Source organism: Camarhynchus parvulus, chromosome 1 (genome assembly GCF_901933205.1).
Source record: "Camarhynchus parvulus chromosome 1, STF_HiC, whole genome shotgun sequence".
NCBI classification, from domain to species: domain Eukaryota; kingdom Metazoa; phylum Chordata; class Aves; order Passeriformes; family Thraupidae; genus Camarhynchus; species Camarhynchus parvulus.
In genome coordinates, this window is record NC_044571.1 from 97,559,618 (window position 1) to 97,703,796 (window position 144,179).

The 144,179-nt window shown below is 39.2% G+C and overlaps 1 protein-coding gene across 1 annotated transcript; it reads right to left on the reverse strand.

Moving 5' to 3' along the window:
• Positions 1-1,455: 1,455 nt before the first annotated feature.
• Positions 1,456-115,223, reverse strand: ALCAM (activated leukocyte cell adhesion molecule). Its single transcript, XM_030952741.1, has 16 exons — positions 115,102-115,223; positions 36,027-36,127; positions 33,092-33,311; positions 29,032-29,096; positions 28,570-28,657; positions 27,563-27,745; positions 22,674-22,801; positions 20,927-21,056; positions 15,283-15,395; positions 14,301-14,436; positions 14,092-14,225; positions 12,503-12,635; positions 11,787-11,825; positions 11,525-11,642; positions 4,642-4,756; positions 1,456-3,061 (listed from the first exon to the last, which is right to left on the reverse strand). The coding sequence occupies exons 2-15, from the start codon at positions 36,078-36,080 to the stop codon at positions 4,669-4,671; spliced, it is 1,629 nt and encodes a 542-aa protein (XP_030808601.1). The 5' UTR covers positions 36,081-36,127; positions 115,102-115,223; the 3' UTR covers positions 1,456-3,061; positions 4,642-4,668.
• Between the last annotated feature and the right edge of the window lie 28,956 nt (positions 115,224-144,179).

Consider the following 144,179-nt stretch of genomic DNA (forward strand, 5'->3'; position numbering starts at 1 on the left):
CCTAAGGCTTTTCCTTTTAAAGTGCTCACCCCTATTACTTCTTTTTCCTTTCTTTCCAGAAGGCCTCACCTTGTGGCCACACCATTATCACGTTTCTGTAGTTTATATCCACTGCAGCACAGCTATAGTTTTGATATTGTTGCTTCAGAGGACTCCCAGAGCTGCTTGGGATGCCTGTGGGTATTTTTGCAGGATACTGCCTTTGCAGCATGCAGTGAAACCCCCTGGTTTGTTCCAAGCTCAGTGCCAGTTTCCTGCACAGCCATGAACAGACACTACTAATTACATTATTTCCTGACTGTAAAGCAAGAGGATGGGCTCTCCTCTACTGCTTCCTGTCATACTTTTAAACCATTTGAGAGCAGGGATTTGTTTTTCTTCCTGTGTGTAGTAAACTGAGGTTGAACTCTTGTGGTGTCCTTGCTGAGGTTTGAACAGGGTCCCCCCAAACTCACTGCTAGGGTAATTATTGTTCAGATCCCAAGCAGAGACCTGCACAATGAGCTTTGGCAAGGCCTTGTGCACCAGCTTGTGCTGAGAAAGTGCTTGTGGTCCCCAGGTGCTGTGGGCCAGGAGGAGCCCCACAAACCCACACCCATTACCCCATGACCTTTCCTGGGAGCCAGACTCCACAGGGGTGTATTTGCAGGACCACAGGCAGCAGCTCGAGCTCTGGGTGTGCGCCTTCCCTCGGGCTCACACGTGTTCTTGTAAACTGAGATTTCACACAAGCCAGTGAAGACTTACTTCAGTTTTATTGTTGTTTAGGCATGGATAGAAACATTAATTCTTTTGCACTCTTGGTTCTTGAAACTTGCCTATAGTGAACTCGGAGCAGTGAAAAACCCAGCTCCTTGGACTGACGATTTAAAGTGCATAGGAGATCAAGCAGAATCCCAAAAGGCGAGGAGTTGTTTATATTCCTTTGTCTGTAGCTGTGAAAGTTGAAGGACTTTGTTTTCTTCTCGTTTGCCCTATATTCCCCTGACAGTGGTATGAAAATTTTCAGCCCTTCCCTATGCTTTCCCTTTGAAGTTTTCCCTATCTTTGGAAGATTCCTCTCTGTATTTAAGAATTATTTGTAGTGATATAAACAAAGAGAGGCGGTAGATGCACACTCCGTCACAGGACTCTGGTACAACGTTTCCTGTTCAGAGTCATGCCCACTGAATTTGTTTTTACTTTTACAAAACAAGTGTATCACTTGGCAGTGTTCTTGCACCAAAAAGAAAAAGATATATTTATATATAAAGTAACTTTTTTGTGTGTTCACGTTTTATTTTCGAAAAACAGGTGTTTAAAAATTTTAGAATTTTTTTAACAAAATTCTAAAAAGAAAAAAATCACAATATTTACAGAGATAACATAATGGCTTAGCCATGCAAAACAAATTACTTTGGTTTTTCCCCCATTTTACTTTGGTTTAAATATTGACCAAGATTATAATTTTTTTTCTTTTTGCCAAATAAAACAGTAACAAATTAAAGTTTAGAGGCATATAACAGGATTTCCCTCTAATATTTTATACAGCATAGAGTTTATAGGACATCTTATGTATTTAATCCATGCCAATGCACTACAGGAAGCTTTTATTAAGACATCAGTCACTACTGCCCAGACATTTAACATTTTACAAATTTACAAGTAACAGTGTTTTCTGCCCCCTAAATAATGCAAAAGTGGCAAAATACATTTCCTAACGTCCATCTTTTTCTTTTATTTATTTATTTATTTTTGCCTACCAGTCTATAAAAACTTACTTTTTCCCTGGATATTTGTAAATGGAAACCTGATGTTCTGCTTACTTCTGCTGTTCCTCTCCATCAAAGCTGCCTGTTACCTTCTTCTAGAAACTAACTTTCCAGATAAGATGAAACTTATCTCCCTTAAATGCAACTTTCTATTGGCCATTCACTCCAAAACCTTTCCTTATCAAGTACCATTCTAAAAATTCCCTCAAGCAAAAAACATGTTTATAAAGTTACAAACTTGAATGTAACTAAAGATACATAGACATTTCATTGTTACAATTATATGTACTGTTTGATAAATTAGGTACCAGTTAAAAACACTAAAATTATCTCAAGGTGCATTCAATATCTGTAGCATAGTTAACAAAAACACACAAAAATATATATATATATATATATATTCTATTTTTGTGGGAAAAATGCAGCTTTGATATGACCACTTTTTAAAAAAGTTTCCAATTCTGACTGGTATCTTTCTGAAAAGAAGAAAAGGTACAGTACTTTAAGGCAGCGAATAACATAAAGGAATCAAAATTAATTCAGAATTCCAGTTCCTTATCCTAATGCTAACATGAAAGATGACTGATAACCATCACTAAAATGCATGTCTTGCTCTAGAAGAAAAGGATTTTTCAGCCACCAGCTGTATGTAGGCTAGGAATTTTTCATAGTGTTCCTTACTCAATACCCAGATTTCTTCAGGGAAACTCTTTATTCCCCTTCTAGCTTGTTTAGCTTTGCATGGTTTTTTAAATGTTCACTTTCATTAACAATTTAGTTTATTCTTGTCACAGCTGTCACCCTTCTGCTTTACCATGATTTCAAAGAATGAAAAAGGAGTTTGACATTTTCTTTAAGACAATCTTACACTCTAGGTACTTGCTACAAAGCAGAAGCTTCACTGATTACAACCAGAATCAGACATGTACCTGCTCAAAGGGTGTCATAAAAACAATTGAAATAAAACCATTACACTATACATCAGATTAATAGCAACTCCCAGAACAAAGCCTTACAGTGTATAAAAATAGCTACGTAAAAAATTTACATAAAGGCAAACAAAAAGAAATCTTCAGTGCAGACATTTACAAAAAAATATTTCAAACAGAACAAAACATGGTGACCTATTATCATGGCTGTTGCCAAAATTAGTTTGTGGGGTTTTTTTAGCTTGAGATAATTGTGTCTAAAATCCTTTGAAAACCTGGTAGTATGATCTGCTTAATACTTGAACCATGAATAGCTGTCACTTCTTTGTATATGTTTAAATACAATCCACGTTCATGCTTCAATTGGTCTATATGTATTCTCTGAAAATATGAAAGATAAAGACAGTTAAATTTTTTAAAATGTGTAAACCATCACAACCACTCAGTATCTATGCTGTAAATAAACAGCTACATGAAAAGTACTTTCTTCTGCAGCTTAGAAAAGTACTTTCTTTCATGACAAGAATCACTGTTGTGGTATTGCTCCCACTAAATCCAGTAAGTTTACCTGGTAAGTAAGGGATTTATGTTCATTTCAGTTCTGCAGATCTACTGATCTGAAGGAATACAGAGTAGAAGATTGCAGCAAAGACACACAGGGTGTTTATGCTGCAATTTTTTCAAAATCCAAACTGACTTCTTTTCCATCTTCAAATTCTTCCTAGGACATGATTTTGGTATTCCCAATTCCCTTTGCCAAACTAGCAAAACAGTGATATTGTTGGTAACGTGCCTACAGCAATGCTGCATCTCCTTATATACTGCGTAACTTCTCTATATAAAATCCATTACATTCTAAATATTTAATGCAAAACTTGTGGTTTGTATTAGAAAATTTCAGACAATACTGACACATTGAAACTATTGACAGTTGCATTCATTTAAAGAAGAAACCTTGTTATATAAATATGAAATATCATAATGCCACATAATTCCATATGCTTTAAACCCCTGCTACCTCAAGAAGGTATCCAGTGCTATTTACTTAAGATCACTGAAAATCAGGGCTGTCTACAGCTTTCCTGTGAAGGATCTTACAATGCAAGCCCCCCTGAATATATAATACCCTCATTTTTAAGACTATTTGATGACTAACTCAACAAATCTCTATGGTTAGCTGGTTTCCAGACTTGTGTTAACTTAGTGTTAATTTTAAATGGCCAGAAAAATGGTCCAACCCCCTCCCTTGGGTACTAGGAGGAGAGGTGCAGCAGTGGTGTATGTATGTGTGAGCACAGGGTGGTGCTCTTGGTGCTCTGCAGTGCTCCTGTAATTCCCCACAGAACTTGGGCATCTGCCAGACCTTTTGTAAACAGTTTACTTCATACAGATCCCAGTGGGGGAAACTCTCAAACCTGTTACTAATGTAAAGAGACACATAGTGTCTCTTTCCAGGATAAAACTGATCATAGTACAGGTGCGTGAAATCTAGACTAAGAGAATTGTTTTGTTCTAAGGGAAGGAAGTTTCATGACTTTACATTAATGATGGAAAAAGTGACCAAGGACTTGGAAACTGTTGCTTTCAGTAAGGGAAGAAGTTCCTGTAAATATTTCAAGTCATAACTTGAAACCTTCTGAACTCTATCTAAACATACTCTTCACATAAACACAAAGAGTGGTACAGAATAAAATTTGTACTTTCATTTCCTCAAGCACATGCATTAAAATAAAGCCAAGTATCAAGTTCCATCTGAATGTCAGACTTCTTTTTATATTTGTATATGAATCTCTGGATTCTTAACTGGCCAAAAGCTTGAATCTGTCTGTCCTAAAACTACACTACAAAACGATCCCACTGCCTCACCTTTGGAAGGTGAGCACCAGACCAAGCTAGAGCTTTGATCACCAGAGAGAAATGGTGGACAAAGAGATTTTAATGCTGTAACATGAAACACTTACCTGGAATGATGACTGACACATTTTCTCTTAAGTTTCAGATTTATGATTGTTTTCCTCTAGTTTTTTGTTTTCTTCTATATTTCCAAGATCTTTGTCTACGTGTTTTGATGCTGTCCTACAATGCAAAGGAAGGTCATTTTTTTGCATGTCTACAGCATTTTGTTCTATACTCATATTAATGACACTGCCTCCTCCCCTCACAGTAAACAGAAAATTTTGACAGTTCTGTTCTGAGCAGAGCAACAGGTTTGCATATGTCTGTAAATAGACCAGTGACACCAGACCTCCCACTGCTGTGAGTACCACAGGAAGTATTGCAGCAGGGCTCTGTGTGTTGATCTACCTCTTGAGGAATTCAGAATTATTCTGAGCTAGCAGACATTTAGTAAGGTTAAACCAGTTGTGGAGATCCATGTTTCTTGACAAAGTAACTGTGCAGCTTGTTTCAATAAACACGAGTCTGCTTTAAGGCATACTAAAGCATTACAAGTGTGGCTAAAATATCTTGATCAACACAGCAATCTTTTGTGTATTTGTAGTAAATGACTTCAGAGCCCGTGCCAAATGGAAGCTCTTCAAATGTGAATAAATTCATGAAAATTCTGGCACTACTGAAAAAAAAAAATCTCACTCTGGCTTGTAGGTCTGTGTTAGCTATGACTGACAAACTTTGGGTAAAGATGAGATTGTGTAAATGTTTGAGGAGGGGGGAAAAGAAGAGGTATGCCTCATTTAAAATAGGAGGTCTTAATGCAAGTAGTGGTGATGAATTAATGAGTTAAGTGCTTAGTTTAGCTTAGCACAATAAAACCACTATGCCATTCATTTAATCTGTGAGAAGCCTCACTGTCTGCCAAGGTGAAAGATTCCTGCAGTGTTGTGATAACATTTTGAAGGCCCCAATTTTTAAAATGTAAACGGGCAAATATGTTTGAGTGGGACAAAGTAAATCCCTTGTGTGAAAGCAGATTATCGTATCTGCGTTTTATCGGCAGATAATTTGCTTCCCCTACAGAAAAGTACGATCTGCTGTGACAGACTGGTGCATATGCTCACCCTTGCTTCAGACCCGGAGGGACGCTGACTCGCAGAGTACAATGCAGACACAGGCTGGGAGTGGGACGTGTCACGCTGACACCATGCAGGAGCGCACGGAGCGGGATTGTTGCTGGAGGGGTGCTCCCGAGCACATCCTCCATCTGAGCAAAGGCTGCACCCACTCCTGCCCTGGGCTAAGGACCCTGAGCAGTGCTGCTGGGGCAGGGAAGCTTAGTTCTTGGCTCTGAAGGGCTCCTGGTGCACATGCACCTAAGCCCTCCCCACCTCTGGAGCGATACTGAAATGATGCTCTCCAGCTTGAGGAAGACGGGATTCTTGCCCAAAGAGGATGGGATTCTGGATCCCAAATCCCACAGGCTTCACTGAAAGGGAACTCTCTGAAATATTTTCGGTGTTAGAGGAGGTAATTTTCTGAGGGGCCACAAGATTTAATGTTTTAAAGCTGCATTATCTTTTCCTGTTGGTTTAGGGTGCCTCCGTTGTATCTGTGTGACTGACAGGAAGGTATCATGCTGAAAACCCATCTGAGCTTCATTACAGGCAAATTTAATTTTAAAAGTGCTGAGATAGTATTACAAAGTAACTTGTTCTACAGTGGTAAATTTCTATTGCACAGTAACAATCTATTTTTCTGGTATGCAAAACCTGAAACACATGACGTGAATAAAAGGGAAGAATATGAAATGCAATGAAGAAGTAAATTCAGTGCTTTGGTAGGGGCTGACCTTCCGTGAGCTTAATAACCTTCCACAAATCTCTTTAATCCTAACAAAAAAGAAATAACCCCTCAAAAAAAAATCCCTTGAAAATTGAAAAAGTTTATAATTTAAAGTATGTTTGGTTTAGGTTGAGCACATAATTTGGCTTATCATGTGGCTAATGAGTCTTTTCCATAAATAAGTCTCACAAAATTGGAGACAATAGGGGAAGAGATGAAAAGCTGAAAGAATCTGGACTCAGGCAATTACCTGAGCTGAAGTGAGTTGGATGTGAGAAAGCAGTACCGTGCACATATGTCCTCATATAACTGCTAATGTCTGCTCTTGGAGACTGGATAGACTACTGGCATGGCTCACTGGCATCCTTTGTTTTGGCCTCTTAGCACCAGTTTTACAGTGCCCAAATCAGACTGAATCTCATATGACCTGACACTGAACAGCAGAGAGAACTGTCTCATCTTTGATTAGGTTAAAAGGATTCAATGACTAATGTCAGGAGACCCTGCAATGACATCAGGTTTTGATTTTTAAAGTAATCTATTTTAGTTCTATATTCAGCCAAATTAAATGTCACCTTTATTTTCCTAAAGCCACCCTGGGCAAAAATGGGAGACTTAAAGGGCAACACTAACTTTGAAAGAGGCAGGTGCTCCAGAACTCTTTTGGAGGATGTTACAAACCACTTGCTTGAAATGAGAGCAGCAGCAGTTTTTTCATGTCTGACAACCAGATGGATTTCGATTCTCAATGCCTGAGACTGAAATGCAGCCATTTATTTATGATGGTTCAGTGATCCTGCTGACCTGTTTTTTTGTTCCCCAAATGCCATTATCGAGGCAGAATCACCACCTCAGCACAAACAATGCTGCAGCCTTTTTTAGTGCTATCTAAACAGTGTCATTAAGAGAGGCAGGAGTTATTCTGCTTGGAGGTGTGGTCCCCAGGCAGGGCAGAGGAGCAGCCACCCCTGGCACGGCACCAGTCCCAGGGCTCGACAGACGCGCTTGGGTTTGTAACAGAAATGTCTCAAAACATGGGTTCCATCACTTCCTGAGGTGACTTCAGGACAAGTGGTCCTTGTCCAGCTTAACATTCAACAACAGCTGTTCCTTTTAAAGCACTTTTTCTGGGCATTAACTCCTGCCAGCTTGCTCCATCTGCAACTCAAGATCGACTTCCTCATAATATTTGAGTAGCTGGGCAATGGAGTCTGAACATATATAGAAATATTCCCAAGGATTTACCCAAAAGGGAAGACAGCTCACCCAGACCTGGAGCACTCTCACACTGTCATTATCTACAGCTCCACAAAAAAAGCCAACACTTGTGATAGTGTTGTTCTGAAGAGTGAGAAGTTGGTTGTACAAATATGAGTTTACTCATTCTTCTTTTTTTTTTTTTCCCTTTAAACTAATTTGTAAATCATGGATCATTCTGAGCTCTTGCTAAAATTATGACTAGTATTTAATATTTATCTATGCTTGCTCTTCAGGAAAATAATTACCCTCAGGGAATCCTAATCAAAATCTCTCTGTAAGTAGTACCAAAGGGAGATTTTTAGCATTCTTTGGAGTGCCACTATTTTCATGGATCTTGTTCAGATACTGTTCATAGCATTGTTTGTCATATGAAGACCATTTTCCATGATAATTGTTTTGCCTGCTGCAGTGTAAATACAGACTACATAAAGGTGACCCAAAAATTGCTGTAAGGTTTTAATTTCTGATCTCTTTTATAGGCCTTGCCCTCAACACTATTTAAGGAAGACAGTGTGCAGTGCTGTTTGTCCTTGTTACCCAGCCTTGTGATAATGACAGGTAAGATGACACACATCTTTTTAGTTCTGGGTGCTGAAGGAAGAGCCATGAATTTCCTTAAAGCTACACTCAACTGCACTGTTGCAGATGATTTTTCTAGGAGCAAATGGTTTTACACATCCCAGTGTGGACAGGCTGCAACCTCCTTATTTACTCCAATCTTGCCTTCCACCTCCTCCAATTATTTTTAAATGTCCATCAGTAGGAAAAAACACAGAGATATTAGAAAAATATTCCAGTCATCCATCAATGGGTGACCATTTTTAATTTGTGTCACTTTTATATTAGATTTGTGTTATGAACTGATGCTTTCAGAGATGTTTGGTTACTATGTCTTTTCTCTGAAAGGGAACTGAGGGAAAACCAATACAAATGCTGAGTCTTGTTGAAAACATAGTGAGTTTCTTACATCTTTGGCCCACCACATCTGACTCATATGCTTGTTTGCTATAAAATATCAGAAAAGCAGAACTGCTATGCTTCAAGTGTTCACTTTAAAAGATGCCAATAACCTTTGTCATTACTGTGACCTAAGAAACATTTCAAGAGTTTGATGTGCTCTGAATGTAAACAACTTTAAGACTGCTGCTGTGATTCAGCTGGCCCAGCAGAAATGATGTCTACTGGATGTTGAACCACTTTAGCCTTGATCTAGCCTTATGTGACTTGAGATTTGGGCACCTCTCAACTACAGGGATAAAAATGGGGCCAAGATCCAACTACAAGCCAACTTCCATGACTAGAGAGCAGGGGACAGGGTGCTGAGTGCACTATTCCCTTTCTGAATCTTTCATTTTGCTGTACCCTCAGCTGTTTCTGGCAAGGTGAAAATTTCATATATGAAGCATTTACCTAACATGGGTGTCCTGCAATCTCTCAACTGATGCTTGACACCAAAATATTACAAATATTCTAAAGTGCTGAGTTATATTCTGTTCAGTACAGATTAGTTTACAACATCCTTTTTGGAAAAACAAGAAATCTGCAGAGAACAACTGTTTGGCCTTCTGCTCAGATGAAGGAGAAACAAGGCATGCTGGAGTAGGTAGCCTCAACTCTTTATTCAAGAGGAGGCTGGATGCAGGATGTGGAATACAGATGAGTCTCTGATTTATGGGATAATATTCACACTGAAAAGAATATGTGGCAATAATCAGCTTTTCCATCAAGTGAAGCTGGGGCAGTGAGTAACTGTACAAGTGATTTATTGTGAATATATTCCAAGGCTACAAGTATAATTCCTACTTAGCGTGGATGACAAGACAATAGAAGATTATACAAACCACAACACCAATAACAAAAAAAAAATGTTTTTCTTGCCTCGGCAGACTTGGAAAGTTCTGTGCTGCTGCCTTCTCAGACTTTCCTTTGGCGTCACTTTGGGGATAGAGATTAGGTGAGTTACTGGTCAAGGGTGGGTTCAAAAAATAACTGCTACCTGCTGGCCTGGATGGAGACGGGTGGGTTGTGTCCAGAGGTGTAAGTTGCTTTTTGCAAGGTCTACTTTGATTGCTAGGCTATGATTCATAAGGAAAACTTTGTCAGAATAGGTACTGACATTCTGCTTGCTCCTGCAAATATGGTGTGCAGAAAGCAGGGAGGATAGCAACAGATCAATTTAAAAATATACAGAGAACAGGAGATTGTCAATGATGATACATCAATTAAGGGGTTTGCAAGCCAGCAACCATGTGTCAAATACAGAGACTATTGTTTAACTACAAAGGCATTTTTGTTTCCAGTGAACCTGTCTAATCAATTCTAGCTCTAATTTTTCCTCTGAGCTTTAGAAAGAGAAGCTGAGCATGAGGAAAAGAATTGGTGTCCATTTAGATTATGCCATATCCTATCTTTGAAGCAGAAAAAATTGTTGTAATTCATAAACTCATCTCATGCTATATCCTACATTCCTGTCAGCTCCCCCCACACTACTCAATGGTGCAAGAAGAGATATTTTACCTTCTCTGCCCTTGTTATACATAAACCACCTCATCCAAAGAAACCCAAAGCAGTGTACCACAGTTTCATGACTCCACATTCACACATTCGAAAAGGAAAGACAAAGTTATCTTAGACATTATTGCAACAGGAGCAAAGTGTGGGAGGAAGAGCACTATGTTGTTACTTTTAATATTTTACAAAAAAAAGCATAAGCTTTGCGAAAAAACCAAAAAAACCCTCTATAGTATCCAAGTGTGGTTCTGTGCATGGGTAATTTATAACAATTCTATATTTGGAAAGCTTCAAAAACCTGATCAGTTATGGTTGAGCCAAAGTCTTTGTGTATTATCCAAAAAAACGAGCAATTCTTAGCAGATGGAGAATTCCTCGTTGTACTTTCACATCAATGAAAGCACATTTGTTCACAGTAAAATCCCATTGGTATATTTTAGATTTCATTTGGCTCAATTTTAATGGAAGGTCATACTAAAACCAACTGAACTTTAAGACTGCTTTTACACCTGTACTGATTGGAGCAGGTTATGCACAGCCACTTAACCTCCCCTGCTCAGAAGCAGCTGTGAGAGCTGTCAGACAGCAAGGCTGCTTCTGACTGCCCTCAGCTCTCCCTGGAGATAAAGGTATGGGGGCAAGAACAAATGGGGCACACAGTAATAGCCAGCTTCAAAAGGATGGAGCAACATGGTCACTTCTTGACACCTTCCCATCTACTTTCAGAAGTGTGACTCTGTGACAAGGAAGAAAGTTGAAAATGGAAAATGCTGTTCTATGCCTATCATGTGTAAAACCTGGACTGGGATGAGAGCTCCTAGATTTTTTCAGCAACAGAAGTTCTATTTTTACCAATTTTATTTAACAAACCTCAAAGAAAAAAATTAGGGATCTCTCTTCTCCCTGAGATGGTTGAGTCTTATTCTGTATGTTATTCCATTTTTAAAGGAAACAAGGTAGCCAATTCCTAAATGAAGGCAGTTTCTAGCACCAGTACACCCAGACAGACTTCCACACATCAAGATCCACAATTAAGTACTATATTTAAATGCAAGAGTCAGCACAGACTTGGCTGTCAGGAAACAGGACCTCATTACTACTATGATCTATGAAAATCTCAGAACCCCACCTCCAGGAGATGAGTCCCATTAAGCATTAGGACAAGCCAACCAGAGGTACCAAGTTTCCTTTTCCTATCAAGTGGACCTACTGTAACAGCTTTTCCCCACTCCAGAAAACTGGAATGCTGTAGAGGAATGAAAACAAGTAAACACACACCTCTTCTTATCACTGTTCTTTTTCAAGCTTAGTATAAAGTTTTCAAAAAAGTCTTACTTTGATTTCTTCACATAGAGCCAGTAGACAACACCTGCAATCAGAGCAACCAGCAGAAGACCGACCACAATTCCCACTATTAGCTTTGCCTGGTCATTAACCTTTTCACTATTGTCACCTGAAGCAAAGAAGAAAAGTTAATGAGATGACCTATGATAAAGTAAAGCACTGCAACATTTCTAAAGAATTTTCACCAGAAACAGAAAAAGGGATTAGAAAGTTAAAAAAAGGAATAAAAAAAGAGAGAGGAAACCATACATACCACCTCTGTCCTCTGGCTCATCATATTCTGGAATACTTACTGAAATGAAAAATGTTAAAATTGAATTAAAGACAACACAGACCTAAAAATCACCTTTAATTACCTATCTACAGCAATGACAGAAACTGGAACAGTGTTTTCCAAACAAAATATTTAATCCCATCTTTAAATAGAAGCCTTTCCTTTGTAACTGTACTATATACATTAGAAGAATCTTAATCTAAAGCTGTAATATTCAAGTCAGAAGTATTTTTGACTGAGAACTTCTGTCCTACCTTCCCATAGCTTCTCACTACCTTTCATCATGATATATTACTGAAGCCCAGTATGGCTGATTTCTGTTGTGAGTCAAGTCATACCAACAAACTGTAATTTAGGGACTAAGAGATATTGTTAATTTTGTAATAAATAAATATCTCTGTCTTGTAAATGAAGTATTACTTTGTAGTATTTTATACTATTATTTTTTAATATTGTTTACTTTTGTAGCTAGCCAAGAAAGTCATGAAGACTAAGTGACTTCTTGTAGAAAGCTATCAATAAATTTTATGTACTACTGATCCACAGTGGATTTACAATTGCTTGACTTAAGACAAAAAGGTTAAATATCTTAGTATTAACATTACTATGCAGTCCTACTTTTCATTTGAGTGTGATGTATGGGTACTTTATGAGAAACTGTAACTTTAAGGAAATTATCTTTAGAGAACACTCACTAGCAGAGACGTTCATGGAGGTCACAGTCCTTTCTAGCTCATTTTCTGCAATGCAAGTTAAAGTTACATTTTCCTCAGGAGCAATTACAATTTTACTGGAAAATTTCCCATTAACATATTTTGTCTCCTCTGTCTGAAAAGGTGAAAAATGAAGATTAGTATCATTTAAAAACACAAAGAACAATACACGCATCATTTGTATTACACAGTGAAAATGGTCAGAGGGAAATAACTTTCAACTTATATTTCAGTTTTCCAAACAATAGCAAGAGAAATACTACATTGTTTTATTAAATGATAATGTGAATAAGTGAAAGAAAAAATAGGCCAAAATATCTATAGATAGTATAGTGTGTACTGTAAGACCAATAATAAAAAAGTTTTTATCTGAAAAATTAACAACATTCTGTATTTGCTTTTAATTCAAGTATTTAAAAAAATATTCCAAGTGAAAAAATTCTTAAAACTTCAAACTTCTAAGGAATAATTTTTTTCCATCTTGCTGTTTCTCATTTATGTCACTATAAGGGAAAGAATTGTTCCAAGTTTTCCAGTTTTCCAGCTTTCCAAGCTATTTCCCCACCAAGCATTATTTTGCCAAGCTACGTGTGTCTAGTAGCACCTATAATACCTGTACTGTAATATCAATTTGTTGTTCCTTAAATTTGCTGCACATCATTCTTGGATTAATGCAACACCTAGAGAAAATTATTTGCAATCATTTGTATAGCTTCAAGACAATTCCTGTCCTATACCTACGAGTAAATGGACCAATTTTGTCATCTACACATAATTTCTGTAGCTCAAAGCAAAACCTAATGAAATGTAATGGAATCTACAAGAGCACTGTACATTGTCCTTCCAGCCACTGACTGTAGAGAGGTCTCATTTATTTTTCCTGCTAAGGCAAAATCTGACAATGCTTTTCATGGGATTTGGTAATCCATATAAAAATACTTCAGTGTGCATATTTTCCAGGTATTTTCCCTGCTATATATGAGTTTTTCCTATTTATCCCTCAGGATGAATGCATAATTGTTCTGTTTCCAGTGAGAAACAACAGGAATAACCATACAAAAACAACTCTAAATATTAGGGTAAAAGCTGGAAAGCACTTAAGGAACTATAATGAATGTAACTTCTAATTCGCACATGCCAAATTTCATTACACGTCACTCAGTTAATGCCTACATCAAGTACCCATTTGCTTTCTAATGTAAGTTCTACAATTCCATCTTTATTTGCAAATTCTTTATGCAATGGCGAAATCAGCACATTACCCAGATAAAATGACTAAGTACCTTCATTTAAAAAATGCATATTTCATTTGTAACTTTTTCTTCTTCCTTCCAGCTTCAGCTTGTAGCCAGTGGATCTCCTTTGCTATCACTTGTTCTATTCAAAAAGGCTTTATCATAAAAAAATCATCCATGTAAGTACGTGGTAGCTACAGCTACCACTTAACCTCCTCCTAGATAAACAAAAAAGACTTTTCTTCAATCTCACTACCTCAAAAATGTTCCTTGATTTTGATTTGCACTTCCTATACAGTAGTTTTTGGTGAATAAAGTAATAAGAAAGATACTTGCTTTATTTAGAATGCTTCCACTGCCCGTAACTGTCCACTGCACTGCTGGCTTGGGGAAACCTTCCACATGGCAGATAATTGTCTTAGACATTTTATTTGTGTTGGTCTTCTTGGTCATTTTGATTTGAGGTTTTCCTACAAGAACAGTATAACAGTTAACAACTTTATTTAAAAATAACAATTAATAATTGTAACCATCTGCTTGATTACCTTCCACAATAAGTTTAAGCGTCTGTCTTTTCCTCAGCCCTTCGACCTCCTGTAGAGTAGTTTCACAGACATAGTTTCCAGCATCTTGATACTGAAGACTTGAAAATGATGGGCTTGTTTGCATTCTGGTATTGTCCTGATAAAGTCAGGAGTTAGAAATGACACAGATAGACTCACAATACATTAACCCCTTAATGACTCCTATCAACAGAAGTTTTCACATGCTTTGGAAAATTAGAGCCTCACTTTTTTAAGCTGTTTCCCCATTAATAAGCACATTTGAATACACAACATGAAAAGTGGAAACTGCTGGAGATTTATCGAAGCCATCTCCTTTATTCTCGAGCAATTTTGCTTTTAAATCAAGAGCATAGATGGGATCAGTTATTAGCTCTGAGCTTTTCTAGTAGTTTGGCCAAGGCCATGAGTGGTAAAACATTTGAGACACAAGTAGCTCTCCTCTAGGCCAGGCTTATGAGATCAACATATGCTCATACACAACCATTAAGCATCATTACCATAAGTTTCAAGCACTACAGGTTTTATATAAAGCCACCCTCTTCAATAGCTACATTTTTCACCATCTAACCTTTCAAACCTTGCCCTTTTGTTATGTTTATCAGAACCAAGACCAAGTCCACCTCTGACAAAATGCACCAAAATTCCTCCAAATGGGCTTTTCTTCTTAGAAGAACCTTATTCTCAAAGGGCCTTGTATAGACCATTTCACAGAAGTTGTATTTGTGTTACAATATGCCTTAATTCTCTCCATTTGGAAGCTGAGCTGATAATTACAGTAACTGATTTTCAGTCATCAATGTGAGTAGATCTCATTTTAACCACATGCGTAAGACCCATTTTAACAATATTCTTTAAAAGCCCAATGAACAACTTCCTTCCTTCCTTCCAAAACACTGAAGTAGCAGCAGTAACATAAAGAGGTGAACACCCAGATGGAGTGTGAAATAGATTAATTACTGACCTTTATCCAAAACACAGTTGCATTTCTACTAGAAGAAATTGTGCATGACACAGGCAGGGCCTCTCCAATCTGTTTTGTGACTTCTCCACTAGGAGTAAGCTGCAAATCCAGATCTGGGATAGAAAGAACATTTGTAAAAAGTTAATCTCAGAAAGCCTGGCCCATTTCAGAGGCTTATCAAGAAAAGAAAATGTGACTAATTGCACTCATTAAATTCAAGATTTCATTTCTTCAATAAAATTCAAGTCAATTTTACAAGGAAGGGAGATGAGAGAATTATTCTAAAAACAGGCATTGCAGAACATTCATATTTTTGCTGTAATTATAGGCTAAAAGGAAAAGCAAAACCTCACTAATCACTAGACAAATGGATACATTTTTTTCACCTTGTTCTGCTGAAAGAATGACAGAGTAGGCACAAGAAGCTGAAGAAGTACTTCACATAACAGTAAGTGCATCTCAGAAAGGGATGCACAGAATGCTGTGAGGGTAGCTTACTATGGGCCAGGTAGAAATGCATCTTCAGGGGAGGACCAGTGCAGGTGGGGACAGGTTATCCTACATAGTAATTGTGGAGAGAACAGCAAGGGTCAAGGGGTGCCTTTCTTTGGTGTGATAAAACTAGAGGATTTTTGCCCTCAGAATCTGAAGGGGATGAAGAAGGTCAAAGAGGGTGTATAAAACATGACACTGACTGAAGGGGTGAGAAGTCTAAATTACAGGGTTGGAGAACTGCACATGAAGCCCTTTATTTGTTCTCATTTGTAACTTAAAATGCCACTTTTGTGTACCTCAAAAAAGAGTCCAAGCTCTGCCTAACATATTTAAGCTCAAGGGAAATTGCAGTCAGCGACAGCTGTGTTTGACACAAGGCAGGGTGAGAGCCAGTGACAGAAACATCAGGAAACATTGCTCTGGATTTTTCTTAGTTTAAGGATTTGGTGGGCTGGTCATTAAAAAAAATAAATTAATCCTACAGTGAAAGAAAAGCAGAGTTTGCCAATCTTTATTTTGCTTCCCCTCAGACAGTGCCTTGCTTGTAAGCCAAGCTGCCTGATTGAATGACTATCACAGATGTGTGCACACACACAAACACATGCAGTCAAAAGCACACATGACTTCATCTCAAATATAGTACTTGCTGGAAAGGGGCTGCAAAGCCTCCTTTTGGCTTTTAAGCAGAGCTTAAAAAAAGCTTGAGACAAAAATAACAGTGGAGGAAAGTGAGTTTTCCTTAACAAAACAGTGAACTTCACTACTGGCTTCATTCAGTGGTTGCCCTGGGAATGCCACTGTAATTAAAGGTAGAACTTGAGGGAACAACCAGGGCTCAGCCTGTACTACAGGTCTGCAGCATTATTATCTGTGTTACAAGCCCAGTGTCTTTTCTCAGAGGTCACAAGAAGTGCACTTTCATCTGTGAATGAGTTAAAAATCGATGAGATAAAATGGCATTTTGTTTCTGTATTCCTATGGAGATTTCCTATCCTCCCTCCTGAAACCAGCAAATGGAACCCAACTATTCTCCTGTGGCTTCCAGAAGAAAAAAAATAAAGAAATAAAATAACAAGAGTCCTCCAGTGAGCAGTACATAGATTTGGATAATGTATGGGATGTGTTTCTTCTTAAACACATTCCATCAGGGCAGAGGGGTGGTTGAAGAAAAGGCTATTATGTTTTTTTTCCCTCAAGAATTTCCTTCTACAGGTACTTAAACCTTTTGTTCTTTGAAGCAAGATAGCGCCTCAAACCCAAGAGATCACCAAAGGACATGCAGAAGGCATTCCTCTCATATTTGTCATAGGAAGCAAAAATTCATGGAAGTTTTTGCCTTCATCTCAGGCAAGACTAACACTGAGCTCAGAGCAATCCTTCAGCCCAGTCTTCCTCCAGGGTAGACTGACTGTGCCCTGCTGGCTCCTTTGTGTGGTGCAACTGGGACTAAAATCCCTCCCACATCCATCTTGGTTGCTATAGCAGTTCAGGAAAATGTAGAGGGTATGAGATGAGCTACATAACTCAGAGCAGCATTTGTATGACTTATAAGGCAAGAGGGAATTAAGCTACTGCTTAACATAGGATCACCTCTAGAAGCTCTACATTAACAACTTGATTTAGCCTAATTTTCTGCCAGTTTATCTGTAAATTCCACAAAGTAATGTGATGTAGTTACATTTATCTCTCTACTTAGTAAATCTCACTTTGGTACAGAAGTATGAGGAGAAAACATTTCTTGCGTACAGAAGACTATCAAAACCAAATTTTTGTCTCCACTGAAAAAAAACCTTTTCTTTGAGAATTTTCTGTACATCTCACATTTGGCTTTGAAATGTTCTTCAGAAACAAGCTCCTCATCAGGCACCATTTTCAGTATATGCTAGCTCTTAATGTGGTCTCATTTGAAGTTTTGCATTGATTTCAGTGCTGTCTTTGCATACCAAGTAGGGCAGGGAAGAGACAAACAGTGCATTCTGCACGTATCACCACATCATGTGAGGGAGGTATGGAATTAATGTGGGCACACATTTCCGTTTGGAAGCTGTGGCACATCTAGGACAGACTCCCAGCATTTAAAGGAGGCCTCTGATGGAATACTGTGCTGCATTTGGGAAAACTATGCAGGCACCTCTTTGTTGTCTGAACTCCATAAATAAACTAGCAGACAACTGGAAACTTCTAGTATCTTGAGAATAGATTTTTCCATGCAACATTCAAAAGGTGACTTCCCCTGTATTTTCAATGGCTTTACTGAAAGACAAGACAAGTCAAGACAAGGCTATAAAAATATCTATAGAGAAATACAAATGCTATACTCCTAAGACCTTAAATTTACTGGATGTTTTGCAGAACACATTTTATCAGAAAGGAAAGCATCACAAAGAGGAAGTTCCACAGACCTACTTACTCCACACTAGGTTTTATGTGCAGAAACAATTACAGAATCATAGAATGTGTGGGCTGGAAGAGACCTAAAAGATCCTCTGCTTCCAACCCCTGTGCTATGGCCAGGAACACCAACACTAGACCAAGCTGCTCAAATCCCCACAGCAACAGATAATGAAAGGGCACTGTGGGTTGAAAGAGTTGCTTCTTTATAGCTGAGGGAAGAAATAGCTGTCCTCTTCTGCTGGGTGCTTTCTTTGCCTTACCCAGGGTGTGCTTCTACACCTCTGTAAGTGGCTGTAAACAGCTCCTGGCCTGGTCCCCTGCCTGCCAGTTTTGCTCACCTGACCCTGGGCAAACTCACTGAAGGAACAGAGTTGGCAGAGAATTTACAACCTCTGTGAAAAACCGCAAATCCACAACATCAATCCTACTTTGTTGCTGCCTCTGTAGAGGGACAAATCATGCCAACCATGAGCACTCAGTTCTGCTGGACTTTAAATTGGGACCTGGCTGCACAGATCCTGCTCTGAAGGGCAAAAGCTCAGGTTGTACAGGCTGTCCTTTATGTTCCATGGATAAGGCAGGAAATCTTTCATCCTTCCTCAATTTCCTTCATAAATAACTTCCCTAAGCATTATGGGTAACTCTGATGCTTCAATGTAAATTTTCAGCATTCTGGAAGTCTCATAATTTACAGTCAACATGGAAAAATGGAGCTTGGTATTCTCTACAAAAAAATATTTAAGGATTATGGCATAATAATGTTTTTTGATACCAGCAAGAAACTTTCCCTACATAGACATCAAAACAAATCAGTGCCATTATAATGCTTAATAAAATTGGTTTGAGAAAAGACACTACAGTTGAAATTTAACAAATTACTATAAATAGTTTCTCTAATTTAAATTAATCTTAAATTAATTTAAAGATTAAAATTAACTAATTAATTATCTTTAAATTATTTTAATTAATATTATTCTATTGCCTGCTTTTTGTTGTGCTTGTGGTTGGGTTTTTTAAGAAGAAAATAAAAAAATCTAAAATGCTGAGATTGGATGTGAAGAAATGAAAAGCTCTGATTCTTGATCAAGGTTTTTTTAGTGTGCCACCATAGAGAGGAATATTCATCCATACAAAAGGTGAGCAATAAAGCAAAAGAGGAAGAAAAAGTAGGATTTGATAAGCATTAGTAAGTAGTATCTGAAGGACAAACTGCAGAAATGCTTTAGACCAGCATCAGAGAAGACAATGAAGTATCTTAAGGATGGTGCATGGTCTGGACATTCAGGAATTACAGAACTATTCCAGGCTACTACACAACATTTAAAAAAAGGCTTTATTGCAGATAGAGGTGTTTTGGAAAAAACCAAAATGAACTCTAAGTAAAGTGCAGTAGTAGGGTACTGGAGTGCAGCTCTGAGTTCTGAGTAGCTGCACTAGCTGCCAGCACTGGGAAGATTCACGTCTAGAGATTGCATGTTTCTCTGGCATAGCAAAGCTCTTTGAATGTGCAGACAAAATAGAACACACAGGAAAATTGGCTTGTTAAAAATAACTTGGAGCTGAGAAAGTAATTTTTTAGAGTAATTATTTATGAAAGCAAAAGTAGATATGCAATACACTTGGAGAAAAATCAAAGGGTCGGTTATACCAGCGCAAAGATACCTTTGCTATCCAGCACTGAAGAGGCAGCAGCACAGAGGCCTTTTCAGGTTTTACATGCCCAGCTCTTGGCAAACAGAAGAGGTGGGCAGAGTAACAATGGATGATCTTATTAAAGGCAAAATATTCATTAACTATAATAGCGTAATTAATCATGTGTAGTGCAATTAATCAGTAATCACCGATATATTATGCACATATTGTACCTCTTCCAAGAAAAAAAAAATTCAAAACCAAGTATAGAAACATGAAGTTTGTTTTTATGTAAAATATAACTACAGTGAAAGCCTTTAAACTTCATTATCCTTCAGATCCCTCTGAACCTGTCAACTACTGATGATACTGTGAAGACTACAGACAATCAATGTTTTTAGGGGAAAACTTCTACCCCTGGCGTGACTTTTATTTAACAGCCTGTGATAGTATAGCAGAGTTTGAAAGAGTTCCTGCTCTTGACTTCTGCATAAAGAGATCAAAAGCAGCTATGGCTTCAATGGTTCAACCAGTTCAGTGGCTGCTTTCGAAGTGTTGCTGATAGTGTGACTAAACGGTATCCAGGTAAAGAAAATTTACTGAGCTCTGTAGCTCTCATGATGCTGGAAAAAGTAAAAAAACGCAACTTTTCCAATGTGAACATAACGACTTCCTAAGTTTCTTTTCTAGGCTCCTTACACATTAACCTCATTGAGGGAATGGGAAGTTAACTATGAAGAATGACCTTCAGTGATATTCCTGTGGATTAGCTTCCATGTTTGTCTACATTCTAAGGCACAGCTGGAAGAAAGTAATTTGCCCTATATACGTTCACATGAGCAAAAGATAAAATAACAAAATTCTCACCGTATGTGAAAGTGTAATAGAACCATAAATTATCCAAAATTATGTGAAGTGAAACTATCCAGCCAATGAATTGAGAAAGTCAAGATTTTCAAACAGAAATATATTAGAATAAATAGAAATGACTGGACACTCCTTCAAACCAACATTTCACCTGTAGGTATCTGCACTAAGCTGCATACACAAAGCAGAGAAACCATCCCAGGACGTCCAAGATCAGTTTGAATCCTACCTAGGAGTGCAAAATGCAATGACTTACAGTGCACAGTGATGGTGGTCGAGTCCATCATGCTTTTGTCAGTCAGAGAGCACCTGTATTCCCCTGTTGCATTTCGTCTCACATCTGTCATTACGTAAGTATCTGAGCTTCTTATACCTTCTGTTTCTCCCTGTGAGTGGAAAACAAGACATCTACTGTACGTGGGCCTGCTAAACCCACTAATTTTTGTTGAGGATTTTTTTAAATTATAAGGATGGTGAAATACTCCAAAGCACGTATAGACACGGCATCACTGAAATGCAATTACCTATTAGTTAAAGTAACATTTACTTCCTGCATGATAACATTATTTTAAAAAACATTGTTTTTAAAAATCAAGAGCTTACTCTTTTAGTTGAATAACTAACTCATTTTAAGAGGATGTTACAAGACAAAATTTAAAAGTTTAGCCAAAAAAAACAGTCTACTAACAAGTATTGGAGAAATCAAAACAACAAAACAAATTGTGTTTCTAAGTCTTGTTCTGATATATTCAGCTTAGGACAAATCACGAACTGAATTGTACTGCATTGCATGTTTTTGAACAGCACAAGCACACTGGTGTTTTGAATTAGCCAGCAAATGCTGCTTTGTGGCTGTCCAGTTCCCCAGTTTCCCCCTGATTACTGACTTAGCTTTGAAACAAGCACAGAATGATACCCTAATTCGTATATCTGAATCCAGAAAGAGATTTATAATACCTGTGAGCCTTTCAAAGAGATCACCCACTGCAACTCTCCTTGAGAGGAAAGACCAGTATCGGGCAGCAGGGAGCCCACAGATAAGACAAACTCGGGTGTTTAGCTCACTCACTGTGATAGTAGAGCAAGGAGAGATACCAGACACTTTTCCAGTGGCATTTAGTGACTTTCTAGGATGACTCACTGAATCTAAATGGCTGTTCTGAGATAAGGATTTCAGCTGCTAGCTCCGCTTGCTCTCTCCAACAATTCAAACATGCCAGGAGTCCAGAGTAGTGACGATTGTGTTCAAAGGGTGACATGCTGGGTTTGAAATATCTGAAAGGACACCACTTCTTTTGGCTTCTCGCAAGAGCAGCTCTGCTCAGAGCTGCAGCAGGAACAAATAAGGCATATAAAACAGGAGTGGGAAGCAGGACATGGGAACAAGGACCAGGAGTCTTAGAATATAAAGCCACATCTGTCTGTGGATTTCACCAGCACTAAGAAGATTAATGGTAACAAAGCCTTTATTTTTCTCAGTCTGTGTCTTAGGCATTTTACAGATTTGTTCTTCTGTGCTGTCACACACATTATTTTTGTGTTGTTATGCCACCGAACAATTAACTGAAGAAAAGAAATTGCACAAAGATTAATCTGTGAAAGTCCAAAAAATAGCTGAATTTGCTGTACTTTCACTGCTGGATCTGTGTTATGACAACTGATGAGATGGTTTTCTTCAAGATGCTAAACTGCTGTAATCAAAACTGTTTATTAAAATACCTGATGATGGGAAATAAAACCTTGTAATTTTTAGTAGGTCTAAACTCCTGAAAAATTTGGGTGGGCTGGGGGGAAGGAGAGTTTTTTCAAAAATATTTTGGCAACTGAGGTGGTGAGGTGTTCTCAGTGTGATATAATGGTCAATGTCTATCTTCAGTGTTTGTCGCATCGAATTCCTTCCTTCATTTGTTACAAAAGCACGTAGACACTGACATGTAGCAATGTCTGCAGGAAGGAATGATACAGAATATTTCACTAGGCAGCGACAGCAAGGCAGGACTTACTGGAATGTAAAACAGGAACTCCTGTGGAGGAGGGTTGCCATTTCCTGAGCACTTCAGAGTGATGTTATCGCCCTCTTTAATGGTACTACTTTGTGGCAGCACTTGAATAGTCACCTTCTCTGTTGGGTCTGTGAAAATAATGTACATATTTAATAGCTTCAACATAATCATACAGCAACACTATGCATACAATATTCATTGCCCAAGAAAATGCAATTTTATCATCCTGTAGCTGAAAATATTTGCATGTGTAGATCTTTTTATAAAGAACTTGAAGTTAATCACACTTTGTATATTCTTGCCAATTAAGTGCAAAGAACTCATATGACATAAAATTCATTTTTATTCTCCAAAATACCTGTAACTGAAACAGCAATGATTACAACTATGTCATGTGCTTTAAAGCAAAAGAAATCCTGATTAGTATGAACCATTTCATGGTGTGATTTCATTATGAGGGATTAACTTGTCCTCTGTGAAATTCCCTATTTGGAGGACCACAGCAATCAGAAAAACAACTGAATCTCTCAACACCATGTATTAGTACTAGATAATAGCCTTCTGGCATTAAAAAGAAATAAATATGAACTAAGCAACTATATTCAGCCTATTCTATATGCTGATCACTACAGGCTTTCAGAAAGATAAATCTGGTGAACATAATAGGACCCTTAGCGTAATCAACAGAACACTAAACATAACATACTTCTGTCATGTTCACTGAAGTTGAACTATAACTTACACTTTACTTTCATAATTTTTTAAAGCAGAGTATTCTTTAGCAGATGCTATTATTTCTAAGAAGAGGCCTAAACATAATTTTTAGAAAACAAAGTAAAATGAACGAAATTAAAATAATATGGGCATATAACTCTCACTATTTTAATGTCAAAGGATAAATAAAATTCCACCAAAGATGCCAGTCGTGCATTAAGATACAGCACAGCGCATCTAATTAGACACTAAAAAAGTCTCCCCAGCAGAGAAAGCCCTGGCTGACAGGTGATTTTGTGTGTTTAGTGAAGCATGTGCAGTACAGCCCTCCCACCCTCCAGGCCCTCCTCACATCCGTCCCCTGCAGTGGGGTTTCTCAGCACCAGGAGCTGCCTCCCACTGCAGCACTGAGAGCCCTAACACAGCCCAGCCCCTCACCCTCCCCAGGGCAGGACAGGGCTGGATTCCAACCTGCCACAGCCTCCCTCCTTCAGAGCCTCCCTCCCTTCCCATGGAAGCGTCGCGCATGACCAAGCAAGCTTCCACCTCAGCACCTTCAGAGCTGAAGCACAACTTTGCCTGCTTGGAAAAAGGAAGTCCAGCGTCCCTGCTGGAATGGAATACAAGAGATGCAACAAGATAGCTGGCCAGGAATGCCATGCATGCCCCTCTTGGTAGCTGCTGGGCCAAAAAACTCAGTGTCAGGGGCTGCTGCAACATGTCTTTCTTTCTGTCAGGTTTATGATAAGATAAAGTTATCATAAAGAATGTCTAGATATATCCTGGAATTGCTTAGGCTTTGTCTTGAGACTGAAATGGGAGGAATGAATAAAGAGAAAGACTTAATTTAGAACATTTTTTTTCCCACAGAGATAAACAGAACTGGATTAAAAATGTTAAACAGTTAAACAAAAGTTACATTCTTGCAAACCATCAGTCTTTTCTCTATAAATATCCTACCCTTCTATCAACAGTAATCAACCAAGAGCAAATTTTAATTTAATTTGCTAAACTAGAAAAAACCCCCAAACATACAGAAGCAAAACCCACTTTAACTGTTGTCTAAGATGAACAGGCCATTCTTCTGAGGGAGATGCAGCCTGAGAACAGGAAGATGGTGTCCAGTGCCATGCAGAGTGGTGTTTGGTATGAATAATGTACTCCCCTGCTTTCACTAAGAAACAGGAGCAGCCTGGTGAAGGCACCTCTTGCCTCTCAATGGCACACATGCCTGACTTGGTCCATCTTACTGGGTGCTTTTGCAAATCTGAGATTCTGCTTTCTACAACAGCAAAATTCCAGGAGCCAGCACCAAAAGGCAGCCATTTAGTACATGAATGCTGCTATCCCAGGGCTGCCCCAGCCACTGCACCATTTCAAAGAAAACACCAACGCTGGAAGCAGCCAGAGTGTGCAGTGTCCTTGACTCTAATCTGTTATGTAAAGCAGTTTATCCATAACAAAACAGACACCTAACAGCAGGGCATGACTGGGAAGCCTGCCTGACAAACATTATCTTTTTACACTGATTAATGCTGAGCAGAACCCTACATAACTGGAGCCTAGATGATTAAATATCTGAGATAATATCTAAGTGTCCAGCTCCAAGACTCCTCTCCCAGTACTCCTTGCTTTCAGAAGCTTCTTTGCTTACAGCTGCAAAAGCAAGCATGTAACTGCTGCTAGCTGAGCTAAATCCTAATCCAAGTAACATCCAACACAGCAAGAGCTAATTCACTCTTTTCTCATACAAGGTTCCAGTGGCTGGCTCCTTCCAGGATATGAACTAGTTATTATCACTTGAGTACTAAAGACTGCATTAACTCTATGCAAAAGATAAAGTAAAAACCTAAAACAAACAATAAAACATTTCTTAGATCCTGACTGAATAGATATATCTTTTAAAAAAATCTTCTGAAGGCATAATTTTAATCATGCTCTCCCCATTTCTTTAGGAGAAATGGGTAAGTTTCAAAGAATGAGCAGCAGGTCTTTATGATTTGGTTCTATTGCTTTAGGGATCCAAAATATCAGTTTTGACAGTCAATCTAAAATAAAAAAAGGCTGAAAGACCTCCATGTCTTAAGAGTTGAGTCTTCCATTTTTTAAATCTGCATTATATTTGACTCATTAAAAAAAATCACAATTATTGAGGAACTAATTAGGAACACTGAACTAAACTAAAAAGGCAAAACCAGATCAGATGGGTCATTATCATCAACTAACAGCAGTCATGAAATCCATCTCTTGAAGCTTGGACATCTATTAATGAAGAATTTCACAAATTAATCTGGAGATGCATTTATGCAGAGTAAGGAAGTGAAGTTACAGCAGATGAGAATACTCAGAAAGAAAACTCTGTAACTCCACACTTCAAAGCCAAAGTTCATACCTGAGGCCTCTCCAGTACTGAAGAATGTGCCTGTCTCCCAGTATTTGCTAATTAGCAACACACTGCTGGAATTAATTAAATTGTGTGTTACTAGGCCAGGACTAGAAGAGCTAGTTTATCAAACATTAAATCTTTATACAGAGGGCACACTATGTGTGGCCAGTGACCATCCTCGAGCCACACAGGCATTTTTTTTTCCCTTCATATTGGCTAGTTCTTTCTTGCAAGTGCATGTAGTCCACACACCACAGAAATCTGGAACAGCCTTACCCTCAACAGGTGAAGTGGCCCCAGTGCATGAAAGCAGAGGGGAAATGAGGACAGCACAGCATCTTTTGGCAAGTAATAGCAACAAATGCTTTCTGGTCTTTCCTGGGAACATCTGCCACGCACAACAGGAGTTATTCATGGTCATGGGGCTCCACAAACGACAGAAAAAACAAGTGAAATTTGGTACCCAGCTTTATAAAGCAAAACCAAAAAAATAAGAAATGTCTCTAGCTTTAAATTGATGGGATAGCCGTTAGCAGGTTGAAATGCCTATGGTATTCCCATGGGTGACAGCTGTCCCAGAGGTTTCCTTCTCCTTTAGTTGTGTTGGCTATTACTCTGGAGAAAGAGCTGGTAAAAAGACAGCTCTGTCTTCAGATGAAACCAAAGACCAGCTGCTCCAAGGTTTGGTTTTTGATCAAGGTGAAAACAGATCCCCTACCCTGCGGCTTGACAAACTTTACCTGTAGAGGAAAAGCAGCCATTGTCTAGGCAGAACACACATGGCACTTCCAGCCCATGGCTTTTGTTTTCAAGGCAGCGCTGCACCCACAATACTTGGAGAAATTGAGTGCCTTATTGTCTTTCTTTGCAGCTGGATTACACAGCTGTCATACAGCACATTGCTATGACATAGATGGTGGACTGTATTTAGACCCTATCATTCCCAAAACAGGGACTCATCTTTTATAAGATGAGGTACTAGAAGTGTGCAGAGAGGTAATACTTGACTGGACATATTGACTGTCTCCTGTTCCTCTACATCCTGCTGTGACCTGCTGCCGTCTGCAGTCCTTCAGAAGTGTCATTTTATACGACTTTGAAATGTCTCTTCCCCTGGTCTCTAAGTGCTGCCACCTCCTCTGATCTTTCCTTGCCAACAGCCTGTTTTGTTTATTCAAAGGAACATTATGATTTCCACATCCGTCAGTAACACAGTAAGGAAGCTGCTTTAGAATTCAGTCCAGTTAGAAGCAATTATTTGCACAAATTCTTTACTTAAAAGACTACCAATATTCAAATTATACATTTTAAATGTAAAACACAGCATCTTACAGCTGTAGAGAAGCATTTTGTGAAAGGTAGACAGCCATCATTAACTGTTTGGTGCTGACTCTGAAAAGATGAAAAATATTTGAGTTTACTAAAAATTGTATTGTGTATTTACTGCATATTTCAGGGGGCACAGGATCACTTTTATCAACCACTATAACTTCTCTTAAAATTCTCAAAAGCCTATTTCACTGTAGCTTTTTATGGCCATCGCTTTTCTCTTTTCAATGAAATCTTGATATTCATTACTCCATTGCTAGGAAAAATGAAATCTCAGGTATATCTGAAGATAATAAAAATTACCTTGGCAATGTACTCAGACCTTCTTGATGCAAATCAGTTTTGAAGAAACCATTTCAATAGCCAAGCACTCTCTAATTTTGAAAACTGTTTCTGATTTTGCTTTCCCCTGCCCTGGGGGTAGACTTTGTACAGCAAAAGATGCTTTTTGATAACTTACAGTGAACATCAAAGACAACTGGTTCAGATTGTATTGTTTTCTGGCCAGAAGGTCCATAGTAAGTCACAATGCAAGCGAACTTGGCATTTACATCTTCCTTTGTTGGCATGTACTGAAGAGACGATGTCATGGTGAAGAGTCCGGTTGTTCTGTCCACCATCTTTTGCAAATTTATGACCACAACTGAAAAGAAAATAATGTTTCAGTGTCACACACACAGAATTTGAAACCTTTTTCCTGTATGTTGCTGCTTGTTCTGCATTTGAGATCAGGCTGCAAACATACATGTTACCCAAGAGATTGAACACTTTTCCTCTAGTACTGCCACTGAAGTATACCAGGAACATTTCAACAACATACTCCTAACCTACCTAATATTTAAAATCAAATCCAAACAAAACACTAGTTGCAAAATGGTGGGGTTTTTAATACAAATCAGTCTAATTTGTAAGACAGAAAGAAAGCCTCAAAAATGATGGCAAACAAAAATTAGGATCAAATTTAATTTTTAATTATTCTCTAATTTATAAGGAAGAAAAAATATTGTAGTCTTATTGGTCTGTCAAAGGTGAAAAGAAGGAAAAAAAAATAGCTGTTCTTACATATCCTGGAAAATAATTAGTTGTACAAGATGATGGTCTGTGTGGTCCAAAACACAATATTGGACAGGTATGAAAATGAGACAGTTAATATCTTATAAGAAGTTAGAAATTAGACACAGGTTTCTATTAGTTACATCGGCTCAAAAATAGCCGGGGAATATCATTAATAAAGGCAATTTTGCTCCCCATGATGAGTATTTAAAACTGGAACTAAAAGAGAAAGATTATGTGGTGTAGCTTGGCTACTCTGAAAGGCCCGAACATCTCCCTCCAGCTGTATCTTTCCATATGAGCAGCTTTTCTCAAAGGAAGAATACATTAGAATAAGGCAGAGCAACCCTTATAAACATTTCATGCATACACCCCTGTGTGGATCCAGGGACATTGGCCATTCCCAGAACATACCACCATCCACGGGCTGCAGAACTCTCCCGTTTTTGTACCACGTGACGTTGCCCTCGGGATAGCTGTCCCTTGAAACGCATTCTCCGAGCTGCAAAACAGACAGCAATTAGCCACTTCCTTTCTCCACAAGGCTTTGAAATAATTCTACTTTTACTTACACCATTTGGGGTCAAAAGTTCTAGGAAGTTCAAATGCTTGGTCTCAACTGCTTTTCTTAAATGAGGCACATCGAATCAGTGAGGCATGATTTGGAAGAGGGCGGTGGGTCTAAGATCAGGGTGGCCCTTGTTTGCAGATCAGGCAGGAATAAATAGAGTAGTGGCAAGGAACTGCTCTGTGCTCAGCTGTAGACTCACAGACAGGTGTTCATTCACCCCTCTGAGCCATCACCTCTGTCTGGACTGTAAAGGGACTTCAGGCAGCTGTTGGGAACACAACTGTGAGGGAGAATGCTGCTCTTACCATTTGTAGCTTCTCTGTTTCTAAGAGGTTTGCTTGATGTAAGATTTCTGGTTGAGAGGGTTGTTCTAAAACATAAATAGGATAAAAGTACTGGTGAAGGGAGCACAAACAGCTGTTTGAAAAACAAAAAAATACAAAAAATATGTGGACTTTTGAAATGAAACAGAATAGTCTAGCCTGATACAGTCTTACCTACATTTCCCCATTAAAAGAGAAAGGGTGAGGTATTTCTATTTCAATATTAGCAAAAAGAACAAGAGCAAACTCTCGCTTTAAATGTTTCACACCTTCCATAATGAATTCCATGTACTCTGACAATACATCTTTTAGCCAGACAGACTAGTTCACCACCCAGGAGGAGAGAACCTGATCTGATCTATTGATTTATAGGACACACATGCTGGAGAAGGAGCCAGTAGCACAGAAACTGTAGTAACAAAAAAGCAGCTTTCCTGCAGATATTACTGTAGCTGAGCTGTCAACATTATAAAGGAACAAATTCAACCTAATCATTCTTCTAATGTTTATTTTTCCTAAGTGGGATTATTACATTTAAGAAATTCAGATGATAGAGAAAAGTGTAATTATTTTAACTGATTCTGTGTTAGTTATGACTCTCTTACAAAAAATAAACTTTTTTCCAGTGCCAGTCAGTCTTCTTACTTACTTTTATTATGGTAGACGGATCTCTTAGCTTGCCAAAGTGTAGAATCTATCAGTGTTTCCATCATAAAAGACTACCTTCTAGGGACCATATAACTTGTCTGTTAAAACAGTTTGGCCTGAAGCCCGGAATGCAAATTTTTATCTCCAAAAGAGACAGTTTTCCCCACAATTTTAAAAGAAGAGGGGAAGAGTGAAGGGAAAAAAATAAATCAATGTCTATACAGTCAAGGAAATGTTTTACACCCTATCTGTACTGCTTAAACAAGCATACTTTTACAGACTGAAACATTCTTAACCATGCCAGTGTATAGCACCCTTTCCCCAAATCAAGCTTCCTATCAAATACTGCATGTATGTTGGTAATTCCAGCCCTAAGTGAACTTCACCACTGTCTTGCCAAAGTCTCTACACACACTCCTGAAGGTACTGATACACAGATGCCCTGCTCCTTTGTCACAGAGGTAGCAAGCCTGTGTGTTTTCCCAATAATCCATTTTACTTGTGTGCGTGTTTACGTGCAAATGCACAAAATACTCTTAACTTGAATGACCACCCCAGGATGGAACAAAATCAGATCAAAAGGGAAATGAAAGTGAATAAAAGAAGCTCTTCATCTGACATCTTTCAAATAACTTTGCTTGTGGCAAAAAACAAACCCAAACAAAAGACACAGCCAAAGCTATACACTAAGACTGTCATATTTTCTTGCAAGGACTAATAAAGATTTTTATTTTTATTTTTAGGAGATATACAGTGTTTATTTCTCTTTTGTTAGCTTTAAAGGAAAAAGGTGGATCTTTTCCATATATGAACCTATCAAAGAAAAATTATTTTCACATCAATTCAAGAAAACGTGGTTTTACAAAACCATTCACAGGCCTTCTGGGGCAGATTTTTGAGTCCCATAAACAGGGGTAGTTGCCTGCCTGTCCCAGTCACCAGCTGATCAAGCCATGACATCTTCCCCCACCTCAGCCTTGCTTCCTTTTGCCTCTCATCTCCCCCAGGATGGGTTAGAGAAGACCCTGGTTTTGGTGTTGGATGCCCCTGCCCTGCAGTGATCCTGTGAGAGGAAGGGAGGCCTCCCTGCTCTGCAGCTGCTGAGTGGGGCTCTCCCCATTTTGAGTGCCCTGCGACAGAGCAGGTGTTCCAGTTGAGAGGCTGCCACCTGCTCTCTGTGAGCAGCCTCGGAGAGGAAACGCTGCTGCCAGATCCCCGCAGCCACTGCACGTGCACCAAGGTAATTCACTGTAAAACACTCGCTTGGCATTTACCAGCTCAGCGTCTGAAGCGAGGAAAAAAATTTAAACTTGGCAGCAAACCTCACTTTGGTGGGTTTGCAACTTCAGCACACTGCTTATCTCTCAGCTTAAGAGCTTGCCAGAGTACTTTGCAACTCTATATAGGCCTTATAATAAAGGGAAAAAAGAGTTCACTGCCTACAAAAGCCAAGCGCCAGTGCAGCAGGACAGCAGCTCCTGTCTGCTGGGCTGTCCTGCTTTGGAAACTGGCTGTTTAATTCCACAAAAAAGTTGCTGACAGGATCCATCTGGAAAGCTGGTAGTGCTTGTTTGAGTAGTCAGTGAGAGAGACTAGTAGGTGGTATCTGCACAGCGAGCCATTTCAGCTCCTCAGTCCTGAGATAATCAGCTAGCACAGCTGAGGACACAACAAGCTCCAGCAAAACCCAGAATCAGTCATGGCTTCTGGGATGCAGCTGAGTTTCAGGAGCATGAGATTCTGGTTTATGAGGGTCACACTGCAGCAGTATAGCTCTGTACGTGTGGCTCCATGAGTTAGAAACTCCCCTCATTAAATAAATGAAGCTTGCCAGCTACACTTAATTCTTCTGCAATTAAAGCGAGCAGGTGAGCAACTAAAAATGAGACTTAAAAACCATACTCAAGAAAATTAAATGCAAAGAAAAGTTAAGAGAACTGTAAATGAAGTTGTGAATGTAAAGCAAAGAAACACAAAAATAATTTTTCTTGCAGTGCTAAGTTGGCCATATTACATGTGTGGCATCCTCCCTTCTTATCTTCCTTAGTAAATAGAAGCTTTCTCTATTAGAATTAATGCACAGAATAAACCAGACAAGCTGTGCTCCATGGCTGAGTTAGCATTGTGTTAATGCTTAGTAGAGTACACAGTAATTCAAGCAGTTAGTGTTTCATTTTACCATATACCACTGCCTCATCTACATATTTACTACTGTGCAATAAGTAAACATGATAATTCTTTATCATTTCCTTTGAAGCACTGTGTTTACTATGCGTGCTCAGAGCGCACTCCTCCCTGTTGTCATTAATTCAATTGTTCTTGCAGTCAAATTGAAAGTGAAACGAGGGAATTACTATTGGCTCCTAATCTTGCTTAGAACTCATTTATGTGACTGACAGCATAGATATCATTGAGGACTCCCAGGCACCTTCTACCTGAGAAAAGCAACAGGCTGCCCTTCCAAAATATGAATTTGTGTTCTTCAAGCTCAGTGTGATCTCTTTGAAACTGCCCATACCTGCAGTCAGCATGTTCCCACAACAGACTTACTCTGACTGTATAAATCTGTGCCTGAAGGGCAACAAAGGCCAAAAGCCATATAAAAACATGAAGCTAAGGAAGAGACCCTGCAGCCACAGTCCTGTGTCTCTAAAAAGCCACAATGGATCCCCCCCTAGGCTGGCTAAGGGTTTGATGGATTACACTCCTGCTCTGAATCAGCACCAGGAAGGGACCAGGCTTGTGTGAGCTCTGAGCTGGGCTGTGCCTCACAGGGCTGGGGTTTGCAGTGCAGAGCAGCCTTGCCACCGAGCTGTGGTGAGAGCAAACACTAATGGACCTTGCTGTGCTCTAGGAGAGAACAGCAGACTGGTACTTTCTTTCCTACCATCCAGCAGGGGATAAAACAAGCATTTGAAGCTGGTGGATCACTTTCCAGCCTCTTGCTCTCTCCCTCACAGTATGTGCTGTTGCACAGTAGCTGCTCAGAGCCACTTCAAACCTCCCCCCTGAAATAATCCTACAGACTGCACACGGTTAATGCCTCCCTCCTGCAGAAAAATTTGCTCAGAGAACAAATGGAAAATAATCAATGCTAATTTTACATTTTTCATTTCCAAGGCCAAATGACATCACATAAGTGAGTCATTATCAAAGCCTAAAATTCTCTTTGAGCCAGCACTTATCATGAATAAACTGCAAGTGCAGGCAGTCCTGTTACATAAATGCCACCAGTAGATTACATTTTTGAAAGCTGCAGAAATTTGCTAGTCTTAGTAATTTACTGATCCAAACTTACTTTCTTGGCTTTAATCCTGCCTTAAACAAAAGTTTCTGTAATTTATGATTCAGATGCTGATGAATGTTAATGGTAGTAACAACTAGATTTACTTACTGAAAACTTTGACTATCGTCGGCTCTTCGGAAACATCATCTTCTGTAACTAGCATACATACAAATCTCTTTTCATCACTGATTCTTGCATTCTTGATGGATAATGTATAGTTTTCTGAGAGACTCAACCTGTCCTTGTAGTCTGGTACATCATCATACTGTACATTTTTTTTTGTTGATGATCTGAAGGCAATAAATACTGGAGATCCATTTGGCATTTCCTATAATAAAAGGATAAACACCTCTATTTTGCATAAAACACTCATTTAAAAGTTCCTGAAAGTTTGCAATTGGTACAAACCTAAAATTAAAAAAATATCTGCAAACTATCAGATGGCTTTTTTTTTCCTGATGAATTTCGGCTGTACAGAGAAGAAATTCAGTGTTATAAGAGCTAGTTTAAGATTGCCACAGTACACATTGAGAATATCACCAGTAGAAATTATTTTAATCCTTTGGCTCAATCTCAGCATAGCAAAGGGCTTTTTCTGATAAAAGCTGGTGTTTTTGGCAGCACTTGCCAAAAACTTGTCTGTATGGAAAAATATTTGAAACAGAAGCATGTGCGAGCTAGTCTCAACAGCTCCAATTTCCTTTTTTTCATTGTTTCACATATTCCCACTGTTTATGTGGGATACTTAGACTCCATTTCAAATGCAGGATTTAGTCAGGCATAACTGGCTATTTTATTCTAAATTAGTTCTTAGCTTTTTTTTCCCCCTTTGTCTTTAAAGGACCCAAGAGCTTGTAGATGGGAATATACATACAATCAAATATTGCTAATTGCAAAGTATTGTTTTCTAGACATCCTTCTTATGCAGATGCCTTCCCAAGAAGGAATACAAATTTGATAGCCTTGCACAAATCCCTCATATTAAAAAAATATAATTTTTATGAAGGACAAAGTTAGACGTGCAGTTCTGCAGGATTTGATTCCTTCCTCCTTACACAAACACATGCACAGAGCAGGGACAGACAGTGTCTGCTTTTATTTAAAGAGAGGTGAAACACTGATTCTATCTTTATGTTCAGTATTGTGCTGGGTGCTGGAGAAGGTTTTAATTCTCTTTTATCCCTTATACCTTGCAGCACTGCTGTTAGTAGTGTTCCCAGCACAACACCTCAGCTGGACTGCAGAGTCCACAAAAAATGATGATGCTGTGACAAGATGAGTGGAGTCAGAGCTGGGCAGGGAGCAGGAGGCATCAGCTGCTTGTGAAGTTTAAATTCCCTTACAGTCTTTCTCCCTCTCCTACTTTTAACTCTTGGATTTGTCTAATGTTTGTCACACAGAAAACACTGTCTTGACTTGGTACTCCTGACAAGAAGCTGGCTATCAAGTGCAAATGAGCTCCTAATTCCTGCAGCCCACCCAGCTGCAAGCACACACAGACAGACATTGAAGTGAGCAGCAACTGCCATGTGCAAGTCTCCCAGTGCCTCCAGGTTCTTATCAAGAACCCAAATTGCTCCTCACAAGGGAGTAGAGAAGAAAACAGAGTTCATCCTTCTTCCAGTGAAATAATTACCTGATGAAAAAACCTAATCCAACCCTCTCTGTTGCCATGCTGTGAGCTGCCCTGGGAGAAAAGGTACCACTTTCCCTTGGTTGTGTGGGCTGTTAATTTCATACAACAGCAACTTAGATAGGCTTCTTTGTATGTTAGGTTTCATGTCCCTTTCCATTTAGAAGAAGCTGCAACATCTCCACTTGCTGTTTGGTACTTGACCAACACAGACAATCCAAATGCAATGGAAAGAGATAAAGTGTTTCATTTTTTCAGAATATCCTTGCACCTTCAGAGAGACGGACTTGTGTCTTCCCTAAAAAAGTCAGCAGACTGAAAAAGATACTGAAAAATGTAGGCACTCCATCTTCTGAATGCTTACGTGCAACAGTTTTACTGTCCCTTTTTGAGGAAACATTCTCCCCAAACTTTTGACTTAATTTCCTGAAAAGTGTTTGCAGGAAAAAAATTGAGTGGATGTGGGCTACAAAAGCTGCAAACCTGAAGATAAAAAGGAAGGAGCTAGGGGAGAATAGGACACCCCTCAACACTGGCAGATCATTCTCCTGTAAAAAAATAGGCTGGTGGATGCCATTTGCAAAAAGAGAGAGAATTATATAATTTTAAATCCACTAGAAATTATCTATTATTGCATGTACATTTCATTTGAGAAGAGGAAATTTAGATGAACTTCACAGAGGCAGGAAAACCATTTGTCTCAATAGAGTTTGAAAAGAAAAAGGGGTTTGGTATCCCAGCATTTTTATCCAGATATGCTACCAGATTTCCTTTACTTTGATACGGTGATCCTCCTTGTGACCTGGGATAGTGTTCATATACAGGAGAAATTCATCCTGCGGTGCTCCTACTGCAGGCTGACCAGCACACCTAGAGAGCACACATCTTTCTGCCCCTGTTCCCTGCCAGAAACAGCAGTGAAACCACCAGCAGTGCTCCCAAGGTCAGCTCTGCTCTCTTCTCTGCTGTGCATTGGGCACAACAAAGCCTGAAACAGATCCCAGTGACTGTCAGATCAACCAAAGATGGGGACAGTGCTTTTTCCCAGGGCTGGAGCATGCTCTGCTCCAGGCAGCCGACTTCAAAAGTGTTCAAATGTACAGCAATGGCTCTGTCAAGTGAGCAAGACACCATGGCATAACATGCCAGATCTCTAATACAGGTTGGCAGAGAGCTCCTGAATAATTATTTCTCTTGAACAATGAGATTAATTCCTCAAACCTCTAATCTACACTTGGCAGAAATTATACCGCTTGGAATCTTGCAGTCTCACAAACACAGGAATAAATGGCTTTGTATATGAGGCAGAAATCCTATCATTTGGAATCTTAAAATCTCTCACACACACACACACAAAATACACATCATCTTATAACAGCTCTAATAAATATAAAGATAAGATATACTTACATATTTCCATTTTCCAAACATAAGACCATCTGGTACTTCTAGAGGACAAGGCATAGTAATAGTGTCTCCATATATTGCATTTACTGTGTACAATCCCAGAGCTAGAGGAGAAACAGAAGAGAGGAAACAATTTTAAGTGTTTTCTTGAATTCCCATCCTCAAACCTATAACAAAACAGAATTCCTATCACTAAATTTGTTAAGTGAATGTTGTGATCTTTTTGGACCCATGCTTCCTGCCAGAGTGAATGGGAGCCAAGTGGATTTCCAAACAGGACTGCACATGCTCAATCAGATGTATATCTACACTTCAATCAGGATTGTCTCAAACTTAAAATGTACAAAGGGAAAATCCCTAAACCTTTATTTTCTTCATCTGAAAAAAAAAAAGCCTGGAGAGGTTGCATTGCAACACAATATTGTGAGGAAGCCGGCAAAGAAATTATACTCTGCTGTATAACATTTAAAACATAGGAAATGATGACAGAAAAGGGAATGATGATACTAAAATATGTTCCCTAAAACCTGGGGCGGGGGGGGGGGAACAAGCAAAAAAAAAAAAACAAAACAAGAAAAACTAGTCTGCACATTTAGATTTTGGAAAAATGAAGTGAAATGCTTCAATGAATTATTTAAGAACAGCTCTTTTGGAAACCTCAGCACAATGTTATTGTGCTAATGCATATAAATTTACAGAATAGAACCGACCCACTTATTTTCATTGTCTGAAACATGTGAATTGAACAAAAACAACAGACCCTAAAGTGATGAAATGATGAAATGCAAGGAAGCTTAAAGGGGGAGATGTTACAGCTTGGTGCATTTGCTACAATGCAACTTTGCTCTTCCTTTCCTTCAGCTGCCTCTCGTTTGCTGCTCCTTGTACTGGAGACAGGTTTTGCTTCTAGTGCTTGCCCAGAGAGTGTGCTGCCTGTCTGCTTTCACCCACACATCTGCAACTTCTGTCAGATTCTTTGCCCAGAGATTCAGGATCTCCCCTTTTGCTGTCTCTTCATTTGCAACTATAGCTTAAGGGCTTTAAGAGAGTGAAGTAAGATACTGGTGATGTAGTCAGGTGTTTCTGAGGAAAATCATCCATTCTGCTAGAAACATTAATTTTTGGGAGATTCAGCCCTTCCTTTCTATAGCTAGGAAAAGAAACATGCACCTCCAAAGACCTGAGCCACAGACCTCTTTGCTTTTCCAAGTCCTAAGACTGCTGCCTGGAGGACCTGACAATTATATAGAGTGCATAGAGGCACTCAATAGAGAGGTTTTTCCAAGGGATTATTTTTTGTTTTACAGAAAATCGTGCCTTTTCAAAGAGGCAAACACTGAATTCTTTGCCTGCAATTTAAACTAGAAAGACCCCAGAGCATTTTTCTTGCGTGCGGACTTCAGAGCTCACTGTTAACATCAACTTGTATTTATCACGTGTATCAGAGTGACAAATGAGGCTGTGGGGCTTGTGCCGTATGATATTGAACAAAGAAACAGTATTGCAAAATCTTTCCTTAGAGAAGCTACAGTCTGGATGGCACCACATCATTAAGGCAGAAAAGCAGGCTGGAGCTTAATGGATTAAAGGAACACAGGAGATAACAGGCACCACTACCCACACTTAAACTTTCTTTCCTTCACTCACCTCCCTTTCAACTAAAGCACTGGTAATCTTTCTGATTCTTACCTAATTAGTCACAAACATGCTTTAGATGCATTATTCACACTGTAAGGACTGTGTGAATTTTACTCTAGTTTTCTATGTGGTTCATGGAGACCAGTTGCTTTCTAAATGACAATAGCAGTCATTCCACTAGGTGGTGCTGAGTAAGAGCAATCTTTAAAAAAAAAAAAAAATTAAAAGATCAGATAACTTCAATTTCATGGAAACAGAAGCAATGTTTTACAATATCAAGCTATAAATGGAAGTAAAATTCAAAGCTGGAATAAATTGTTCCCTTGGTCCTTCTTGCACTCATCTTCATTCTGATCACCAGGAGGGGGGCAATCCTAATTTTCATTTTTTTGCTACAGCTAGAAAAAGCTGTCCTTTTTGTCCTTTTTTGGTTCACTCCCATGGGAGCAAAATTACAACAGTCTTGTAAATATATATTCAATGAGTAAACTGGTTAGTACCTTTCAAATTCCAGCTAAGTGTCATTTAGTAATTTGAAATCTGTAATAGCATTTGGCATCACATGGATAACCAACAACTGCTCCTCTGGTATGAGATACTCTTTGGTATTAGGGGAAATACTCCCTGTCATTAGAGGAAAACAAAATGATCCCCTAGGATCTGAAATGCTGCTCTCTTCTAGACACCCATTTAGCCCCTGCAGAATTGCTAAGGTAGCAAGTATACACTACTGAAGACTCAACAAACAGCCCATGAGGGTGAATGAAAATGTTTCTGGAGAAACTCTACAGCATTCAGAATAAGTAATTGGTGATTGGCCTGATAAAGGGAAAGACTGACTTCTGATTTTAGAACTCTTTCAGCTGAAAGGCATTTCTTAAAATGGACAAATTCATGACTTGACATAAATTCTGCCTATACTAAAATCACACATTTTTCCATGAATTTGTTAACACAGAACCAGAAAGACAGAGGTTTTACTTTGAATACAGAGAAACAGTCCTTGCAAGGATGAAAAAAGTACTCCTGCAAAATATTCCCGTCGTATTTCTGTAGCAACAGATCTAGCACATTGAAGGAGTGCAAATTAATTGGATAACTGCAAATTTTCACCACAGTAACTGCAGTAATCTCCACAAAATGACCCTACCAACCTACACATTTAAGAAAAAAAAAAAAACAAACACTTCAACAGAATTGGAAGTTCCTTTCTCTGTTGCTATTAGACATATTTGCAAAATGGTGGGACGAAGAGGAGAAGAGAATGATTGCTTAATGATATAACAGTGCTTACCACCAACCATCGTATTGTCAGACCTCTTTACATAATTTCCAGCTCATTCTAAGAAAAAGAAAATGAAAGCAGGATCTACAAATATGTAACAAATTGCTCCATGCCCTAACACGGTGCAGGGTCAATGTCAGGGCCCTCATTTCTCATTACCTCTGCAGGAGGGCGCAAAGGCGACCACAGGGAATTGCACTACGTCACCAGACACCATGTCCTGCCTCGCTCTATTTCTGGTGCACCTTTCTGTGGCTAATTAAGAGCTCAGCCAGCCTCCCTACGTGATTTTCAGATGTTGTCTTCTAAAACTGAGCTAGTGCTGTGAATAACACCACTAATTCAGAGGCAGGATCTTGTCTCACGTACACTGAGAGCAGCTCTACCTGCTAGGTCTGAACTACACTACTTTCCTTCCAATTCTTTACATACATAAGAGGCTTGAGAAGGCTGAGATTTACTTCATTTCCCTCTCTTTGATCCGGTGCTGAAGAAACTCTGAGCCAGATGAGACCCTTCCACAGAGGTTAGAACACGGAAGAAAGCAGCAGCTTCATGAGGTATGATGGCTCAGAGAAAGATCCCTGCAGGACAGTGGTAAATTGAGATGACATAGCTATTGATGCTTTTAATTGGAGTATTTTCTATGCCCCTATGACAGTGCTAACTGCATCCTTCTTTGTCCTATTCTCTGCCTGTGTTTCACAAGGCAAGAACCAAACAGTACTCACATCTTCAAGGGACAAAACAAAAATCTTGAACAGAATTTTAAATGCAGAGAAGGTGCTGTTGTTATTTTAGATCCTCACCAAAAGTATGAGGCAGGTCATATTTTAGAGCAATTATTACTTTTAAATCAAGAAGATCATATAGGAGGAATGCATAGAAGGTGAGTAAAAAAAAAAGAGATTAGGAAGCTGATATTTCCCCAAGGAAATAACAAAAGCAGCCATGTTTTCCCCCTCTACCTTCTGTTCGCAATACTAAAACAACTTCTTGCCACAAACACATCTCCTAAGTGCTTAAGAGTAGTATTTTTGGGACAAATGTAAGACAGAACAAGAGCTGTTCAAACACCCTCTAGATGCAAGCTCCATGTGAGACTACAAGCCTGTACCTGAAAGGTGACTAACTAGCACAGGTACTGCCCAGGACTCTGCACTGCCATGCACAGCAGGGCGAGTCTGGGGAGCTGAACCTCCATTCACTGACTTAAATGATGTTTTACATCTACAAAAATGTCCCGTATTTTCCTTTGCACCTAATTTTTTACTGCTGATGCTTCTGCCCTGGCAGGTTCAGCAGTGCTGCTTTTTATTACACTTTCTGGACCCAAGGAGCAAACTCTCATTACTAGAGAACAGCAGGACATGCTGGCTGCTCTGGTTCTTTGCAGCAATCAGCAGCATGAAGCAGGGGAGGTCAATTAGCAGCTTCTGCAATGGCAGTGTCCAAACTCAAGAGCTATTATGTCTATTTAGCACCTACCTCAGAAATAGTAGTTAACTACTTTGGAAACTCTACATTAGGATTAACACTCCAAATCTTTTCTTGAGGCATTAGCCCTCCCATCTTTTCTCCAGGTAGCCCAGACTAGCCTGTACTAAATATAATCTGGGAGGTTATAAAGCTTTGCCTCATGAAATAAATATTTTATTAAGTTACTTGCTATTTTTCTTTCTGCTCTCCACTTCCTAAAGGGATTTCAGCTACATAGGCACACACACAGGTCGACTGGGCACCCACTTAGCTATTAGCATAAATGGCTGGTACTGACCTAAATGATTTCTTTTAGGAAACATCAGTGTTTCACAAAACCATTACATGTTCTTAAGATTGGGATGGCACCTTTTAGAATCACAGAACCATTTAGGTTGGAAAAGACCCTTTAGGTGATTCAGTCCAACTGTAAACCTAATGCTGCCAGACCCACCACTCAACTATGTCCCTAAGCCTTTTAAAGACCTTCAGGGATGATGACTCAACCCCTTTCCTGGGCAGCCTGTTGCAGGGCATGACAGTCCTCTTGGTAGAGACATTTTTCCTAACAGCCAATCTAAATGTCCCCTACTGCAACCTAAGGCCATTTCTTGACTCCCATCTCACTACAATCTACTTTTAGGTAGCTGTGAGAGAGTGATAAGCCTCCTAGTTTCCAGACTAAACAGCTCAGCTCCCTCAGCCACTCATCACAGGACTCATTCTCTACACCCTTCACCAGCCTAATCACTCCTCATTGAACATGCTTTTATTAAAAGTATTTTTTTTGTTTTTTTAAAGACAAAGCAGTATACGAATGACAGTTGGGTGTTGGTACAATACAAAAATGTATTAGAAAAAAACTCCCCTGCTTTGGATGTGACAAGACTTGACAACAGGTGTTTACTGTCCCAACTGTTGATACTTGATAACGCCTTAAAGCAGGTTTTAACATGGGAAAGTATTTTTCATTTAATTAAAAGCACTATTCAGAGAAAAAAAAATTAAGAGAGTTTACAAAATCACAGATTGATTGAGGTTGGAAGGGACATCTGGAGGCAACTGGTCCAACCACCCTGCTCAAGCAGGGCAATCTACAGCCCTGACCTACAGCTGTCCAGGACCCCATCCAGATGGCTTTTGCACATCTCCGAGGAAGAAGACACCAGAGCCTCCCTGGGCAGCCTGTGCCAGTGATCAGTCACCCTCACAAGAAAAAAGTGTTTCCTGATGTTCAGAGTAACAGCCTGTGCTTCAGATTGTGCCCACTGCATCTTGTCTTGTCACTGGGCATCACTGAGAAGATCCTGTCTATGTGTTCCCCTGCGCCTTCCCCTCTCCAGGCTGACCAGTCCCAGCCCTCTCAGCTTTATCCTACAGGAGAGGTGATCCAGGGGCCCTTCCCTGGACTCTCTCCGGAATGCCCATGTCTCTCACACTACAGGGCTCAGAAAGGGACATACTGCTCCAGGCGTGGCCTTGCTAGCAGAGAGCAGAGGGGAAGGATCACCTCCCACAGCCTGCCAGCAGTACTTGCCTAATGCAGCTCAGAATCTAATTAGCCATCTTTGTGCAAGGGTACATCACTGGCTCCCGTTCAGCTCTGTGTCTTCCAAATCATCTTCTCTCCAGAGCTGCTTTCCAGGCTCCATGGACTCCTCAGGTAGGGCTCAACTTTCAACTACTCCTTCTCCCTCTCTTTCCATTGCCTGGCAAAGTCAGGCAATTTATCAGTAAGTCATTTAGTAGGCTTTCAAGACTTTCACAATAGCGGAAGAAGGCCATATGCAGCAAACATGTCATGCACCTTTTATTTCACCACCTGTGCCCGATAAAATCAGTTGAAAAACACAACAAAACCTATATTTTTTTTTTTTTTCTGAGCCACAACAGCCGGGGAGGCAAACAGCACCCAGCTGCCATTTTCTCAACAAGCTCGTCCTTGTGATCCAGCCTGCTCTGCTGAGAACAAGCCTCTCCACATGAGCTACAACAGGCAGTCCTATGCACAGCTCACACACTGCTCATTAATTTTCTGACATAGCACAGAAAACACAAGATACACTCCAGGATGTCAAAATACTGTTAAAAAAAAAAAAAAAAAAAAAAAAAAGCTCATGTTATCAAAACTCACAAGTAAGATATCCCTCATTTCAGCTAGATGGGTATAATAACTTGTATGCTGGGCATGAAAATAAGGAAGCAGGGCAAACACTTCCAAGAAAATTCAAACAGTGATGATCTTCACAGTACAAATATGATTAAAAACAAAGGTGCATGCGCTTGTTAATATGTTATCTGATACAGGTTATATAAACAACGTATTGTTTCTTATCTCTACCTATTCAAATAGTGAAATAAACCCACACAAGAGCAACTAGCTCGTCAAAAGGACCATTAGTTGCAAAGAATTATCAAAAGTATCCAAGAGGGAAACTAATTGTACATAAACATATACACCAGTATTTAATGCACCAAACACTTTTAAAGCAACATAACAGAACTTGCTGAAGGGTTTCTTATACTTTATCACAGTATTCCTTTAATTAGTTTCAACCCTGAATAATATTAGAAGCCAGGCAATTTTAACACCAAAGGAAAAAAATCCTTTTTCAACTTATAAGCACTGATGGAACAGACAGCAATTACCCTTCAGAATACAGACCGCTGACTTGAGCTCTTTGAAGCTGTGAAGTTAACTTGCACATTTGGGACTGGTTTTGGTTTGTTTTAGGGCTTTTTTTGGTGGCAGGGGGAAGAGTAAGAGGGAAGGAAAAGGAAAAGATCCAGCTGAAAACCTGGTTGTGACTCTGGAAGATGTTGAGCTGCTTTTGACAAGCTTGTCAGATAAACACTTCCTTAACTCCAGTGGCACAAGCAGCCAAACTCACACATACAGGAGCACTTATGTACTTGACACTGATTTTGGCAAGTACTTGAGCAGGCTAGAGAAATGGGGCTTGGCACCCAATGACATTAAGGCACTGGACAGTCCACACCACGAAACAGGCAGGCTATTTAAAGCTAAAGAGATACTGAAAGCATCAGAGAGTAGGCATTAAATGTCAGCAGAATTCAGCTATCATTACCCTACACCAGCATTAAGTGTGTTTAAAACACAGTTTTTCTCCATGAATGAAGAAAAAAAATCCTGAAGGAAACATGTCAGCTCTTCAGACATCATCTTTCTTGTGAATACTAACAATTACACCTTTCTAATACCATATAAAACAAGTGTTTTCCTTATCAATACAAAGAAATGAGCTATAATTAGAAACTAGCTGAAACAACTTGTCCCATCTGACCAAGGGTACATGGGCTCCACCACCTAAATCAATGAAGAAATCCTCAGCCCACTTCTTCAAGAGGACAGAGGTCATTGCATGCCTCTCACTGGTTCTTTCCTCTATAGTTTAGCCAGTCCTGAATGGCAGGGATGGACAGTTTTCCTATACGTGCATGTAGTTTGGCTTTCTGTGTAACCTTAAGTGTGAGCTCTAGGCTGAGCCTCCATGAGTTTAGGTCCAAAATCTCATGGAGCACTTGAACCAGAATTTTTGAAGTCCTACATGGTGACCATATAGAGCTCTGAGTACTGTGTGCCTATTCACAAACCAAACTACTCAACTATTTTTTATTTTACTGAGAGCTACTTCTGTTCCAAGATCTCAAAATATCCAGCTGTTTCAGTATTTTGGTCACTTTTTTTCCCCGCTTCCCAAACCAAAAAACAGCTTTCCATCTCTATGCTCCTTTTCTGTAAATGATTTTTATGCAGCCTGATTTGAAACTACTTTAGCAGAAGCTTTTGGGAAGATTGAGGGAAATTTCTCTGCAACACAGAGGTTTTAGAAAGTTATGTCCTTCCAAGAGCAGATGGTTGTGTGGTGGATACTACAGTGCATAGTTTACAGGGATTATCATCACTGCAAGCTTTACCCTATAGTGAGGTTCACACTGAGCATTTCCCTGAACATCTTCTGTCATCATCATTGCTAAAGCACTACGCTGGAGAACATACAAAAAAAAAGCTTTTCATTTTGAATGCACCCAAACACCTAGATTGCATCTAAATAATGATGACTAATAATCTTTTGTCAGCTTAGTAACTTCAAATATTACATATAAAGCAATAACTATGACATTTTCCAGATCATAATCATGAAAAGTTTCTAGAATTTTTGATAGGTATGCAAAAGAAATTTGCACATAGTCATACTCCTTTAAAGCGTGAATGGCCATCATAAAATGCATTATCATTGTCATTTAAAGTAAAATAGATACTGCTTTCAAGTCAGCACAGCTTTCAAATGACATAAAAGAGCTGTTCCTAGCATTACCCTCTGCAAAGCTGGAGACTAAATGAGCAGTTCAAAGCTCAGTAACTGATGCAAAATGCTACTGCAAAATGAACTACTTGTGTCAGCACATCAACCTTTCTACCACACCAGCTCAGCCTCGCTCCAGTGCCCAGCTCCACGAAGACAAAGGAAACTGCTAAGTCCAACAGCTCTGAAATGGGACCAGAAAAGCTCCACTTTTTAATCCTCTCCCTTTTAAATCAGGAAGGCTCCAAAATCTGCTAAAGAACTGCAAGGAAAACCCATGAAAGCCACCAACGCCTTTGTAGCACGTGGGCTTTGTTACAGCAAGATTTTCCTTCCAAAGAAGAAGACCTAAGCTTCTTTTCCCAAACCACCACTCCAAAACATCACCTGTGATTTCAGTGGCCTTCTAATCACAGTATTTTATGGAAGCCCTAGCTTTTGGCTCAGAATTATCTAATGCTGTTTCTGGATTCAGTGCTAATCCCAAATCAGTCATATTTGCAGATTTAAATTTTCAAGTCCTTTGAGTAAATCTTACATATTTAAAAGAAGTTACATACATAGTAATGTTGCTGTGAATAGAAAAAAAAAAAGCAGTGTAATTCCAAGTAAATATGTACAAATTAGATTTAAGGAATACACAACTACCAACTAAGAAATGCTTGAATTAGCATAACACTAACAAAGACAACATTTCCACAAGATCCAGGTGGAACCACATCAGAAGACATGCTCAACATTGGCAAATTGGGGTCAGCATCGGAAAACCTAGCTACAACTTTTATGAGCACCATACAGTAGGAAAAAAGTTCTTTCCCACAGCCAATGCTGCAACTGAAAGACCACAGTTAATGATTTACTTTTGTGCAATTTTTTACAAAACATTGCTTAGGATAGTCCCCATAATTCAGAGGAAGAAATAAAATCACTAATATATCTTCTTACAAATACTTCTGCTCAAGATGTAGCCATGACTAAAGGAACTACGACCAATTTGTTTTTAAGACACTAAAAATTTGAGAATAGTTTATTAAAATAGTTACTGACATATGGTGTGATTTTTTACGAGTGGTCAGGCACATCTGCCAGGGAAGTGAGTTATAGCTTACTAAAGGCTGATGATACAAGCTATCTGCCAAGAGATGAGAAGCAAATGTGACTCAGAGAACAGTTTCTGAGTCAATACTGCAAAGAATTTTTACTTTAAAGGGTATACCTAATTAGGCGAAATGGGATCAACAAAGCCTTTGTGGCTTGGTGAAACGTCTCACTGTTTCTGAGGTTAACCCCTGCCTGCTCCTGAAGCATACTTCTGATGTGCTTCTCAGTTGCACTTCTAAAGCACTTCTCCGTTTGTTAAAACTACTCAAATTGGTTTTTATTTTCTCATTATGCTAGTCAGCAATGCTGATGTGTATTCAAAAACTTGAAGGGACTTAAAAGTTTCTACTAAGTACAATAAAACCTGCAGTTCAAAAACAATTGCCTAAAAATCACCATTATATTCTTCCATTCTTCCCTTTTTCCTTATTAAAAAAATCAATAGACAACATATTAAAAAAATATTTGTCCTTCTTGTTTCTTCATGACTTGATATTGACAGTATAGATTATAATGAACTTCTTGCTAGGGAAAGCTGAGTAACAATTTATATTTTAGAAAATATGAACTTTCCAAAACATACATATATTTCATATACTTATTTAAGCTTGAACAAAGAACAAAATCAAAGTACCATAAAGCAAATAATACTGCAAAGTATGAGGGAAGAAAAATATCACTGACCCCTCTAGTTAATAGTAAATAAATGCAGTGGACAAAAAATTAGGAATTAGGGGAAAAAGAAGCCAAGTAACACAAAAAATTAGAAAAAGGGATGTAGTTAATGCCACCAGAGTCCTCCTATGCAAAGAAAACTCAACAGCAAACAACTTTTCTCATCTTCTAAGAACTTTCCTCCTGTGAGTAGTGTCCTTTCTGCCCACAGTCAGAAGGAACAGGCACTTACTTACCTTCCACCCATCTAAGGTCTTTCCAAGCTGAAAATTAGTGGCTGCCAGGTTCCAGCAATGTAATTTTTTTTAATCATGCCTGTTGCCCCTCTACTTCAAATCATGATCTTCTCTGTCAAGGAATCCTAAAACACAGGAAGAGTCCAGATCTCTCCTATTGACTGTTCCAGGTCTGCAAACGTACCTCTCTCCATCATCTGCACTGTGGGTGCACCTGGGCCTCTCTTCACTCATGCAGAACCACCCTAAGGTGTCCCCAGCCTCTGCCGCTATAGCCTCACTATCTGCTGTATCACCTCTGCAATAAACAGCGTTCCCAGCAAGCAGAGAAGACCCCATGGGGAGAAGCCATGACTTTTTGTTTCTCTTGGTCAGTGCTCTGAAACACTTGCAAAAGATTCAGCTGTATTCTGTACATTCCAATAAGTAAGAAGTAAAATATTTGGTGAATGTAAGTTTGATAGGGGACTCACAGAGCACTGACACTCTGCCAAGATGGGCATCCAAAATTGCACATCCAATACTGTGTATCACAGAAAAGTGTTTTTCCTGCCTGCTCTTTATCAAGGCTGTAGGGTCCGCAGCTAATTAACAAACTATGTCCTTGCCTTACTGCAGTCACACTTTTACCAGACCTGCTGCTCACTGACTTTAGCAGTTATTCCCAAAGAAATCAGCTAGATTTCATGACAGAGAAAATAACAACCTGTGACCGAAATCTGTATAATGTGTACAGAATAGTTTTTTCAGTGAATGAGCTTCATTTACTTGTGGTGAAAACCACGCAGTAATCACCTCAAAACAAAAAAGCCAAGCAAACAAACAAACAAACAAAAAAAAAAGGCCAAAACCTTACAGAAGATACAACTTCAGAGGGCACAGATGAAGGACAGATTTATCCTTCCATGACACTGAGTGGGTGAGAAAAGCTGTACATGCTTTCAAGAGAACTTGCTGGACAGACACCCTGCAGCTGACAACAGGCTTTTGGCTGCTCTTTTTTCCAGCTGCTTTCCCTACTGATAAGGGAGAGGAGAGAGCAGGGCAGATGAGATGAATGTAGCCTCGCCAAATCATCCACAGGTCTTTGTTACCTGGAAACCAGAGCTATCATTTCACTGATAGCACAACAACGGAGGTGTGGAAGGGGAAAAGCTCATTGAAAGTATAATGCTATAAATCCTTATGGTTTATGCTAAACTAAGTGACTGAGAGCTCCTCTGTGGTTCTCTTTAGATTTAATGGGCTCCTCACAGACAGTTTTTTAAATTTCATGGATGCCTGTAGCCAGCCTCGGTATTGGCAACAGCCTCCTGCCTTAGGAGGATGAGCTGAAGCAGATGTGCACTTTCACCAGCAGGAGAAATCAACACCACCTTAATTTCTGAAAGTTTGTCCTTGCCTGCCTTTCTTAACCAGTACACTGAAAACTCACAGGTGTGCCAAGAGCAAAAATTGCAAGCAATATATAAAACCAAATATATAAACACAAAGTTTATACAGACTCTTATTCAATGGAGAAATGTAGACACATGGATATGGAGGTATCTGAGGCTGGTGTGACTTCAGTGCCCATCATGTCCACTTGTGGATGTTACTGACATGTGTGAGGGTAGGAAATGCTGCCAAGTGTCACGTTCTGCTTCCACCGCATATGAATTTACATTTCTATGTGCATATACAAACTAGCATCTGATGTGCTATCACTTTTCTGCTTTGCATGAATTGTTAATTTTTTTACAAAAAACCCCCCAAACCATTGCTTAATATAATTCTGCATATAAAAAACAATGCTGGAGAGGAGCACAAAACAGCAGCTCAAATCTGGTGGATGCAGTCACAGCTTACAGTGAATTTCCAATATAATATAACATTGGAAGCTATAGGTACTGTCCAGTTATTGAACAACTTGCTCTAAGTCTCAGCTGCCCTCTGGAGAAAACCATGAAAGGTTAGACTATGCAAAGCATGATTCCTATTAATGCTTTAAGTTAATATAGGAGTTACTTCCTAGAATTTTAATACCTAGTTATTGCCTTCTGCAAATACAGTGCTGCTGAAAAGCAGCAGGATGCATTGCAAAGCCTGTATGTTGACCCAAAAAGGGAGTTACTTTCAGTGTGTGAAAACAGCAGTCACAAAGAAGTTTAATCTTTCAAACATTTATGCACATATTTATCTTCAAGAACAAGTAGTGCCACTGCATGAGGATGAAGGCACAAGACATCAGCATAGCTACTAGAAAACTGTTGTGTTGACTAGGCTTCCTCCCCTACTGTAATAAATCTTGTGGTAGCACCCTGAAAGTCCAGGACCCTATTTGTAAGACAGAGACACAATCAAATGATTTCTAGGGATTCAGCCCAGACCAACTTTATGTAGACCACTTCAGGACCCCCATGGAGTCACTTCCAGAGCATAACCCCGGCTCAACAGAACGCCCCAGCTCCAGGTTTGTGCCTATGCCACCAATAAGACCTGCTATGTGGTTTGCAGGAAGAGAGAAACTTTGACTGCCTGGGTAATACGCTATGCTGGCTTTAGGGAATGTGTTTTCTGCACTCACCTCACATCAACACAGTTCAGGACACTGAACAGCAGTATCAGAAATGATAGAAACTGCACAGGCTCTGGTGCTTGTAACTTCAGATTTTGATCTGAATGGCCAAGTACACAACAATTCCCGCAGAGTAGCCCACCTCAGATGCACGGCTTTCAGTGCAGAGTGACTACATTTATGCTGTCACTGAAACTCTCTGTAAACACCAATCTTGGTGTGCAAGTCACTGCCTCCTCTATACACCTGTCAGAAACTCTGCAGAGAAGGCAGCCGTGTTTTAGTCAGCATGACAGCTGCTACAGTGCATCATGCTCCTGTAAACTGCCTTAATGCCCAGCTGCACTTTTAAGTACATTTGAACATCTCACTTTGACCTACACATGTGGGCCATAATCACCAATTTCCCTGTCTAGGTACTGCTGCCCATATCACCACTTGCTCCTGAGCAGGAACACAGAGGATGGGTCTCTGGAGTTATTTTGATTTGTGGCAGGAGCTTTTACCTGTACAGCGCCAGTTATCCATTTTTTGACACTAATTATGTACTCAGAGAATGACCATCTTGCAGCCATCGTAGACAAGGTGCTTGCTATGTAGGCCATATGTGGGCAAAGCACACAAGCTACTGCAACCCTTGGCTGAAGCAGATCCTGTCCTGAAGAGCAGAACCTTCATGTGCACCTGCAGTGCTGTGAAGTGAGAGGTACCTCACTTCTCTCCTGAGAGCACTGCTGTGTTTCCTGCAGAGGAACAGCATTCACATGGGGTCTGTGGGTATTGCTTCAGCTCTTGCTCAGTTGAAAGCATCCCTAAGTCAGTCAGTTGCAAGCTGTCCTGCTGTGCTGTGGAGATAAAGCCATCATGTCCAAGGGAATTCCTAGACCACCATCACCTACAGCCCTCCCAAACCACCACTCTGTAGCCTAAGGAATAAAACAATGCTGCATACCTGGCAGAAAACATTCCTGAAAGGCAAAAACAATCTTACAGCTACACCAAGCCATCTCTGACCATCTGGAGGTGTGGTAGGATGGCTCAGTGGGTCAAAGAATCTGACCCCCAAAGGAAAAAACTTTGTCTTCTGTGAGGATGCAGAACATCTTTAATCATCTCCAGCTTCTGTAAAAACATGCACTAATTAGCACAAATATTTTAAAAAATGCTCCTATACATAATAATTCTAAAGACAACCTGAAAACTAATTAATAGTTCTGGAATCCTTTTTTTTTTTCCTCTTTCTGGAGCACCATCTGGTGCCCTTCCTAAAATACCAAGGCTAGAGAATTATTTATGTGAGCTTTGACCACGTCTGAACAGCTCACAGAATGATGTATGTTTTTAATGCCCTGATACTGACAACAAGCCTTTTTTCTCTAAATTAATGGGAAACAAGTGTTGCACAGTGAAGATAAAAGTGACTTTGTGAAGTTTTTTGTCTTTAGAAGTTGCCTTTTGTAATAGATGAGGGTCTTTGCAGAAATGTCAGTGTCAGCTTGTCTGACCAAAGGGAGGGATGCCGTGGCACACGTGCTTTGGGTTGTGTGTGCATGGTGGGAATCAATGGTATATCAGGTTGGTCTTAATTAGGTCACAAAAATCAAACAAAAACAACCTATGCCAACCCAGCCCCACCACATACAGAAACAAAACCCCAGATCAACCCAGGTCACCCTCCAGTAAAAGAGTATCTGCCTTTAGCTTCTCACAGGTACAAATCAGCTTTTCAGGCTGATCAGTTTAACTTTGTTAATGTTTTTCTTTTTCATAAATGCATTTGATATGCAAACTCACACTGAAAAACAGATGTTCACAGCCTACACCAAGTCACAGAACCACAGAATGGTTTGGGAGGGAAGGGACCTTCAAGATCTTCTAGTTCCAACCCCCAAGCCACAGGCAGGGTCACCATCCCCCAGACCAGACTGCTCAAAGCCCTGGCTTTGAACACTTCCAGGGATGGGGCAAAGAAGAGTGAAAGGCTGGCTTTGGAGACCCAGTACAGCTGTTGGGAGTACCAGACCCCTGCTCACCAGCTGGTCCCCAGCCATTCCCCCTTCTGGAAAGCAGCATGGGGACCTCTGAGCAGGAACCCACAGCTTCTGCACCACAGGGCTGAGAACCTGCATCTCTGGAAACAGGGCTCCAGTACTTGAAAGTACCTGTTAAAAACAGTCAATAAGAAAGCCTAAACTCTCCATTTACAGATCCCTGTACTCACCAGCAAATCTCAAAGCACTCTCTCCTGGACATAACTGCTTTTACCCTTGTTTCACAACAGCACAGAAAATGTCCCCAGACATGCAGTGTGGAGAGCTGCCAGCTGTGGCAGAGCTGGGACGGAGAGAAGCAGTGACAAACAGCTGGCACAAAGCAGATTTAAACTGAGTGACAGACCACCAGGCTGCAGAGCTGTAAGTGTTTCATTTTAAACCCTCAGCATTATCCTGAAGTACTGTTTAATAACCATCATGCCTCTGCTTTGAGGGTGAAATACCAGAAAGTCCCTGGGAGAAGCTTCACACCTGAACTCACCTTCTGTGCATCACCAGCTGCTGCAAGAATTATTTTTCCTCTCCAGATAGTCCATATAAACACCTGAAACTGGCTGCTACAGTATTGAAATTAGTCCAACATAAGATAAATATCCATCATAGACATTAAAAAAACCAACAAAACAAACCTTCAATAAATTAAGTACTCTAAAATCAAAACAAGGCATCTTAAATCAAGCTGAATGCATCTGAGTAGGTTTTCATTATCTAGATTTATCTTAGGTACATGTCATTTCTGTCTCACTAAATTGCAATATAAATTGTATGCATAAAAAATATTAAACATTTTTTCTTCTCAAAATGACTAAAATGTGATAAAACCCCACACAATACTTTCCCTTGCCCTGATGTTTGCAAGAGAGTACCATATGGCTTGTCTGATTCTCTCAACAAGTTTTCCTGAATTCAAAACTAATTTGATTTGGCAGCTCCTTCTTTAGAAAAATGTAAATTCCCTTAACATGTTTTAAATTACATTCTAGTTAATAAAGCATTATTTTCTTGTTTGAAGTACAAGCAAGCTTTTACACATTTTTTTTATTTTCACCATAAAGGTAAATTCTTCAACTCTCAGAACTGGCAGTAGTATTTTTTTTCCAAACAATCTTCTCTGCACATCACTAATAAAGTAATATTTCATAGTTGTCTCCATCCTCCCCTGTATCTCAGCATATTAGGGCATGCCAAAGATCCAGAGTATATGATAATCTTTTTCTTAAACAACTGTGTATGCTAAGAAAGAAAATCAAGCTTTATTGAAAGCCATTTTCTTCTATAGGGGAAGGTGCAGCACAAAGTTCTCATGACTGGCAAAGGGCAGGCAGGCAGCACTTGACAGGAGGAACACTCTGAGCTGGTGTGCTACAAAAGACCATCCTTCCTATGACTTGCCTTCCACAACAACCAAAGTAATTATATCAGCAACTAAGGGTTTTTCTGAACAGTTCTGCTTACAGGCCATGTAGTATAATAGTCTGGTTTTGTCCTGGATTTCACACCAGGATGAAATCACTTTATTTTTCAGGATAGATGCAATAGCTACAAATAGAAATTGCTATTTAGTTACACTTCAGAGTACAAAGTAGTTTATCATACGTTGCTTCTGTGGGCCTAAAGAACCCTGGACTACAGGTTTTAGTACAATAAACTTTCCTTATAGCTGTGTTACAGGCTTTTCTTTACAGCAAAGGAAAATGAAGCTTGAGTGACTGCTGCTCACAAGGCAATGAGTTAAGAAGCTGACAATTTCCACTCCAGTTTCACAAGAATGTAATAAGTAGTTCACATCAAAAATGTTGTGAAGACAGGGAAAAGGGGAAAATAAATGAATAAATAAATAAAATATTGTGGTCAGCTGAGAAAAGACTGCAAAATAAGCTTAAATTGACAGGTTGCCAGAGCATCCACCCTGTGGAGAAGTCTGCACAGAGGACACAAGTTTCCACAGGACCTTCCACCAACTTTGTTTGTGGACACACTGATGGGCAAGAAGTCATGGGACAAACAGCCATTATTAGGTCTACTGCCCCCATTTCCTTAGTAACATCTCCACACCTTTATATTCAGTAATATATATATATTCAGTAATCTGTGGCTCAGGGTGACCTCCACCAGGCTGAACAGACAGGGTTCTGCAAAAGCAGGCACCTGAGAACACAAGTCCCAGGATAATGGAGAGATGGCAGGAGGACACAAGCAAACATCAACCCCTTCCCTGCTATCTGAACAAGTCATCAGCTGAAATGATCCTTAACAAGGTGTGCTGTAGTTGTAGACCTGGTTTTCTATCTCCAGCCATTAAAGGATAGAGGTATACTGTTCTAGGAGTAGTCTCACTTCATTAAAACTATTATTTGAAAAGCAGGAAAACAAGGAGGGAAAAAAAGTCTTCCTCCCCCAAAACCAAAATTCAGGCAATTCAGAAGATGCAGCAGATTTTCTGTATCAAAGCACAGTCCTAACTAATCTTACAGAAGCAATTCTAATTAGGCAGGAAATGAAGAACAGTTCATTTCAGACTGGCTGAAAGAACAGTAGATTGATTTAAATCAAATCACTGATTTTAATCATGGATTGAAATCAACCAAGCAGGACACCTTGATTTAGCTCATCAACTTTAATCTTGTACTTTTTACTTTTCTCCTAATGAAAGTTCATTCATTTTGTTAAGATAATGTGGGGAATTGTGAAAAGAACACACTTCATGTTAAAATGGCTTAAAGTCTTTATTCTCACTCAACATTAATGACTTGTGACTTCAAAGCTTGAACTGACTATTTTTTTAACAGTTAAAAAGCATGACTTTTAAAATTCATTCACATTTTAAGGCTCATGAAACACACTGTAAATTATTTTAGAGATTGTAATAAATCTAGGTCTTGATAAATGAAAAGATTTTTGCTTAGGTATCTTCTAAAACAGTCTGGGTAAAGCAACTCCAATTTGAGACACCACAGACTTCAATCCATTTCTGTGAAAGAACATTACAGCCCAATAGAAGATAACACATTATGTAATTTAGGTACACCTATTAAAAGTATAAAACCTGACATTGTGCAACATTCCCTTCAAAAAAAATTAAAAGCTGTCAAGATACCTTTGCAACTGTGTTAATACAAAAAACATGAGGAAAATGGTGCTGAGATCACAACGATGAACTGTTCAGAGTACTTTGAATATGAGATAGAAATCCTGATTAAACACTATGCTAGGAAAAGAAAAAAAAAGCTTTATAATTTATGAGGGAAAAAATTCTGAAGGTAGTATCAGCAAAAAAGGAAGAGGACATGTAGGGACAATCCTCATGCTGGAAAAGAGCAGGAGGTGACAGAAGAGCAGAACAGATTTCATGTGTAGGTACGTGTAATACAATGTGACAGCAGAATAGAGAACAGCAAAGTGTATTAATAAGAATGAAGAGAGACATTAAAATGAACAAAGGGATGTTTCAGGAGAGTGGACTGAGAGACACATTATTACTAGTACACCTAAATGTTACCAATGTCCAGCATTGGTGTTTCATTCAATGCAGTTTCCTTTTTTTCCCTTTAGAGGCCTGACAGAGAGGAAAGTCATAAGAAAACACCCATTTGGTACCAGTGCACACCAAGACACAGCTCTCCATGTAAAACCCAGCAAACCAAACACAGAGTTACATCAGCTAATAAATACAAGACAAAAGCACAGAGAGCTTGTAGCTGAGCAGTATCTCATTTTAATTGTCGATACAATTCTGACTGTTTTTGTTAGGCAAAAGCTACAGATGAAAAATATCAACTCCTAATCTTTATGAGCTACTATTTAAATCTCCACCAGGGTGCTTGGGCTCTGCTAAAATTGAGCAATGAAAAAATGGTGATGCTTTATTCATTAGTCCTGCTCCCAGTAGGCACTCAAAGCTGCAGCCTCAGAGCTGCCTATTTCCCTGTCAATGTCTTAAGAACCTTTCCCTTCTCTCCTTAGCTCTGCAAAGCTCTGAAAGAAAGATGGGGATGGGCCCACCTTGAACCATCCTGAGCCAAAGCAGACCTAAACAAAACTTACAATCCCTTCCAAAAAAGATTAACTATGTTTGATTTGCTCATATTCTACTTCAGAAATCTCTAAGGATATTTTTTCTACTCTTACTGACAATGTTCTTGAGTAAGAAAAGATTTACATTTGAATTTGAAGTATTAAGGTACTTTTCCTTACAAACTATGGGAACCTGCAGCACAAAGTGTCAATCTGCTAGCAGAGGCAGATGCAGTGATTCTGCTTTTAGTTTTCTTTGACATGGCAAAGAAAAGGACTTTTTAAACACCACTTGAGAGCACACAAGTGATAAGAACAGTCAATCCAGAAGGAACATTCAGAAGAAAAATAGACAAAACCAAGTTACTGTGGGCAAAAGATGAAGATTTAAGAAAAACTCCAGACTGCTGGCATTTGGCATGTCAGATAAATTAAAGTACAGCTTAAGCAGCAATGCGGAATTTCCTCTGCTTTATGACTAGGAGCTTCAGCTACTTAGTTTTGTTCATTTGCTTTGGAGGCAATATTTCAAGGCCCAAGCTACATAACTCTTGACAATTGAAGGTACCTACCTGCAGCTCCAAGAAGTTAAAAGCAGAACACAGCTGCAAGTGGATTTGCTGGGTACCACAGTCTTGGAGAGCTGACCACTACAAGGACATGCAACAGAGCAGGTTACAACACCTTAATATTTACACCCTTCACATAACAGCACCTAACTGTGCCAAAAGAAACACTCTGCAAAAGCAAGGACATGATGCCAGTTAAGAGTGAAAGGGGTGGCACCAGGAAATAAAAGCAGCTGCATTAACTAACAACAGAGCCAGCATATTAGTCCCTAAGCATCTATTGCATGCTGTCTTCTCTCCCCTCCATCCCAGCAGGATTACCTAGCGCAGTTTACACCATGGACCAGATGTGCTTTTGAAAGGTGTGTTTGTTAATGTCACCTCACCCTCCAGTGTTATAAACCAAGTTTATGCAATTTGGTGTGGATTGCTCAACCTTGGCCTCCCTTTCCAGCAGAGGGGAGGGGAGGGAGAGAGGGGACAGAAAAGCTCTCTCAATGTCAGCGCTTAACTTTCTCCTCTCAAGTCATCACACCTGCACCTTTTACATTTGCAGGTTTTAAGTGAAAGTAATACTCAATGCTCCCAAAATTCTGTAAAACAAAACCCCATACTTTCTATGCTTAGAGAGCTTCCATAAATCACACTATTAGAGCTGGACATTGAAACTGGTTCAAATGCTATTTCAGGGCACTGAAGATGCCTCATGATGTATTTTATCATCTATCTCACCTTAAACATAAATTTATCACTCAAAAAAAAAATTAGTACCAGAATATACACCTACACTGCTTATAAACCTCAGCCTGTACAAGCCCCTCTAACCAGAGGAAAGCTGCACTGTCTTACAGACAATGAACACATCTTTGAATTAATGTGTATATTTTTCAAAAATCACTAAGCTTGTGAAATTTATATATTAAAGAGAAAAAAACATCAAACTTTTTGGTAATCAATAGACCCCCCCGCCAAAGACAGAGAGCATCTATTTAGTAAAATAACAGCTATCCCAGCTGGTTTTGGCACACCTAGCTGGGTACACCTATGCCAGCTGCTGCAGTCAGATGCAAATCAAGGACAGACTTTTCCCTGTTTTCCATCACAGCCAGGATTGCTATGCTTAGTCACTTATCATAACAGAAACACATGCTTAGGAATAATTACTAAAAAACTCCTTACTCTGTACTTTTCACTGTGGAGATTAATCAAAGCATAAAACCTAATGATAGGTTAAACCTCGGACTTAGCTGTTTTCAGAAGGACACTGGCTATGTGCTGACACACCTGCTTTCTTGCCTCTTCTGTATTTCTTCTATTCATCTATCAAAGAAACAATCCTATTCTTGTCTTGTGGAAACAGCCACTGGAGAGAAGTGAATCATATTTTAACAAGAAGCCTTTTGGCTCTGTTCTGTTCAAAGGAGCCATACATTCAAGATAACACTGAGGCAGTTTTCTTTTCTACCTAACTTCACATTGTCATTTTTGTGAAGAACACATTTAAGCAGGCATCTTCAGTCCTATGGCTTTTTGAGCCTAGGTAAATTGTTGGGTTTTTTTAAAATGTCAACATTCTATGCATTAGTATTTTACATTAAGAAAAGAACCCAGTCTCCAAAATAATTATTTCCTTAGAATTACAGTCCATCACCTTAACTTGTGGTTTGTCTTCCACTGAACACAGAATGCAGCATTTCTTGTTTTCATTGTTTACACAGGACATGCCATCTTAAACAGAGTTTACATTCTTCTGTGATAGTAGTTGCTTTTCAACACGTGTATAAAATTATTTCCATTAACAACCTGTTTTTCTGGTTTACAAAAAAAAATTCACATGAAATAAGTTGTAAAAATGTGAAATTTTGTTAAAACACTGATTATTCCTAGTAAAAAAAGGAAAAAAAACAAAGCCAAAAGAAAGTTCAATTGGAGATTATTAGCATTACAGTGGATATTTCAGGCCAAACATTAGCACTTTGATAGCTAAATAAAAATAGTTCTGATTATAAGACTTACACTTGGAGTTAAAAAATAAGTGCATGTACAGTCTTTTTGAGAAACTGATGTTCTAGCTATCAATTTTTTGAGGGGTAATTTTAAAGTTTATATCAGATATGAGCTGGAGCTAACACATCTGGTTTTAAAGGTACATTGCAAATAATAAGTTCAACATTTTTCAGATATATATGACATATTCCTAGATTTTGAATAATTTAAATACATCAAATAGATACTTTCTTCCATGGTTACAAAATTTTAGATGATCACTTTCCTGTTAAAAAACACGAACAAACAAACAAAAACCCCCAAACAACAACCACAAAAAACCCCCAAAACCTTCAAACTTGAAATTTTGGCACATTTCAGTGCTTATGGGCTGGAAACCTAACAGCACCTAGGTGTATTCTGTAACTTGCTTTTGATACTGTTGAAAAACCACATTTGTGACCAGGTTATGACTTTTCCTCTCCCTGCCACAAGTCTAAAGCAAGAAAAGGGATCCAGCTCAGCTCTTCTAATGCAACCAGGCTGGCAAGTGGAAATTCTAATTTACTAAGAATTTTACACAGTTCTGCAGAATCCTTTATATAGCAAAGCAGAAGCCTACAGAAATGTTAAATCTGTCATCTATTAGGATTCGATCACTGCATTATTCTTTCACCTCCATATTCCTCTATGATACCAATGAAGGACAAATAAAATAATTTGAAATATTCAAGTTAGCAGATTAAGATGGGACTTATCAAAATACTAAATAACTGTAATATGCACTCAACTAAAAAAGAAATCAGATAGAGATTTTACATTTCTGGTTTCTAGAAAGAGAAAATTACTTACATGTAGGGTATGTATGTACCTACACACCTGCTTATGTCTGTGTTCATTCACACTATCAATATGGACAGATTTCACAAAATCTTCTTTCCAATCTCACACTCATATTACTGAAACATCAAATAAAAAAAAAAAAAAGAACCACCAAGCCAAGTTAGTGAACTCATTACAGTTTCTGGAGATTTCAGCGTTCAAGTTCCCTTTAAGTGCATGAAGAGAAGATAAAATACAATAGCTGTGGGTTGGGTTCTGATTTCAGCTGCTGCTCCATAGATCACTGAAATGTAAAAGTTATTCCAGGTTCATACTACAGCAAATAAGATGTGGCTCTACATTTTTAATGTCATCATGTATATTTTTAAATCACAGTGGAAAATTTTGTTATGGCCACCAGAAAAAAACACTGAAAGCTGATTATTTCAAATCTCCCTGTCCTTGCTTCCCTCCCTGCTCAAGCTAGTCAACCAGCACACCATTATCTTTCATTCTGCATCTAAATTTATTCTCTTAAATGCATCAGTCAGCTTTCATGTAAAGCAGAGTGCAAGACTTTATGTAAACCAAATAGCTTAATTTGAATAATTTACTGCTAGGTAAATTATATGTTCTGTGTCTAGAGTAACAAGCAAAGTATCAATAGAAAGCCACAACCAACCTATGAGTATTAGAGAAAGAAAGGTCTTTTGGCTAAAGCTCTGAATAAAAGACAAGAACACTTGTATTCTTGTTCTGCCACCAAAAAATTAAACTTTGTGCATCAGGCAAATTGCTTTCAAACCTTTAATCAACTCTACAGTATTTTGTGATTATATTATATTGTGTAAGAAAAAAAAAAGGAAAAAGATTTTCTGAGTATAGTTAACTGATCCGATACCTAAGTACTGATATGCAGTTCAGGTTTTCATTAAATATGTAGTTTTAAACTCTGTTAGGTTAAATGCTGAGGGTACATAACAAATGATGACAAGCTGTTCTGATTTAAAGGCAAACAGTTGTATTTCATTAATGAAAAACAATTACTGTATTCTCTATATCATTAGAGTTGCAGTACCCAAGGCACCATAAAGCCTAAATAGGGTGGCAATTCAAAGCAATAACTGCCCTGCTGTGGCTGTTTCCTTTCTAGATTTAAGCACATTCATATCTAGCCCAGGTGTCCAAGTAGGCAGATGGAAGCTGGACAGCTGTTCTCTTATCTGACGCTTTCCTCGGATGGATAAAGGACACATAGATAGTTTGTTAATGAATGTTGGCTTTACCTACAGATCATGAAGCAGGCTGAACTTGTCCTGTAACACTCTTGAAGATCAAAATGATCTCTAAAACAGGCTAGGCTTCAAACTTACACAGTAAACAACGTGTTAATGCCCACATCCTTTGGGAACAAAAGAAACCTTGACAAAAACACCACAATTTTGCCCAAAGGTTTCACCTGCCTTCAGTCTTACCCAAGCAACTCACAGGACTCTCTCTGTTGAGTTCCTTTCAGGCTAATGTATTCTTTGTTTCACAACAAACTCAAAGAGATCTAAGTGATTTTGCTGACTTTTGCCCAAACAAGCCTACACAATCAGGTTTAAGGCAGAACAGCTCAGGAAGCCCACTGAGGCACATTGGGTTTTATCTAACACTTTGTTACTGGATTACAGCACACGTGCTCCCTTGGCTGACCTGCATTTCCACTCTAGGGATAGGTACTACAGGAGTAGTTGCCTCTGAAGTAACCACAAAACCTGCTATTTAATCCAGCTTCTACAGGCATTGCAAAGTAATCTCTCTCAATGCACAGTTAGTATAAAAATAGACCCATTTCTGCAGAAAAATCTGCAATTAGTCTGATAGTGACACCTTTGTGAGGCTTTTGTGGGGTTTCATGACACACCAGCCTTATATATCTAGGGAATAAGTAAACTGAACAAACACAGTAATAATTTTTCAAATGATTCTTTAAGACATTCTATATGCATTGTAAGTTGAAATAGAAATTTATAAAGTGCTTCTGAAATTCTAACCTCCAGGTTTAATTGCATGAATAAAAAAAATTGTTATCATTTGGCACCCAACTGTGAAAACAAAACCACCATTTTCTGTTTCGGAAAAACAAAACAGATTTTGCTTTCAGCTTGTTTTTCATGAAACGTAATGTGGGAAGAAGCAGCTTTAAACTGCTGCTTTTAAGCGTCACTTGGAGGCACGGCTACTTAGAAAATTAAACCCATAATACATAGTATTACAAATGCAACTCCAGGTCTCTTGGGTATTAACCTCATGTTCTAAACACAATTTAATTTGGCTCTGCTGCCTGTCAGAAAATTGAGAAGAGAAAGCAAGACTCTTCCAGTACAGCACAGGGATCAGTACTTCTAAGAACTTGCTATTCCACTCTACTCAAAATCACTGTGTGCAAATACCAGAATTACTCCTTTTCACTTTCTATTTTCTATTCAAAAATTATGTGACAGCAAAAAGCAGTCAGTGCAGAAAGTATTAAAACACACATCTAATCTACTTGATTTTAGAGATGTCAGCATATTTTTATCTGGTATTACAGATTTGCAAGCTTCCATAGTGTTCAGATACCAATGCTTCTCTCTGCATTTCAAATGTTGGCTTTGTTAGGGCTTCTATTACCGTGGTATGAAGCAACCTGAAGACTCAGCCTGCACTGTACGAGGTGCTGCACATTTCTGGAGGCAGACTGCCACACACCCTTGCAAAAAAAGCAAGGCAGAGGCACAAAATGAAAGGCAAAACATTTATTCTTCCACTTTTCCTCCCCGCCTCCCTGCCCTCAAAGAAGCCACAGGAACAGAATCTGGTGAGCAGACACTGATACGCTTTGGAGGTGAGAAGCTGGACAGCAGAGCTGGGAATGCCTCTGCAGAACAAGTCACACCTGCTGCTCACCAGCAGCCTCAGCTGCACACAGAAACCTTGAAACCTCACTCTTTGAGATGATTTTCTCAAATCCCAGCCTGAAATTGCAGAAAGGCACAGACCCATCTCTAACAAAGGGCCAGAGACTGAAATCGACTTCTCCAGTAAGACTAACCCAGGAATTCAATTGTAAATATGCCACTGCTGTGGTACCTTGGTTGGCCTGTTTTACATGGTGAAAAGGCAGGAGATGAGAGCGGCTAAGAGGCAAGGACAGCTGGCTTCCTAGGGACTGCACATTTCACAGATTCAAGAGATCTTAAAACCTGTTAAGTCCTGGGCTCGAAGCCACAAGCTCTGTGAGAACAATAAAGGCCAGCTCTGGAGGAGTCCAGACAAAACAGACACTAAGAGAAACAGCTATTTCATGCTTTTCCAGGTCTGGCTTACAAAAATGACATTTCCCTCTATGTTCTCCTGTTAGCAATTCCCCATGGATGCTGCTACCAAGGGCTGATGGAAAATGAAGCATGAGGAAGGAAGCAGAGTCTGCATCCACTGGTGCAGGATGATCAGCCATAAGCAAGAGATGTTCTGTTTGCTCCACAGGCCTGAACACTCACCACTCACCACATAACCTCATGTTTTTCATCTGAAAAGTGTACAGCTGATAAAGCTGCTCCTGGACAGTAACCTTCTTATTTTTAATAGAGAGGAAGAAATAAAAGTAGCAGAAACTACAGAACAATAAGCCTTGATAAGCAACAGATATTTTACTTGAGTTAAAAATTATTATAGAACATTTATGAATCAGGGTCCTTCTCAAAAAAGTTAGAGATATATTTCTGTATGAACAAGACAGCACAGATATTAACATGAATTTAGAGAGTCAGGATTGCTTTTTGGGTGATCAAGGTGACATATAATGGAGAAATCAGATTTCCTGAATTGCCCCTTAGTTACACCCTGAGAAGATATCCAGCTTGGCATCCCAAGGCCAAGCACAACCAATTGCACTGCTTCTTCAGATTATTATGTCTACACAGTATGAGATCCCCCCAAAATTCTATTATTATGAGTAAGTGAAATTCTGCAATCTCACATAAATCTATAAAATGCTCTATTCATCGTATCAGAACTACAATTATATATTTGGAGATTAAAAAAGCCCGACAAATCAAACACCTAATATCCCAAATCTACCCCAACTCAGCAAATTCAGAGCTGTAAGCTGTCAAAGAAACAATTTTTTTCTTATTATTTGAAGACATCTCCGAGTACATCCTAAGAGGAAAGCAACCAAAATCCTTCTATACCTTTAGAAATGTAATTTTTTGAATCAAAGGAACAAGGATTTATAATAAGGTATCTAAAATTTAAGGTGACATCAGGAAAATCCCCAACTACAACAGAATCAACAACACAAGTTGTTGATAGCTGCAATCCCCACACTTCCCTCCCTCTTCTCTTTCCTGCCAAGTTGCAGAGAAGTGTAGAGCACCAAGTGTTCCCTCTTTGTGTATATAAAATAAAAGTTCAGGATGTAACTCAGCCCACATTTCCCCAGCTAGAAACTAACCTGACTTGGACTCGTCTCCATCTGGAAGAAACACGTGACAGGACATTATGGGGGGAAAAGCTGCACAGGGGACTCATCACAGACCCAACCCAGGTGCCTTTTCACTGACACCAGCTCTTCCCACATAATCTCATGGCACTCTAAATACTGAGTGTTATAAAGCCGAACTGTGTAAACATGTTTTGGGTTTTTTTGCTGTTAAACACATGTCAAATCTTCCATGTCACATTAAAAGGACCAGCAAACAGTTTTTCAAAGGAAGAAAGTAATAAAAGATTTATTTACTCTGCTTAGTGGGATACCTTGTAATGTCTCCAGGACCTCCATTAATGCTCCCAGTCCTCTTCTGGTTTTCCCCTCATTACCTGCAGGCCTAAAATGCAAACAGCACTGTGCTCTAAAACACTTGCGCTTGCCAAGTACAGGAGCAGAACTCCCAGTTTTTCTGGTGTTCATCACTTATAGCTTTGTCTTATACAGGGTTTTTAGAGGAGGTGGGAATACAGACCAGCACAAGCACAAAGTCAGCCAAAGATGCATCTTTAGGAATGGCCAGCTCTGGGTAGGTGAGTACCCACCGTGGCCCTGAACATCCTGCAGAATCACAGGCCCATAACAAAGTCTGGGTTGAAGGGGGTTTGGAAATCATCCAGTGCAACCTTCTGTTTAATAGAGAGTCCAGATCTGGTTATGCATGGCCCTGTCAAGCCAATTCTTAACTATTTACAGCAAAATACTACGTTTTTGTCTAGTTCCCTTCAAATTACATAACAAGGGTAAGAAGAACACTCAAATATCAGATAGGTGTTGACTTTAATGGACACCTTTCATTTTGAGTGATTTTCATATATTAAGTTTTCCCTTCAAGGAATGATCACTTCTATATACAATTTCAAGACAGAAAGCAAATGCAAGATTAAAAGTGGCTCGTAAATCACCCAATATCCTCTAGCTCTAATATCCAAATCACCCAATATACTCTACAGTTTTGTAATAACATGGAGATAAACAATAAAAATGCAGTTCCAGAGACTTTACCAAAGCATCCTGGAGACCTTGTATTCCAGTTGCCATCTGGTGTATAACTCAAGCCACAATATTGTTTTCCAGCTAGAGACAGAAAGAAGCTGGTGAGTGTTTTGTAATTATTGTGTGACAGTACTAGAATACCTTGTTTATGTTGGACTTGGATCTGTCTAAATCTTGCTGATATCAATCAGCTTCAGTGAGTGCTGGATCAGATCCACACCTGAGAATTTAAGCAATTTAATTAAGGCTTTGTCAATCCCAAAGTTTGCTCAAGAAGCATCTTGCCATTAACAGAAGTGGACAGGTTGTTCTTTTAAACTTGTAAGGCTCTCCCTTGAGGACCACAGCAAAGGTCCTTGATCTACAGCTAAGGTAATCTGTTTTAACAATGTCCTAATCAGCTCAGATGTGCTGGATATTGATGAGAAAGAGAGCAGAACAGAACCTTGATTAAGTGAAGGGCAAATTAAGTTTTCAGCAGAATCCTGGGACACTGAAAAAAGAACAGGTGGAAGAAGGCGGAAAATTTGTCTCCTGAAGAATAAGGAAAGATCTGAAACCCTAACTCTCTGTGCGGAACAGATAACTACAAGAGAGGCATTTGGACAAAGAAGAATTACAATCAATCAAAACTGGAAGGCTCAAAGGGTGGTTCCATTAAGAAACTCAATATCAGGTTAAGACCACAGGGAAGAAAGATCCTCTGAATGTGAGTTTTATTAAAAGGACTATTTTAAGAAAAAAAAGAAGAGAAAGAAATGTGACTTCAAGTTGTGAAAGAAGGCTTCCTGCTGGCCTTGAACTCTGCACCTGATTGCTAAAATAGGTGCTATTTACCCTTTCAATAGCCACCTCTGTGGATTTTATCAAAGATTTTTTGTGGAAAACCAGGATCACCACCTACTTTTTAGGAAGAATTACACCAGTATTGTAAGATATGCCTGAACCACCAGTCTCCAAAAGACACCAGCAGCTGCTGAGAGGACACTTCATCTCTTGAGGCTGTGATTAACTATCCTGCATCTGATGCTGGGAAGCAAAAGTAACAGACTCTGAAGCCCAAATACGAAGTCAAGATCTTAACAGCTGATCATCAAAGAAATCATTCTCTAGAACACAGGCAGACAGGACATGATCTGTAGCACTACACATGTATGGGGAAATGTTAAGAAGTAACATTTCTTGTAACATAAATTGCAACAAATCAAGGGAAACACATCACCAAAAGAATTTTGAGGAAAAGATTTGCTAATTTATATTTAAGTAATGTCCCTCTAGATGGTTCTGAAATTTGCTGTTCTTGTTAAAGTTCCTCTCATAAAGTATCACTGAAAAAAGCATAACACTGAGAAAAAAAAAACAGTATAAAAGGTGAGGAAGCAGAAACAACTGAATAAGAAGAGGTTAGATAAAAAAAAACTTATACTGATTAATTTTTAACTGAATTGAAACACTGGCAAAATTAACATGGCCCATCAAAATTGTTTTACGTGACATAAAAAAAATAATTCAAAGAACATTAAAAAAAATAAGAATCCTAATTTCTTCTGACTCTATTAAATCACAAAATACTTTGTAGATCATAAGCTTCTTAATCTGTAAAGAGACTTTTGGTACTATAAGCCATTAAAAAATTCTTTGTTTTCTTAGAAAATTATCAAGACCAGTATCTTTTGTGTATCTCTTCAAACTGTGGTTTAGTAAGTAGGGCTTTCTGAATGTTGTTGCCCATAGTCTTAGTAATGTCAAAATCCTCTTTGTTTTTTAGCATACAAATTTATTTTGATTCATGAACAGTCCCTGAGCTGAGTAAAAATTTGCTTCTACCAGTACCTGAAGCATACAGAAAACCTACCAAAAAATGCAGCTGAATACACTACCACTAACATTCCTGGCTTATCTATTCATGCTGTAAAATTTCCATTTCAGCTCCTCAGTAACTCCCACTCTCCTTTTAAAGGTACGTATTATCAGGGCTAAGTTTGCTTTTCAAAAATCTGACTGATTTTTTTGTATGCTGATGTAAAGCTTACCAAGCATTTGTTACAAAAACACAGTCCTAAAGTCATAAACTCAGGATATTTATCTCACTGTATTTTTGTTACCCCCAACAGAACCATCTACAGCCATTCTCTGAATAAGAAATATTAATAAAGCAGTAAACTCAGGTAAAATTGATTTCACCTAACTGTATTATGCCACTTCAGCATCACCTTTATGCTCAGAAGAGGGAAAATGGCATTTCTAGGGAACTAACAAAGAAGAGTCTTGCTCACAGTGAAACCTGCTCTCCTGACCATGAGCAGATGCTGTTTAGACAGCTGACTCAGATGTACACCTGCCCAAGTGGTCAGATAAACTCCTGTGATTACTGTAGTCAAAATATTTGGAAAAAAAATTCCAAACAGCCAACAGTATTTTTAAGGAAGTTATCAACAGAAGCTGACAGTCAGATATTCTGTGCATAAGCCTGCAACTGTTCCATCTCTGCCTTGGAGAGGAACATTTACAAACCCAAAGCTACCAGTAGTCCTCCCCAGAGAGCAGGGATACCCAGTAAAATCCATGCTGGACACTGCTGCAGGTCTAGATGGGCAGATCTCCCCCCTTAAGTGGGACTTGAGTGACTCTGGATACCTGAGGAAGTCCCAACACACAAAATAACTATATAGCATAATAGAGCCTCAAGGACTGTTCAGATATCTATCAAGATTTTTTTCATATGGTTGCAAAAAAAAAAAAAGCATCCTCATTTCTATCACACTGGTACAAATACTCATGATTTTGCAGTCACTAGTTTGCAAGATGAAATGCTGAATAAGCAGTTTTAGTATTTTACAATTTTTCCAGACAAAAAGTAAAGATTTTCTAGTAAAAATGCTGACATTAACTTGCTCTAAGCATTACCAATATTTTTAAAGTTAGAGAACCAGAGAAAAAAACAATATTTGCAATATCATGTAATAGATTAGTGCTGAGAGCATTACTTTTCACAGATACCTTAAGTGATGGATTTCTTTCCCCAAAGACTGGAAGATATTTCCCAGACACTGCATACAGAGAGAACACTGCACAGGCATTTAAGCTAGTCTCTAGTAATAAACCATTCAAAATGTTTAGAGGATGTAACCATGACACCAGTGTGTGAAACTTTATTTCATAGAGATGTTGATATTGAGCAAACTACATATAAAGATTCCCTAGATATCTCAATTAAAAACCTACAAAATTTTTAAATGATATCACCATTACCATAAATCACTAAGATTAAAAAAAGCATGCAATGGTTTATGTTACTTATTCAAGTTAATTTAATAGCTTCAATTAATAATAACTAGGATTTGAAGTTTTCTTGTTAGCAACTAGCAAACTGATTCCTTAGCTAGCTTTTTTGACCCATAAAATCAGTAAATAAATGTATATGAGAAAAAAAGCTGTTTATATTTTTAAGACTGCAACAATTGAAATTGAGAGCTGATTCTTCAAGTCTGTTCCTGTGAGAAAGATAGGTCTTTTTTTTGTTAATCTTTTCTTCTACTTTGTACTCTCCAACACAAGTGAAAAAGAGAGGTAGTAAGATACAATAAATTCACAGGATGGACACAGAGTTTCTGTTTCAAGAGAAGAATCCAAAATTTTTCTCATTTGTTTTCAGACAAAATTTTTCTAGGAATATTTTGTTGAAACTAACCACAACAAAGATAAATATGTATCTATTTGTAGCGACCATCCCAAGCAGCACAGCAATCCTCCCCATGCTCTCCCTTTAAGCATTTTAATCTGCTATTCCTTATCTTTCACAAGAGTTGTTGGCACTTTATGATTTCATCATGATCTTTTCTTGACGATCTATACTCACTTTCTGATACCCATAATTTTTAAAATTTCCTGGCATTTCTTCAAGGAAGTCTTTGGTCAGAATCACTTAGGATGAGCTTATTCCTCACAGTAGAAGAGCTGAGGGAATTTGCTTTGAGACACAGCCAAGAAACTTCTAGTTTCAAAGTTTAAACATGCCATCATTGATTGTATTATGTCCTTTGCTGCAGACTGTGCTACCACCCCTGAGCACGTTTGTTTTGCCAGTGAATCACTATGACTTGAATCCTCTGCACTTGGGGGAGAGATGATGGGGGAAAGGACCTGCAATTTTGACTATCCAGCTATTCTGCCTCCTCAGGATATCAGTATTAGATATTTGGATGGATACCTATCTGCTCCACTGAACAGGGAAATTAGCTGGTATCTACTGATCTGGAGGACATGTACAGGGATTTCATTTTCTCATGTATCTGCACAGACTGACTGACTGCTGTCACTGTTATTGGTACATACAGACTTTATTAACCATTTTGTGGCCCTTCACAGGGAAGGATAAATGCTGCCATTCTTTTTCTTTGTGAGATCACAAAACTAACAAATAGAAATTATTGTTGTGTCCCCTCTACAACCATGGATAACTTATGTGGTACCATGTGTTGCTAATTATAATGGTAAAGAATAATATTGACGTGAAAATGGATTTAACACATCCTGACCTATGACTGCATTTTCTTCCTACAGCAAAAGAAATAACAATTGAGTAGGATTCTTTATAGTATAATCTGTACTACCATGAAAGAATCAAGGTTGGAAAAGAGCAGAGTTGGTGCAGATTATATCAACATACTGTATTATAGTTCTCTAGACACGTACTACCTCCAGAGTTTTATTTCATTCTTCCCTCAATCTTTGCAGTCGTTTTGTGAGAATTGTGTGTAAGCCAAGAGCAAACAAATCCTTGTTACAAGCCATGTTTTACATCCCCTCTGCAGTCAGGATGAAAGCTGTCTTTGTAAGGTACATGACAACAGACTGTAAAGGTTTAGCGGTGTGACTTTACCCTGGATTGCTTCCATTGCCATATTCAGATTTTAAATTCAGGAGATGAGGTGCAGCACTAAGAGCAGCATCTCCCAGAAGGGTTAGATACACAAAGGGGAGCTGGCTTTTTCTTCTATGCTTTTGGGCAAATCTCTTGAGTACAGAACAGAAGATAATCACAAAGGCTGACAGACTGGGATACAGTGGGTTTGAATAGGCTTTTATTTTTTGTTGTATAGATAACTGTTTAAAGTCAATTCTTCATGGCCATCAAAATTAAACATTTTATTTCAAACTCAAGATAACATGCTTTTGAACATAAAATGAGAGCAAACACACCAGGGGCTACCTCTGCCACTCCCTGCCCTTCAATTCCAGTACCATGGGAAATGCTAAAGGAAATCAGAGGAGGGAAGAGACAGTACTCTAAAGATTTGCAACACAGCTGTCTTCTCATGTCATAAGAACTCTGGACTAAAAGTCATCTAACTTTATGGAGCAACTTAAAAAAATTATTTGGGGGCACTTTTAAGTGTACTGGTTGCTCCCTCAGAGATTCCAAAAAAACCAAATTAATGGTTCATACTCACTGGCTCACCAACAGGGATTACTTTTCTTATGCAGGACAGCCTGAATGATCAGTGTTCCAAGAGCAGCTGTCAGAAAGCCCTGAAGGTCTCCTGCTGGTGAACTTCAAAAGCATAACTAATCCTGCCTGATTCTGGTAGGAAGTATTCACCCTCCCAGCTCTGCTGGGGAGGAGATAAAGGAAAAGCAATAGGTCACAGAAGCATCAAGCACTTCAGACGGAGCCCTGTGTTTCCTGTCTCATTTTCCAGCCCTTAATACCATACTGATTTACCTGCTATATCTTCTCTTCAGAGGATCCCAGGCCACACTTCTTCATCATAAAGTTTCCAAGATTAGAGTGGGAAAGGCAAGAAAAAAACCAAACAGCTCATCTGGCCACCTGCCCTCTTCCTCCTGCACTCTGCCCTCCCCAAGCAACAAACCAGACACTCTGAACAAAATGAAAGCCGCTCAGTTTTCTGTGGATGTCTCTGTTCCACTCACCGAAAGCACATATACACATTCAAAGCAGAGGACAAGGCCAGAGGTTTCACCTGATCTAGAAACTGGCTCTGGAGAGATTCATCTTAATTAATTACATCCTGCTTTATAAATCCAGCAGACAATGTAACACATGTACTACGCTGGTTTCAACAGTGCTGGAGAAAATGAAGTAGCTGACAAAGGGGAAAAAATTGCCTTTTCAACCTTTTGCCATTTGAAATTAATTGCAAAACATGTACTGGTGTACTGTAAAAAAGCTGAAGTCAATATAAAAATTTGCAAAAGTAAGGACCCTCATGTATTTGATATATACTTAATATGATTTTATTTGGAAATAACAATGATTTTTTTTAAATTACCCAGTTTACAGGCATTTTTGCTATGTATACATAGGCTATCTAGAAAAGCAGTATTACCATTTCTGTTTTTCAAGCACAAAAGCTGAACAAAATAAAAAGAGAAAAATCGACTGTTTAGTGCAGATTTGAGCTTAGAGAGCCTGGAGCTCACATCCAGCAGAGTAATGAACTTGGCAACCAAATATGGAACACTTGAAAGTCATATCAGCCCTCATTTCAAGGTGGGTTATGTGCAGGGTCTCCAGCCTGACAGATATCTTGGGTCACTGACCTGACATCAGTGGGACGAGCAAGCGGGAAGGGAGGTGCAGCTGAAGGACCTTGTGAGTGCCAGGCTCTGCACCAAGAGGAGACAGCAGCTCTTGGCAGCCCAGGCACCCCCAGCTCTTCCCATTTCCAAAGCAGCTGGAAGAGGAATGCAAATGATGACTCTAAGTAATCAGCAAAAGCCAAATGCTAAGGAAGTTACTTCACAGACTGACATTTTTAAGGTGAATGGGACCTGACCACTCTGCATTAGTTTCAGCAGTTATCAGGTTCTTTAACTTCACACTCTGTTTCAAATAGAGTAAGTCAGTCATTGCTTTCTAAAGGGGCCTAATTAGTCAGCCCAGAGTGTGTGAAACTTCATTTCAGAATGAAAAAATGACATCCCAGAATACTTAGTTAACCTAAGTTAACTAATCACATACTGCCTAGATCAAAGGCCAGGAACTTGAGAACACAGCTTACATATTCATGATAAACTACAGATCTCTGAAAGCAAGGCTGTGGAAGACTCTGGACAATACATGCCCATGTGGTAATAAATCCATTTATGGTGCCAAATTAGTTTTCCAATTTACACTGCAGAGTTGTCCGGAAATTCTGCTCCAGTTGTTCAAAATCATAATGATCCAGCTTGAGCAGATGTTTAGCAATGAAGCAAGACATTTCATACCGTATTTTGATGTTGAATTCAGATAAAAGTGAGATTAAGCAACTGAAGTACAGAATTTCCTCAAATACCCCTGAACAATAAGGTAAAAAATAATGGCATATTTAGAGAATGCTGAGTACTATTGTCTTTAGTGATTATATTTCTAATTGTAATTGTCATCAGCTTCTCAGGAAGATTGGAAAATAACAAAGGTTTCAGGAGTGGAAATTGAACAACCGAAAAACGACAGATTTGTAAATAAAATTTGTAAAGCTTTCTAGCAGACAGTCTTTTAAACTATGCCCTCTAAATAACTGTTGTCCCAAGACACAGTGCAAGAACAGAAGTCTCTGGTCATGAACCCACAGGGCAAAAAAATCCAGCAAGGAAACAGGCACTTCAGCATACTTTTTCTCCTTAGAAGGCCAAAGCACACAATACCTGCCAATATAATTGCTTGTTTCAATAAAAATACTTAGATGATCTATTTTTCAGTGAAAGTAAAGGCTTTTAAAGATCCCTGCAGACTAAATTTATCAAAAGACCTTCATGATTTTCCTTATATTGATGTTTTCATGCAATGTTGTTTGCAGTGAGATTCAAAGAACTCATTGCTGTCTAGGAGCAACATCACAACTACACATTCATATCTAAAATAGAGGTCACACTGAGCAAATATCAACAATTTAGAGCATTCTCCTGACAAAACACAACTGTCTTACCAAAGTATACACAGCATGCATGAGTTGTTCGCTTTGTCTGCTTTAAATGATTGAAACGACCTGGCCTAAGTCACTCCTCTGAAAAATGCACAATTGAGAAATGATTCTCAGCAAATGGGGTGGGGGAATGCTGATGGGAAGTTTTAGTGCCCTGCATGTGTCATTCATACTAAACTGCCTTTTTATGAAAGTGGACTTGTCTGTACTTGAGAATTCAAGAGTCACATTACATGTCTGCACAGAGACCCTGGGAGGTTTGGTTACAAAAGCCAGACATGGTATTGTGTATTCCCTGATGACAAGAAGTCAGCAGAGCTTATTACATCACTTCAAAGTGGTCAAGCAAAGGCAGGAAACCCCCTGACGTTATCTGATAAATTGTTTTGTTAGTTAGTTTGGCACCAGCGTGTCTGGTATCTAATACTTATGATCCACAGCCTACCAAGTACATGCTATTAGATTCCTGCTATTTTGTGTCAACAAGAAATGTATGCTGTGACAAAGGCCTTTGTAGTAAAGTATAGGAGGAGAGGGGAACACTACATTTCCCAAATAAGTAAGGAAACCAATGAATTGTGCTAGGATTGACTATTGCTAACAAGCTACCATTAGGGAGAGAACCTCACAGTTCAGACCAACTCCAAGCATATCACATTTCACTACCAATACCTAGTTTTCAAACATAATTCATTGTTGGACAAGCCCCCTAACCAGGGTATCAAAAGATCTTTTTTTTTCCTCTGACGATACATTTCAAGCAATCTTCAGGCATATCCAGTATCAAGACTATGACTGAGAAAGGGAAGCAAAGGAAAGACAATAATCCAGAGAGTGACCTATTTCACAGAATCATCACAGAGTAATTCAAGTTAAACAGGATCCCAAGAGGTCTCTAGCCCAGCTCCTCTGCTCAAACCAGAGTCAGCCATAAGATTGCATGAGACTCCTCAAGGCTTTATGTGGGCAGACCAGAGAATCATAAAAGCTCCTTCTCTATGGAAGGCTCCTCACCACAACTGCTCCAGTTTACCCACATCTGTCTTTTATCTACAGGCCCAAAATCAGGAGTAGCATTCCTGATGTAGTCCAGGACTACCAGTTCAAGGGAGTAGCTCCTTCACTTGGGCTGGTGTTCTCCTGGTAGTGCAGCCCCAGACACCATCTGCTCTCTGCTTCAAGGGCACGCCGCCAGCCTGCGGGCAGCTCATCTGTTGAGACCTCCGGGAGATCCCAGTGAAAACTCAGGGAAAGAAGGTTCTGCAGACTTGGGCTGCCTGAGGAGTTCTTATCTGTGTTCACTGTCACTCAATCTCTCCTGTTCAACAGCAGGCCAGCATTTTCCTTGTTTATTCTTTTACTGCCCATCCAGTGGCAGAAGATTGCCTTGTGGTCCTCATCATCGCTTCCACTTTCAGCTCCAGGTGAGCTTTGGCTTTCCTAACACAATCAATGTGTGCCATGGCAACAATTCTGAATCCCTCCTTTGCAGCCTGCTGCTGCTCCCACCTCCCCAGTACTGCCCGCTCAAAATGAAGCTCAGTTCTGATCTACCTACTTTTTTTTGCTGACTAAGAGGCAGAATGCTCAAGGGAGGGAAGGAAAATATCAGCATGAAGAACTTCCCAGGTAACTTGAAATCCTCTCACAATCTTGAGCTCCATCATTTCATGGTTGATTCAGTCATTGACTACACCACCACTTTCTATTTGTTCATGAGCTACAGATCAGGAAAATATTACCCCTAGCTGGCCCTTTAGTGTAAGTGTTAACAAAAAATGTAATTCTAAGTCCATTTCAATATCAATTTTAAGATATTAAGTCTGGCATAAATGGTGGATTTTGTGAAAAAATGCATTTAAACTGCCTCTAGTCTTTGAAGTCTCTTAGTACTCAAATTATTTGGTTTGCCTACTTTGCTCAGTCAAACTTGGGACAGTAAGAATTCATATATAGAGTTGCATTTGATACCAGTGGTCACTGTACCCAGAGTTATGGCAGTAATAAGCCTTTCAATGTCTGGAGATTATTCTAACTATTAGAAAGATAATGTAATATGAACTTCCAGGCTAAGAAATAGTTCTGTATTGAAGCTTATGGCAAAGCACAGGAAAATAAAGCTTGAGCTGAAAAATACTCTCATCAGTATTTTAGCTCTTTTTACTTAGTTTATCTAAAGCAACCAGATGCGTGCAATGAATAAAAATGTCTATTTTGCAGCATTTCAGCCAGTATTAGAAAAATATACACTTGAGGACACAAATATTGGCAGAAGCAATCCTCTGCCTGAATTTGGATATATGTTAGTTTCGTAGGTCATGCTAAACTTCAAAGAACAAATATAAAAATTGCCCAATTCTTCTTTTTAATAACAGCACTTTTGAATGAGAAAGGCTAAAGGAGACTATTTCTTTCACAGTTAAAGCACTCTATAACTTCTTCTACTATTAGCAAAAGGCTTCCCCCCACCCCCATGTCTAGACAGCAGTTTTTTATGTGACAGAGACCAAGCAGCCCAACCTAGCTGTCAGGCAGTAGAAGTAGCATCAGTCTTTTTTAGCAGTGTCATCCATGATACTTTTTTTTGGATGAGGCTTCCATTTAACATATTCAGCTGTATCTGATGTAGATGACTGTCTGCTAGGACGAAGACAGATGACCCCTCTATATTATCCTGTAGGGGAGTTGCATTGATTTTGCAATACCACCTATTCACTGTTTCAGTTCACAGTCTGGCATTTTTGTCAGTACTGGCAGTTATTTCTCATTCTCCTTCTGTGAAGAATCCCCATCTATCATCCTGCTGGATGAAAGCCACGATAGGTTTTGCTCATCTGCAATAAACACTGTCATATATGGAGCCTGGTGTCCTATCGAATCAGAGCTTATGTAAACATGGTGAGCTGTGTACGTGTCCATCCATCAGCTGAGCCCTAATTACTTTGGCCTGAAAGTATCTTGGAGCTGATACACAGCCACCAGCCTCAAGGTTCTTCAGTACTTACAATTTTCTCATTTAACAGAGATAAGGACTATAAGGAAGCCCATACTTAATTTAATTTCTTCCCCTCCGGACAAATTAATTCATCGGGCTGATTCTCCTTGGATGTGAGTCAGGGTTATCATGGCTATGACCTCAAGGATTCAGGAGTTTGAGAAGGCAGAAAGGAGGTATGAGATAGGCAATACAATGCAATACAATACAGAGACTTTCTTCTGCCTGCAGATGAGCATGTGGACTTGGCAACACATGTTAACCATCATATTCTAACCAACAAGGTCAAGATGAACAGTAGCAAGTCCTGAGCTGTACTTTCTGGGAGAGACAGCCCTTGACAAATATAATCAGAAAACTTTTGTAAGAGAAGTCTGTGGAAAGGGGATGTGATATTTATTTAGTATATCTCCAAGTTAATTCAAACTTCAAATCTATTTTCTCAAAGATTTCGTTGACCCACACTCTTGCAATCCCACATTGTGTCCAAGTGGTCTGGGCAACATACCTTGTGTGCAACACTGATTCCAATGAAACATCCTGTATTATCATTCTTACATAAATGATTGAGGTAACACTTGTTATGGCACTGTCCTTTGCTTCCAAGTGTTGCTTACTTCAGCCTTCATAAATCTTGGGACAGGTTGCTGTTTGCTGGCCATTTCTCCTTGTTTGTTTGAAATATGTTTGTTTTTCCTTCATGAGATCACAGGAAGAAAAAAAATCACATAGATGATACTCTGCAACCTTGTTGTCATCGTCCTGTTGCCAGCAGAAGACTCTGTGTTCTGAGTATTCATCTATGTTGAGATCTCAGCAGAGGATGAGCCTTCTGGTCTGGACATAAACCATATGTTCTTCAAGGTTACTACCAGGAATGGTGTCCTGGGAGTAGTGGTGTCTCAGACTACTCAAACTGTGTCTGCTGTTACCAAGACAGGCTTTTCTTACAGTTCTCATCCTGCTCTTTCTTTTGGTGTTCTCACAAAACTCACAAACAGCTCTTACACTGGTGCATCATTCATACAATCTTCATAAATGTAACTAAATTCAAAGTATTAAGACTGAAATGTACAATTTTCCTTTCAAGTTCACATAAATATTACAAATAACCAACACTTGCCACTGTTTAAATCAGTGTTTGTTACATTTATGTTATTTTGAGGGTCTGAATAATGTTGTGAGCCAAGGCTTAACTTTGACAAACAGCTTCTTTGAAAAATCCCAGAACCAGAACCTGCCACTTCATGCTCTCCTGAACACCTGTAGAAGAACTTCAAAATCTCCTTCCATCCCTGGAAGTGTTCAAGGGATGATTCTTTGAGCAGCATGTCTCTTGGAAGGTCTCCCTTCCCACAGCAAGGGGTTGGAATGAGATCATCTTTAAGGTCCCTTCCAACCCAAACCATTTTGAGTCTATGATATAAACCAATATCCAAAATGCATCAGTACCTGCGTTTATGTTATTATCTGCAGTGCCAAGACGAAACCCCTCCATGCTTACTTGATGGGCAGGTGTTCAGAAAAGGCAAAAAATCAGTCCTCCCATTGTCCTTCTGAATGAAACACTCAACTACCAGCTGCACACACTAGCTACACATAGCTGTATTGGTACATGAATATGTCATTATGAGTACACTTGAAAAGACTTATGGTAATGCTTAAGGCACAAAAACTTCACAGCACTTACATGACATGGCTTACATGCTTCTTGCCCAGTGTTTAAAATTGCCTATAGAACTTGTACCTAGACCCCAAAAAGCTGATTAGTTCAATTAAGCTAAAAAAAAAAAAAAAGCATATCTCAACCTTCACTTGACATTAACAAAAGTGTTTACATGGCACAGTTCCTGGCTTTCCAAGCCAGCAGAGCCTCTGCAACACAACTGATTAATTAAAGAGCTCTGAGAAGTTAACACTGAAGGTTACTGATTAATTGTATGTTAGAGCTGCCTAATCAAGTACCCAAGGCAATAAACAAATACAAAGATATATTATACACTGATTTACACAATTATTTATAGTTTACTTTTAACTGGTTGCCTGCCATACAGCAGTCTGAATAAACCTGAATAAACCTGAATAAACACTGGGAGGGTGATCAGGATCATTTACTGTATTTTCCTGGCTGGCTACTAGGGCTGTTTTCCCTGGAAGTGAAACATATGATCATAAATCCTTCTTCATGCATGGTCATCACATGGGCAACCACACCACAATCACTTATCATGTACTTCTGAGTGCTACTGGTTGCTATGTGTGTCTCCAAGGGCTGAAATTCAGCATTGCAAACAGCTGCTAATCATCATTAAGAAAAAGCAAGCAAGCTACTTTAAGTGCTACAGCCCTATTTGAGGACAAGATTTACACCTAGAGATGATCAACAGCTCTCTTATTCACATTCAGATCTAATGGCAAATTTCTCATTTCAGAGATCTTTTCCTCTGTTTATGAATTTCCAGTCCCAGACTGCAATACTTCTTCATCTCGTAAGGCTGTTTTCATGGCCTCCTCTAAATCTATCATGTAACTCCTTTCTCCATGTCAAGAGATGAATACTAAACTGTGTCCTCACTCCATAGTTCCTGTGTTATCCATATATGTAACACAAAATAAAACATTTCTTGCAAGCACTGGGACAAGTTTATTCAGTCTTAGGGAGTTGTTTTTTTTTGAAGTAAAAGCTGCAGGAAGGGTTCTGAAAGAAGGAAACTCTGGAATGACTCTTTCCCCCCCAAGTCAATGAAAATAACTTTGTCTCCTGCAGAAATGTCATCAGTTCTCCTCCCAGATATGCCAATTCTCTCTGATTCATACCAAGAAGCCAATGAACAGACTCTGCCTCTTTTGTGTTCACTGTTCACCTCTCTTCTCCTCTGAAGAAGAAGAAAAACAAGAATAAAAATGAAAGAAAAAACTGCCTCACAAAAGGCAACAATTACTGAGCAAGTCATTCCCTGATACTTCCTCCAGAACTCTCACTGTGTCATACAAAGTTTCATTAGCCCCTTTAATGGGCAGAGCCATTTGTTAGCGCGCTCTTAATATAGTCAGCAGTCCAAGTACAAATGTTCATTCTTGTCCTGTACGACACTTTTTTTATAAACCCCTTATACCTATCCAGTATGACCACAATCAAATCTGCCATTGAATTACTTCCCAGCTATGAGGGACAGATCAAACTTTCCTTCTGTAACTAAATAGCCCCATTTCCCATCTAGATTACACTGGTTTTAAAAACTTCCTAACACAAGACTGGTGTAAGACAAGAGGCTCAAGCCCATTGTGCCAGCTAATCCCGTGTCCATTAATTACAAACATTTGACTGCTTGCAACAAGATCTACAGCCAATCATGAAATTCCCTTTTTCCATCAAGTTGGTCAGATCAAGAGATCTGACAGCTCTGGCACACTCATCTTCCTCCATCCTCAGATAACTACTCTTTGAAGCTGTTCAGGGGAGATGAAAATATAATAGCCTCAGAAAGGGTTGATCAGCATGCAATAAAAGAGAAGGTCAAAAGCTGATTGATGCAACCACTAAAATTGTAATATTAAGATTCAGTCAATTTACACTGTTAAAAGTCACAATTTTCATACTAGTACCATTTATTTTTTCCATATTAAAATTGCCATTAGAATTTCTCTTTAACCTTTTTTTGTTTTTTTGAAACCTGGTTGCAATTACAATCAATCAAGAACATACCGACCCATCCCTTATCTCCTGAATTATGGATTCTGTGACATAAGTGTAAATTATACATTCAAAAATCTGTCTGTCCTTGTTTCCAAAAGTGGTTAATTATATAACATTTTAGAGTTGTCTTTTGGAAGGCTAATTTTCATAAGAATCTTTAAATGTACAATAGGGGTTTTTTTCCTCCAGAAACAATTTCTACCCAGCAAAAAAGAACAGAGGGGAAGTCTTAAGAATATTGAGCTTCATTCACATATTTACCAACCCTGTAAATATTAACTTCATGTACCAACAACATTTCTCCAACCAGGAACTCTTAAACCCACTGTTTAACCCATGTAAACACAGATCTCTTTAGAACCCTGGGCTTCCAAATGTTAAATGACAGCATGTGTCCCCTCATGAAGTTTTAGATCAAACTTGAATCTGAAGCACCTGTTATACATGTGCCACACATACAAGCAATATGCTAAAGTAGGCATTGGACCTTCAGTAACTGTTGTCATTCACTGAATAAACCAACAGGCAGTCAACAGCTGCTTGTGAAATCTGTTGAGTGGCCATCACTCTTAAAAGAGAAATATATCAATCCTCAACCATTAAAAAAATAGATCTCACTGTATGTTTTCCTTATTTCCTCTCATATACTGGTACTTAGTCTCTACTGTACTGCAAGTTTAATTGGTTTCCTTAATTTTGACAGAGAAAGGTAAGCTAATTCCACAGTAAGCAAACACACTTACTTCTTCCTTTAATCACATAACAATTTTAATTCCAGTTCATTGTTAATTATCTTCCAGATTTGTGTGAGCAATACAATTCTCTACCATCTTCTTCCACCTTTTGCGTGACACTGTGTTGCAACACAATTTCCTCACATAGCTTTACACCTACTTTGTCATAGGGTATTTCTAAAACTAGAAGTAACTGGAAGTAAACATTCCAGCTATTCACACAACCAAAGATCTTTAGAAAACCTCTATCAGTATGCCCTGTAGCTGACAGAAGTTCTCCTAGCATACATGCCAAATCAATAACATCCCAAAGCACTCGGGTAGGAGTTCACAGCTTCAGCAAATTACACCCAGGTACTGCTGAAGGGAACATCTGCAGTCAGGAGACTTAGTTAAGAGAAGAGCTCTTTCCTCTGTCAGTACAACCCTGGAAAACGTGTCAGATAGGGCTCATTTCTATTTCAAATGTCTAGTGACACTCAGTAGTTTCAAAGCACTTTTTAAGGGCTCGTTTCCTAGAGGCCATTGCACTTCCAGAAAAAAAATATAGTGAAATAATTCAGTGAGTACATTTGATACAGACAACTGCAAATTTCCATATATTTTCACTATTCTGGGTTAGAGAATGACCCTGAGCTCTTGAACTGACTTGTTTATCCTGACCTTAAACAAGTTCCCCTAGCAAACCAGCCTGGACAAACCCTTAACAAGAAACAAATTTGGTGCTCATTTTATGAGGCATGGGAGAGATGTGCACTAAGTGTTAAGCTGCTCTACATTTAATATCTGAAAAGTTTATTATCCCTGTAGCACATAATCAGGAAAAAAAAAAGTAGGTAAAATAATCCCCTGCTTAGAGGTTTGTACTAAGAAGACGGCAATGGTATTTAAGAATCAACCCAAGGCACACTGCATAAGTAATCTCAACAATCTTAACAGCACACACAGGCTTCTCAGAAACCTCACTCGAGAAACAGCAATGAGGTTGTCACTGTTCTCCAACAAAGCTGTACCTTCTTAACAGCCTCCAATGGCAAAGCCCAAATATTACATCTGAGAAACATTCATGATGACATTTACATGCATCAGAAGGAAGAATTTGGTGGAGGGTTGTTTATGCTAAAGTATTTAGGTTTTGACATTTCCATGCTGAAATTTCAAAAGAGCATATCTGTGGGTGTCTTTGATAAATTATGTATCACAAAGACAAGAGAGTTATTACGGAAAAATATACTGGTGAGCAAAAGATTTTTGTTTTACATTAACCAAAAATGACCTGAAATGTAAAATTATTGAATTCAGTGTACTGTAACCTAGAACTAACCCCACAACCTTCCTCCTGCAACAAAAGATCTAATTATACACCTTACTATGAAATTTAGTTAAAATACCCTTTGAACACGAAATTAACTTCAGAGTTATACTTACTGTGTCACCGCTACATCGCACCTGTGCAAGTGCTCAAGTGCTCTAATTACAGGTTTATAGGATGTATGCATCAGAGAGCAATCATCTGAACCCCATGTAGGTGATCAGGACAATTACTCTTGTGCAAAATCATTTAACACAATGCTAAAAACACACAGCATTTAAGTGCACCATTTCAGTTGTCTTCTGTCCAAGCAGTGGGGCTACTGTCAGGGAAAACAGAAAATCATCAAACTTTTTCAGCTTTTTTATTCCCCTCCCATTCTTCTAATGCTGGTGCTAGACTCTCACTACAAGCTAGAAAGCATTTGCAATTTGTAAAATAACTTGTAAACAAACAAGGAGTGTAGAAAAATCCAAACAACATGGCATCTTCTGCAACAGAGGACTGAAATCATGACAAAAATCCTCCTGCTGTCAATGTAATTAGTTTCATTTCCAATTTTAAATCAAGTGTTAGTGAGTGAGAAACTTTGTTGCTCAAGGAAACTTCTGCAAACTTCCTAAGTGCTCAAGATAAGAGGCATGTTTGTGAGCAAACTGTTGCTTGAACCTTTAGAAATCTCAACTTTGTCTTTTTTCCTTTTCCTTTTTCACGTTCACAGGACTGTATACTGATGGGTTTGTACAAGCCAAAAAATACCCAACAAAAAGGCCAAGTGTCACCACTGCAAACACACAAGTTCATATCTTTGTATGCAAACGCCTGCCCCAGTGAGCAAAGCAGGACAGGGCCAGAGGCTCCCCACTCCCGCAGACCCTTGGGCAGCTTCACACATGCTCCAGCAAAGCTCAGGCACAGCTGCACCAGCCAGGCACAGCTCCCAGCAGGATGTTTGGCCGGTGGATGTACAGTCCATGCTCTACCCCCTGCCCTTTTCCTTGGCTGTATGGATGTGGACACAGAAGGGAGGCAGGGGGACAACAGATTACAGCAATAACCCTAACGGGGATCAGGTGGGAAAAGCAGGAACACAGTAGGAAACACCACATCCCTAGCAAAAGGAGGTGAATGAAAAAGATGAGGAAATGCTGCATGACAGAGCTCAAATATATAGTCTTTGAGACTAAAAATCATTAAAAGCCTTCCCCCCTTCTGCATGTCTTCACATTAAAGCTTTAATCCCATTTGCAGAAAAAAAAAAAAGGATGATGATCTTACAGATTTTTACTCATAAAACTATGATCCATCTGGGTCTTTGAGTTTTATGTGAACAAGAAATAGCTCCAGCTCTGGTTGGTTCAGACTTGGGATGGGAAGAGTTAATTAAGAAACAAATTGGGAATTGTAGATGCATTGAACTAATTTTTTTTTTTTTTTTAATAAACCATAAACTAAACCTGCACAATTTCTTTGCAATTTAAATTGCTGCTTTGTCAGTGCAGCAGTGAACATCTTAGCAGGACCACTTTATCCTTTGTGAATTCCCATAAATCTGACTTATCAAACTTCTAGACTTGGCATAAATTAATATGGAGCAGATTTACAGGCTTAAGAGACTTTTTTTCCCCCAATTTTTAGATACTTGATAATAACTGCACTACACTTTTTAGTACATGACATCTTTATGGGGTTTTTACATCATAATTAAAAAAAGAAAAAAAAAAGGAAATGCAAAATCTTCTTTGGGCTGAGACTGAAAACTCCTAAGTATCAAAAGAGCTAAGCAACCCAAAATTTAATCTGTGACCCCACCTTTTTAGAATTATATAAAAATTGCCAGCATGTTCCCACACTCAGCCCATATATTACTGCCTTTACCTGTTTAATGCTTCCAGTTTAATGTTATCTTGCTTGAGTGCTTCTCTTGGTAGCTCTACTAATTACCTGCACACTTTTTAGCAAGGGAATCACAAAAAACAGATTCACAGCCTTATCAAACAGAAGGAATTCTCAGGCCTACTTTAATTTGAATAATATGGGGTAAAAAATCCCAAATCTTCTTACCTGTCTCTCTTAACAAACCACACACTTTTATATACTTGTGATTAGCCAACTGCAATCACACAACATTATAGTGACTAAACACAAACATGTGAAAATTCCAAACTAGGAAAGTTCTCTCTTAGTGCTTGGAATAGCCCATTATGCAATAATTCTCATTTCTAATACTACATAGAAAAGAACTCAGATTCTGTTCAAAGCAGTAATATGAATATATATTTAAAGTTTTACCATGCTAACTTGCATGAACTCAAATCATTAAGAAGCTGACAAGAATTTTCTGAGCAAGTTCTGCATCACAAAACCTACTGCTAACTAGGAATTTTAGTTTTGCTCCAGTCTTAAGATTAAATTAAACAAATGGCTTAGCCATTTAAAGTTCTATGCCAGGCTTCTTGTGAAGTCAAGTAAAGCTGAATGGCATTTCACTATGGTTACCATGAAAAAGAAAAGATCTATTGTAAGAAACACACAACCAATTCAAATAGATGGTTACTCACAGCCATTTGTAGCTACAGTAAAAATTCAGAGCTCCTTTTCAGAAAGTCAGACCCTGTTTAAATGGTGGTTTTGCATCTGTTTTTGTTTTTGTGGAGGGTTCTCAACATGTGGCAGGATCCTAAATTTATTTACAGCTCACTAAATTAATTTGAAAACTGCTTAGGATAGAAAAGTTAGAGGGGAAGAAGAGTGGCATTTTATTGAGTTGGAAGCCCAGTAACAGTATTTGAGAGTTTGCTTCCCTATTTCTGTGTTACAAGTGCATCCCCCACTAGGCATATTTTGCTCCAACCCTCCTGATTTGAGCCAATAGAGGACAGAAAAGCTGCCAGGTTTCTTGTGCCAGAAAAGCTGCTTCAAAGTAAGAGAAAGTGTTTATCTCCTGGTCTCTACCACAAAATTTGCCAGATTCTAGACACACTCATGTTCAGAGATTAAAAAAAAATCCCTGTTATTTACTGCTACCCTGCCCTTCAGAAGGGCTGATGAGTTCTGCAGTCACCATCAGCCACACAGCTGTACATGTTGCAAGGCAGGCAACAACAATGACTACTAAATGAAGACTGATGACATTCGGAGGGGAACATTTCCAAGAAAAATTTCCCTAATCAAATTAAGCACTGTGCACATAGATGAGATTTTATTTTTAATCACTCGTAACTGTTTGCATTCTAAACCCCACATTGCTGCACAGCCTTAGAGAAGTGGAACAACTTGTAGTTACTTGGATACACTGGAAGAATAGGGACAAAACATGTCAGGTCACAAATGTTCTTCAGGGTTGTCAGAACCACTACTTGCATTACCTCTCTCTCCTTTTTTGCAAGAAAAACCAACAAAACCAAAACCAAACAAAAAGGCCCAATGAAAACACAAAATATCAAAGAAGTACAACAGAATTGTTGTGGCTTTCAGCACATTCTGTCCAAGAAAGCCAGCAGGCTCTTTTAATGTTGTCAGTCTCAATTTCACTTGTTCATCTTGTGTATACACGCGCCAATAAAAATACTGGAAATAATGGCAATAGTAACTAGAATCAGACTGATGTTTCACTTAAAAAAACAAATCAACCCCTTAGGTTCATTACTTAAGTAAGAAGCTTAGGTGACAACTCAGAATTCCTTTTCTTTGTCCAGGGTTGTGAGTTCATGCTTAGGTGAATCCCCATGCAGGAGCACAGAAAGATGTGACATCCTCAGACTGAAAACACTCAAGGAACTGCAGAGATACACAAGTATCACCTTGTTAGCTAGATGTTATGTGAATTTTTTCATGCCTTGTCAATTTTAAAGTCATTCACCAGACAGAACTGGCCACTGCAATCCCTGTCCAATCTGATATAGACACCTAGGGATCACACCACAAGTCTACCAGAAGGCCGCCAGTGGATGCCTGTAATCTTCTCCTCCCCCATGATTTTTCACTGACTGATTTTTAAGGTTTGAAGTGCTTTCATTCATAGCAGACAGTATACTTGACATATCCACACACCACTGGCTATTTCCTCTATTAAAAAAAAAAATATATATATATATTCTCCTTTTGTAATAAAAGAGGAGAAACTGTCTACTGAGAAAAAGAAATACATTTCACTGTTTTGGTCATTGGTCAGAAAAGATCCATTCCAATTTTACCACGCTAAGATGGTACTAGAGAATTCAAAATGCATTTATAACCTAAGAATACACCATTTTTAGCAAGCTATAAAACTTAACCTTTGTAGAATATGAATAGTGCTTCACAATAGCTTTTAAAAGGGCTATTAAAACTTCACACTTCCAATAAAAAACAGCCTAATGCTCTTAATCCTGACATCGCCTTTATACAACATATTTCTTCTGCTACTCAACTGTGTGAAAAAAATCCAACCTATATTCTGAAGATTACCTCTTTGGACCTTCAAAAAGTAATCTAAAAAATTCCTGAATCTGAAGTCTGCAAAAAGATTTTAGTGGGGTTTCTGATTTTGTGAAAGGTTTTTTTGCAACTTTCAGGTGGCAGAGAAAGAAATATCCTCTCATTACTTCATCGGTTTGTAACAGCATCCAAAAATTAGCTTTTGCATAACCACTAAGAAGAGAACAGAAGAAATTAACAGCCATTTCTTCTGCTACAACTGTGGGCTAGACTTCCAAAAGCTCTTTGTTTACAAAGCAAAGCCAAAAAATTTCACTGACACTGAACCAATAGATTAGAAAAGTACAGCTATCTGTTAATCTAACACTGGCTACAATGAAATGTTCATTTTTTAGGTCAAAACACATTTCTTTATGGGAACATAAGGGTCCTTGGACTCACCTAGGGGCAACAAAGCCTCCACAATTTATCATCAGTGTAGTGAGTACGTGATCACCCGTTTCTCTTCACAGAGAAAAGTAACTTAAAAAAATAAAAAAAAAAAACGGCAAAGAGCTCATGTCCCAGCAGAAATCTCATGCCATATTCATGCAAGCATGTTGCACACCACAGCCATAATCCACATTTCAGCAACAAGAACAGGATGTGTGTTGGCACAAACAGAAGGTTTGAAAGAGTAGCTATGGCTGGGCAGTAACTGCTTCATGCTTTAATAATTCTTCACACAGAAGCCAGTTCTAGGAATAAAGACTCCCCCAACAAAATTTACTAAATGAAAGAAGAAAAAATAAAACACACACACAAAAGAAAACAACAGGAACAAAACAAACCAAACTAAAGAAAACAACCACCACCAAAAAAACCATGACAAAATAAGACAAACCCCAAGCAAACCCAAAACAATATTCACCAATATTTTTCAGGCTCATAAATACCACCAACCAGAATATAGGTACAAGCATGCACTTTTTATTTCTCCCTCAACTCTTGAGTTCAGTTTCTTTGGCTGACTGCAGCACATCACATCAGCAAGTCCAGCTGTGAGACCAGAAAATCACAGAAAGCCATGACCCCCTGAGTCCTTCTTGTTGACAATGCTTCCTCAATATGAAAATTATTTCTTCTAGGGGCTGAGATACTTCCTAGGATTTGACACATGCAAGTTCCTCTTCCCCTGCAGTGAAGACTTCTGAATATACATGGAATGGGTGCACAGATCTTCCTCCCTACCCTGCAAGCTGGGTACTGGCAAAGAGGATTTAGAGACACATCTCTAACTCCCCAGAAAACCAGATCACTGCAAACAGCAACCACACTAATTCTGAGCTGAGCATCTTTATCTGCTTCGTGAAGTCACTTATTTTGTATTTGCTCACATTTTATGTCTCATTTGTAGTATATCAGCTTTCATTTTCATGGAAGAGTCTGATTTTTTTTGAGTTTCTGGGTTAGACAGCTGAAGTCCAAAAGTCCTCATCCACATAGATACCACACAGATTTTAGCAGGCTAATCTCTAAGCCACTAGTGTTACATATGGTCTCTGCCAGTTTGACCACTGTATCTCTGTCCTTTCCTTCCGTGTTTCTCCCACACAAGGTGGGAGTAGGAAAAAGGCAGTAAGACAGCTCTTTATACTTGTAACAGTCTCTGCCCACACAACCATATCAACACAATTAATAATCTCAGTATTCGAGTAAGGCTTCACAAAAAATTCTTGCAATCATATTAAACACAAAAGATGTCCAATTTTAGCCCTTCATGTTTTAAGCTCCATTTCAGAGATTATTTTAATCCCTGTGATCAGAGGGCTGGAGCAGCTCTCCTACCAAGACAGGCTGAGAGAGCTGGGCCTGTTCAGCTGGGAGGAGAGAAGGCTCTGGGGAGACCTTACAGCACAAGAGAGCTGAGAGGGACCTTTCACAAGGACATGCAGTGATGGGACAAGGGGGAATGGCTTCAAACTGAAGGAGGGGAGAATTGGGTTCTTTACTGTGATGGTGGTGAGGCCCTGGCACAGGGTTCCTGGAGAAGCTGTGGGTGCCACATCCCTGAAGTGACCAGCCAGGCTGGATGGGGCTCTGAGCAACCTGGTTTAGTGGAAGGTGTGCTGCCCATGGAAAGGGGGTTGGAACTAGATCACCTTTAAGGTCCTTCCCAACTCAAACAATTCTATGATTTTAGGATCTTAACATAGTTTTGGAAGTTTGGCACATTAACACTACACTTGCTTTACCGCCATATGTGATTTCACTATATTTCCTGCCTTTCCATTATCCCTTTAATATTTACGGCAGTGTAAGAAAATATATTGTAACTAAATTTATCAGCTAGCTCCAAAAACTGAAAAGTCATACGGCTCATATTAGAGTCTAATGTCTGAACGTAAAATAGAGAGATTTAGGATTTTTTTTTTTTGATAGCCTAATCTGATGCTTTTCTTAAACTGTGGGAAAAACAAAAAACATCCACTCTGCTGTATAATTTTTACTCATGAAGAGTGACATTTACCACTTCCCAGGAAAGTTTATATATAAATTTAAAAAATATTTTTACATTTTTTCAGATTTATCTTTGGATTTGTCTTTATTATGTTAAACAGAAAACCATATCAAGCCAGCAAAACCCACTAAATTGAATAAACAAGCTACAATAAACCAGTCTTGCACTTCAAGACCACATGTCCTCTGCTTTAAGAGAAATACTAAATTCACCGGGTGTCACTGGCTGCCATTGCAGGAAACTATCTTTCATAAGCAAGGAGGATGAGATTTCAGCAGGACCAATCGTCTTCGGCTGCTTTGTATTTTATCATCTTCCCACCAATTTCCTTCTGCTGGGGAGAAATGAGTACAAAAGCAAGACTTTCTACTTATCTTTTTAATCTTCCACATTGCTCTAGCTTGTGAAAAACAAGAGTTTTGATTGCTAACTCCAAAGTCAAACATTAAACTCCAGAGCAGGAAGCCTTACAGTCACCTTGTTACAGCATTGCTTGGGCTTAGGTTAGTTGTTTGGGCTTTTTATTTCTTGGGGGTTTATATTTTGGGGTTTTTGTTGTAAATCCAAAAGAAATAACTTCCTCTGTAATTTATTATATCACTAAAACAGCCAGAGTCAGCTAACAGTTAGTAGAAATAACATAGGATAACAAATATTTTGCCTAAGTTACAGGCAGGCAAACCTGAAGCTAGCATGAGTCTCATTATAATGCCATTTTTGGAAGCTAAGTCCAGCTGTGCATCATTCCAAAGGATTATGCATATTCCTTACTAAAATCTATTAGCGGACAGGATATTTCTTTTCCCTCCTTCATTTTCATTTCATCACTGCATTTACTCTGTGTAAGCAGTGGCAAGAGATGATGCATGTTAAGAACAGAAAACCATTCATTCTGATTTCCTCATTACAAGGGAGTAGACCCTGGCTGTTTTGAACTATCTCTTTGTTTTGGTTCACATGTGCATTAAATGAGCAACCTTTCCTGCAGCTAAGTGAGAAATAACAGGGCATTGCTTTCCTGGCACTCTGAAAAATGACTGCTTGCTTTCAGTGATGCCGAGGACAAAGTAACTGGTGAATTTACAGAATATCAGAGCAAAACCATTCAGGATCATTCTACTCACAAAATGCTGGTTGGGAATCTATATTCTTCCAGTGTCTTTTTCTGTCTTTCACTGTCTCAAATATTCCCCCTCCTTAAAAGATAAGCAGATATTGCAATATTTGTATCCTTATTTTATGGGGAAAAAACCCCAAAGAAAAACCCACAACAATAACAAAAAAGGGAGTAGGCAGCCTCTCAGGTACTGGGCATCCTCCAGTCCAGCCTCCTTCCTGCCAGTCATGCAGCCACCCTCTCTCTCATTATTACTTCTCTGCTCTGCTCCCTTAGGGTCTAGTTACTCACCAGCAAAGGCAACAATTTATTTTTCAAGTGTGTGGTGGGGAAAGTTGGATGTGTGAGAAAAGAAGTGCAGGTCTTTTCCCAAAACAATGGAAATACCCGTTTTGGTTTCTGCACTCAATTCAGAAGTTTGCAAGGAATCAAACTTTCCTGATTACTTAGATTCTGTCTACCTGTCCTATAAAAAATGCTGTGATCTACGCCTGAAATCAGGAGATCTAACATTGATAAGCAAATATAGGAAATCACATCACACTGACTTTTCATGTGGTATTGTTCACCATTCTCACATACTTTTCTTTTTCATTTACCTCTTTTGTCTCCCACTACATTACTTTTTTCTACTGAGTTTACACTCCATAAAACAGTTAATTTCATCTCTTAATGCCACTGATAATTTAAAACATAAAAAATTACTTTTAATAATACAGTCAGAGCAATTAAATTATGGCCTACTTTTGACATGCAATAAAAAGTGGTTACACATTTACCTTCAAAGTTCTTTTATGTTCTATGTCTCCAAAAAAAACATCCCTGAACTTTGTACCTTCGTCTATGTGAATTCTTCAATTTTCAGGGAAAAAAGCCAAACAAAAAACAATGAGGGGTGTGGGTCACCTTGGACTCTGCAACACCAATGACAGTGAGATAAACTGTGTCCTAACTTGTCAGGTGTTGATTCTAAGATCCAAGACATCCTTGTTTGGATTGTTCCTTTCAATCAGCTGTAGATGATGGATATATACTTGCATGCATGTAAACTAACAGAAAAAGAAAATTCTGATGATGAATAGAATATAAACAGCATCATCTGAACTAGTTCAGTTCTGCACAGCTATAAGAAAAGTCATGTATAAACAGATATGACTAAGTCTTTAGAATGAAAGTCCAACACTTTCATGTGCCTTAACAAATATCCATCAAGTTTTCTATCCACATCCATCTTGCTTTATTCACTACATTTTGACAGTTCAGTAATTTTCTCCACTAATATAACGTTTTGTTCCTAAAACCCCACCATATCTGTACTTAGAATCTGATACCAGATGAATAAACTAAACTTCTAAAATTAAGAGGTGGAGAAAACACTGTGTCAATTATCACAGCTTTAGTCAAGACAATGACACATTACAGCTCATAACCAAGTCAACAGCTCTGCTCCCTCTGTCACTGTGTGCATTTGCAAAGCAAATTTTGACAAGGATGAACACTGGCAGGCTGAGCAGAATGGAGAGATGCTACGATGCTGCCATCAGAACAAAGGAGAACACCGCAATGGGAAGATCTGGGATTGCCTTAGGATTAGAACAATAGAAATGGGATGAAAGTTATAAAAATTCAAGCTCCCCTGAACATCTCACGAGTGCTGCTCAAGTACACCAGCCCAGGTATGACAGATAATGACATAGCAACTATGGTCTGACAGCTCAACAGAAACAAAAACCTAAATTATACCTGAGGACAAAGTATTAATGTCACTGTACAACAACCACACTGAAGCCTCGATGCAATAGCTCATTGCTGTTAAAAGTATTCTCAAGACCTGATTTAACTTGAACAAGTAAAAAGAATGTTTACTTGTAAGAAAAAAGTCTTCCATCATGTGAAAGACTCTAAGAGAGACTACTTTATTATCTAAACATACTGGAGAGAGAAGTGTTTGAGCTACAGTTCAAATACTGCCACATGCATTATTACTGCATTCTGACAAGCTGAAGTTTTCTTCCCTTCTGAATGGAAGAAGCAATGACAGAAAACAATTTTTAAAGGGAAGCAGTCAATTCATAAATGGAATTTATATTATCATCTGCAACCATGTGGGCACAGACTCAGTGATGCAAGATGCCCCTTCCAGTCTTAAATGTGTACCTCTGTCTTAGTAACATCACTATAAATCTTCCCAAAGGAAATTCCAGTGTGGGCATAAACCACTTTCTTCACCCAAATGTGCCATGCCCTTTAGCCCAAAATTAGCACTTAACACCTGAACTGGAAATGTAAGACTCCTCTGAGCCTACCTCAATTTTCCAGTCTGCTGAATTTTTAAACAAATTCCCCTATAATGAGCTTCTAGATGCCTAACCCCTTATACATTTAACATAGATCTCCCAAGGAGACCTCTTATCCTCTGCATCCTCCCTGCTCTCCTTGTGTTTTTACCATTTTCTTGCTTAAAATACTGATTTGTCCCTGCTGAAGTTACTGGGCCTTACAACATGCTGTAAGCCCAGAACTTGAGGTAGAAGCCTTATAAGGCTCCAGGAGCACCAGATGTGCCTGGTACCCTCACACTTCTCCATTCAGCACCAGGGATGCACCACCAGCCTGGGAATGTGCAGATGCATCTTTGGTCATACTTCACACTCTGCCTTCTCCTCCCCCTCTCCTGTCCTTCATTCTTCATCCTCCAATATATTTCTTTCAGAAGTGTTTCTGAAGTGATGTTTTAGGAGTGACACACCACAGCTTTTCCAGCATTTAATAAGCTGGTTTAATAGCAAGTACTTATTTGCCTGTGTCTCCCACCTGCAATTTCTTAGCACTAATGCCGATGTTGCCAAGCTCTGAGGTTTCTCCATATAAAAGTGGCATTAAACGAACTTCTAAATTACAGATCTTCTCCTACATGTTCTAAATATATACAGAAATACTTCTTTTGCTCAGTTGGAGCAAATTTAAACTAATTTGATTCTGCAGATTTGGGCTTGTCAGTGCATCAACTCTGTTTAAATCACATCTCTTACCAGATACTGTTTTTCAAGACCACCAGCATATCAAAACTGTTACTCTTCAGTGCAAAGAGTACTGGACATCTCCAACGCTCCTGAAACAAAGTCCTAATCAGTCTGGTAATTCTAGATTTTATTTTGGTATAGAAAAGAACTAACACATCCCAACAATATTTTTTAAATTCAAATATAATTTTTAATAAGAAACCTAGAACTTGGACTTGTAAATGTGTCTGGAGGCTACAGTTAGGAAGAATGTACCTGCATACCATTTTGTAACTGAGCATCCAATTCAAAGTTTCTACTTACTCATTCAAATGCAAATTAAAGGAGCTAAAGCACAAATGCCCAGTCTGAGACACAAATTCAATTATAACAAGTCAGTCACTGAATTCTTAATATAAATGCTTTCCTGTACTTATATTTACATTTTAATCTAGACAGAAGAAAGAACAACGACCCTGGTGGGGTATATGCAGATTAAACTTCATGGTTAGGTATATGACAAATTAAAACAAGCCAAATAAAATAGATTAATAGGACCTCTGAGATTTTTTTTTTTACTTTAAGAGACAGATATGACAATTTTAATCACTTTTTGTGAAGACTTTTCCTCAGAGTGAAAGAACTGTAACTGCAGACATCAGCCCAGAGATTTGATCTCAGACTGGTATTCCTGGCATGACCACAGGTAGATTAAAGGACAGAAGAGATTGTTCATCTGAACCATGACGCCTTTTACTTGACTTAAAAGCACTTTTGCTTCTATAAACCTTTCAAATTTCAAGTAATTAAGAGTTGAGGCTCTTTGAATCATTACTCCTGCAGACACCCAAGTGAAAAGGCTTTGGGAGGCTTGTTCCACACACAGGACTGAGCAGCTTCCAGCAATTCTGCACCAACTGACCCACCCTGGCAGGTAAACACCTCACTCAAGGGCTGCAACCACACAGAAGTGCAACCCACATCTCCCAGTTTTTGTGGCAGATGCCCACAGCTCAAGACCAGGCAGTTCCTTCCCACAGGTTATGTGGCTGGTTGTGGTGGGCTCACCTTCCCTGGGTACCAGGTCACTCACCAGCCCAGCTGGAGAGAGAAAATACACCTGAAGAGTCAAGGGTTGAGGTGAGGGCAGGCAGAAATCACCCACCAGTTGCCTCCACAGGCAAAATGGACTTGATTGGAGGAAAATTAATCTAATGTATTGCAAGTCAAATCAGAGTAGGATAATAAAATAAGAACAAATCTTAAAACACCTTGCCTCTGACCTTCTCTTCTTTTTGGCCCTACCTTTACTTGTGAATTCTCTACCTATCCCCACAGTGGCAGAGGGGGATGGAAAATGGTCAGTTCATCACATGTTGTTCCTGCTGCTTCTTCCTTCTTAGGGGAAGGACTCTGCACACTCTTCCCCTGCTCCATCCCACAGGAGACAGTTCTTCATGAACTTCTGTATGTGAGACCTTCACACAGGTTCTTCACAAACACCTCCAGGGTGGGTCCCTTCCATGGGGTGCAGTCCTTCAGGAACAGACTGCTCCAGTGTGAATCCCCCACAGGGTAAAAAGTCCAGCCAGCAAACCTGCTCCAGTGTGGGCTTCCCACAGGGTCCCAGCCTCCTTTGGGCTCTGCTCTGCTATGGGGACCTCCACAGACTGCAGGTGCATCTCTGCTTCACCATGGACCTCCTTGGGCTGCAGAGGCACAGCTGTCACCACAGGCTGCAGGGGAACCTCAGCTCCAGTGCCTGGAGCACCTCCTGCCCCTTCTCTGCCCTTGGTGTCTGCAGAGCTTTTTCTGTGACATATTCTCACTCCTCTCTCCTGCTGAATCTCCACTGCTCAGATTCTGCCTCCTCCTTAAACACATCATTCCAGAGGTACTGCCACCACCACTGATGTGCTCCATGGCTGTATGGGACATGGGGGAGGTTTCTGGCATCTTCTCACAGAAGTCACCCCTTTAGCTCCACACCAATACCAAAAGCTAGCCCTGCAAACCCAACATACTGGTTCAGAGAAAGCCAGCCTTCTGCAGGGAATACTCATCCTCTTCAACCCACATCTCACAGATGTGTGTGTGCCTCAGCACTACAGATCCAATCTGTTTGTAAACCCAGGGACTGATAGCAGAGCCAGGATTGTGTGCCTTGACAGAACAAGCCTTGCTAATGCAGTAGCTTAAGCAATCCATTTTTGCCCTCATAAAAACCTGTGAATCTTGTTCAGTGCCACGTGCTCAGAGGTCAATGTGTATGCTCCACACAATCCCCAAAAAGATGCTTTAATCTTGTGTTGGAAGTATACAGGTATCAGGTCATTTTGTTTCAGAAAGGGCACCCAGATCAAAACCAAAATAGATACACCTCTTCCCATCACACACACATACTCATCTTACTACTGTTTACAGTGTTACTCAGACACTGAATTTAAAGGACTCTGTGGTCTCAGCTGACCTTTGTGGTCTCAGCCTAACGTTACAGTTTGGCTGAATTTCAGGGTCAAAGGTTATACTCAAAACAGAAAAGCAGAGATAGAGTTCATGACAGAACTGAAATGGATCATATCTGATGATCTACCATGAGCCTAAGTTTAGCTTTACATCATCTAAAAAGCTACCCAGAGACCTGGGTAGAAGTTAAACAGGTAAGCACAGCCTTCCACTTAGCCCATCACCATCAACTCCAAACTGAATACAAATAAACTCAACTCCATACTAAATACAAGTTTTAATAAATTGTACTCTGATGGAAGAATTTTATATGGTCCAGATTTCCTGTTGAACAGTTAGATATACTTTATCCTATAAATTTTTATTTATCTAAGTAGCAGTTTCAAGAATGTACTTTTTTTTTAGATATCTTCTCCTGCTCTCCATACTTCATTTATTTGCATCAACATCCTCCTCCTTACTTCTGTCCTTCCATCACAAAACTTCCTGTAAAATAATTTGCAATTTTCCCATAGCTCCATGATCTGCTCAAACCTTTTTTGGCATTAAAAAAGCAGCAGAAACAATTGCAGTACTGTGACAGATGAAATTTCAAGAGGAGAGGAGAAAGAGATTTAGTTTGTTGCATTGTGTCTTTCGCTCGGGTGCTTTCTGGAGAATTAAAGTGTGCATTAAGCTAAGCATAACACTTCTGAAAGCACACAATGACTCATAAAGGTCTCTTGTGCTTAGCTTTATATTTTTTCCCCAACAATATTTAGTGCAACTTGCAAACATCAATAAAGAACATGGCACCTAAGACTATCTAACACACCTACTTAAGGCACAATATTGGCACTTACAAACTACCCTAGTAAAACTTCTGAAGGGCAAAACTAAAACAGGAACTCAGAAGTGAAGTACAGCAATCAATCTTACACAAACACACCAAGCTCTCACAGCCACCCAGACATGTTCTTGCATGTATTAGAGCAGATAGGCTATTCTGCTTTCTGCTCTAAGCACTAAAAATCCTAGAGGGGAGATTTCATGCCAGACTAGAAGAGAGCAAAAATGTATAATTTAAAGTAATTTGGTGTTTAAAATACACCAGGACAGAACTTTACATGTTTAATGTTTTAATAAAGAAGTTACATTCACAGACAATGGTTACTGGGCCACAGGGATCTCGGGCAGAACTGCCACCTTGTAACAGCACAGAATTAGTTTGTCAGCATTAGGAATAATCAGGGTCTTCCCTGTTTACTTAGCACATTTAATAATAGTAAAAACAAAGAAATCTGGCTATTTGCAATGGTGAAACTTAACTAACCCATATGTATGAGTTATTCCACCTTGAAAATTCACACTGCTGAAAAATTTTAAATGCCTTCTAAGATGAGCAAAAGAAATTAAGACAAAGCAAGCAAAACCTCAGCAGGATAGGTGATTTGATTTCAGTTGACAGAAGCTACACATCAGCTAGCTTCCACTAAGGACACCACTGCTACACTAAACAAGCCCTGCAATTTGACATCAAAGGAGTTTTGAAAGAATAGTACATGCTGAAATCACTGTTCTTCTTCACTTCCTGACATTTTACAGCAACCGCCCAAGGGACATGACAGACTTCAGCATTAGCCAAATAAAAATCTGAGGGGAAAAAAAATTCTGTTCTACTCATACAGACAACTTGATTGGAAGAGCTGCTAAAGTGACCTTCCAAGCGATGAGGTGTAATCAGGATGCTCCACTTTCAAAGCATGTAAATGAATTAAAGCCAGAGAAGGTATTGGACAGCTGCTTTAGTGCTTCAACACCCAAAGGTGTTTTTGAAACTGGCTACAAAGGGACATATCGTCCATCTTGGAAGTAATTCTCTTAAGAGGACAATTCAAGAGCACACAATTAGCTGGAAACTGCATCCTGAGAGTTGTCTGGTGTGCTTCTTCATTACCCTGGCTGATGAGGCAAGGGAATATGAGAGCTGTACTGAAGTGAGAATAAAACAGCCAAGACTGTCAGGGACTGGGACAGGAGAAAAGGAAGAGAGGAAAATGAAAAAAACAGTCAGACACCAGTTTCCTCAAACTGTGGAAAAGAGCAAAAAGTCTGAAGTACAGATCTGCTGTAAAGACAAGAATTTTCAAAGCAGCAGCTCCAGCTTCAGAAACAAGTCATTTGGCAGGAGGAAAACTGTTCAGGATGTTGAGAAACAAACAGCCCATGGTGGTGCAGAAACCATTGCTGTACAGCACAGTATGCTCTCCTTCATCGAGTTTCAATTCAAAACATTATCTAACTCTTATTTCCAATATTAAAATGCCGACAGTAACATCAAATAATCAAGTGGTATCTTTATTTCCTTATTTTAAGGAAATCAGTCACATTTTATGAGAATACAGTGATCCACTCACACCACTATCAATTCCTTCTGTAGGATGTTTCTACAGTGCAATAACTGGACACAAAGCACAAAGAAAAAAGGCATCTGTAGAAGTACATGCTAATCTGCAGGCACCAGCTTATGAAAACCTCTGCTACAGTTTGCTTTCCTGGCATTTGAACTCAAACAGTTTGCTTTATTTTGAGGAATAAAGCAAAACAAAGAATTGGAATGCAGTGACAGAATTTAAAACACATTCAGTCAGCCCTGCCCAAGGTCCATATTAAAGTTTGAAAAAGAAAATAATTCTATGCTTTCTTAGTGACACAAAAAAAACTGAGATGGCAATGTTTGGATCATCATCTCTCTTGCGTTGCTCTCTTCTACTCTGTGTTCTCAAAAAAAAAAAAAAGAATTGCCAACTAAATGCTTTATGTCCTTACTTTAAAATTAAAAAATACCACTTTAATAACTGAACAACACAAGAAATTTATAATGAAAAATGGGCTTTAATAATATTCACTACACACAGAATCAAAAGGGTTTATTGGTAATAAAAGCCTTAATTACAGACTCAATTATTGATAGACATAAATGAAGTACAGTTATATCATTTTTATAAGCTGTGCAAAATATAAAATAAAAACCAAAGAAACCATTCCTGGGCTTTATTATTTCATGCTAGTAAGAGGGTTGGTGGTTTTTTTTGTTGTTGTTGTTTTTTTTGTTTGGGTTTTTTGTTTTGTTTTTGTTGTTGTTGGGTTTTTTAATTTAAATTCCACAACAGCCCTCATTCCCTCTCCTTTACCTTTCACTTAGCTTTTCCATCTCCATCCAATTTCTCCTTTCATGCAGTAACAGCGTCCTTCTCAGGCTACTTAAATTCTTTCATTCTGCCGTTTTAGATGACGACAGGAATGAGTTCCACTGAGCATTCCTGGCCAGAAGCCAGCCAGGCAGCCACTGCTCCCCCAGGCACGCTGCAGCAGCACTGCCTCGGGTGCAGCAGCAGCATTTGCTAGAGGGACAACCCCACCTGGCCAGGATGAGCTGATGATGGCAACAAACCACCGTTTCACTCAAACACCCTCCTCTCATCTCTGCAAAGGGCAGAGCTCACTCTTATATCCCCCTCCTGTCCACACAGGACTTCGAGAAAGTGTCTTGCAGCTCTCCAACCCCTTTTGTATGGCTCAGGTACCTCTGAGGTGATGTTCCACAAGGTAGCAACAAAACTAGAAGGAAAACTGCCTTGCTTACAACGCAACTGAGTAGCCTCACTATAAATCAGCTCCCAGCACATCACCACAGCTACACCAGAGTGCTGTGCTCATGCCAGGATCCTGGCACAGCCCCAGGCACACTTAGCACCCCAGAAAACCACTGCCAAAAGACACCTGCCCTGCAATCAACCCCTGCTCATGAGAAAGAGCTGGTTAAACCATCTGCGTGATCTGGATTCCCTAATTTGTGCAGAATTTGGGGCAACTTGAGAAGATGCATGATCTTGGAGAACAGAAAAATAGCCCCACTAAACACGCATAAAGGCTTGACAGAGAATCGTGCCAATCAGGCCAGAGGAGGTTGCTATTCTTAGCATTGCTTCCAGTTAAATAAAGACTTCTGAGTTAAATAAAGATATCAAGTGTACCTAAGAAATTCTTTCATTTTCACTGCTGCTGCAATTTGCAGCTGGTAGTTGAGTTTCTCAGTGAGATCCTGGGAAGAAGAAAACAAAACTCCACAAATTTGAAGTGACTGGACATTGCCAGAGATTCAAATGTTATGTACCACTTTTAAAAACAGAGGTGCAGTCAGAACACTAAGTCAATTAACAAAAAGATATTACTGAAACAGAAAATGCTTTTAATGAGAGCCTGACTAATGCCAATTAAATGCTCTTTGAAAAAAGAGGATGCCTGTGATACATTATGATTCAGAAACTAACTGGTCTACGTAAGCTAGCCTTGAACAAGAAATAACAAATTGTTGTGTTAAATAACTATAAAATTAACACAGACCAAGAATGTTTTTTCTTAAATTAAAAATGAGGAAGAACTCAACAGGTAATGCTTAGCAATTTCAGGAGATTTTACCATGCTCATGGAGAAATAAACAAAGAAAAGGTACAAGACACCCAGTTTCACCGATATTATTTTTATCTTGAGCAACCTAACGAAGAAATAAAAATAAATCAAATATCTTACAGGACAATCTCGCTAGGGGAGCAACTTGATCCAACCATTTTTGATAACTGCAGTTTCAGATACTAGGAACTAAAAAAAAAAAAAAAGAAGAAAAACCCAAGGATTATATTAGACAAAAGACTTTTAAAAAGATATTTCAGTGAAGCAAGCTATGCAGAGGTATGAAACTCTGAAAGGATATGCTGCCATCCAGCAAAAAAAACAGAATCAAAGCCTGCATGAGCCTCCAGAAATACCATCATAGAAGAGTCAATAATCAAACACCAATTATAGAACATTTGAACAAAAATAAAGGAGGTACCTCAAAAATAAGAACATGAAAGGTTGCATATAAACAGCAAACACTGTTCTTAAAGACTGACAATTTTATGGCATAATGCACTCACAGCCTGTCACCAGCAACAAATGACTTCTGCACACAAAGAATTTCAGATCCTTGTTGAGAACATTGGAGGAAAATAAAATCAGGAAAAAAAGGAAAGTTATCCTTTGTTATCCTCCCACTTATCTGTAAATTCTGAACAATGATGTGGCTGAACTAACCACGCAGGGATGCAAGCATTCTTTAAACTCACAAAGCTGAAAGTAAAGTAACCTATGCTCACAAGTGAAAAAAAGGCGTTTGACTAATGAGAAAGTGCACACCATCATCTTTGTTGTGGGATGAATGTAAATTGAGCTTAGAAATTGAAGGGCTTGACCCTCATCTTTTGGAAGCCAGTTTAAAAGACTTCAGGAAAGAAACATTTCTCCCTCATCTCCCTAAAATGCAGCATGTAGAAACACATTGAGATAATGCGTAGGCATTCAATGAAAATTATTACAGCTCCTAACCTTTGCTAACAAGTTTCAGGGCTAGGTAATTGATTATAAAAATGAAACTGCATTTACTATTTGCTAACTTCTGATAAGCAGCAGCTATATAATTGATTCTCCCTTTCAGTATGCAACCAATTGCACTGGTATGAAAGCCTGTATGTGAAACGCTGGGATTTTATTTAACAGTTTGTCTCACTGCCTACTTTCCCCTCTATGAATAAAGACTGAACTCAAATTGCCATTAAAAATGATGCGGACTACTTCAGTGTATTTAGTGTTATTACTGGGTAAATGGCCCGAGACAAAATGAGATGCAAGGTTATCTTAAGTTACTACTTTTCTGGAAGGAAATCTAGGAGTCAAAACCAATCATTAGTTATTGTTCTACAAGTCTCCCAAGAAGATCTGTCACAGAAATCTGGCAAATCTCATAATCCTGTGTTTCTGTATCTCCAAGGCATAGTTTGGTAGACAAATTCTGATTAATTAGCTGTATCAGAATAGTTTGCTAATATAAACATAGCTCTCATCAGCATGTGTATTCCTGGCAGCATAACAATTCTCCCTTCCTCCTCTCCCTTGCTTGGCTTTTGACAGTGCAGTCTGCTCATGTAAGCACATCTATGTTCACACCTGGGCTGGTGTAGAAGCGTTGGGGAAATATGCATTATATTCTCTGAGCAAAGTCTGTTGGACAGTTAGCCCTGAGATATCTACCTAATACTTATCTGATGTGTTTCGTCTCTAGATTGTCCCAAAACTCCTAAAGCTTGTGTTTAATGACCCACAGGGAGAAAAGAGCAGCATCCTTTACTCCTCCGCATAATCACCTGCTGGCCCAGAGTACAAGGCTCCCCATGGTCACTCACACAAATAGGTCAAGGCAAAGGACTTTGAATCCTCATCACGTTCACTTCTGACTGAATGGTTCCAGAAATTCTGCATAGAACTCCTAGGTGTTATTTGAGACCACAGATGAGCCTGTGATTAAGAGTCACGGTGTCATGCTGTCGTAGGCATAGTAAAAGAAAGACAAAAAAATATTTGTTTAAGCCCATTCTTTCTTTAGACTGAGCACAAGTTCAAGTAAAAAGCACCATGCCTAGAGATCAGTCATCCACTGATGTGCCTGACCACTGCAAAGGGAACAGAGCACATGCTGGTCTTCAAGAACTCCCACATTATGTCAGTAAATTTTCTATAGGTCTTGCTTCCTATCACAGTTGTATGCACTGAGAACCAAGATTTTACAGGATTTTATTTATGTCTAGACAACTTTTTAAGTATTTAAGTCTCTTACAGCTAGTCACAGCGATCCTTCCTTCACTCACATTTTACAATCTTCCAGCATAAAGAAAATGGATCCAGGATCTGGAACATCCTAAATGATCATTATTCACAACAATCTAATAAAATATGCTTCACTGAAACTTAATATTTAAAAAAATACAAGCTGAAATTAAAGCTACTCTGGGAGTTTATTTTAAATAGCAATAACAAAGCACTACAATATCTTGTTGAAAAGTGGGACAAAACCAACACATGAATGGGACCATAACTGAATTAGTCTACACTGCAAAATAAACAAGTAATCATCACAGGATTTGATAGCCATGCATTTAAACATATCCTAATCCCAAAACTAATAAGAAGGCATAACTATAAAAATAGATCTCTCATGTTAAGTCTCATAAAAGTCACAAAACTGCAAATCTGCTCTAAAGGATTTTCTCACATTTTAATTAACTATCATAAAAATATTGTGATGAGATAATCTCAGTTTATATAGAAGCATTTTCTCCATTTAAAATTATGCTCAAGAAAGCTTAGTAAGCTGCCTATTCCCTGCTGACAGGCACAAAAAAAATTATCCATTCTTATATATTCATTTTATAGATGGGAAAACCATGTGTGTGCAATTTAAAAATGGAGGCTTTAAAAAGTCAGTCAAAGAGGTGAACTTACATCAGACTTGTGAAGACTGAACTAGACCAATATCTTAACAGCCTCTACACCATCACTTTGGGTTTACTGTATCCTCCCATGCCTCTCTGCATGGGCCCTGATATTTCTATTCTAAAAATTAGGTCCTTAAGGATCTATTTAAATACTCAATTTCAAAGCTGGGTGTTCAAACCTGTGCTGGATCATGACCCAAAACTATTGTTTTAGCTTAATTTCTGTATTTGGTGACCAAGCAAAGCTGCTGTTATAGGTTTGCAGCACCTGTCAACTACCACCAGCTGCTTCTCCCCACCTCAGTCTGGATACAGCACGAACAGGCTTAGACCAAAAAAGTGGCTGACTGTTGCAATTTCAGCAGCAGTGGGTCATATATCTGTATTTAATACAATATCCTTATGTAACTAATATTACATTTCTTCAGAACTGGTAACAATGCACTGTAAGAACATGGGCTGCTTCCTTCCAGGAGTGAAAGTTTCTTGACCATCTGGAATGCCCCCAGTGTAAGGTGAGAGTCACTCCACAGAACATCTGATGGCCCAGCAAGACAGACACAGACATTTAGGTCTGTCAGTGATTATGCTCAGCACATGACACCCTTTCTCTGGCACATTGCCTCATATACCACGTCTCTTACAATGACTAGAAGAGAACATTCAGGGTTTTTTCCTCTGCTCAAAAACTCTGTCAGTATGAAGATCTTTTCAGTTTATCCATCCTGACCCCTAGATGGAGAAGGGAGGCTGTCTAGAAAGGGTGAGTTAGTCCAGGTGGTTGCCCTATGAGCACAGGCCACGTATGCCCAGTGCAGGAATGTGTCATCTTTGCCAAGCCCCTGTGGGAAGCAGAGATGGCTTCCTGAGACAGGAAATCATGCTGAACCGTGTGGCTGACAAAAGAGGAACAACAGGGTGACGTGGCAGTATCAGGATCTTTACCAAGAGGGACATCCTGCTGAGTTAGTGCAGGTGAAAGGAAAGGCTGTGACTGTCAAACCCAGGGCAGCACGTGGAGATACAGACAGGGGAGGCCAGGCACTGCCTATGCTGAAATTGGGTTGCCCTCTGCTCCTCTCCCTCAAAATACTCTGCTCAGGGGCTCTTCTCAACCCCACCACTTTCCAGAATGCTTTCTGCTCTCCTGTCACAACTTGCTTCACTTGCAAGCCCAAATCCAGCTGCCCTTTCTGTGCAGAGGGCTTCCTCCCCCACCCACGCAAGGGGAAGAGGCAGCACACGTTGGCTGTGCCAGGGCCCTCTGCTTCTTCCCCCTGACGTGTCCTGCCTGCTCTCCACCACCAACACCCTTCCCACTGTCTCTGCAGCAGCCGGGACTGTGCCAAGCCAAAACCAAAAGCTGGGCTCCCCTCACGCTCGGCCGACTGCGCTCCAAAACCCCACCCACAGGACACACTAGCCCCACACACACCAGCTACAGCTCCTCCTGTCCCAGCTTCCCAAATGACACTGTATCCTTCCCAGTCTCTGTTGCAGACCTCTTTCTGTGATTTTGCCATAATATTTCTTTTCACAGGCTTTAGGGATGAACATGCTGGAAAGTAAGTTCTTTGCATTTAATTTGGCTCTGCCACTCTGCAGAGATGCTGATCTGTGTCTTTGGCCCACTGCTGACAGCAAACTTCTCTCTCCAGTCCTAAATATTTGCTTACAGAACAGTAGCAGAAAAGTGAACTTTTAAGTATGCACATTAATACATCCTGTCAAAGATCCAAAGTGCTGCAGCTGCAATCCTAGATACTCCAGCTTTAATTGTTCTCACCTCCAAAGCCTTCACTCTCCAAAGCCTACAAAACATAGAGGCATACTATGTCAATGACACAGTGAAGTTAAGCAAACAATATGCTAGCAAAAAGGTATTTTCTATTTCTCAGCCTGAAGTGTTCTCAAACATCTTTTGATGTTCAAGTGGTATTTATAAATCCAAAACACCTCTATTATGTTCTTTTGCTTTCTTTAAACAAGAAATTCAGATCTTTTCTCCTAAATTTCATCTGCCAAAAGAATAAAAATTGGTGGGTAAGAATTTAAGTAATCTTTGCATCTTTTTCCCTTTCCCATGATTTAGAGAAGTCAGGTTCAGACTACCCTAAAAATAAAATAGCAGTAAAGAACAGCTTTAGCTTCCAACTGACTATACAAAATTTTAAACCTCCATTCATGTGTCATCAGTAGATGAGATCACATATGGCAATATACAAAATTCAGCACCTAGTTGAAGCCACACAAGGGTTCAATCCAAGGCTAAATCACAGGCATGGATGCTCCTCAGCTGCAACAGTAGCTGGTGATATAGGCTGACCCTGTCAGGCTCCCTCCAGAGTCACAAACCACTCAGCCTAGTCCCTCTCTGCAACAGAGGGAAGAAGCAGTGTCTCACAGGAATTGCTACTCCTGATGCAAATACGGACCTCCCTGAGCTTTCTGACCTGGACCTGTGCTATTCCAGACCTGATCGCAAGACAATCTCCCTGTTCCAAGCCTTGCATGGCAGAGGTTGGCCCCCCTGACACTGGGAGAGCTCTTCAACATGCAATTCACCTGCTATATCTACAAATATAATTTGCACAAGATTAAGCATTCCAGACTCACCAACAGCTTGTTTGTAACAGAAATTACCAATGATGTGCATCCATTGCAGAAGCAGACCATACAAAATTATCCAGCCTTGCAGTAGCAACTAAAGCATTACCAAGCAGCCAAAGGCCGTAAAGTGTCCATTATGTTTGAAATACAGCTCAAGCAAATGCCATAAGAAACATAAATAATTTTTTCACCACTAAAGTACCAGAGATCACTCAAATCCTTTCAGATGAAATGCATGCTGTAGTGCTTCCACCCAGACTTGACAATCCAAGAGTGCTGACGTGTCCAAGGGGAAAGTGGCTGTCCTAAGCCACTGTCAGTCCCAGTACACAACAGCTTCTACAACTGCCACTGTTTGAAAAGCCTGGCATGTGGTGCCACTTTTTTCAGAGAATACTCATCAATTTCCTCTTCCATTAAATTATATTTAAAAAACAAACCAAACAAGCAAACAAAAAAAAACCAACACAACAAAACAACCAACCAAAAAAAAAACCCCATCCAAACCTGAATCCACATCCAGTCCTCATTGTTCCCTGACCACAGGGAATTAAAGAAACTTTGGGGTTTTTTTTAACTTTCAAGTTGCTGTTGAGGAAGATAATGGAAAACTGCAGAGCTTAGCATTTTATTAGCAGATGGAAGATTCAGGTCATAACCTCACACCTGGAACTAAGCCCTAATAAAACTTTTGGTTTTGTAGTAGCTATCCCTCCCTAATGACAGAGTAACAGCTCAGCTCTAAAGAAGGAAAAGAAAATGCAAAAAGCATAACTAGAAGTGACTTAAAAGCCAGCTAAAGAAAACCCTTTCAAATATCATGAAAAGTTTTAACAAAAAAATAAAAGTTTCCATTGAAATAGTCCCTTTTAAGTTTCTATTTTTAAATAACAAGGTCCCTCAAGTTTTATGTAGAGTTTATCACACTGTCACAGAACTTGCAGTCTGTGAACCACCAACTTCCTTTTGTGGTTATGAAAAAAAAAATCTGTACTGTACAGTATGTCCAAAAAATTGCATGAAGACTTCTGTAGCCCCATGAAATTTTTACATGAAAATATGTACTGAACCATATGTCCAAAAAAAAAAAAAAAAAGCAAGAATCCTCTATTGCATGAAGAGAGCCTCCTCAAAAGGAGTCAAGGTCCCCACGTGCTCAGCACTCTGCTCTCTCACACTTAGATGAAAAGCCTTCCAGAACAACTGCTGCTGTTTACAGATGATGACACCTCACAGGAAGACTAGAAATCAGTTGAAACACAAGTAAAAGCAAGGTATGGATGTTACTTTTGTGAATTAGAATCTGCAACTAAAACAAGGCATCCTACCATACCAAGAGGGTTAAGTTTTTATACATACTCACACACATCTTCCAGTGTGAAGATCATATGTGGCCTTCAGGAGTAACCATAAATAAAACTATAAGAATAAATCATTTTGAGAAGCGGTTTGAATGCATTACTTCTGTCCAGAAAAATCAACAACCTCTTGGACTGAGCCATCAACATCAGTCTTCAAAACTACTCCCACATTTAAAAAAAACTGGACTGAGCATTCCAGTTAGAAATTATTTACCTGCCTCTCCTCCTCTGGAGGCAAACACTACTCCTCCCAACACCCACTTCTTTCTGGACAAAGCTGCTGGCAGCTCACACTCAGCCATTCAGCATGCACTACAGAAACACACTGTGTTATTCATTCCTCTATGCCCTGTGCCACTGATGCAATGGAAAGAGAGCCAAAGATTGTGAGCATACTGGGTGTGCTGAAGCCCATCTTTCCTTATCACTGCTGTACTTGCAGATGGACATAATGATGAAAAAGTGACCCACAGAGGGCTTCATGCACCATTCAGAGCAGAAGAAAAGAGTTTCTAAAGTAAGCAGATACATCTCTGCAGTAGGTCAGAGAGTAAGCACGCCCCCAGCAAAAGGTGGGAATTTCTCATGTGTGAGAGGAATAGAGATCTTTTCCCTCTTACACAGCAGAAATGACACAGCCACCATGGACCTAGAGGTGACAACCACTACAGGGAGCTCTTGCCAGCTGGCTCTTGAGCTGCATGCTGTCCAAGAGGAACTCCCAAGCTCCCCATGCTGAGCTGTGCTGCCCTGGGGGCTGCAGCAGCCCTCCAAGGCCCCCTTGGCAGGATGATGAAGCCAGCAGGCTGTGCAGAGCCTAACACTGCCAGCATCCCCCAATACCCAGCTACAGTCCCACAAGACCTCCAAAAAAACCACAATTCTCACTTCCCTGCTCCTATCCCTTTGGCTCTCAGACAGACACAAAGCATCTCTTTAGCCCCTCTGATACATCAACAGTTTTACACACAGGCCAGAAAGTTTGCCTTCCTTCTGGCTGCAGATACCCAGGGCTTAAATCTCTTTAAAGATAAGGAAGGAACTTTCTTACAGTGCAGGCAATACATTATGTTAGGATGCCCAGGAGATGCCAAAATATTCTGTGAATCTACTGGTTAACCTGCCTCTATATCCACAGTAGTCACCTTTGCAACATACCACTTATTTCCCACTATCTCAAAGTTTTAGACTACTCCCCCTGCTGCCCCCAGAAGCTGTGCAGAAGTTCTGGATTTAACATCCCAGGGTACTTAAAGTGACTAAAAATGACCCACAGACACAAGGGAGTCTGGACAACATGCCAGAAACCTGAGCCTTACCAAGTCTGCAGGTGAGCTTCCAGAAAGCACACTCCAAGATTCATATAGACACTTTGGAATCTGCTGCTGTGGGGCGCCTCACATTAACTGGGGTTAAATCTTGAAGGTAAAGGACTTAAACTTCAAAGCTGAAACAGAACATGTTGCACCATTCAATAGCAGCATGATGTGCAAGGTCAAGCAGAACTACGGAACAGTCATCCCTCCAAAAGTCCTGTTACAGAAACCACGTCAAGAGCTAAACTACTGGAGCAAACCATTTTCTGAAAGTATTAAATATTTAACAAAACAAAAAATATTGGGGAAAAAAGTGCAAAATACAAATTCATGCAATGCAAAGCAGTTGTCAGTATTTACTCATACATTGGTGGCTGTTTCAAACCACAGGACTCCATTACTAACTGTAATTACTAGAATTACTTTACTAACAGTAAAGCTCTGCATTACTAAGCTCTTGCAGAAAAACAACAGCAAGAAACAATTCATTCAAACTGGAAGCTCCTGGGACACTCATAACACTGATTTTGTTATTGCTTCTGTGTGTAGGCTGGCTTCAAGGTTAGCAGCAAGTTGTGCAGCAGTTTGAAAACTGAAGAGTAATATTAAAAATTCTTGACAAAAATCTCAGTCATGAATTATATTTGGAAAAATTATCTCCTCACTAACCTTTAAAGCTGTCAAGTGTAAGATGCAAATGTTTTCTGGATTTATACCACCAGTTGTCAGGGCACTACTTTATTGTCAAGTGTCAGAAATTTCCACCCTCCCCAGTTTTAGAAAGCAAAACACACACTGGGGTGTCCCTGTGTGGATTTTAAAATAATACATGCCCTATCATCCTCTCCATATGCAAGCATGATGTACTGTATCAAGAATGAAGAAATTGATTCAGCGTTCTTCTCCCTTCTGAAGTTACATGGCTACACTGCAGTTTCCCAAATCCTGCCTGAATATTCCATTTGTCCTTTCCCTGTTCCATGTGTGGTTTTGTAGATAAAGGCCACTGAGTTCATCTCTACTCTCCAGAACGAGAATAAACCAACAAACCTTTGACCATCCAGATTTTATCTAAATGAGTCACAGAATCCACTTTGCTAAACACATGCCGCTTTGTACGTTTCATGAAATAAAATTCCATGCCAAAAGGGATAAATGCATAGATTAATACTCCAGCTATCCCATCAACTGAAAAATCATTCAGAAGCTGCAATTAAAAGAAACAGCATCTCACAAATAATTTTGAGATCTCACAGTTGCCTTCAATTGCCCATTTTTAAGTGTATTTCAACCCACGTATTCTCTGTAAGGTATCCAGTTACAGATGATTAAGTGAACACTTACCATTCCACCCCAGAGATAAACTGTGCCAACCCTCTAAAACAGAAGCCTTAGGAATTCTTCCTGGTCAGCATGAAAAATTCACTCAGCTCAACAGTGAGTTCTCAAAAACTAAATTGTTACATTTTCTAAAAATAACAAGCAAACCAAAAAACCCAAACAAACCCATAACCCACCCCATCAAAACTTCACATTAAAAAATCAAACCAACAAAACCGTGAAATAAGTCAGTTTTATATAAAATGCCACACTTAAATCAAGCTGTATACAAACTACATCTATTTTGTTCTCCAATATCTATGGATATTTTTTTAGTTAAATTGGAAAAAAATGGATTAAAAAAATGCAACTTCTGCAGCATACAAAATGATAAAGGGCATTTGTCTGCAATTCATCTGATTGAAGAATAATGCTGAATTCATTACAAGCTTACTTGAAGGTGACTCAAAGAGTATTTTTTTAGAAGTCCTGTTCTTTATTGAGACTTCATAATTAGTTTTAAAACCATCTGATCAGAAATACTATTTAAAAAATGGAAGTATTCAAGAAAAATATAAAGTCCTAAGTTTACAGAGCAGTTATCAACTTTCTGAATGTATGCTTTTCTGTGTTAGAGACATGGAAGGGGTTAAAAGCACACACCTAAGCTGGTTTCTTTAACAGTGACCACGTTTACAGAATGGCATACATATTCCACTTTTTCTTAAAATAAAAAAATCCTGGAAGAACTTATTGAAAAAACCAGACTTTTTTAAACAAATGGCCTACCTAACATTTCACTGTAAGTTCAAACTTTCCTCCCAGCAGTAAGTTTGGTACAATCATTTCCTTATCCTGTTTGTAGCCTATTTCATGCCACACCACTCGTGGCCAATTTTATCCATGGAAATACCCTCTATTTATTCTACTTCTTTTTGGGCTTCTCCATGATGCTCATCAGCTGCTTCCCTCGACAAGAAAGTGTCACTTAAAAACCTGATTCTGTAGTGTGTCCATCTGAAACACCCAAAGCCTTGCAGCAAAAGAGAACTATCTCTAATTGAGTCATCTTTTGGGGTTTGCCTAGTATGTGATTTAGATTTGGCCTTTCTTCCCCTTCACGCAACAGGAAGCCTATGATGAAAGTTAGATGCTTTCAGTAACAAAGCCTAGCATGACAAAACACTGTGAAGAAACAAAGACTTTTAATACAACTTTCTGGCCGAAGCCAGAGGTCTGGGAAAAGCTGAGACACGCTGCTTCTAACAGTAAGGTAGCGGAGCTCCCTCTATTGAATTAGCTGCCAATATCTCTTCAAAGCTTTAAAGATGCCAACTGTGGTCAGAATCAATGTTCCGATAAAAACTTAAAACCTGCCAGCCTGGGCAGCTGGGACCTATCATGTACACTGTATGTAAGAGACAGCTAAGGGAAGGGGACAGCCACCACACAGAGCCCATGACACATGCCAAAGTGTCACTGCCTGCCAGGGCTCCAGCCCTGGGGACTTCTGTTATCCTTGGCTGCTGTTTGAGAGTTTTCCATCAGGTCCCAAACTGCTGTGCCCAATGGCCACGATTAACGATGCCAGGGCATACTACAGATGGTGCTACCACAGCACAAAACACAACACACGAGCACAGTTCGAGCTTTTGAAGTTTTTCTTCACGACAGGGGTTAACTGTACACAGAGTACCCCCTAAACAAAATATATGGATATACAGACTGCTGAAACACTTATTAAATCACCAACTGCACTTTTTACTTCTTATCAAGGGAATGGCTTAGTATTTCCACTGCTGTTGAAAGCACTTTGAACACTTTCTACCCAAACATTACAGAACTGTTCTAACCCCTGATAACCTCTAAAAATCATACCCTGGAGGTGCTCTTTCTCTCTACACTCTTTTATCACTTTCTCACATGTTTTACCTCCCAAAAGAAGCACATTTATTATCAACAATAGAAATACTAGTTCAGAAGAAGCAGCACTGTTTTAATAAGCAAACATTTATTTGCCTTTCTGGAGACCCACATCCATGATAGAAAAAGCAATTTGATCTTAAGCTAGGCAGAAATTCCTCAAAAGAGCCAACACTGTGGAGCAGTAGATTAACATCCACTGGTGTAGGAATGATTGTGATTCAAGCCATCCTCAATAAAACACACTGAGAAAGACAAAGGAAACAAAAGCAGAGAAGGAAAAAAAAGGAAGAACCTTGATCTGATCACTGCCAGTAGTGAATTGTCAGAATACAAGGTGCATTGCAATCTCCTCTCTAAATGATGAGATTCATTTTCTAGTGTATTAATGGCAGAAATGTACAGCCTCCTTTAATATTCATCCTGTTCCCATCAAAGAAAATATACCAAGATAAAGAACATGTAGGTCAAAACCTTGTCTTCTGGGAAGATAACACTCAACCATTTAATATCAAGGGGAGTTTTTAATATTCAGGTTTTCCTGGAAAAATCATGTTCTGCTTAAGTAACTTCTAATTATCACCCTACAGCATTTACAGTTCTTTAAGTCTCTCATTTGAGCATCAGTGAATGGAAGCATAACTATTTTTCTTGAAGACAGAGGAACTTGAGAGAAATCAGAATATTGCAACAGGTCCTCAATTCTCTTACAAATGTGGCCTTGCAGTTTACACACTTTCTAATAAAAAAGTGACTGTATTACCAGAGGAAAAAACTGCTCACCAGCCAACTAAGAGGAAGCCTGAGTAGCACTGAAGACAAAACCTGAAAAATTACAGGGTTTTAGACATGGTAAAAATCAATATATAAAGTCTAGCCTCCTATCAGAGCTGGCGGAACTAACCAAGACCATACTACGACACCATGCTATTAGAGATATGGAGAAACAGTTTCAACAATCAGCACGGTAGTATGAAAAAGCCACAAAATTCCCATGTGTGAAACAGCAATGGAATAACCACTGGAGATCAGACCTTGAGCCAGCTTGTCTGTGATCATCATGTTATGGTCATAGAGTACAGATCACAAGAAGGGAAGACTGAATATTGACAACCTAGTGTTAGTAAAACTGAATATTGACAATCTAGTGTGAGGAGATCCAATTACAAATTAGAGCTTCTAGAAAATAAGCCCATTCAGTCTCCCCAGGGTTACTAGGCTCAAAGTGCATATACAGAGAGGTGGGGCTCCTCTGTAATCAGTTTTCTACAAGCAACCTGCTCTTATTTCACCCAAGAAGTCCAAAACCACTTGGACCAAAAAATACTCTCCAGAAAGTCCTCTGGTAGGAACCTAAAAAAGCCCATGATGGTGTGTCACGTATGAACAGCCAACATATTAAAGCTACTGCTGCTACAGAAATGCTTGTTTTCATATGGCTTAGAGGGATCTCATATGGAATCAGGTATCATACCATTGAAATATGCAGTGAGCACTCTTACCTCTTAAGACTATAAACCCCACTGTTTAAGTAAGATACTTGCAAGAAAACAGAGATCACAGTTTTAGCCTGATCATACAGATATAATTTGCATTATGTAAAACACTTATCCTATTTTATTTTCCCCTTTATGTATGATCTTCCATAAATATTTAGAGGTTCTGTTCCCCAAAAACTTCTGCTGGAAGTAAGTCAACAAATGAATTCTACTACTAAGAAGATAACATATAAGCCGAGGCTAAATAACCCAGGTTACTTTCAGGAAGGAGAATGGATGGTATTGCAAGAAAGGGGATCACTCTTACAGAGGTTGGAGAGTGAAAATAAAATATCTTGAAATTAAATATTACTTGTGACAGATATATTTATTTCATGAACATAACAACATATATTTTCTTCAATAAAAATCACCTGGCTGAAATTTCAAGGATTTACAGACCTGGATGATTTCTGGTTTTGCCCTCTGCCTTCTCAGTGCTACAAACCCAACAGTAGAGGGGAGAGCGCAAGAAAAATAGTTTATGTTGGAAGACTTTCACATCAAAAAAACCCAAACCCCTAAATATATCAAATGCTTCCCAAAGCCATCAATCTAACAATTAAAACTCACTTAGGAATGAGTCTGGTTACCTGTATGTTAGGCCACAAATACATGGCACACTGAAGCATACACACGTGGTGCAGACGTTTTCTGAGCTCAGTTTCAGAAAACCCATGTGAACTCCAGATCTTAATATAGAAATCCAGTTTCCTTTGCTCAAACTCACATCCGATATACCAGGGAAAAAACGCAGTCAGAAGTGAGAACATAATGAGTGTCATGAATAAGATTACATGTTTCAGTCTGACTAGGCTTAGGCAATATGTAACAAACCTAGTAACAGAAGGAGAGACTAAGAGCTTCCTTGTTGAAATCCCCCAGAAAGCAGGGGGAGGGGGAAGGTCATAATTAGCTCCTGATTAAGAGTTTACTTTCTTTTCACATACAGCCATTCCTCTAGAGATGTATGAGATTATAATCCATTTTCTCACTTATTCGGACCTCGAGTCAGTCTATTAGTGCCAAATGTGTACTTGGACCCCTCTCTCTTTTTAAGATGGGTATCTTCCTAAGTAGTTTATTCGGTGAAGAAACAAAACCAAGTTTTCTTATATGCTTTTAATACCTCATCTACTGCTTTCCATATCCAAAGCTCAAATGGAACTCCCAAAAGTCGAGCACCATGATGGAGTAATACATCCCTAATTTGTAAAAAAAACTAGCTATCATCTAAAATAGATGAGATAGCAAGGGGGAAGAACCAGTAAAACTACAGCAATATCAAGACCTTTCTATAGGTATTTTTGTATGTAAGTATCTTTTATATTCCTCAGAATAAACAGAGAAGTAGAGGCTTAAATCTACTACTGGGCTTTCCAGGCATTTCCAGTACTGCAGGGAAAGTTTGTAAGCTGAGGTGGAGCTGGTTTCTCCCCACACACATTTCCTTACAGTTAGTCTGAGCTTCTCCTTGACGGGGCAAGGAAGGAATGAAGAGCAGAAAGAACAAGTTAAATGGTTTTGCTGACAGCCTATTAAGATCATAGGTAGTCAAGTGACATTTTTTTATACAGTTCCATCAACACAACCTTTGAGATAAAATATTTTATGGTTTCACATTTTCTTCAAATGGAAAATGTAGACAGACACACAGTCACCAAGATCATTTTGTATTTACTCGGCTAAATCTCTCCACAGAGGCAAAGTCTTGCTTCTTAGAAGCTGAGGCACTTATCCCTCTGATAGTCCACATGCCTTCAAGATTTCCTAAAATGAACTATCTTTCCTGAAGACTTTCTCTGCATCACAGCAACCAGTATTCTTTGTAAGCTCCACCACCGGGACTGGTATTTATTATGTCCAGCAGTGATTATACCCTGTGTTTGCCAAAGCAAAAGCCAAGCAGCACAGCCTGACACATGGCTTACAGTTCCAATATTGCTGTTGAGTCTGTCTGGAGCTTTTTTACTATTCTATTTGAAACTACAAATTCAGCAGGCTTGCTTTACTGTTGTAGCTAGTTTTCAGTTTTCCATTTGGAGCTTGTAAAACACAAGTATAAATACACCTAGTGAAAAAGATCTGCTCTTCTCTTTCATTTCGCCAAAACCATACTGGCCGTAAATGGTTAACTGGAGAGCACGTAACAGCCAGGCAGAGGCCAGGAATGAAAAACCACCAGCAGCTCCAACACTTCTGCAAACCCTCCGTTGTTGCAAAGGCACAGAGGCAAAGCCATTTCTTAAAGCAATACAAAATTTTACCACAGGCTGACGCTCTTTCTACAAGAATAATGAGACGGTCCCCGAGCTGAATGCAGAACTCCTCACTTCACAGCTTTTCCCTCAGACTTCACTTTCACGCTCAATATTTACAAAACAAAGCCTACAAACACCTCATAGCCAAAATATTCCCAGAACAATTAGGATATTTAGCACTCTCTGCGCCTTCCTACTTCCCCAGCGCCTCCCTCAGGAGCGCTTTTACGGGCGGAGAGGGGAAGAGAAGTTACCCACGCGATCCCGATCCGCCGGAGCAGCCTCAGGCACGCAGCGCTGCCCCCGGGGCTGCCCGAGCCGGGGGCACCGACAGCGGGGCTGCCCCCGCCGCGCCCGGCTGCCTGCGGGCGGCGAGTGCCCGCACCGCTCCCCGGCTCCCAGCGGCAGCGGAAAGCGGCGGGAGGCCGCCGGTCCCGCGTTGTGCCGGCACGGCCACGGGCGGCACGGAAGGCGCGGAGGGCAGAAGCGGCTGAAGCGCCGAAGTTGCAGGCGGCTCGCTGCACAGACGTGCCGCTCAGCCTGGAAGTGAAAGCGGCACCGCACCGGGGCTCGGCTGTCGCTCCCGCGGGGGCAGCGCTGCCCGGCGGCCGCTGACAACGCCCTGGAGGGACCCCACCGCCGCTTCCCACGGAGAAAGATGAGACCAGCGCGTCTCGATCCCCCTCACCGCTGGAGCAGCTCTGCCTTTCCCGCAGGAGAGACGGCATCAGCCGGCGCACCCTCGGAGGGTAGGAGAGGACCGTTCTCCTCCAGAAGCGCAGCGGGGTGCGGCGGGCACCAGCGGCCGGGAGCGGCTCCTGGCGAGCGGGGAGCCCGCGGTAGGTGCTGGGGCGCTCCGGGAGCGGCGGGCGGGCACCGCCACCTGCGCCCCGGCCTCCCCTCCGCCAAGTTACGCGCGGCCGGGACGGCGCGGCCGTGGCCACCGCTTCCCGCGGGCGGGCGCTCACCTGGGGGCAGGCAGAGAGCGGCGAGCAGGAGGCAGAGCAGGAGCGGCAGCGGGCGGCGGCGGCAGGAGGCGCAGGCGGCGGCGGCGGGGGCTCCATCATCCCGCCTGCCCGCGGCGGGACCGGGAGGCGGCGGCGGAGCGGGGCGGCGCGCCCGCGGCGGCTCTTCCCTCTCGCACCGGAGCGCGGCAGCGACTGCTCCCTCGTCGAGGCCGGGAAGCAGCAGCGGCGGCTCTCTCCCGGCGGCGGGAGCAGCGGTAACTTCCCGGGCGCGGGCGGCGGGGCGGCTGCTTTCCTCTCGGCGCGCAGCGAGGAACGACTCCGCACCGGAGCAGGTGGCGGCTCCCTTCTGGCAGCCGAGCGGCGCTCCAGGACTGAGCGCCGCGGCGGGAGAGGCGGAGCCGGGCGGCGGCGGCGGCGAGGCTGGCCCGGCCCCCGAGCCCCCGCCCCGCCCGGAACGCGGCGCGCAGGCGGGGGAGCCCCGCGGGCAGCCCCGCCGCCGCCCCGCCCGCTGCAGCCTCTCCGGGCGCCCGGGACGTGCGGGCCCCCAGCCCCGGGATGTGCCGCTGCCTCCGGGGCGGCGCTGTGCAGGCGAGGGGGCCGGGGCTGGCGGGCATGCGGGACGAGCCGATCCCCCCTTCCCCTACTCCTGCTTTGCTTCTGCTCGGTGCATGGGCTGTTTTCTGGTGCTCTGTTCAGGATGCGTGTTGGTTATGAGTACTGCAAATCCAAAGCTAAAAAATAATGAAATAATGACAATGCTTGTCCCGTTGGGTGTATAGAAACGTGATTGTGCCTCCTCTGAGCCAAAATAAAAAAAAAAAAGGGGGGGGAAAATTTAAAAAGCAAAGATAATAACCATCAGCTTAATCTGATTTCATGGATGTAGCAGAGAATTGGATAAAAGGAGGGGAGCTCACAACACTCTGGTTGCATGAAGAAATGCACTGCAGGGTGAAGAGGGATCTTTCGTCACTTGTGGAAGTCGGCTGCCCTAAAGGTCAAAAAGATTCCTCATCAAAGTAATGTAATCCAGAAGCAGCGCTTTCATGCACAGTGCTCTATTCTCCTCCTGTTTCGGTCTGAGTAAGCAGCGCTGTTTCACTGAGAGGGAAATAAGCACGCTGAAGCCGCACAGCAAGTTTCTGAGCTAACAGTTCTGCACGATCAACATGTAGCCCACGCAGTCATGTGCAGTAAACATGATGTCCAAAATCTGAAATATGAATAATGCACACCGTTTGGTCTTTCCAAAGGGACTTTCTAGTAGTGAAATCCGAAGTGTCAAGCTCTCTATTGAACTTCACCATGTGATGATTTGAATTCTTGGACGGGAACTTCCCCAAAACTCCGGAAAATGAAAGACAAACTTAGCTAGTCTGTTGTGCTATTCTCAAAACAATTTTCTTGATGTCTAACAACTAAAAATACTTAAACATTACAGTGATACAGAGTACATTTAGAAAAACACAGCCTGTGTACTTTTTTGTGTACCATGCTTGTTTTTTGTAAAGAGGGGTAAGGAATATTTGCCTTTTAGAACTTTAAGTCTAAAGTGTTGTCTTCACTTCAAAAAGTCCTCCTGTTCTTCCACAATATTATTATTATTATTATTATTATTATTATTATTATTATTATTATTATTATTATTATTATTATGTATAGCACGCCATGCAATCCGTTTTAAAAATACTTTACTTTCTAGGCTTACTGCTTAGCAGAGCTCTGTCGTCCTTTGTTTTCTCAGTAGATTTCTCTTTATGGGCAAATTACTAAGCAGATTTTAAAAAATACTACTTTTAAGATCAATAATCTTTTTTGTTTTCCCGTTGAAGCAAATCAGTGTTTTCCATTCAGTGTTTTGTTGGTTTGTTTTTTTTTTCCATGCATGTTTGGAAGTTGGAGCGTAATCATTAGTAGGGAAATTTAATATTTCTCTTGCTGTCAAACCTGGAGACCTCCTCAAAATCTTGAGAGAGATTCTCAATAGAATTGCACTGAGATGACCATCTAACACAGTTCAAACTTTTATTCCTACTTTGTTTTTTTTTTTTTTTTAATTTCTAGAGCTTTTAATAGTATGCTCTGATTTTGCAACAACTTGGGCTCCATTACAAATTAAGGGCCTAATCCTCTCTCTTGCATTGATATGGGCAAACTTGTTCAAGTGAGTAAAACTGTGGCTGGCAAAAAAGGTAGAAAAGGCCAACTCTAAAAAAAGCTCTGAGTGTAAACAAGCATAAGAAAAGGCTTATAGGCCAGAATTCACTCTGCATTTAGTACCTGTTTGCTTTTCTTTTCAACATGGCAATAGTGAGATCAATTTGTATAAATGCAAACACATGGTTTGCTGGTTTAGGGAATTAAATAATGCCCAAGTACCTTGTTTTCAAAGCAGATGATTAACTGCTGCCTCATTTGCATCAACATAATGAGTAGTATACATTCTCTCTCACTGGAAGAAGGGATAAGGAAGTCTTTCTGAATATTATAAATAATTTCCAATGGCATGGTGCAGAAACTAAAAGGCAAGCTATAGAACTATACATTTCAGGCAGGCAAAACATACAGAGTAATTTTACAATTTATGCTCAAGATAGTATTGTGAAAAATTATTTGAGGACTGTTTTGCTCTGAATGTGTTGCCTAAAGTCTGTAAGGAATATGAGAAATGTGAGAGATTACATTAAGGACATAATACTTTAATCAGAAGTATGATTTGTTTAGGGTTTCCCTCACTCCTTTGTCATTTATCTTCAAAGCTGTTTCTACCTTTCACATGAAAAGAGCTCTTTGAATTCTGAGTAAATAGAAAACATCTCAAGCTCAGATTGCTTAAGTGTTTTGATAACTTTACAGGATTTTAAATGTGATTAGAAATTGTTAAGATAATTATTAAAGATGTCTTTATATGCAATGTCATTTTAGCGATCCTCAGTTCTGAGGATTTATAATTAATTCTTTTAATGTCTATTAGGTTGATAGAACATAGATTTTTTTTCCCTACAGATTATTTTCTTGGGTCATGCTCCTCTTCCTATTGAAGTTAATGGGAGCATGAGTGAGGCACTGATCTGCTGGAAAAACAGCAACTGCCTGGCTTTAAAGTCCAAAATAAATATTTATTTTGAAGAAGTTAAAACACTAGTACAAAAAAATCTGTAGAAAATAACTGTTTTTGAAAAGCAATAACAATAATAATACATTATTAAACGTTTAATCCTATCAAACCATAGATTTTCTATTTGTGTGACAAAGTGGATTGAAAGTGTAATCCATTAATAATGGTTGTGCATAATAACAAAGAGTTTTTGTTAAGCTGAAACATCATTTCCTTTTTACAACAGGTACATAAAACACTTTGGAAGCCAATTTCTAGCAAGAATAATAGAGAATAGTGTTTAATAGAGCACAATGCTCCTGATAATTTAATCTATTGTTAATAGTGAGTGGATGACTGTTAATATTGTTTCAAGGAAACTTTGAGGGCTAGTTTGGCTCAGCACTCAAAATACAGTCTGCAAAGTGGAGATCTATTGTTGAAACTGCCCTTGAACTGTAAGACAAGCATTGAACACAATGTCCAGCCTTGCATTTCTGCAAATCTGATTCTGTTAATTTGGCTGGGTGCTGCTGGGGTAAAGGTGTCAATTCAGAAGAGACTTGCATGGGTTCAGATTATTGTCATTTGTGTTAAAACGTGATTCAGCATTATCTAACACCAAGGGTTAAGAGTATGTGTAATCCATACTGCTGTTTACAACGCAGACACAGGAATTTTTGGTGAATCAGCTGGGACTTGGCTCATGTTTTATGATTCTTGAGAAATCCACAGGGTGCTTCCAGTCCCCTTAGGTGCCTTGAATACCTTTAAACACCAGGCTGCGCAAATCTGAGCCAAAGCATGTTGAAGTCAAGCAGAGACTTTCACTGATTTTGCTTGATTGCACTAGAAGCTGTGGTAGATGAGTACTCATGTCTGTCAGGAATGGTTTTGCATTGCTCAGTGTTGGCACGTGAGGATAACTGGCTGTGAAGCCTTTCTGAAGTCGATCAGCTGTACATGGTCAAGTACAACTCTAGGCTGTAAAGTATGTCAAACAGAACATGCAGGACACATAGAAAATAGTCAAAAACCAGAGCTGGCACAAAAGTGAACTGTGACCAATAGTAGCAAAGAGGAAAGCCTACTTAATTGGGGTTTTTGCAGGTATCTGCAAATTTGTCTTTCACCTAAGTAAGCAAGACCCATATATTTGGAATAAATAAAAAGCCCTGACAAATTACAGTATGAATACCTGGAATCAACATTTTCAGTATTTCTTCACTGCAAAAATCATACTACTCATGAACATTAGCAAATGCCTGCCAGTGTTATTACAGTAATCAGTATAGCAATTAGGCTCCTGAAACAAACTTATTTTCCTATTACCCATGTCCAGTGCACCTGTTTTTCACATAATTTAACTAAAGGACCAGCACTGTACAAACATTCATTAAAATAACATTACATTTGTATTATATACAAAGTACCCAGAATGCTTTCAGCTGAGATTAAATTTTCATAAAATACAAGTGCAACATGAGAATAAGGAGTTTGTAGAATAGCTGGTTGTCTTTAAAAGTTTGTGATCTGCCTTAAAAACAAACATGAAGAAAATAAAATTTTTAGACTATAAGCAGGTTTTCTGCACAAAATAGACAAGAGTCACATTAGATGATGATGATTGAGGAGTTCGTAAAGAGAAAAAGCAATCTAGTCCTTTAGGTTGGACCAGTATATATCAACTTTCCTGGCCACCTACTTGCCTTTTGTGAAGGCTCAATGGCCTTTTCCTCTGCCTTTCTCATAAAGGTTTGAGGTAGGTAAAAGAAAGCAGTTTTCAGATTTCAGGTCTCTTTTTGTTTTCATTACAAAAGCCACTTATGAGGGCAAAGTATTATTTTTCTGTAGTTATCCAGTGGGATACACAATTGTGACTAGCACTGATAATATATTGGAGAAGTAAAATAGCTATAATACAAAGAAGGAGATTATTAGCATTGCTAAAATGCTTAGACTGTTTCCCCTTTTCTCACCGTCCATGGAACCAAATTCTTTGACTTTTTGTGCTTGACAGTCCCTGAATGTAACAGGAAAATACCTTAATAATATAGGATCTGATGGGCCTCCTGTACTAAGGAGCATCCTTGACAAGACACATTGCATTCTGCCATTCTGCCAGAAATATCCTGCAAGCAGTTCTGCAACACCTGGTTTGCAATGTCGGCGTGCTGTGAAGGAGCAGGAAAGAGCAGAGTGTCATGTGATTTATTAGGATGTCACTGAGCTCCCCTGCCCTGCTGGATGCACTCTTTACACTTATCCACAGCTGGCCTGCCTGCGTGCAGGATGGACTTTCCTGAGTCTCAAGTGATGCAGAACACAGTTCTCAGAGGGGCTCAGACAAATCCTGGCTTGGGAAGTTGCTTCTTGGGCTGAGGAGCCTTTCCACAGGGCTGTTCACAAAGGAGTGGAGTGCAGTTGGTGTTGGTGCCAGCCTCACCTGGAAGCAGTTCCCCATCTGTTCTCTTGATGTCACTTGTGCCTGAGGCTCGGACTGGCTTGATTCTTGCAAGGTCAGCTCTGTGATAATCTGCCCCAGCTTCCAAATCTGGGCCTGTGTTACCCAGTTCTGCTCACATTGCCAAAGCAAGTGCAGACAGCATCCTGGCAGAGCAACAGAGGGAAATGGAGGCACGCTCTGGCCAGCAGCCTCCTTTTATCCCTGCTGCATGCTGCCACTCATTATTGCAACATTAAATCATGGCATTTTATAAGGTAGGCACTCAAATAGCTTTCACCTTTGTCCTGCCTTTCATTTGAGGATTTCGGATTCTGTGAGAGCATTAAATGCTTGGCAGCCTGTGACACTGGACAAGATACTGAACCCTAGTGATATGAACAGGTTTCCTAATCTGTTCGAAAAACCAATGATGATTAAAGGAAAGGATTCAGAGTTCCTGAGATTTCACCCTCAGCCTCCCAAACTGAAACTACTCTGTTTATATTTCTGTTAGTTAGAGAAAGGTAATAAAAACAAATGTAAAGATCAGAAGCAGGGCTGGTAGTCAATTCAGTGAAATGCTCCTGCTTGTACTAGTTAGTGTGCTCATGTTTAATTTTCAAACTTAGCCAAGGGGAGAAAAGTGGAGCTAACTCATTCAAAGTATGTTGGGGATTTTCTCCTTTGCATTATGAAAACAGCAGTGAAAGTAATGATGGAAAGAAATGAGGTATATTTTATAAAAGGTTTGAGTGCAGGGTATGGAAAAAACTTTGCTCTTTATCCATCTGGAGACAACTTGGTTTTAGGTCTGCTTGTGGCTGAAGATTAGCAGTGAAAATTGAGCAAACCTGTAGGTCTCTGTGGAAGATGGACAGAGCAAAGACAGCTCAGAGCCTTTCATGCCTGCTCAGAACTAACTTGGACCAAAGGAAATTTGTTACCTCTTCTGCAGAAGCAATTTTCTTCCTTTTTTGTCTTGAGTGAACCAAAGGACCTTGTTCAAGTGTTGAAGAATGATGACTTAGTGTTGAGTAGAGTAGGTGCACCATACTGCAGAGTTCAGATCCTTCAAAGTACTGCTTCTTTAAGAGATACAAACAATAAATGAGAAATGAGAAAATGAGAGATGGTGATAAAATGAGAATTGGAAAGGAAGGATTAAATAGCGAGTTAGTACCAGGTTCACGCTGGTTTTCAATACTAGGACACTGGATTCTGCACATCCCAAAGCTGGGCAGTTTCCTTGTGTGACAGGTATTGCCTCAGACCCTAGTAATCAGTTTTTCTTTACACTCTTGATGGTAGTAGCAGACTTTCTCATGCTGCATGACTTTTCACATATGCAGCTTTCATTCATTAACTTGGAGGAGAGGGTCAGCAGGAAATCAATTATGCTTTTTTTTTCTTCTTTTTAATGTAGCCATATGCAGAACCATTAAAATGAATCCACTGTCTGTGTTCCAGCATTGCAATTTCTTCCTTGCATCGTTTATTGTAGTATGTCTGCCCCCAGTTGTGCTACATCAGCACTTGTAGATTAGGAAGAGCAATTCCTAGGTAAATGAAAGGAATTGGTTTTTTCCAGTCTGCCAGTTACCCAAGGCAGGAATAGGCCTGCCTCAAGGGATAAAAAGGCCACCAGTTGATCATGTGTTCCTCAGAGCCATGTGTTGTCAGATCCCTGGAAAAAATGTAGTTGATCATCTCTCATTTAACAGGACACCTGTATCAAGGCTAGATTTATAAATTCTATTTTTAAATGCTTGAAGATTGAAAGGTTTTCAAGACCAGACTCTTAAGATTGCAACACAACTTAGGTAAATAGTATTGGAATATCTCCCTTATATATGTAATGCTGGCTCCTCAGAAGGCGATACCTTTTCGAGGTGCACCCTTGAAAAGGACACAGTGATTGGAACTGTTGAAAATAGAGAGTTTAATTAAATCAGCAGAAAATTGCCAACATGCTTGAAGATGTGGAGGGTTAGCACATGGATTTAGAGAATTAGCCATGTATGAATTATGATTATGATATAATATGTATGTTGCACTAGAGCAAAAAGGCTCTGAAGTGTTTGGACACTCTTTAAGTAGCCTTGCTGTTCTGGAACAAGGAAGAGCTCCTGCTACAGGTAGTTTACAGATTAACTAGATAGCATGACTAAAGTGTGTTTTGAAGGAAAAGAAAATTGTTATTCTTGTACATCATCCTGGCTCAGTTGAATACATTACACTGTTGTACACATTTCTTTTTTTATGTTAAAGGAAAAAATGTAGACAAAAACCAAATCAAACTTGAAAAAACTTTTGATTTGCAGAAATTATAGTAGGAGATGTATTTTCATGAAAATGAACTTGAAATTGCCTCCAATAAACTGTAGTGATGTGTTTGGAAAGGTGATTTATGGTGGTTTTTGTTGGCAGAAGATGTAACCACAGGTTGTTGGATTAGACACCGGTCCTGAGTCACAGTTTAGAAGGTAATACCAATTACTGGTGCATCCCTCTGAGAGAGCCTTACTGTAGCAGCTGCCCCATGTGTTTCCACTGGCTAAAATAATCAGTGCAATTATAGAAGCAGTGCTGCAAGGGCTTTTTTTTCCCTTTTTTTTCATACAGAGTGCTGAGAATTTCTGATAAGGATGGATAACTAATATTTTGGCAATCTATTTAGTAGCAGTCTTCAACTCAAAGGCTGGAAGACAATCGTTATCAGCTGTCTCAGGATCACACTCTGCAAGAGGTGGATTCGCAAGCACATTGTAGATTTCAAGGTCAGATTCTCATTCTATCAGGATGTCTGTAATGGTTCTTAGTTAGGAATGGCAGTCAAAAGGGTTCAAACTTGCCTGGCATCAATGTTCTGAAAGTTTGCAGTTAGTAACGAGAAGAAGAGTCTACCTGTTTTGCTTAGGGCAAACTTATCAAGACTTCTCTACTTTTCTGGCTTTTATTTGACCTAACTTTTTAAGTCTATGACATTTTTTAGGGGGCAATTTATTCCCTTGATTCTGCTACCCAGAGTTTTAATTTATTTGCAGCTGTTCGCCCTATTCTCTCATTGTCAAACAGTCTCCCATGTCTCACAGACAAGATGTTTCTGCTTCATCCCATGTTTGGAGTGATAGTGTTTGTATTCCCAAATCACCATTACAAATGGTGGGTCCCTGATTTCCTGGGCATGGCTGATGCTATTTCCCATGTGATGTAGTGAATTAATTCCTTGTTTTGCTTTGCTTATATGCATAGCTTTTACTTTCCCTGTTAAACTGTTTTTATCTCACCCTAAAAGTTTTTTCGCTCTTACCTTTCTGATTCTCTCACCCTTCTGATTCTCTCACCCACCCCATTGTGGGGAATGAGCAAGTGGCTGGGTGGCTCTGAGCTGCCTTTCAGGGCTAATCTAAAACAGGTCTTGTTCCTTACAGAATTGTTTCTGACCAATTGCTTGAATTTATCTTCTGTTTCGTACTTTTTAAAATTTACCCTATGCTAAAGATGTTACACAATCACTACAAGTGAACAGGCTTTGTATCACTTTATTAATATATAATGACATACACAAAATAGTGGTCATGCCACTTGTTCACCAACAAAATTGAACATTCAATATGTAGCTCAAGATAAGAAGATGCATCTGTGTAAGGGTATTTGTTAAGTGTAAGATGTATGCTGAAGAACCATTTGATGCTCAAACTAAACTTTTCCCCTGCTGTTCTCTTGTAAGACAGTTATAAAATCTATTTAAACAAACAAACAAACAAAAAAGGATGCATTAATCCACTCACCCATTCTTTAAGTATAAATCTTTCAACCTTGTTGCTGTCTCACACAGATAAAAGGTCAAAACAAAAGAAAGAGAAGTTGGAAATAGGAAGAGAGTGTAGATATTTTGTAAGTCCTTTTGTGGGAGAGATGGGGAAGGAAATTAAAATTTGCTTCAATGAAACAGCACAGCAGTGTATGAAATTTCAGTTTTCTGAGAATGGAGGTGAGGTTTTAGAGAGGCATAAATGAAGATTACTCAAGTGAATGCTGCTGTTAGGCAGACAGGTTTCCACTTTCTTTTGAACCATTGCAACTAATTTTGAATGTATTGTGAGCTTGTTTTTTTGCAAATCATATCTCTTTTGAGAGAGAAGAACCCCTTGAAAAGCAGAACACTCTAAAAGGCAACTAGGAGGATTTGAGCCTATAATTGAGCTCCTACTAAATTAATGTTGCATTGTCAAATGCTACTTGATGACATGGAGGATGGCACAGCCATGTAATTCTTATATTGTATGAACCAAATTCTGAGGTCTTAAGAGGTTCTTGGAGATGGCATCTATCTCACTTATAGCTAAGTGGCTCTTAAATTAAAAAAAAAAAGAAAAGAGAATAATAGTACTTAGAGGCAGCTTCTGTGAAGTGCTCGTCATGCATAGTTCCAACAGCACTTTAAGAAAGAATGTCAGTATCGTTATTTATATTGATTTTAATTGGGAAACTGAGGCAGGGGATGAAGGGAATTGAATTTCTGAATCAAGAAGTAGTCTGTAAAAAACTCAAAAACAGCTATAAAGTCTAGTAATGCCCTGTAATCTATAACATCTTATTTTTTCCTCTGAATGTTTCTTGAGAATAAGCAGTCCTTGAGAGAAACTCTTCAAGTGGGCCACTTCAGTTCTTTCAGAAATGTTAAGAAGTCTGAATCTGAGAATTTTGTTAATCCAATGCCTCTTGGTATTGAATCCTTCATATACTTCCCAAAGTATATGTGAAGACTTTGTGGAAGCCGTGGATAATCTGGAAAATGGTATTATTAGGAGGCAGGCAGCATGTTGATTTATCTCCTTTGCATTCAAGTCATACACTGTGGTCTTTGTTATTTCAATAGCTGACAACCACAAGGACCAGAATGAAGAGCAGGGAGAAGGCTGAGCCAGAGATGACAGAAGGAGAGCTAATATATTGGCACAGGGGCTTTGCAATGGGTGCATTATCCTCCTGTGACAGCAGATTGCCCTCTCAAGGTCTTTGTTCAAAGACATTACTGAAGCTAAGTCCTGCTGAAACATGAAGTTTTAGATAATGTTGGTTAAATGTGATTTGCATCTGTGTGCAATGAAATAAATTACGATGAGGTTTTTGGGTTTTTTTATGAAATCATCCTTGGGATCTTACATATGCAGTACATAGGATGTGTTATTTAACTGTAAATAAACTGAAGCTAGACAAAGCTGTGTGGAAACCATGGGGGGCAGAGGGACTTTTCTTGTACTGGTAGTCAGGTGACTACTACAGTTAATGTAATAGGCATTATAATTACTTGTTTTATGAACTTTTCATCATGAGGCCCTAAGTTGTGATCAGAATATGGGCAGTACCGTCATTGTTATGGAACATTCATGGGAAAAGATGGATGGGATTATGTGACTCAGTGTGGTTCAGAGTGTTGAGGCTGTTCATGGCTGTAGGAATTGGGTCTTCATTTTTCAGAAGGATGTCATGTTCCCCATGCAGAGCAGCTGCCATTACTGATGATTCCTACTGTTTGAACACATGGAACACAGCAGCAGTGCCTACACATGATTGTAGGTGTATGTATATAAGGGAATTAGTAGATAGGAAATAAGTTTGGAAATACCTTTGCCTTCTGAACAACAGTACGTTAGCTTCAGAACTAATCCACTCTTTAACAAGGTGGGAAAATTAGTCAGTTGCACCTGGTAGGAGGCTGAAGAGTAGTGAGAAACTGTTGCAAACACATATTGTATGTCTGCTAACTCACATTCTTGGTTTTGGTCCTTTTTATTCCTAAATGTACAACTATTTTATTTTAGTATAATAGGTTTGAGGAAAAAAAATTGTTAAGCATAATACTTTGCTTACTAAGCTAATCTTTGCATAATTTCTGTCCAGAGCTAATTTATTTTTGTTATTCAAATTTACTCCAATGTCGTGTTTGAGGGGTCTTAACACTCTTGTGCAACATATGCAAGCTGATCTTAATAAACAGGCCATTGTGGAGTTTATACTTTATATGTCAGTATGAAATTGAGATTTTTACTTGTCATTTATTTATATTAAAACTTTCCTGTATTGTCAAGAGACACCAGTATTTTTTGCATGAATTACTGCTGACCTGAAAAATTGTTTATGCACTTACTTAAGTCCATCCTGTTTGTCTTCAAAGTGAAAGAACAGTCTTGGCTGATTCAGGGCAATAGCTTTTTTGAAGAACACGTAGTATATCTTCATTGCCTTTTAGCCTAGATGCAGCTACCACAGGCTGCAAATGTCCTTCCTGAAATCCTGTAAGTATGGGTGAGTTAGACTGCTCTGTGTTCCTGTTATTGTTTCTCTCAGAATCCCACTAGTGCCAGCCATTGCTGTTGCAGACACACACAGCATACCAGAATTGTCTTCCTTCAGCCATATTCCTCTTGGATGGCTGGCAAGATGTGTTTCTAGCAGTTCAAGTGGAATTCACTTCCTTTCCAGAGAGGTCCTTTAGGCAGTGCTGTCTGCAGGTCACAAGCAACTTTCAACAGAATTTTTTGTTACACAGGTTGCTCAGTGTACCTCCCATACTCCCCAGATAATGGCCATATTTTCCTGATTTTAAACCAAGTAAATTTCCTGTTAAACAAGATTATGGCTTAATTAGGATGCAAAGAATTTGATTCAATATTCATTTTGTTAACATTTTTCGTTTCATTTTCCTCCCAATTTTCCTATGCTCTTAACTTCTATTTGGAAAAAAATAGTTTGAGTGTAAACAAAGAAAGGATTTAGATAAGTCTATGCCCTAGTAACCAACTAAAAACTCCTATTTTCATTGAGATTGAAGCTGTGTTTGAACTCTCCACTAATGCTAAATCCATGGTTATCAAACTGTTCCACAATACTGTGGGAGTGAATAAGGCAACTACTTTTTTTGAGACATTGCTTGTGATTGCTGGAAAAGAGAGGCATATTAGTAACAACATTCAGAATATTTATAGCTTGTTTGCTGGTGCATAGGAGAGTAAGTGCAGATTACTGAGGGTTCTCAGTTATGAGGGCTATGAATTAAAGTTGTTATCCATAATTTATGATTCTCCATGTGCTTCCAGTCTACATTCAGTTAGAGAGAAAACATAGACAGGCAGAGTGGGGAGGAGTAACCGTGAAAGAGGAAGAGACTTGCTTCATATAATCACCATCTTCATCCTGTCCTTGAAAACTGATACAGAATCTTACAGTTATTTAAATGCTTGATTGCTATCTTGCTTTAAGAATTGGAGACCCATTCATTAAAATAGGAAAACTGCAGCAGCCCTCTTGCATAACTTCTGTGCCTTAACCATAGGCTCCTGTGGAAGACTAGAAAAAGCAACAATGAGCCCTGGAAAGACTACCAGCAGTAGAAACAATTTCTTCTATTCTTGCAAATATTTGTATACATTTTTCATAGCTGGTGCTCCTTGGATTTAGTGCATAGGTCAGACCTAGTGCACTTCAAGTGCTTTTCTGAAGTTGGCTAAAAAGAAAAATACTTTTGCTTCTTACATCCTGGTACATTTCTCACAGTGATACACATGTATGTATTTAGAGAGAGAGAAAATGGTACTTCTTAAAAGAGGAGAAAGAAAATGCCTGTAATTTCTTTAAAACTCAGTTCAGGTGAACTTTTTTATTAGAATACATTGTTTAATGGTCTACCTTTTAGCCCTTATAGTAACAGCACATCTGCTTCTCTTCAGCATGTCTTTCATTCCCCAAAATTTTATGGAAATTGTTTCCTGTGCATCTTCTTTTTTTCAGTGTTTTCGAATTAGCTTCTCTACTCCTGCCCATGTAATGCATGGTGCAAGTTCTGTAGAAAATGAGTAACTTCAACCACATATATATGTGTAGGGTGGCTGAATTTATAGGTAATCATGATGTAATTAGGTAACAGAATTGTTATGTTAGAATCTGCCTAGGCAGATTGAACCTCACCATTTTTAAAATTGACATTAATGTTCACAAAAAGAGGATATAACATTTTATTACCTGGAAATAATTTGCATTTGTTTCCTAGTTATTAATTCTTAAATTTATAGCACAAAAGTAACAGGAAGAGACCTGTCTGAATATTCTAGATTCTTCTGACACTTATCTGAGAATGGAATAAATCCCCACCAAAAGCAGCATCATTGTAAAATGAGAGGAAATCATTGGGTAGATCAAAACAATTAAACAAAAAGCTTATTTTTTATTAGAAGAAGATTTCCAATGCTGCTATAGCAACTGTTGTAGTAATTTGAACCTTGTGATGCACAAAGGAAAGGGGTGGATTTCAGCCGTATTGAGGAACTCACTGAAAAGAGAACCTTAGACCCATTGCTAATGTATTGCCAAAGGACAGAATTAATCTCCTGAACTCCAGACAAACAGATCTGAGACTCAGTTCTCATGGATGGATTAAGACTCCTCTAGAGCAATTTACCTTGTGTATTTTTTTTAGCACAGTGCAGCCACAGAAGTGTTGACATTGCTCCTTGATTTAGTTGAAATTTTGAAATTAAGTTTCTCACCACCACAGTAGTGAGATTTGTTTGGCAACTTGTTAACGCATTAAAAAAGAAAATAGCTGGGTTTATTATAAAAATGTACTCCTGAGCATCACATTTGCACCCTTTGTCCCTGTATTTGTTGCCTTCCTGTTTCTTTTTTCTTGCACTATCTTTCTTTAGCTAATAATATGAAAGTATTTATGCATATGCTCATCGTAGGTTTGAAAGTATTCCAGATGTGGCTGCTCAAATGCTTGCAGTAAGTTTCTGTCTTTGCTGAACCTTTAAGGGCTCCAGTTGTGGTGACCATATAGTTTTGGTTTTTTTACAGTGTTATTGCTGAATATCTGAAGGTATCTAGATATTTGGCTTCCCTCAAATCTAATAGCAATCAGCTTCCTTAAATACCTTAGAAAATCTGCACTTTCAGTCATTTGGGGCAGAAACATTCTTTTTCCTATTTAACAAAGGAACAATATGCCAACTTTTGGTTGTGTTTCAGCAGCAGTAATAACACTACATGCACTCGCTGCTGCTATTTCCATACCTATATAAAACCTTTTTGCTTTTACATTATTACTGGAGGACTTGTTCCATCTGGAGAAGACAGCATCTGGGAAAACATAATAGCAGCTTTATATGGAGAAGCAAGGAGGTGATCAAGATGTTGGAGCCAAGTTCCTAGTGGTGGAGCACTGAGAGAGGGCAAGAGGTAGTGGACAGAAGTCTAAACAAGAGAGGCTCGAACTGGATACAAGAAAAAACTTTTTCCCCAACAGGACAGTAAGGCAGTGGAACAGGTTGCTAAACAAGAATGTTCAGTCTCTGTCTTTGAAGGATTTCAAGATCTGGCTGGACTAAGTTGTGAGGAACATTGTCTGCCTTCAGCAGAGATCCTTTGTTTGACTTCCTGAGGCCACTTACGACTGAACCTTGTTATAATCGTATGAGCATACTATTTTAGTAACACAAGTTTTTAAATACCAATAGTGGAACAGATAAAAATGGCTACTGCACTCAGATTGTGAATGAATTAGTATAATCAAGCAGTTCTACCTTAACTACAGGACCAAACTCTTCCTTGATACTGTAAATAGGTTTCTTTATAGCTTCTGAATCATTGTAGTGACACCACATCTAACGGTATGCAGGTGCTTGAATATATTTATTGGAAAGGCAGGTTGATTTTGTTTTTGCTGTCTCGCTGTTGAGATAAAGAAGTTGACAATGACTTCATAAACCATAAGAGAAGCCAGTTTAGGATGCTAAGATTTTAGCTGTTAATAGATTCTTCAGTTTATGACAACCAGCAAATTTTTTTTGAAAAGCTGAACTTAGTCAATGTCATTTTCAAATGAGAATTCTAATGCCTAAGATGTATTGTACTACAACGTTTTTTTCCTCATGAGATTTTCTCTAAATCACCTATCATGGTTAAAGACAGATGCAACTTTATTCCATACTCTAAAGCAGCATATCTTTATATTATACCTTTAAAAAAATCTGCTTCTATTTTTTAATTCAGAAAGCCTCATCAAGATGTGCTTGTTTTTGCCTTAGATAAAAATAAAGAAGAGAGTGAGAGGGAGAGAAGCTACAGTTTTTTAATTCCTTTTTTTAGAGATTCTGATTTCAACAGCTGCAGAGAGTAATTATTATAAAGACTGTAGTCCCAATTGTTTTGAGTTGATGTTGTAGCCCTACCGTAGCAGATACTCAGCAGATGCAGACTGCAGCACACAACTTGAAACATATGGCAAGATAAAATCTGAAAGCTATGCTAGCTAGCTACCATAAAGATTTTGTGAGGGAAAAGAACTTTAAATCAACCTACACTTTTAAGGGAGGACAGCAAAAACGTTTTAGGACAGAAATGATGATGCCTCTCTATCACTTCAGCATCTGTAGCTGAAATCTCTGGAAGAAGACATTACTATGTTTTATTCTAATTGAGAGAAGTTAACAATTTTTTCAAGACTTCCAAATAACACTTATAATCTCAAAGTTCAATTATTGCACATTCTGTTTTTCCAAAATCTTCATTACTGTATTGGTATGCCAAAGAAGGTAGAATAAAATTTCAGATTACCAACAAGAAAACAGATTTTAACTCAAATAGATATTATTAGTGAGTAAATCACTGAGGAAATTTCTGACTTTTGGAAATTGTTTAGGTGATTTCCTCTTGAGGCATGATGTAAATAATTTCGTACCTGCTTTTTCCACTGATGGACAAGTTCAGTTTTAATTTCTCTGGTAGAATACATTACTGAAGTGCAATTGCCATTCATTTAGTTTTAAGCATTCCGGGATAGAAACAATTATATCTTAGAAGGCTCATAGAAGCCTAATAAATGTGAATATCTTTAGCTATATCTATATCTGTCTACATAAATATAGTAAAGATCATATATTTTATCATTAATGCTTATGACGCCATAAATCTGAGATTATGCCTCTCACCTGTAGATATATATGTGCACCATACGTGGACATTAAATATACGCACGCAGAGTAAGAATTTGCTGTCTGTACTGGTCTGCCTACTGTCTCGGTTTTCCATTGTCAGCTGCTTCATCCTCTGCCCTGCTAGCCATTATTATCACTCTGATTTTCCATCTTTCACCCTTCTACCACCCATCTTATGTAAAAAACTTCCCTGAGTTGCCTAGTCATATTGAAGCAGGTATGATAAGCAGCAGCGGGCATCCTAGAACCACCTTAATACGTGGATGACATTTTACTCTAAACAATGCATTTATGGCTTTTTTCCATATATTTTGATATAAGTATTTCTTGTTTTTATAAAATATTTACATAAATAACATCCTGACAAAACACATACTCCTGGGTACAGTACAATATTTTTTCTTGTTTCAATGCTGTTTGTTTATCACACTGATGCTTCTAGAACTGTGTGGGTGTCTAGTGTGTGGTTTGCAGCAACATCTTCCTTTTGCATATAAGCCTTTAATATTATGTTTCTGGTTAATGTTAATGGCACATGAGTAGGAAAGATTTCATAATACAATGTACTGTTCATATCTGTGTGTATTAAGTGCCTGAATGCATCTTCTCTTTACTACAACAGTTTTATTCTTATGAAAAAAAAATAATTTTGCTCTCCATTGACCTGTTTATCCATTGTACTTTTCAGAAACTTACCCTTAAGAGATAGCAGGGTATGGCTGTGTATATCTGAAACACACGTTCGCATCTTCAGAGATAAGAAACAGCATGCATCATGACCAGCAGATATTTCATATTGGCAAAGAATGATTTTATGTCAGATTGGAAGCTGCTAGATGCTATGAATGACAACAACGGCTCCAGCTATCCCTGGGAAAAAAAGAAAGAAAAAGGAAATGCATATACACCATGTCAGAAACACTTACAGCATCCTGACTATGCCTGTAAATTCATGTGGAAGGTACCTCACTCCCACTGTTCAGCTGAAAGGTGTACCACAGGATAACTCTGGCAGAATGGAATAGTAAGTGGAAGGTCTTTACTGAAAATGCTGTGTTCCATTGCTGCTTCCTCAGCAGACCCTAGATAGACAAGGACTGTGATTGGACTGAGGCATTATGTAATCTTTGACTTTTTTAGGAATATATAGTCCAGGATTTGGATGAATCCCTCCAATGTTCTACTAAAACTTTTTTTTTTTAACCTGAGCAGGAAAAAAAGTGCTTCCAAAAATTTTGTGATGAAGTACAATGAAATGATCTTTACAAATATACGTAGATGAAGAGATGAAGACTCTGTGCTTGATTGAGTCCAGAGCTGCCAGTTTGGGTTAAATAAATGTATCTGCATTGTCATTATTAATATTATTTTTGTAACTATAGCACATTAATTATAATAATCTTTAAAGTTACTAGTAGGTATAATACCCTACTATATTTACCAAGACATTCTGTTTGTTAGAAATCTAAATACTGTACAAATTTATAGGAGGACTAAATCTTGTAAAACAGATGAAATAGCAGCAGGGGGAAAGAAAAATGAATATGGATTTTTTTCTTAATAGTTTGACCCAGATTACCTCATCCACAGAATTTACAGAGTCTGCAGATATCACATCTGACTAAGAGCTCAGTTCAAACTATTGCAGAAGGCTGGAGCAAGCCTTTCATGAAACCACAATCCTACGTGCTACACTTGCTGTGGTTGGGTGTTTACTCCATGGTGTTCCAGGGCAGAAAGCTGAATGCAGCACTTCCTATTTTTCACTGCTTGTAATTTGCATCTGCCTTTGAATTTGAGAAGAGGGTCCATGTGTTTCTGAATTGTGCTTTTCTATTTCTTTTTCTGCTCTCTTGCAATTCTACTTTTGATGTAGCTGCAGGAGGAAAGAAGGGCCTTTGGAATAAGGGTTAGTGCCCCATCCTGCACAATTAACATGATGCACATATCCAGCCCTGGTTCTTGTTTTGGGGAAGTGGGGGCACGGAGTCTCCATCACTTCCGTGGATCTTTGACTCAGGGAAGTAATGGTAGTTGTGTTTGCCTTGCTGGATTGAAAGCAATGTGCCACAGTCAGTGGATGCCTGTCAGTTAACATTTGCACACAGAAAGTGTTCAAGAGCAGCGTTCCCTTTCTGAAAGTCTTGCTTTCCTGATATCTTGGAAGGAAAAAGAAAATAAATTAGAAGTCTTACTGGAAAGGTAATTTTAAGCAATCCATGCATTTTAAACATATTTTTAAGTAAGCAAGATTTTTAAAATTTACATAAGTAGGTAATATCTATGTTATTTGTGTCTTTGTTTCCTTGTTTTCACTCATGATGAGGACAATACAGCCTTGTAGCTCAGACCTCATTTTTAGAAAGAAGTTCAGGCATAGTCTCACCCAATCTAGTCACGTAATCAGCATGCTCTGCAATATTGCTAGTTTAGGGGCAGTGAAGTTTATAAATCAGCAAAACTTAGTAGATAAAGCAATGTATTCTTAAAAGGAAAACACTGTTTATACAAATAATGATTAGGTGAGATGAAAATGATGTTACTCTTAACAAAACAATTTACTGAAACATTTTGAAAATGAAATTGCCAGGAGGCAATTTATTTTGCTTTGAAATAAGGCTCAAAATTGCCTTCTGCCATTGTGATGGCAGGATGAGGGAGGCATATATACAAAAACAGAAATATATACAGATAAATATATGTACATACACTTACACCTCACCACATATCCCTATGTGTGCATACATTTGTGCATAGAGATAATGGTTTTCTTTATAACATTGATGTTCAGCTCTTTAAATCTGATACTTGTTGTAATAACAACTGTGTCTTGCAATCTCATGGCAATTGCAAAAGGGAAGTAAGGCTCTTTTTACAAAAATAATAAAAAGTTCTAAAATATTATATTAAGACAGTCTGAGTAGTACTGAAGTCAGATTGACAGAGCCTCTTCCAAGCTCTAATTCTACATACGGAGCATTTCATGCATATGGAAAAAGCAAAGAAAACCCTTTTGGTTTGCAAGTTGTACTGCAGGGCCTATTCCAGATTGTAGTCTAGAAATTTGATACATTCATTTTTGAGGTGAGAAAGGCAAAGATGCAGAATGGAGGGTAGAGGACAGAGACCACAAAATTGTAAGCATTTCAGAGGAATACTCTTAAGAGTCAGGTTATTAAGTCTAGAACTTAACCTCCAATATGTTCACCATTGCATGCTATTCCCATTCTTATTTTGGCTACATGCGCTTCTTGCACAATTAGTAGTAAATACTGAAATCCTTTAATACCATTTTACCCAGTCTCCTATGTTGGGTCCATGGTTTTCAGACATGCTGAATTTGGCACAGACCTGTGACTTGAAAGAATTTCTGAGTATTTTTGAAAGAAACTAAAACACTTATGAAGTGCTCGTACATGCAAAATCAGACAAAACATTCCTTGAATGTGCTAAGGATGGGTGAGGAGGCCCCTGACAGAGGAACTTGGGCAATGGAATTGGTTGGGGATGGCAGGGACATTTGGCAGCCAACTTCTCTAGCTGTTGTTGAAACTATTATTCCTGCTTTTTCTCACAAAGCTGTGATTTAGGTGCTCTCTGAGCATCTCACAGTGCTGGCATTTTTGAGTTTGTTAAGTGTTTGTATTTGTGGTTCAAATGCTGCCCACTGAGTCTACAGAGTCTGTAATTCCTGTCAGCACTGGTGGCCCTGTTTTTGTGATGTGCCACGGCCGCATTTCATCCTTTGTCAACAGCAGCTCAAAGGAGCAGTCCTCCCTATTTTCAGCAGTTAGTGCCATCAAAGATTAGAAGATTAGGTACAAAATCAGGACACCAAGAAAGGATCCCTCTAACACTACCTCCTCTGGGGTTCTCCTACATAACACACACACTCATGCTGGTTGCTTGGATTTATCTACACTTTCTGCAGCTAAAGCACTCTTCTGGGCTAGAAGATTCCAGAGCCACACTGTGGGGAAGTGGCTCCTTATGGCATTGTTCCCCTGAAATTAGGACATAAATTTTGGTTAGGATGCCCAGGCTGCTCCCTGACAAGTCTGCACAAAGCATCTGTGCCAGCTGAGGATTCTGCCTGCAGCATTTTAGTGATAGGAACAAATGTACCTCACCAAGAAATGACCCTTGGGACAACAGGAATCTGTCAGAACCTCCTAACACAGCTGTTTCTGATGCAGACATCACTTTTTGCCTCAGAAAGTGAAGTTCTTTATCAGTTCTTAGGCAGCCTACAAGAGCTTTATGAGCTTACCGGAAAAATCAGAAAGTTCTTCGAAGACATGAGCAAAACTGGTACTGCACTCAAGGCATAATTGGGCTCTGTACCAACTCTCTCTTTTATATTGTATTGGAACAGTGAAACACCCTATATGCTAGACTTTGGAGATATTTCTTGATTTATTTTTCTCCTATTGTTTTACCAATACTTTTAGCATGGCTTTTTGTTGAAGTATAGAATAGGTCCTCATCTTTCAATTTTTTCTATAGGTCTCTGACTTAAAGTAGAAATAATGCTGGGCTGAGAGACATTTTTAATAAATTCTATTGCTTTAAAAAAAAAAAAAACAAACTGGCTATCTGCTGCCAGCACAGAACAGATACTAAGAAGAGGCGGGGTGAATTTGTAGTAAACCAGTATAAGAAGTCTTTCTTATAGCATCCAATTAGAAGTCTTGGTTGTAACATAAGATTATGTTTACATTATAAGTAAGATTACATATCATAAAAGGGATTTAATGTAAATAATTTTTGTCAGTGAGGAAATAGCTTCACTGCATACTGCACAAAGCACACAGAAATCGGACCTACTTTTAAACTCTCTCAACTGGGTAGATGCCTGTACTAGCACAGTTGGATTGCTTCTATACTAGTTCACATATCTGTGCAGTATATAGGATTATTCTATAATGCCCCTGAGTTATAGACTGCATGCATGGACACCCCATACCAGATGTATTTCCTGTAGTGTAATAGTTTTCCCATCTGGTCACAAAGATTATTGTGCAGATTTTGATTTTTTTCCCCCAAATAATGACCAAAATTGTAGTGTGACTCAGGAAATTAATACCAGATGAGTTTCATGAAAATACTTGGGAGTTTTTGCCATTAGCATCAGTAGATCTGGAATTTCATCCACTGTGCCTTTTAGTAAAGATACCCTTGGATAAACTGCAAGGGCAAGCATGGGTGTGTCCAGTGGGAATGCTAAGGAAATCATGCTGCTCAGAAATGAAAGAACAAGAGAGCACACATCTTGCTTCCTTCTAGGAGGCTAGTGGAAAGATCTTTGGCCCCAAGTTACAAACAGATCCTAAAAACCTGGGAAACCCCCTTGGAAGTCTTATCCTGGGCTTGTTACAGAGACCATCCTCATTATTAAACTGCCTCCCTTGAAGTAATTTTGAGGATGAATAGAACAAGTTTAATATTTTTCATGGATAAAATTATGTTAAGCATCATATCACTGTCAGTGTTGAATGTTTTATTCAACATTGAAGTTACTCTAGGTGCATGTTTGAGTATCAGCCTTCATTCTAAATAAAAGCTTACATTTTGCATGGTTTTCATGTTTTTCTTTGCAAATATCATTTGATGACCTTTTTGAATGGCAAGGCCAAAGAATGAAACGCTTCTCTTGTAGGGAAGCCCTTGTAGGACTCTTAAGGCTCACAGAGCCCTTTTTAGTGGCTTTTCAGCAGCTCTGCACATTTTCTGGCGCTTAACTCACTTTTTGAAATCTGAAGAGATAACAATGAGTAACATAAAAGGAGAAAGAGAAACAGGCTGAAGAAATTCTTCAAAGCACATCTCTAAACAAAAGAAATATAGGACTCTTGTCCTGTCCGCTTCACATTCCTGTTGTAACGATTTCAGTTCCTTCTGGCTTCCTTATCTCAGAAAAGAGATAGGGTTGCTTGCTTACCGCACACAAGGGCTGCAGGAAGTAATTGATTTAGACATACAGGCTGCTTCTGAAAGCCTGGAACATTATTAATATGAACCACTGCCTGCCAAAGGCATGACCATCTAACCACTGTACCCTCTGTGATTGAGCTTTATGGAATCACTGCAATTACTCCCGACCTGCAAGGATTAAGGAAGCCAGGCACAGCTTTCTATTCAGCAAATTCATTTTCTGCTTTATCCTGACTATATCTTTTTTCTTGGTTTTGCTCATCAGCATTCAGCTTCTAGCCAAGGAGCCTGTGGGATCTGCCTGGCTGGCCCAGGGTGAGACTTTAAGGGGCTTCCCAGGTTTTTAGTATCCATTTGCAACTTACCTGGGGCCAAGGACCCTTCTGCTAGCCATGTTGTCAGAGCAGGAATTCACACTGCTATTTTTAATGTCTGTAGGGCAGTTGCATGTCCCTGGGGCTCCTGCAGGCATTTATCCCTCTTAGGCTTCCTTCCACAAACCAGCACTTTGGAAATGGCAGCTGTGGCAGGCGCCGATTCACTGTGCTTTAGTCGTGACTGTTGCTTCACGTTTGTAAGTAGCGCTGAGGGGTTGTTTTTCCCCAATTGCTTCCAGCTCACCCCTACACCACAAGAAAATATTTCTGTGCCTTGTTGATCCTCTGGATTGTGCAGATATTGTGCCATTGGCTTTTGTATCATATTTTCTGTGCCTTCGAGCGGTTTTAGTATTTTTCGCTCCTCTCTTTCCTTCTGCTTCAAAGCTCTGCTGTTATGCTTTGCTGGTCAAGTCACATTCCAGAAAGAGTTAGAGTAAGAAATAAGTTGCTGGCAAGGATGGTTTCTCTTATACAAAGTAAGTATAGCAAGCCAGCATGTTGCTTTAGCTTTCAAATGTACATTTACTCTTAGCAGTAGTTAAAATACTTTGAGGTGGACTATTTCAAATATTTATGGGAATGAATAAAAATATTTTGTTGGGGAAAGCAGTTTAATCAATGTTCTGAATGAAAAACACATTTTATTGTTTTCCTTTGGGAATGTTTTTGCTGTATTTTCTCTTAATACTAACATTCTGATTCTGCATTGTTTTGTGCCCACTTCTATATTATTGTGTGTGTGTATTTAATAAAGACTTGAATAAACTAAATTTGGTACACTTGTGCTACTGTTCTATTAATGTACTATTATTTTTAAAATTTTTTTTGGTTAGCAAGAAAAGCCCAAATTGTTATTCTTCTGTCTGAAGGTACAACAGAAGAAGGAACCGTGGTGCCATTTCTCATGGACTAGAAGTGCACCAGCACATCCTGACACACAACTGTTGGAGAGTATTTTAGATTTACCTCATTCCATTGAAGTCTCCATAAAATTCCTGCCCTTTTCTCCACTAACCAAGACTTTACATTCCAAACCAGCACAATGTTCTGGGAAGGTGACTTGGGGATAGATGTAACTTGGCCATCTCTAAGAGTGCTCTAAGTACTCAAAGAGTGCTTCCATACTCTGAGATGTTTCAGCTCTGATTTTTGTTTTCCCATAGTCCAAACAGAGAGGTGTTTTAGGGATTCAGTCACACTCTGTTGAAGTCCACAGTTTTATATTTTTAACTTTAATTCTTTATTTTCACCCAGTTAAGGCTGGAAAATGGACTTTGAAATGATGAAACACAGTCTAAGCTTTTCTGGGGAAAATACTTCCATTTTTTTTATTCTTGCATATATAATATTAAAACTCCCACAAAAATCAGAATGAATAGGAAACAGGAAACAATCTTCAAGAAAAATTCTTGCTTTTGTAATTCCCAGCATAGGTTTTGCTATGTGAGAAGATGTGAAACATTGTGGCAAACTTCAGTTCTGCTTTATTCCCCCAAAGGGCCATCTTAGGCTAGCCCCTTATATAAATCTGGATGAGTTTAATCATAGATGCATTTTGCAATGTGTTAACTGAAAAGGCACACTTCTATTCTGTCACTCTAAACATGAGCTGCCTTAATTTAAATTTCCATGCATAAAAATCAATTATCTTCAATTTGTCTGCAATTCCGCATAACGATTCAATCCTTTTCAGAAGAATTTCTGGGATTTTATTCAAAATCAAATTATCTGGGTGGATTTTTAATAGGAAGGAAGGGATGGAAGTGTGAGTTTTTGACTCTCCACAGAGTTGTGGGAAGAACTGAGACATTTTGCAATCAAGATATTATGTTGAAATATTGCAGAATATTACAGTATTTTGGTGACACCTTTATTAAAATGTGCAGTGGCTTTTACAGTCTGCTTAGATATTTGACTGGATTTCAATCTATCAATTCTCTTGGAGCTTTTAATAAAATGTTAGGAAAGTTACTTTACTCTTTTCTATATGATTAGGAATTTTTAATTAAAGATTTCTTCAAATTTCTCCTTTGACATTGTTAACACAGCTCTCGTTCTGTGAATCATATAGATAAGTAAAAGGTAGCATTATTATATTTTTTCTTTACATTTTATTGCAAGTAAATGCTCTGTAGGTTTTATTTCAATCTGTAGTGCTTAACAGCAACTTCTAGTTAAGCCTGAGGCAGTAAATTTTTTGGGGTGTCTGCTATATTGAAATACAGCATGTAGCCTATGAATTATTTTGAAAATGAAGACCCAAATATTTTTGGCATTTTGCCTAGGACTTCAGGATCTGATAATTGTTAGTAATTGTAATTGTTTGCTTATTTTGTCAAAAGAAATTAAATATAGCAGCTTTCACTTGGGAATATACAAATGCTTCAGGAGCTCTTAGCTCTACTCACATTATTTGCTGAAATTTAAAATTATGTCTGTTTTAACAGAGGGACTGCAAGTAGCAGAACAAAATGTAGTGCTAGGTGCTACTTCCACACATTTTTTTCCAGGTGTTTTTGTCCCTAAATATTCCTTCTTCCACCGCAGTTTTCAGTTCAGACAACAAAAGCGTTTGGCACATGACTTTGGTGACCGCGGCCGTGCCCACTTGTGAAGCAGCAGGAGCCACTTGAGGGCTGATTTTATTCCACTGCAGTCAGAGTGACTCAGTTTGGGGCTCTGCGGGCCCAGGCTCTGTGCCCAAGGTGTTGGAGGCTCAGCTACCAGTTGTGCATGAGGGCTCTATGGGGCTCAGCCTGTAAATTACAGGCCTCTCTGCCTCCCCTCCTGGATCTGTGGCCTGAACCGAGGTCAGATGTTCTTAAACTAATAAAGGAGCTCTTGAGGGAGAAATTACTTGACCATCCGTATGATGAATGGCTGAGGAGAAATCAAGAAAAGCTGAGCTTTAACTTGGCATCCAGTACAAACACAAATGTACATTTTGTGCTAGACATGTGTGTTTGTTCCAAGAAAAGCCCTAGGAAAGAGGTTCTGGTCTTTTTCCACCTGGAAGTTATGAAAGAGGCATGAGAGCTCAGTTTGCTTTTTCTTTAGTGTGTACTGTGTTATGTCCTAGGATATTGGAAGCTCTTTAAATTGCAGCAGTGTATTTCCATTCAGACTCTGAGCTTTACTGATCACCAGGTGCACCATGTGGTTTCCAAACCACTATGCTAAAGGGCGCCCTGGCCAGGATTTCTTGACACACAGAGGGCATGCCCTCATGTCAATGCACTTCAGAACATTTACATATGCAATTATAGTGTTCTCAAGAAATATGCAATGCTCTCAGTATATCCAATTAAAAACTCTCAATGAATTCTATAATTCCTTTAAAAATCTACAGGCTTTTGATGTGTCGCATGTTCGATGTTCATTAGAATATGGATAAATATTTCTTTCCCATCCCTTTGTCTTTTGTTCTTTTCTTAAAGATGATCACCCTCTTGTCCTTGTATAAAGAACTCTGGATTCAATGCTTTGTTTGTTTGCTTGCTTGTTTTGCATTTTAAAAAATCCAGAATGCCTACTCCGAAGGACATTTCAATTGAATGAGAACACAGTAAAATTCACATCACAGGTCGTAGAATGTTCACTTTAAAGCATACTTGAGTTTGTTTTTGCCAGCCTCTTATAAAGAAGTAGAAGAAAAATTGCCTTTGATGAAACATTCTTCAGTTATCTCTTGTAGGAATTCCCAGGTCACATCTCTTTATCATCCAAATGATTGTTCTACTAGAAAGGTTTCAAGCTCTTCTTTTTACCTTTGTTAACTCCCATTATATTTCTCATTTATATGAATGGAACCTTGAGACCTGGCTTATATTTTGGCAGTCTGAGATGATACAATGCCTCAGGACAAATCATGAAAATACTGGAAAAATTATTTATTTAACCATTTTTAGAGCATCTGTAACAGTTTGCTTCATCTTGAACACAAAGAACCTAAAGTAAAAATATGCTAACATAATCAGGTTGCTAGGAGAGCAGCAAGATTATAATGAAGTAACTGCCCTCATGAAAAAGAAAGAAGCATCCTGGTATATTAAAAAAGGTGTCAGGACAGAGACAGGAGGAAAGAAAGCAGGTGATATCCCTAGGTTTTGGTGGTTGGTTGGTTGGTTGGTTGGTTGGTTGGTTGGTTGGTTGGTTGGTTGGTTTTGATGTGGCACCTCAGTCGTTTCTGCTTACCTCCAGCAAAAATGATAAATTTGAATAATGAGGATTCCCCAGATTCTGGCTGGGCTTTTGCAGCCCTCCAAAAGGAGTTCCAAATCAGGTTCTGGCTGAAGAGAAGACAGCTTAGCAATAGAAACAAAGCTGTAGTTGAGTGAGCCTTATTTTCCAGTTTCAATGTATCTTGTATAAAACTACCAGGCTATTTCCCCAAACATTCTTAATAAAGTGAAAAGTGGATTTTTTTCAGAAATCATTACACCAGCCCAGATCCTGCTGAGTATATGTATGTGGTTTGTCACATAAGAAATCAATAGCAATACTGCAGTCATGGGACTGCACAACGTATAAATGTCTGCATTTGTTTTCCAAAATGAAATATTAAAAATAGGAGATGGAGAGTGAGATGAAACATGCCAGTGAGTAATGGGACTGTGCTGGAGTTTCATAAAATTGTAACAAGTTTTGATGGACATCTCAAGAGTTAATTTGAAGGGAAGTTAGATGTGCAGGTTCAAATGAGCTTGTAGTATTGAAGAAAACTCACGCACTGTACTCAGTGTGGAGTTACACATCTGCCACCAGGAAGCTGCTACAGAATGAGTCTTTGGAATGAAAGTGCTAACTTTGATGGGGAATTCTGAAGGCCAGTCCCAGATGGCCATAACCATGCTCATGGGTGCAAGTTGGCTTCTGTATGTCTCCGGGTAAAGCAGTGCCCAAGACTTCAGCTGCCTCAGAGTGTGTAATACTTCTCTACTATATTCATTAACAAATGCAAAGCAGTGCAAAACAAGTGGATGCAGCTTCAGTATTCTGTTCAAATGAAACATAATATTTCCTAGGAAAAAAAGGTTTTATCTTAAAATTATTATTAGAAATAGTAATGTCAGAAGTATTACCTTTCCTGCGTAGGGGCTATATATATTTTAGTAATAAGTTGAATTTTTGTCAAAAAGCATATTTATGTAATGGTTAGTAGGGGGTTACATGACAGTAGTTACTTCATTATTTATCTTGAATATTAACAATTTATAAGACTGTAATAAGGGTACTCAGCTTCATCCATCGACGACTGCAAGTTAGGTCTGTGAAATTTTATCCTTAATACCTATTAAATGTGCAGAGTTAGAAGAACATAAAAAGAGGAAAGAAGCTTAGGATGATATTTCTGAGCATCTAATAACGATGAAAGAAGTCTATTCATTAGGCAGTATTTAATGTTATCTTCCTTCTGATTCCTTAAAGGTACCTAAAGGGTCTTAATATTATACTTATTTTTTTGATAAAATGAATGCATATATGTATGTTGGAGAGTAATTGGTCTTTCCATTATATTGTTAGAACAAAAATGTTGACTCCATTTTTTTTCAATGTGGGTAATAGGACCTAACTTCTCTGGAACAATTTGGAGGGGGAAATTTGGAGGGGGCAATTTGGAAGGTAATTTTATTCCTTCACAAAGGAATTTTTTAGCTCGACCTGAATTTTGCAGATGGCGACCACAGCATGCAGAAGTAAAGTGATACACCTCAAGGGTGACATTAAAATGGGGAAAAAAGGGCAAAAATCACCTGGGTCCCAGCCCATTGCACTGCCCTTTAGACCAGAAAAGAGACATGATTGAGGTTCAGTCTTCTATCAAAAATCCTGTGCACTGAAAAAATTGAGTTATTTGTCTTGCTGAAAATCTCCAAAGCTGTCTTTTGAACAAAGGCTAAAAATCTGCCTTGTCCCTTTTATAACAAGTAGCCAAAATTTAGTCCCTTTATAACAAGCAGCCAAAATTTAGTGGTTGCTTGTGCTTGTTTTTATTTTATGAGATTGTGTAACAATGAGAAATTTAAAAACTGAACTTGATTAATATTTATTGCCGGAGTTAGTATTACAATTACCTCACAAGGGCATAGACCAGGGCAGGGAGAAGACAGGAAGGCTAACAGTGCTCAGCATCAAAACTTAGTTGTGCTTGTGCCCAGGATCTTGCCATGACCTATGGTACATCTGCTTCTCAGTAGGAAAAGGGAGGAAAAACACCTCTGCCA

What these genes read in the sequence shown, in the direction of transcription:
- ALCAM (XM_030952741.1), bottom strand. Translation starts at nt 36,080, where the DNA reads ATGCCTTGTCCTCTAGAAGTACCAGATGGTCTTATGTTTGGAAAATGG. An exon ending in AGTTGTCTTTGATGTTCACT is followed by an intron (nt 22,802 to 27,562) that starts GTAAGTTATCAA and finishes TTATTTTCACAG; the next exon opens with ACCCAACAGAGAAGGTGACT. An exon ending in CAACTGTGTTTTGGATAAAG is followed by an intron (nt 14,437 to 15,282) that starts GTCAGTAATTAA and finishes TGACTTTATCAG; the next exon opens with GACAATACCAGAATGCAAAC.